Raw genomic sequence first — 144,179 nt, forward strand, 5'->3', positions numbered from 1 at the left:
CGATCATGATTCTGCCCTGAGTTTATAGGCGTAATATTGTGACTGATAAGATTGATCACTAATTAGGTACTGCCACTGCATATTTCGTGGGTCTTATCAATAAGAGAAAAAATATAAGTTCCTTTATAAATCCAATTGGAAGTCTTCACCGATACCCCGTAAGCTCGTGTTTTTTTTTTTTTTTTTTTTCATTAAACAGCAATGCGGGACGGTGTCAAATGCCTTACTGAAATCAAGGAACACATCAACCTGAGCACTGTTGCCCACTGCGTTGTGGATCTCATGTAGGAACAGAGCGAGCTGAGCTTCGCAGGATCTCTGTTTGAGAAATCCTCTCTGATTTTTATAGAGGAGATATTCATTTTCCAAGAACGTCATAATACTTGAGCATAAAACATGTTCCATAATTCTACAACAGATTGACGTCAACGATATAGGTCTATAGTTGTGTGGATCTGTCTTACGGCCTTTCTTAAAAACGGAAATCACCTGCGCTTTTTTCCAGTCGTCAGGTACCATTTCGTTGCTCAAGCTATCTACGATAAATTACTGCTAGAAGGGGAACGAGTTCTTTCGCATAATCTTATAGGATCTTATATGTATCTCATCTGGTCCTGACGCCTTTCCACTACTAAGTGATTGTAGCTGCTTTTCATTTCCGCATCGGTTCTCAATATCTGCCATTTCGACGTTCGTACGACGATTGAAATGAGGGACAGTGTTACGATTTTTCGCGGTGAAACATCTTCGGAAGACCGAATTCAATATTTCGGCATTCTCTCTGTTATCTTCCGTTTCGTTGCAAATGTGGTCGCTGAGAGAATGAATAGATGATTTTGACCCACCTACTGGTTTTACATACGACCAAAATCTCTTAGGCTTTTTACTCAGGTCGGTTGACGTCTTACTTTCAAAATCATTGAACGCTTCTCTCATTGCTCTCCTTACGCTCATTTCCGCTTCGTTCAGCTTTTGTTTGTCAGCTAGGTTTTTACTTCTCTTGAATTTGAGATGAAGTTCTCTTTGTGTACGTAGCGCTTATGTAACACGGCTATTAAACCATGATGAATTTTCTCCTTCCCTTAAAACCTTACCGGAATATACTTGTCTAGAGCGTATTGAAGGACACCTTTGAATCTTTTCCGTTTGTTCTCCACATCTTCGTCCTCATCACAGAATATTTGATGCTGACTGCTGAGATATTCTGAAATTTGTATCCCGTCCGTCATAGATATTGTCACAGCCTTACGATCACTGATACCTTCCTCTGTCTTAACTGATTCGATACGTTCAGGTCTGTTTGTTGCCAGGAGGTCTAAGACGTCACCCTCACGAGTTGGTTCTCTGTCTGCTCAAGGTAATTTTCAGACAAGACATCCAGAACAATGCCAGACGAATCCCTGTCTCTGCCACCAGTTTTGAAGGTATAACACTCCCAATCTATACCTGGTATACCTATTACAACGACCTGATCAGGAAAATTACTAATGCTATTCTGCAAGTTCTGTCTGAAGCGCTCTACAACTATACTACCTGACACTGATGGTCTATAAAAGCATCCGATCACCATTTTTGACCGTTCTTTGATAATCAGTTTCAACCAGATTACATCAGATTCCGTATCCGTGATAATTTCGCTAGATTTTGTCGAAATTTTTACTGCAATAAACACGCCACCACCATTGGCGACTAACCTATTCTTACAATAAAAATTCCAATCGAAACTTAGAATTTCGTTGTCATTGACGTCTAGTTTCAACCATCTTTCTGTTCCCAATACTATCTGTGCATTATAACCGTCAGTAAGCGATGCTAATTCTGGGACCTTTCCTTGAATGCTCCTGCAGTTTACTAAAACCATAATAATCTTTTCTATCTCTGATCTGCGAGGACCAAGATTCTCTGAGGTCACCATGGGTGATTTAACAGGCAAATCGTCTTTGATCCCAAGGGAGGAGTTCTGTAACCTTTCATAAGCCACTTAAGGTCCACCCTAGACTACACCTAATGCAAAAGAAACAACTGATTTACTCAAATTGCCTGGACTGGATGATGTGTGCAATGTGTAAATTTTGACTTTGTACTGCAGGACAGATACAGTAAACCCATTCTTCCAGTAGGTAGACAAATGATCATGATACCAAGGGCTATCTAAATTACTTAACTCATTATTTCTGTGATCAATAGAACCTGACATATGACGCTCTGCAAAATCTCGTTTTTGCTGGTGGCTTTTTGGAACACATTGATAACGTGTGCTGTTGTGCACCGACCGATGAAATAAATCACAGCAGTAAAAGGAAACCTGTAACAACCAGAGGTAGCACAACCTCGAAAAGAAGAATTTGGGGTAGAGTGTTCAGGAATGAGCAGTTATCCAGAAAGTAAAACCAAAGACGACATGAACTACTTGCTCATGCTGAAGAAGTGACTGTAATATGGGGGCAAGGAAAGGGCAAAAGTCAATGCAGTAAGGTCTAAACGTGAATAATAATAATGACAAAACTGTCTTCAGTCGTTACATGTTTATTGTTACCACTATTTAAAATGAGCTAAGCTACGTTTTCAGCTTTACTGTGTTCGTTCAGGTGAACTGGCTTTCGAACCTTCCACTAATTTAAAAATATAATAACTTTCGTCAAGGAATTCAAAGCTACCATTGGAGAATGACAGCTGATGGGTGTGGCCAAGGTTAGTTTACGGAACCGTAATTTCGCAATACTAAAAGGACCAACGAGCAACAGACAATGTAGTTTTCTACACTTGCACTGACAAGCCAATACGAGACTGATTGCTGACTGGTGGCGTTTTACAAATGAAACACAGTAAGGAAAGTATATGAGAAGAATAGTGACGAACGGGGATTCATTCCATCGATGAAAGCGATGGAATCTTCCCTCCAAAACGTCAACATTCACAATTATGCTTCTCTAACCACTGCAGCGCGATTTTTGCCTTGTGACATGAGATAATGAATGTTGACATTTTGGCCAACAAATTCGTTCACTCTGAAGTCGGTGGAACACATATGGGGTGCTATTGGACGCAAGCTCCACACCCACAGAGCACTGGCTCTTAATTTATGGCAATTCGTGACTAGATATTTGGTGCCACGTTGTTGTCGTTGTGATCTTTCTCCTGTAGCACCACTTTTCAAAAGCTCTCACTCCGTTCTCCTCTGAACTGCTTATCTAACAAGTTTCACTTCTGCACAAGGCTACAGTCCAGACAAATACCCTAAAAAAAGACTTCCTAACACTTATCCCTTTCAGACTCACTGATGCAATTGTGTAGATTAAATTTTACTGTCTCTTCGTTGCAACAGAATAATTTCTTTCCTACGTGGAAACCTCATGAACACTTTTGTGAATGTTCAGTCTTTTCATCATGTACAAGCACTGCCAACTATTGGTCTTCACTGTAAAAATCTCAACAACGCACCGTAGTAATGCACAGCAGCTTGTGGCCGCCAGAATACACAGACGTGTTTTGTTACTTGTGTTCTACAGTGTAAATGAATATTATTATTGTTATTTTGCATGGCAATTCTTGAATGATCAGTTTATTTATCAAAGCAGTGAATATTTCAAAATTAGTTATTTTAGTACATAAAAAGAAGAAATGACAAAGTACTTTTTGGAAGTGGGTACATAATTTTGTATAAATCTTGCATCTAAAATGACTGAAAGATCACCTAAGAGCGTTACAGCATAAAGAAAATTTTTCTTCGTCCAGAAGAAATAGAGGTGTGAAAGGTTTAAACTGATATTAGATGTTAATAAACTCCTCTTTTTTTTATAAATACTTCTCTTGCTATTGCCAGTCAACATTTTGTATCCTCTCTATTTCGGCCACCATCAGTTATGTTACGACCCATAGCGCAAAAATTCTTCTACTATTTCTAGCGTCTCATTTCGAAATCTCATTCCCTCACCATTCGACCACATTCCTTTACCCTTGTTTTGCTTTTATTGATGTTCATCTTATATCCTTTCAAGACACTGTGTATTCCGTTGAAATGCTCCTCCAAGCCCACTTCTGTCTCTGGCAGAATTCCGGTGTCATCGTCAAACGGCAGAGATTTCATTCCTTCTCCCTGAACTCTAATTCCCTTCCTGCATATCTCCTTGTTTTGCTTTACTGCTTGCTCGATGTGCAGACTGAATAATATTGGAGATACCTACGATCCTGTCTCACTCCCTTCTTAATCACTGTTTGCCTTTCATGCCCCTCACATCTTACAGATGCGGACGGCTTTCTGTGCAAGTTGTAGATACCATTTCACTCCCTGTATTTTATTCCTACTCTCTTCAAAATTTCAATAGGTCACTTAACGTTGACAAAAGCTTTCTCTAAATCTAGAAATGCTATAAACATAGGTTTTTCTTTCTTCAATCTATCTTCTTGGATAAGTGGTACGATCAGGCATCTGTGTTCCTGTATTTCTCCGAAACCCAAACTGATTTCCCACATTGTTGCCTTATACCAGTTCTTCCACTCTTGTGTAAATAACTAGTGTCAGTATTTTGCATTGATGACCTATTAAACTAATTCATAACTTAAGAGCGACTGCCTTATTTGGAATTGGAATTATTACATTTTTCTTAAGTGTGAGTGAGTGTATTTCCCCAGTATCGTATATCTTGCACACCAGATGCAATAATTTTGTCACAGCTAACTCTCACGCCGGCCGCAGTGGCCGAGCGGTTTTAGGCGCTTCAGTCTGGAACCACGCGACAGTTACGGTCGCATGTTCGAATCTTGCCTCGGGCATGGATGTGTGTGATGTCCTTAGGTTAGTTAGGTTTAATTAGTTCTAAGTTCTAGGGGACTGATGACCACAGATGTTGAGTCGCATAGTCCTCAGAGCCATTTGAACAATTTTTTTAACTCTCACAAGGGTCTCAGTAATTCTCAGGGAATATGATCTATTGCAGGGACCTTGTTACCTTTCAGTGCTCTGTGAAATACTTCTCACAGTATCATATCTCCCTTATTATCTTCATCTCCTCCTTTTGCTCTCTCTACAACATTGACCTCAAGTTAGTTTCCCTTGTATAGACATTCTATATGTGCCGTCCGCCTTTCATTGTGTCCTTTGCTTAGTACTTGAAAAACTCTTGATATTCACACAGTCGCTTCTATTTTCTTCGAAGGTCTCATCTGTCCCCTAGTTCTGCATACCATTCCTGCTTACCTGTTCTGCACTTTCTGTCAATTCATATTTTACACGTTTGTATTCCCTTGCTGTATTTTTATATTTTCTCCTTTCATCATTTAAACTTAGTTATTCAGGGATTTCTACTCGGTCTTGCTTTTTTACCTATGTGATCGTGTGCTGCCTTTACTATTTCATCTCTGAAAGCTATGCATCCAACTTCAACCGTATTCCTTTCACCTGTTACAGTCCAGTGTTGCCCGATGTTCTCTCTGAAACTTTCCTTCAGCCACATTGTCTGGAAAACTACCAAACAATTATCGAACGCATGTCAAGCACATTCGCAGCTGTATTGTGAAAGGTGGCTACACTGAGTCACAGCGCCAGAGATTGCGCCAAAGAGTTTTATTCCGCCGCCTCCACTGGCAGTCCTAGTTGAGAAGTTGCCGTGGTTAGAGGTTGTTGAGAGGATGTCAATAGCAGTACTAGTTGTGAGCATGTCGTGTGCAGTTGTTCTAATGGGCTAGACACCCGATGCTGTTCGATTGGGGATGTTGTAATAACCACAGTGTATTTTTCGTCAATATATATGAGGTAATTAAAAAAAATTTGTATTTCAAATTTCCTAACTAACAATGTCTCTTGGTCACAGGTTCAGTCAACAATGCATCTGGCTTGTGTTCATGTATTAGAGTGTAATTCTGGTTTCTATGTGCAATCATAGTATTTCTGGTTTTTTTATTACTTCATTGTGAATGGCGTTTTGTCGAAGTGAGGAAGAACCGTGCCAGATGTCTACGTTGAATCACACTTCCACACACAGAACAGTTACACTTGTGCTTTGTTGTTTCGGAGTTTTTTGTTTCGTAGCTTTTATAGTTGCTGGAAATTTCCTTTCATTCTTTGTTGTTATTCCATGCAGTCAGATTGCGGAGTAATACTAGTCAGGGCCAACCGGTTACGAGACTGCGTAGCCTGACAGACAGCTACTAAAATTAAAATTATTTGCATTATATTTAATTAAGCCCCCATGCAATTGCGTTCCAATAGTGGAGGAACACGCTATTAAGCACATGGTAATTATGTTTTGGCTCAGCAATAAATAAATGCATTTGCTATAACAAAGCATTTCTGGGTTATCATCTGAGGCTGATTTCAATTGTTTTGATGGTGGCCAACGGTGGCTAATTGAATTTAATGGCCAGCCAGAGTGGCCGAGCGGTTCTAGGCGCTTCAGTCTGGAACCGCGCGACCGCTACGGTCGCAGGTTCGAATCCTGCCTCGGGCATGGATGTGGGTGATGTCCTTAGGTTAGTTGGGTTTAAGTAGTTCTACGTTCTAGGGGACTGATGACCCCAGAAGTTAAGTCCCAGAGTGCTGAGAGCCATTTCAACCTCTTTTTTCTTTCTTTCTTTTTTTTTTTAATTTAATGATGCAAAATATTTTCTGAGATCGTATAAAAGAAATTTGTACAATTCAAAAAATTAACTCTTTCATACCCAGCAGCGAAGAACCTGTCCATAGCTACCAAGGTGTGCGTTTTGTGGGCCAGTCTTTGGTGAGTCTTAGTAGCAGAGAGAACCACCGTTCCCATTTCTGGAGGCTTCATCTTTGCTGAGTTACAGAACTCTATTTAACCCGAAAGAACAGCCACACTGCAATACTCACGTCTGGTGGTCACCATTCTTCACTCAGTCTCTTTCCTGGTGTATTCAACTACAAGTGTCCAACCATTGCTCCAGCCACTCGTCAAACACACACACTATTTGTTCATCCAAGACGTGAGGTCATCACACATATCTTACCAGATGGATCCTCACAGGTTACCTGCGCCCAACAAATGTTCCAACTCTCTGTAAATGTCGCCCAATATGTTCACATAATCCCTCTGATTACACAATAGGTAGAAATTCTCCACAAAGCTTATGTCCTCATGGACTGCCTTCCACACCTGTTCGTTTTTAGGGTTGAGCCTGTACAGGTCACCACCAGCCTCTAGCAGCTCCAGACCTGGGACACTGCCCACATCCTGGCGCTGAAACATGCTGTGGCTACTGTCATCGAGGCAGGCGTTCGTCAGCAAGACGCATGTGACTCTGCCCTTCACCAGTGACTTGCTAATTTCTCTGAAGGAAGTGCAGTACTTGCTGAGACTGAAGTCAGGCCTGGGAGACAGGGTCAGCCACATGCGGCTGGGGATGGTCTTCCTCCCAGAGGATTTGTGTTTGACCTGGACGAGCAGGGCGTGCGCCTCAGAATGTTCCTCGCGTCGCCACACCAGCACCACATCGTCGAACCTGCCTGCATCGCGATTGTTGGGAGACAACTGGAAGAGAAGCCCACGCCTCAGGCAGCGGAGGAGGACCAGGGCCAGCACACGCTTCTCGTACAATGCTCCAAATTCTGTAGTGAGTGCTCCCTTCTTGTACTCCATAGCAGCAGACCTACAACAAGCAGGATGATGATGATGATGATGATGATGATGATGATGACAGAGGTGGTGGTGATGTTGGTTTTAGGGTACTCAAGTGCGAGGGTAGCAGCACCGTTTCTGAATATGAATATACTTATTTAGTACGAAAGTAAGTCAAAAAGTATCTACACAACACCTTTCTAATATATTAGAACACCATTATAAAATCTGCAATGGCACAATTTCGCAACATAGACACCCAACCCTGCCTGCCAACATCTTCTGTCTATCGCTGTATCAGTTTTCCAGTACCTTTAGAAACAAGTTTCTCAGTCGAGCAGCATGGGATGTACTCGCCACTCCCTTCCAAAATCTCTTTCTTCACTGGAGGAGAACTGACAGCCTTTTAAATTAGAGGTGCTGTCTGGGCTCCAACAGGGAGGGCAGCTCCATCAAAAATTTAAAATTAATACCAATAGTTTGGTGTGGGGTTCCTTACAATCTTGCAAGACGAAGACGTAATTATTTTGAATGGACTGCTTGTGCTAAACACATTCACTTTTCAAACTTCGCTCTCCATCAGGACAAACTCCGAGTGGTTCCCAGACAAACGAATCGCACATGAATTAGCATAACCACAAGACTTTTAAAAGAAGTTTTAAAGGACTTTCATATGAGTTAGTATCCAGCGAAAGTCGATTTCTTCCATTCATCATTTCATCCCAAAATTGGCCCCATAAGGCATCAAACATTGTTCCCCTGATATCACTGCTGTGGAAGGACGTACTTGCCCCTTATAATCGCAAAGAACAGTGGAAAAATGTCATTTTCAAAACTGAAGTATATCAGAAGACGGATTCGAACCTTCCTATTATAACACAATGCTCAACGATTTGACACCATTAAGTAATGAAAGTGACGTCTTAAAACAAGTAAGTCAACAAGATATTATAAGAAGCTTGATGAGAACAACGAAGTAAAACAATCGATTCAGTGGTTTGTTAGAAAACATTCGACTTACTCGTATTTGGTTGTAGTTTGATGTATTGATTAAATCCTTCATTCATCCTTTTGAGTGAAACCAGTCTACGGAGACAACTGAAAGGAAATAATTGATTTAGCTAGCTGCTGTTTTATGGCCACTCATTTCTTTTGAGAGAAACCAGAAACCGAATGAAAACAGGGGGTACATTCTGTTGTAGTTATACACATTGACTAAGTTATTCGTTCTTTCTTTTCAAGTGAAACTATTCTGTAGTCTTTCTGTTGGCCACCCGTTAGATTAACTGTTGTTTACCTGTCCATTCTTTTGAGAGCAGTCAGTCTGTGGTACTTTTATTTGTTGAACCAAAGAACTGGTTTACATCGGGCATATCTGTGGTACGAAAACATCTCGGGGGGAGGGTGGGGGGGATGAATGCGGGGGGGGGGGGGGGGGTACACCAAAGTTAAAATACGACATTGCAGTGCCCGTGGCGTTCAAAATTACGATCCATAGTTCCTTCAGACTTGCATGCATGATCGAAGGAAAAGGTGCTGTAGCGACTACAGCCGTTATGAAAACCATCAGCTGTATATGGGAATGATGACAATGAAAATTTATGCAAGACCAGGACTCGAGCCCGAATTTCTCGTTTTATGTGTGTGGTCGCCTTAACTGCTTTAACTATCTGTGTACGTTTCATGGTCAGAACCAAACTTCCATATGTTGTCGTTTCTGTAGCAAGTATATATTCATACACACATTATGTAACTCCCATACAGGGGAGGACATTTTAATTGAAATTTGCTGCCTGGTATCGGTGGATAAACACACTATTGCGGTGTCTGTGTTGTCAAGAATGGCACATTCCTCCATTGGATATGCATGCATATTCAAGAAGCGATGGTAGAGAAGAGGAATAGAAAGGAATGACGAAGAACGGCAAGATCAAGGCATTTAGCGACAGAGATGTGACATGTGGCGAGAGCTGTAGAACCCCGCCACAAGAAGAAGAAGAAGAAGAAGAAATATTATGAGTGATGGATGAAAACGAGCTAAAAACGATACAAAGAATTTCAAAAATTCAAATCAAAAAGTAGTTGTTCATATATTCTAAGGGCAAATTTACAATGGAGAACCGCTTATCAAACTTTGACGTCAACCGAATATTTGTATGTAACGGCAGAAGTACAAAAAAATAGCTTTTAAGTAAATGAACAAGTGAAACAGTTTAGAACTGTAGCTTTTTTACATCTCTTTGAAATGAGATACATTACTTGTGCCTTAAAATTGTCATAATAATGTAGTAACGAGTACCTGGTGCCCTCGTCGCTATCCTGCCAGTGCTCATGCCACTTCGCTGCTTGCCCACAGCCACTGGAGCCTGCTGGAGACCCCACCTGATCCTCTGGCAGGGGTGTGGTGCACCCATCTGCAACGTCAGTGGCACGACAGGGGCTGCTGCTGCTGTAGCTGCCATTTCCTCTCTTCTCGCGAAGGTACCTCAAAACTCCTACTGTTCTGAAGTTGTGAGGGTCAATGAAAATGGGCACCTGAAAAATAACATCTGTCTTTAGAATATAATCGCAACAAAGTGATAATGTAGTAAGGGCAGTAACTGTTTTGTGCTGTCTGCAGTACTAGGCACCTATGCCTGGGGGCAAGGGGGATCGTGACCAACACCTAATTCTCGGGTAAAGGAGAAGTATTATAGTGTAGTCAGCTGGTTTTCTTTCGAGGAAACGATTTACATATCGGTATTACGGGGGTTTTTAACATAGTCGGAACTGGAACTTTTTTACGGCTATTTAAAGTTACCGTTCACCTTCCAAAATGCGCGTTAAGACAAAAAAAAGTACCACATAGGAACTTTCCGAATGGGATGGAAATGGGTAGTTGTGATGTGTATATATATCCAAACAAGTGATTGCAATTTCAGGGAAATTGGGTGATATATTCAAGAGAAAGATCTTCACAAATTGGGCAAGTCAGTAAATCGTTGGTCCACCTCTGACCCTTATGCAAGCAGCTTCTCGTCGTGGCTTTGGTTGACAGAGTTGTTGTATGCCCTCCTGACGGATACTGTCCCAAGTTCAGTCCAACTGGCGCTTTAGACACTCAAAATCCCGAGTTGGTTCCTTCCAGTAACGCTAATGTTCTCAATTAGGGAGAGATGTGGCGACCTTGTTGGCCATGATAGGGTTTGAAAGGCACGAAGAAAGGCAGTATAAACTCTCGCTGTGTGTGGTTAGTCATTATCTTGCTGAAATGTAAGCCCAGGATAGCTTGCTATGGAGGACAACAAACCTGGTCAAAGAACATCGTCGACATATCGACATACCGCTGTGCTTTAAAGGCAGCTCAGTTGACAACCAAAAAGGTTCCGCTATGAAATGAAATGCCATCCCAGATCATCACTCCCGGTTATTGGGTGACAGTCAGGTTGGTATCTCACCACTGTCTGGGGCGTTCAAATGGTTCAAATGGCTCTAAGCACTATGGGACTTAACATCTGAGGTCATCAGCCGAACTACTTAAACCTAACTAACCTAAGGACATCACACACATCCATGCCCGAAGCAGGATTCGAATCTGTGACCGTAGCAGCAGTGCGGTTCCAGACTGAAATGCCTAGAACCGCTCTGCCGCAGCGGCCGGCGTCTGGAGCGTCTCCGGACACGACTGCGCTGGTCATTGGGAGCAGCAAGGAGGAGGATTCATTACTGAAGACAATTTTACTCCAATCAATGAGATTTCGGGCCAAATGTTGCCGACACCACTGAAAACGGGCTTGTTCACTTGTGGATGTAGAGAGGTTCAAAAATGTTTCACATGGCTTTGAGCACTATGGGACTTAACATCTGTGGTCATCAGTCCCATAGAACTTAGAACTACTTAAACCTAACTAACATAAGGACATCATACACATCCATGCCCGAGGCAGGATTCGAACTTGCGACCATAGTGGCCACGCGGTTCCAGACTGAAGCGCCTAGAACCGCACGGCCACACCGGCCTGCTGTAGAGAGGTCAATGGTAGTTGGTGCAAGAGACGCCGTGAGCTTAGTCCCCTTTTTGTGAGTGTATTAATGATCTCTGTGGGTACTGAAGCATCTGTTGCATGTATGATGGATGACAATGGTGAACACAGGGCTATGAGTACCTCTTGACGATTGCTTGGTCGACACGTTCTGTCATCTTTCTAGGTCGACCACTTTCTTCCTGGCATTATATTCGACCATAGTTCACTCATTCCTGCAAACGTCGTCGAATAGTGACATCAGTCCCATTCAAATGTCCAGCAAATTACCTATTACTCCAATTGGCTTCTTTGAACTCAACATCCTCTCTGAAACGCAGACATCTGTGCGTATTGCTCATGTATCTGTCTGTGGGGCATAATCACTGTGCATATGAATATACGGAACGAAATTTGGAAAAACTTTATGCGCTGGTATCGACACGACCGTTGTTTACTATCCTTGCCAGCTATGAGGTGAAACTGCTCTGCAACATCACACATCCATCCATCGGCCGCCAAAGTTTATAAATTTGATTTTCTGTCGATACCTTCATGATTTACAATTTGTGACCAACTTTCATAACTCTGTATCGTTTTCTTTTTCTTAAGAGTGTATTAAAAGTACCCCGTACCACCTGGTTATCCCCCCCCTACCCCTACAAAGTAACCCATGGGCACACTACAGTACTATAACTCAAAAGTAAGTAATAAGTTTGCATAATCTATACACTGAGTGGTTATAGTTAAACTTTCCCTACTTAACACGTTATAGGACAGAAACTAATTAGCGTACAGGTACCAAACTTGGTAGCATTAATCTCCAGAGAATGAAGTTCACGATTTCCATGCATCACAGCGGCACCGTCCAGTTCCAACTATGGCCACCAGGTGTCATGATCAGTCATTGTGATTCACAGTCTCACACACCTGACCAGCCGCAGTGCACCTGACATGTCAACATGGCCTTGGACAAAAGGAGCAGGGCATTACTGGTGAAGCTCTGTTATCAAAACAACAGCAATGCTGCAGCTGCACTTCGGGAATATTGCTGGCTGAAAGGATTATGGAAGGGTCTTCTTTATCCACGTGCTGTGTGGAGCATTATGAAGAAGTTTGAATGAACTGGAGAACCGGGCGTCGCTATGGGAAGAGGCCAACGACCGCTTGCACTACAGGTTGTTGATGAAAGCGCTGTTGCTATGGCAGACAAGGCAGCTCAAAACTCCCGATTGTCAGGCAGTACACGTGCTGTTTCACGACAGTTGAACATCCCGTGTTCCACTGTGCGGAAAGCGCTTCGAATCATTCTCAAATGGTGTCCATACAAGATCCATATTGTACAGCAGCTTGCACCTCAGGACGCACAACAGCGTGCTGATGTCGCTCTCCACTTTCGCGTAACGATTGAAGTTGACGAGGGCTCGCCCTGGACCATCTTATGGACAGACGAAGCTAATTTTTCTCTGACGGATGAGGCGAACACACAGAATTGCCGAGGGTGGGAATCTTCACCACAATTCATTGTGCATGAAGTTCCTCTGTATGGTGAACGTGTCAGCACATGGTGTGGCTTCACAGCTACGTTCATCATTGGCCCATTCTTTTTTGAAGAGACTGGCGCTACAGGATGAAAGACGTGCAGTGTGACTGGCCAGCGTTACTGCAATATGCTTCTCCAGGATGTCATACCCGCTCTGCACTAGAGAGACGCCTTGAACTCAACAGTTTTCATGCAGCATGTGACCCCACCGCACTTCGCTCGTGAAGTTCACCTGCTTTTCCGAAACACAGTTGGAAACGATCGAATTGTCAGCCCGTCGTTTCCAAAAGCTTGATCGGTACCATCACCTGCTCTCACTCCCTGTGACTTCTGGTTGTGGGTCTTATCTGTAGGACAGGGTTTACCAGGGGACCATTCACACATGTGTTGGTCTGAAGTGCAGCATATCAAGAGAGGTAGCCACCATACCCACGGACATGCTTCGTTCTGCCGTGCAAAATGCAATCCTGCGCTTTCAGACTCTTCTGGACACTGATCGGCGCCATATTGAACAGCTTTTGTAGCAGTCATGATACTGGTTTGTAATGGCATGATGTACCGTAGCAGCGTATTAAAAGTGTTTCAATTGAATTGATTCTGCACTATTCCTTAACATTAATGCCACCAACTTCGGTGTTTGTAGGGTAATTAGTTTTCATGTTATAACGTGTTAGATATGGAAAGTTCAATTGTAACTATCTGGTATATAAAAAAGAGTGTTCGTTTGATTATTTATCTGTAATTCAAAAAAACTACAGTTTTATTCCGACCTTCATGATATTTTTCGTACTTTATCTTCAAGACAAGAGGACGATCATTTTCAACATAAGATTTCTGACTATAAATATATACATGTGTAATCTATAAAGAGGAAAGATGGTTACCAAAAATCTCTAAAACGTTTTTGGCCGATTTACTTCAAATTTCGTAACGATACTCTAGTGAACATGTGAGCGGACATAGGCTACATATTTTCTCTCCTCCCCCCCCCCCCCCCTCTCTCTCTCTCTCCATATGTATACAAGTTCAGTCAGGAGGTAAGGTACGTGCTTTGACGGGTGATACTACTGGTGATTCTGAATAAAAAGCTTCTAATAAATATATGGCATTTTCTTAACCGTCTCTGGGTAAACCAATGTAAACAACTAGGAGCAGGAAAGGTGCAGGTGACGGAAAATTAAGATAATTTTATGTTATGGTTTGTTTAATTGTGTACATTTCCTCACAGAAGATGTTCAAACAGTCCATCGTCAAATTCGGTGCATGATGCTGCTCTTGTAGACAGGTGTTGCGTCGACGATCGGAGCTCAGTTTCGCATTCCTTTACCTGGGCACAAGCACGTAAAATACGAGCTAGAAGTTCCTCTCTTGTGTCCACTCTGCGCTTGTACACGTCGCTCTTCAGCCACTCCCATAAACAGTAATCCAATGGGGTAAGATCGGGCGACCTCGGTGGCCAAGCAATGACTCCCCGGTGACAGATCCAACGACCAGGATACGTTGTGTTGAGATACTGTGTCACTGGCCGTACGGAATGTGTAGGAGCTCCGTCATGCTGAAAGTACACATGGGCTCGTGCTGCCACAGGAATATCCTCCACGTATTCAGATAACACATTTTGAAGAAATTCAAGATACCGTGTCCCAGTAAGACAGTTTTCTAAAACAACTGAACCCATGAGTTGGTCATCAATAATACGGCATCACACGTTGACTGAGAAACGTCGTTGAAATTTCGTTTCCACAGTAGTGTGCAAATTTTAATTTGCCCATACATGAAAGTTGCGCGTGTTGCTGATTCCGTTGCGGGTAAATACTGACGTATCAGTGAACTGAATACGTGGAATTAATCGACCGTTGGCAATGATCCATTGACAGAATTCTTGCCGGGCGGCAGCATCATCTTCATGCAGATGTTGTACACTCTGCCGATGAAAGGGATACAGACTGTGCTCGTGTACTGTGCGTATCACTCGTGTCTGTGGAATACCAAGCTGGGCAGCAATTCTTATAGAGCTAGTAGTAGGGTTGCGTTCCACTAATGAAGAATGTTCTCAGCTACATCAAGAGTTTGTTGTACGGGACGTTCAGAGACAATATTTACGCTGGGAAGCGTACCACGCTCACGCAATCAGTGAAACACGCAGCTAAACCTCCTGCTATCTGCTTCGGAAATCGTTGTTGGTATTCTCGCACAGCACCTCTTTAATTCCCATTCGACAAACCATAGACAAACACCATGTCAGCATACTCTGCATGTGTGAAGATCCGTGGCATTTTCACCACACAAAACTGTATTCGTTGTTCGCGTAACAACACTGTAGTTCCTTGCACTACGACAAGCACTGTCGGATTGAGACTTGAGGTAAACAACTGCACCATGCGCAAGTGAAGTCGTACTGACATAGTAAGGACGCCGCTACACGTTTAGCTTTCCTAGTAGTTTTCATTGGTTTACTCGGAAACGATTACGAAAAGGGCATATGTTTATTAGGAGTTTTTTTGTTCAGAATCATCACTTGTACACCCCTCAAAGCATGTACCTTTTCTCCTGACTCACTCTGCATATACACACATCAAAAAAAGTTTTGAATCACCTCGGTTCCGAGAGTTCCGGAACCTGTACAGAAAATTGGAATAGAGACCCACATAAACATCATTGCATGCCTGTGGCATACTATCCACAAGTTCATCAAAGCACTTTTGGTCCAGATTGTCCCACTCCTCAACGGCGATTCGGCGTAGATCCCTCAGAGTGGTTGGTGGGTCACGTCATCCATAAACAGCCCTTTCCAATCTTTGCCAGGCATGTTCGATAGGGTTCATGTCTGGAGAACATGCCGGCCACTTTACTCGAGCGATGTCGTTATCCTAAAGGAAGTTATTCAGAAGATATTCAGGATGGGGGCGCGAATTGTTGCTCATGAAGAGGAATGCCTCACCAATATGCTGCCGATATGGTTGCACTATCGGTCGGAGGACGGCATTCACGTATTGTACAGCCGTTACGGCACCTTGCATGACCACCAGCGGCGTTTGTCGGCCCCACATAATGCCACCCCAAAACAGCAGGGAACCTCCACCTTGCTGCACTCACTGGACAGTGTGTTTAAGGCGTTCTGCCTGACCAGATTCCCTCCAAACACATCTCCGACGATAGTCTGGTTAAAGGCATATGCGACAGTCATCAGTGAAGATAACGTGATGCCAATCCTGAGCGGTCCATTCGGCACTACACAGCACTACGTGGTGTCGTGGTTGCAAAGATGGATCTCGCCATGGATGTCGGGAGTGCAGTTGCGCATCATGCAGCCTACTGCACAAAGTTTGAGTTGTAACACGAGTCACGTGGCTGCGCGAATAGCATTATTCAACTTGGTAGCATTGCTGTCAGGGTTCCTCCGAGCTATAATCCGTAGATCCACTGCAGTAGTAACCCCTGGGCGGCATGAGCGAGGAATGTCATCGACAGTTACTGTCTCTCTGTATCTCCTCCAAGTCTGAACAACATCGCTATGGTTCAGTCTGAGATGCCTCGACGCTTCCCTTGTTGAGAGCCCTTCCTGGCACAATAGTAACAATACGGACGCGATCGAACTTCGGTATTGACCATATAGGCATGGTTGAACTACAGACAAGACGAGCCGTGTACCTGCTTCCTGGTGGAATAACTGGAACTGATCGGCTGTCAGACCCCCTCCATCTAATAGGCGCTGCTCATGCAAGGTTGTTTACATCTCTGGACAGGTTTAGTAACATCTCTGAATAGCCAACAGGACTGTGTTGTGATACAATATCAATAGTCAACGTCTATCTTCAGGAGAACGGGGGTGACGCAAAACTTTTTTTGATCTGCCAATTTACTTCAAATTTCTACATGCAGGTGAGATACATAATCTGATGATCACTCAACATGGCACAAGGCCAATCACTTTGTGTGGTAGTGATAACCGCACACGTATGAAGCCATCTCAAAGGACATTCTGAGGATGATTCCACATCGAAAATGATCATACTCCTTCAGCGCAGCACGACTGCAATATTCGCTCCTGCCAAGTTGTTCGAGGTGCCTGCAGGCAGACAACCCCTCGACACACCTTCTGTTTCATGTGCTTGCCTATAGGCGCCTAGGAATACTTGACAGGTTGAAACTTGCTGGCAGATTAAAACTGTGTGCCGGACCGAGACTCGGACTCGGGGCTTTGCCTTTAGCGGGCAAGTGCTCTACCATCTGAGCTACCCAAGCACGACTCACACCCCGTCTTCACAGCTTTACTTCTGCCAGTACCTCATCTCCTACCTTCCTGCGAGTTCGAATCTCAGTCCGGCACACAGTTTTATTCTTCCAGGAAGTTTCATATCAGCGCACAGTCCGCTGCAAAGTGAAAATCTCATTCTGGATACTTGTTTCAGTACAGTTTCACGTTTAACGTTCTCGGTAAAAGAAGGTAGGTGGATGTCACGAATGGTTTTCCTGAACCGAAGAGTCTTAGAGGAACCCTTTGCCACTTTGTTCACATGTGTGTCAATATTGCACCCCCTCATCACCAAGCTACAGGAGGATGCGAAACAGGAGGTTTAAAAATCATAAGCACCTTCTGCTGCTTCGAGTCACGTTCAGATTCCATCGAATGGTACTGAGGGGTCCCTAGTGGTACCAACCTCTAAACGAGAGTAAAATTGCCGATCGCGCTGCATGTCGAATGAATGCAATCACGTTCATTAGAGGTGCCACCCCCAGTGTCCTCAGGGAAGGCTTGAAACGTCGAAGGTTGTCAGTAGTGTCGAAGGCTGCGAATAACTTCGTCCTGTTGCTCATCGCATTGTGAACTGTACTTGTCCACAACGAAATGTGTGGATATCAACGCCCCAGGGAAAATGGTGGTTGCTTTTATGCAACCCCCCCCCCCCCCCCGCCCCCTCCGTAGCCCTTCCGTGTGGATCCTGAGCGGCCGTGCGTGTGAAACGTTTTCCTCGGGCACCCGTAACCAAACCACGCGACTTCAACGCTGGCGTCGCGGTTCTGACCTCCACAGCAGAGGCGACAAGAGAAGTGGTGAAATGTGGGTAAGAGGGGTTACGACGACCTTCCCATCGTGTGGCACGTCGACGGCGGCGTTGGGAAGAGTTGTAGTGAAATTTGGTGCCAATGTGACACCATTAACCCACCTTACACCTCACATGAAGTTCTGAGCTTTGGCCTTTTCTTCGCACGTGTCGACACGTTGCTGTTTGAAACGCCGCAAGGCAAAGGCTGTCATCGCAGGGCGCCACGCTTTTGCACCGTTGCCACGGAATTTTGTTGGCACCTTTTAGCCGAATTTCAACCCCGCCTCCGTAGCGCAGCGGTAGTGTTACCGCCTACAGCGCAAGGGGGCCCGGGTTCGATTCCCAGCAAAGGGATGGGTGTTTTATGTCCTTCACCATCATTTTCGTCATCACTGACACGCAAGTCGCCGAAATGGTGTCAACTACAAAGACTTGCAATACGGCGGCCGAACACCGAAGGGGATACCCCGGCCAATAAATGCCATACGCTCATCTCATTTTCAACCCTTTGCATCGCAATTGGGGATAACTGCGGAATAAGGGGATTTCGAAAAAAATAATCCTATAATTCTGTTGCGCAGCGCGCAATATTAGCTAGAGACCTTACCACTTGTAAATAGTTAGGTCAGTAAAAGCTAATTACAGTCCATTCGTCAGTATATTGTACACTATATTAGGCAACCTTCAATATCATTTTAAGACGGTCATTATTACTGTGGAATATGAAATATTGCGCAATATGAGACCCTACCACTTGTAAATAGTTAGGTCAGTAATAGCTAATTACAGTCCATTCGTCAGTATATTGTACACTATATTAGGCAACCTTCAATATCATCTTAAGACGGTCATTATTACTGTGCAATATGAAATATTGCGCAATATGATCGCCAGTCTATGGGCCACTTGAGGTACGTTTCACATGTCGCGTAGATGAGCTAAAGAGAGATTCCGTTGGCTAATTATGTGATTGTCTTGCAGTAATCGTATTAATTCAGTTAAGGACTTGGTGCGTCAACATTGATTGTTAGATCCACAGTAAAACAGTAGGTATTTCTAGGCAACCAGCGAATTCTCATGATCATATGTGCTTCTTCGACACTCTGGAGTCATTCATTGTGAGCTTAGAAGGGTTTCACTTACTGGCTAAGATAGTACATTTTTTCAGTGGATGGCTTTAGTCGTATCGAAAAAGTGACTCTTGTCGTATCGGGATACGTGACTGAATGCGAGTTCATTTCATCAGATAAAAAAATGGAAATGTCGTGTGGCTAGGGCCTCCCGTCGGGTAGACCGTTCGCCTGGTGCAGGTCTTTCGATTTGACGCCACTTCGGCGATCTGCGTGTCGATGGGGATGAAATGATGATGATTAGGACAACACAACACCCAGTCCCTGAGCGGAGAAAATTTCCGACCCAGCCGGGAATCGAACCCGGGCCCTCAGGATTGACAGTCTGTCACGCTGACCACTCAGCTACCGGGGCGGACATTTCATCAGATACTTACACATTTTTTTCGAATGCGCCCTCCTCAGCTGACATGGCCCTTCACTGCCCCAAAAATTTTGCCTACTATATTCCTGATGAATATTCTTCAGTCCCAATTTTCACATTCATATGCTGAGTATAAGTGATTTATAGATTGCCGGCCGAAGTGGCCGTGCGGTTAAAGGCGCTGCAGTCTGGAACCGCAAGACCGCTACGGTCGCAGGTTCGAATCCTGCCTCGGGCATGGATGTTTGTGATGTCCTTAGGTTAGTTAGGTTTAACTAGTTCTAAGTTCTAGGGGACTAATGACCTCAGCAGTTGAGTCCCATAGTGCTCAGAGCCATTTGAACCATTTGATTTATAGATCCCAGTTTTTGTTTTTCTATATATACATTTGCTCTTTAGGATACCACACAGGGCATAAAATATTTCATGTACGTTTTCAATCCTAATTTTACGTTGTGGGCTTCATTTACGACTCCTCCATCTCAGATATTAAATTTCATTAATTTCTTCAACTGTTTCTGTTTGAACGTTTATAATTCTTACTATCATTGGTAGTATAAGTGAGCACAGAATAATTTGTTTTGTTGCTGATATTGTTGAAGGTGAAGCTAAGAAACTGAAATTTGGATCTTCGGAAACACTTGAACATTTTAAGTGTCAAATTCCTTAAAAAAAACATAAATACAAGAGGAAGTCAGAAAGTAAAGAGATTTTTGAGAAAAAGAAGCCGGCCGAGCTAGCCGAGTGGCTCTAGGCGCGAAGTCCCGAACTGCGCGACTGCTACGGTCGCAGGCTCGAATCCGGCCTAGGGCATGGATGTGTGTGATGTCCTTGGGTTAGTTAGGTTTAAGTAGTTCTCAAGTTCTAGGGGACTGATGAGAAAAATTATTTATATTGATGACAGAAAATTGAAACACACATTTTTCTACACAACCTCCCTGGACTTCAACACACTTTGTCTAACGTTTCACAAGTTTTTTGATTCCGTCGGAAAAAAGCTTTCCGGTTGCGCCAGTAAACAATTTTGCACCGCATCAATGACTTCTACATCGGTTTGCGAATCTTCTTCCCCTGAGCGCTTCCTTCCCTGGTCCAAACATGGAAACCGGTTGGAGCCAGGCCTCGACTGTATGGCGGGTATTCCAGCAATTCGAATCCCAACTTCTTTACTGCTCCAGCCGTCCGTTTTGAAGAATGTGGCCGAGCGTTTTCTTGCTGCAGGGTAACAACTTTTCGCAGTTTTCCGCGACGTTTGGATCTGATTGTAAGTTTCAGTTTAGTTCGCAACACATCAAAGTAGCTCTCACTGTTCACAGTTTCGCGCCTTGGGGAGAATTGAAAGGCTACAACACCTTCCATGTCCCACAACATTGTTAGCATAATCTTACCAGCTGATAGCTGACGTTTAAATTTCTTAACCTCTGGTGATGATGGGGGTTTCCAAACCATGCTCGCGCCCTTACTTCCCAGTTCGTTATGCGGCATCCACGTTTCGTCTACCGTAACGATTTGCTGTAAAAATCAATCTCCCTCGCGATGATAACGAGTCAAATTTTTACGAGGGATGGCCATCCCTTGCGTCTTACGCTACGCTGGAAGTTCGTCGGTACCCATCTTGCACATACTTTCCGAAAGTTTAGCTTGTCATATAAGATGGAATGTGCTGAACCATGGCTGATATGTAAAGTACTGGCGATTTCGTCCACTGTGTTTTCCATCACCACTCCCTCAACGACTTCCAAATTGTCCACAGTTGTTGACGTCGATGACGTGCCCGATCTTTCCTCGCCATTCCTTGTTTCAAGCGCTCAGTTCATTCGTAGATCTTGCTACGCTATAAATAGCTGTCACCGCACTGCACTTGCATTCGACGAATAATTTTCACAGGCTTAACATCTGCGAACAAAGACCGAAAGACTGCCCTTATTTCCTCCTTGGTGCAGATCGACAATGGAGCTGTCATGTTCCACGGTCTGCTAAAATACACAACTAGCGCGAGAATAAGACTGACACGTTGTGTAGAACTGTTCCAGACGACATACTTCAGCCCTGGATACTAGCAGTGTTACCAAACCCTTCGGTGGCAAACTGCAAAAGTCCCTTTACTTTTTGACTTCTCCTCCTTGTTGCCGAAAGATTTACAGTGAAGCGCCAAAGAAACTGGTGTAGGCATGCGTAATCAAATACGGAGATTTGTAAACAGGCAGCCGGCAACCCCTATATAAGACAACAAGTGTCTGGCGCAGTTGTTAGATCGGTTACTGCCGCTAAAATGGCAAGATATCAAGATTTAAGTGAGTTGAACGTGGTGTTATAGTCAGCGCACGAGGGATGAGACACAACATCTCCGAGGTGGCGATGAAGTGGGGATTTTCCCGTACGACCATTTCACGAATGGGCCTTTAAATCAGGAATCCGGGAAAACACCAAATCTCCGACATGGCTCGGTCGGAAAAAGATCCTGCAAGAACGGGACCAACGACGACAGAGGAGAATCGTTCAATGTGACAGAAGTGCAGCCCTTCCGCAAATTGCTGTAGATTTCAACCCTGGGCCATCAACGAGTGTCAGTGTGCGAACCACTCAACGAAACATCATCGATATGGACTTTCGGAGCCGAAGGCCCACTCGCGTACTCTTGATGACTGCACGACACAAAGCTTTACGCCTTGCCTGGGCCCCTCGACACCAACATTGGACTGTTGATGACTGGAAACATGTTGCCTGGTCGGACAAGTCTCGTTTCAAATTGTATCAAGCGGATGGACGTGCACGGATATGGAGACAACCTCATGTATCCATGGACCCTGGATGTCAGCAGGAGACTGTACAAGCTGGTGGAGGCTCTGTATTGGTGTGAGGTGTGTGCAGTTGTATTGATATGGGACCCCTGATACGTCTAGATACGCCTCTGACATATGACATGTACGTAAGCACCCTGTTTCATCACCAGCATCCACTCGTCCATTGTGCGTTCCGACGGACTTGGGCAATTCCAGCAGGACAATGCGACACCCCACACCTCCAGAATTGCTACAGAATGGCTTTAGAAACACTCTTCTGAGTTTGAACACTTCCGCTGCCCACCAGACTCCCCAGACATGAACATTATTGACCATTTCTGGGGTGCCTTGCAACGTGTTGCTCAGAAGAAATGTCCACCCCTTGTTCTCTTACGGCTTTACGAACAGCCCTGCAGGATTCATGGTGTCAATTCCCTCCAGGACTATTTCAGACATCAGTCAAGTCCATGGCACGTCGTGTTGTGGGACTTCTGTGCGCTCGCTGGGGCTGTACATGATATTACGCAGGTGCACCAGTTTCTTCAGCGTATTTTCGAAAGGAAATCTTATAGTTCTACTCAAACCAAATACTTAAGTTTGCAATAGGCGTGAACCACTGAACAATCGAATTACAATATCATAGTGCAATAACGCAATCAGAACACCTCCAAATATTTTCAGTCAGAAAAATTTCACAGACCTTAATGTGACACCTCCCTCATAGATAAAGCATCAGTTGTTATAAAAAAGTCATCATACTTACCCATACGTGTCCTTGCTCCCAGGCCTTTTCGGCGATGAGACTGAGACACTGTCTTGGTATATCTTCGTACATCAGGTTTACAGCAAACTGAAACGTGAGACTATGTCAGTAGGGATTCTATTTTTAATGGTCTTACTTGTGATAAAACAAAACAATAATCACTAAGAAGTTATTGAGTTTTTCGATATGGCTACATTTTGTGCCACACTGAAAATACTCTTTCGTCCCAATCTTGTCACAAAGCACTCTTGAACTATTAGTGTCGGCCGCGTTTGTACGGTAAACATCGTAGAGTTCTGGATAGTAAAGTGACCAGTGCGATTTTTTACATTAACTACAGCAGCGCAGATACATTCAAAATGATGCAACATATTCACATGTTAATCCTGTCAAAGTGTGTGTACTGTTCCATAGCTCTGTATTTTAATCACCTCACTCAAATTCCACATTTGCACTTCGATAGTGAATAAAGGAAGCACCTACAGAAACACATCACCTTCTGTTTTGGGAAACATGAGTCTATAAGCAAGTGGTAACATACAATGTTTCGAGCAAATGCTGGGCTTTTTGCCAAGTAATAACTCATTTATGACTCTTGTGAATCTGATGGATATAATAGTTATCCATTACACTGTAGTGTGTATTGTGTATTGAACCAGGGACCTACAAACGACGGAGAGGCTTCGTCTCGCCGTAGCTCTCAGTGGGCTACAACCCCACAACAGGCCACAGCAGTCCACATACCCCACCGCCGCCCCACACCGAACCCAGGTTTATTGTGCGGTTCGACCCCCAGTGGATCCCTCATGGAAACGTTTCATACCAGACGAGTGCAGCCCAGATGTTTGCGTGGTACAGTAATCATGGTGTACGCGTACGTGGAGACAGTGTTTTTGCAGCAATCACCGACGTAGTGTAACTGAGGCGGAATAAGGGGAACCAGCCCGCATTCGCAGAGGCAGATGGAAAACTGCCGAAAAACCATGCGCAGACTGGCCGGCACACCGGACCTCGACACTAATCCGCCGGTCGGATTTGTGCCAGGGACCGGCACGCCATCCCTCTCGGGAAGCAGCGCGTTAGACTGTGTGGCTAGCCAGGCAGGCCAGCTACATGTGCTTCTGTAGTCTTTACGACCATTAAGAGAAATTTGTGGCACAACTTGACTAGAAGAAGGTATCGGTTGGTAGGGCATATACTGAGGCATCAAGGGATCACCAATTTAGTACTGGAGGGCAGCGTGGATGGTAAAAATCGTAGAGGGAGACCAAAAGATCAATACATTAAACTGATTCAGAAGGATGTAGGTTGCAGTAGGTACTTGGAGATGAAGAACCTTGCACAGGATAGAGTAGCATGGAGAGCTGCATCAAACCAGTCTCTGGACTGAAGACCACAACAACAACAACCTCCACGCATCGATTGCACATATACACAGAGTTTGAAAGTTAAATGACATTCATAGGTCGCAGAACTGATTCGTCTTAGAATTTTAGAGGTACTTTTATTCGACTGCAGCCGTTCGTCACGGGGTTCTTCTCTTATTGTAAATAAAAGGCGGTAACGTGGAAAAGCGAAATACGTTTGTAGAAAATGAAAAACGTCGTTAAATGTTTTTTCTGATGAACGTACAATTTTCTCTCATCGAGCGGCCATTATATTCCGAATATGCCTCGAATGTCACCAACAATACTGAAATGAAACTGCATACAAAAACCTAAAACTGCAAGGTATATTGTCCCCAGTGCTATATTACGAAAAGACTTAAAAAATGGCCGGCGGGTTGGCCAAGCGGTTAAAGGCGCTACAATCTGGAACCGCGTGACCGCTACGGTCGCAGGTTCGAATCCTGCCTCGGGCATGGATGTGTGTGATGTCCTTAGGTTAGTTAGGTTTAAATAGTTCTAAGTTCTAGGGGACTGATGACCTTAGAAGTTAAGTCCCATAGTGCTCAGAGCCATTTGAACCATTTTTGAACTTAAAAAATGGTATTTATAAAGAAGAGACATTTAAAACTTGAATGATACAGGTTTTTTATAATGTACCCGTAAAATAATAATTTCTCTGTGTAAGTTTCGAGTGCAAAGAAATATAACAAAATGATCTAAGGAGACAACTAGATACGCTCTTTTGTTAATTTTTTAGTCGTTTCACTTCTTCTCTTGTCTCGGTTGCGTGTAGACGGACATCTTGCGAGTGCTGGCAAATGTAAGCATATTTGTATGAATTAAGCAGATAATATATTGATTTAATATTATTGTTCACTTTTAATTTGTAAGAGGTCATCCCGATTTCATGTCCGCCTTCCTTGAATTAACCTGCATTCAAGTAATTTACAGTTCAACAATCGCAGCGGCCGATGCAGCCAACGACGCCATTACGTGGCGATATTAAATAATAAATAATTAGCGGAAGCGAAAAACTCGCCCGCCATTAACATAATATTCATTTTTCTCCACAGCCGCACGAAGTTGCAGAAATACGTAGCTTTAAGGTTCTTATTTTCAGTACCACAGCCGAGAGTCAGAGCCAGGACTCCAATGCAATGGTTAACGGAGGTAAGAAAAAATACTCTCGCGCGTGTGTGGGCCGCAATTGTAATTAATAACTAAACGTTTTTTGATTTAAAGTGAACTGACTAGCCGAGGAAATTAATATGAAAAGTTTATTCCATTGTTCGACTTACATGCTCCTGTTTTAAGATTCAGTGAGTCTAACGTTCATTAACATAGCAAATAATTTATACTGAAGATTAATATTGTTAAAAAGGAGAACTTCACAAAAGCATTTAATCGTAAATCAAAATTGAATGAAATATCATTTTTATTAAGGCCCACCACGTAAGTCGGCAACAATCAAAATAAAAATAAAAATAATAATAATATATTAAATTACGACGGCCGACGGACGTGAGAAAGGCCCATACTATATTTCACTAGTCAAGGTAAGAACTGAAGTAAATTGCCACATTATTATGTAAATTAAAAAGGGAGTTAGACTATGAGCTACGCAGGAATGGCATACCGTATCTGATAGTTAATGACATGTACACATGTTGCCGTTCTTAAGAGTCGTCAGTCGCGTTTTCTCTGGCATTCCGCTAGGTTTTTGCAATTTCTTTTTTTCCAATGTTTAGCTGGAGTCAGCACAGACAAATGCTGCTCATCACTTTTTTAAGCAACGCCAAACGTAAATGGAAAGCGTAAGTTTATTTTCCATTACAAATAAAATTTTATGTGCCCAATCGGCAGAGCGGTCGCAAATTAGTCTAGTGCGATATTCCTTTTATCGATGTGTATTAACGGGGGCCGTAAAACACGAAGAATAGCCAGTCCCCCAGCACCGCTCTGGCCCACTGCGTCTGCTCCCACGTGCAGCAGCACTTCTTAGTAGCAGCTGGAGTACTGGTTAATCTTCGTGTTTATAGCTGTTGCTGTTACGAGAGTCACTCCAAAAGAAATATACACTATTTTTGTAAAAATATAGTTTTCATTCTGCACATCTGAAAGTTTCACAGTGTGTAGATACATCCTTCCCGCTTGTTTTCAAACTTAGTTCAACCTGCTCCCGTGAGTGGCGCCGTCACGGCATGCCTTCAAGATGGCTGCTACACTTGATGTTCGTCAGAAGCAACGTGCTGTCATAGAATTCCTGTGCTGTCAAAACGAGACAGTGGGAAACATCCACAAGAGATCGAAAAAGGTGTACGGAGATGCTTCTGTCGATCGCAGTACAGTTGGTCGGCGGGCAAGCAGCTTACGTGATGAAAGCGGGCACGGCAATATTGAGGATTGTCCTCGCAGTGGCAGGCCTCGTACTGCACACACTCCAGACAATGTGCAGAGAGTTAACGAATTGGTGACTGCTGACAGATGCATCACAGTCAACGAATTGTCACGCTACATTGGGATAGGGGAAGGAAATATTTGTAGAATACTGAAAGTGTTGGCGTTAAAAAAGATTTGTGCCAGGTGGGTTCCCAGGATCTTGATAGTGGCTCGCAAAGAAACAAGAAAAACGGTACGCAGCGAACTTTTGGAACAGTACGAGAATGGTGGACATGAATTTCTTGGAAGAATTGTGACAGGTGATGAAACATGGCTCCATTATTTTTCACCAGAGATGATGAGGCAATCAATGGAGTGGCATCATGCAAATTCGCCCAAGAAAAAAAAAATTCAAAACCACACCTTCTGCTGGAAAAGTTACGGCTACAGTGTTTCTCGATTCCGAAGGACTCTTGCTTGTGGATATCGTGCCAAGTGGAACCACCAAAAATTCTGATGCATACGTGACGACACTGAAGAAACCTCAAGCTCGACTGTGTCGTGTTCGACCACATCGGCAAAAGCAGGATGTTTTGCTGTTGCACGACAATGCACGGCCACATGTCAGTCAAAAAACTATGGAAGCGATCACAAAACTCGGATGGACAACACTGAAACAGCCGCCTTACAGTCCTGACCTGGCTCCATGTGACTATCATCTCTTTGGGAAACTGAAAGACTCTCTTCGTGGAACAAGATTTGAAGGTGATGACTCCCTTTCGCACACTGCCAAACAGTGGCTCCAACATGTTGGTCCAGAATTTTACCATGCGGGTATACAGACACTGGTTCCAAGATGGCGTAAGGTCGTTGAGAGGGACGGAAATTATGTGGAGAAATGAAAATATTGTTAGTAAAGTATGTATCTACACACTGTAAAACTTTCAAACATGTAGAGTAAAAGATGGATTTAAAAAAAAATAGTGTGCATTTATTTTGGAGTAACCATCGTAATATGCACGAATAAAGCACTAGACTACTCTATAGAGCACGTAAAATTCCATTTTAAAATCATTCCGTTTGTAACAGGAAACAAACCTACGCCCCCCGTCGACGCTGGCCATCGCGTGAGACACTTGATAAGCAGCATTTGTCTGGGCTCACTCCGGCTATACCTTGCAAAAACTAAACTTCAAATACCTGTTGCAACAAGAGAGAAATAGCGCCTGATGAACCAACGGAGACACATCCAATATGCGGGGTGTAAACGATATAAGCTGCCAAAAAATCATGGCAGTAGATCACAAGTAATTAATTTAAAAGTCTAGTAACATGATTGTCCCTTTCCTGCGGTTGTCCCAGGTCACTGTTTTTGGACATGTTGACATTGGACAGCGCACCCGGATTAGATGTGACTTGTGGAAATAATTACGTACAGAGGTCCGCCTGTTTAGCTGGGTGGTAACGTGTCTGCCTCCCATGCAGCGGGCCCGCGTTCGATTCCCGAGCATGGTTGTAGATTTTTCTCCACTCGTGGACTGGGTGGTGTGTTGTCCTCACCATCGTTTCATCCTCATCACCGGCAGACAAGTTGCCCACTGTGGCGTCGCCTAAAATGAGATTTGCACTTCGCGGCTGAACTTCCCCGGTTGGGGCCTCCCGGCCAACAATGCCTTACGATCATTTCATTCGTTCTTTATGCACAACAGACTGGGAGAATTCATTAAACAGGATGAAACCTTTACGAGATTGCCTGCTGCACCCCCTGCTACAACACAGCCGCATCGGTTCGTGCGAAAGAACTTGCTCACCTTCTACCAGTAATTTATCGTAGATCACTTGAGCCATGAAAGGTTCGTAACGACTGGAAAAAAACGCAGGTCATTCCCGTTTTTAAGAAAGGCCGTAAGACAGATCCACATGACTATAGACCTATATCGCTGACGTCAATCTGTTGTAAAATTAGGGAAGAAAATTTATGCTCAAGAATTATGATGTTTTTGCAAAATGATCATCTCCTCTATAAAAATGAAAATGGATTCCGCAAACAGAGACCCTGCGAAACTAAGCTCGCTCTGTTCCTCCATGAGATCCACAGCGCAGTGGACAACGACGCTTAGGTTGAGGCCGTGTTCCTTTATTTCAGTAAGGCATTTGACACCGTACCGCATTGCCGTTTAATGAAAAAAATACGAGCTTACGGAGTATCGGAGCAGACCAGCGATTGGATTCAAGACTTTCTTGCAGATATAACTCAACACGTCGCTCTTAACGGAACTAAATGTACAGATTTAAAGGTAATATCCGGAGTACCACAGGGAGGTGTCATAGGACCGTTGCTGTTTACAATCTATATAAATGATCTAGTAGAAAGCGTCGGCTGCTCTTTAAGGCTATTCGTGGATGATGCAGTTGTCTATACCAAAGTAGCAACGCCAGAAGATACTAGGAATTTGCAGAATGACCTGCAAAGAATTGATGAATGGTGCAGGCTTTGGCAGTTGACCCTGAACGTAAATAAATGTAACATATTCCGCATACATAGGAAAAGAAATCTACGATTGTACAGCTACATTATTGATGATGAACAGCGGGGGTCAGCGTTTGCCGTAAAATATATAGGAGTAACTATCCAGAGCGACGTTAAGTGGAACGACCATATAAAACAAATAGTGGGAAAAGCAGACACCAGACTCAAATTCATAGGAAGAATCTTAAGGAAATGTAACTCATCCGCGAAAGAAGTGGCTTATAAGGCGCTTTTTCGCCCGAGTCTTGAGTATCGTTCATCTGTCTGGGACCCCTATCATGGAGGACTGATAGATGAGATACAGAAGATCCAGCGAAGAACGGCGCGTTTCGTCACGGGATCGTTTAGCTGGCGAGAGAGCGTTACGGAGATGCTAAGCAAACTCCACTGGCAGCCGTTACAAGAGAGGCGTTGTGCATCAGGGAGAGATTTACTATTGAAATTTCGGGACAGAACTTTGCAGGAGGAGTCGGACAACATATTACTTCCCCTTACATACATCTCGCGTATTGACCACGAGGAGATAATTCGAGGAATTAGAGCTAATACAGAGGCTTACCGACAACCATTCTTCCTTCCCCCGCACTATTAGCGAGTGGTACAGTGTTGGAGGGATCAGATAGTGGTACCGAAAGCACCCTCTGCCACACACCATTAAGTGGCTCGCGGAGTATGATGTAGGTGGAGATTTTCCGCTGCGGATATTGAAATCGCGAGCGTGAGTCGCAAACACGTAGGCAACGACGGCCTGCGTGGTTGAGTCACTGCAATGTTCCAATCCTGGGCAGTCGTCATGTCACCTGTGTTGACGTTATTTCAGCTCTGTTAAGGGGGAAAACCACATTAGTAGGTTAAAAATATGCGATTTTTTTAAATTGCAAAAATCGGTAGGTTAACTATCCAAGAACACCTGTCAAAATTTCAAAGCGAAATTCGCATTCGTTTAGATGTTATGAGCACATTAGGCCGGTTGTTCGTCACAGATTTTTTGGGATTTTTTTGGGTGGTAAGAATTAATTAGAATTTAATCAAATTTTGACATCATTTCATTCATATTTCGAACAGGTTATTGCGAATTTTTTCAATAATTTCAGCCAAAAATAACAAAGTTACGTTGTGATGTCCGCTGAAGGCTTCGAGTATAGTTCTTCAATTGCGTGCAGTATAGTCATTCCGATTTTCATCTGAAATCAAAAAGGTTTTGAGTTTACATTAATTACTTATTTTCCAAGAATATGAACCTCAATGCAGGTGAAAATAATGCAAATTAAGCATTTTGCAGGCGTTGGAACAATTTACTTCGATTTCACTATATTTTTTCTAATTACACAAATAAAAGTACCCTTAAAATCATGATATCATCTCAGATTTAGTTCATATAATTCGTAATTATGTAAAGAATCATAGTATCTTTTTTAATGATGATACGTTCTATACTTTTTGAGTTAGACTGCACTCAAATGTGAAAAAGTCATTTCGAGATAAGCGCGTTTGAAAAATAAATTCGCGGAAACTAGAAATTCAAAGAAGTTAACAATAGCGTAAAATGTTTATCGATTAATCTGCGAGTCCAGCATCATATACCAATCCTTCGTCTTCGTCATAGGCTTCGTTTTGCACTTGCAGCAATGCTTTCGAGCGTTCCGACCTTCCTTCGATTCCAGCTAACTACGTCGCTTCTGTCGGCTCACGCGCTGGTTACCCATTTGTTCGGCATAACTGAAGCTTCGTGTGCCTACTACAATTCCTGCCTCGTTCATCACCATCAGAAGGGATGAATTTCCTTCACTGAATAAGCCCGCTGCTAAATACGATGCCAATTCAACGACTTTCAGTCCGGAGTTCAAGTGTTTGTGAGGTGGAATTAAAACTTTCATTCGCAGTTTAAGTGTGGCCACCTAAACATCTCTCCATTAATTCATCCCTTGCTAAATCTTAATATATTGGAAGAATTTCCTTCTGTACTATGAAGGCCGCTTTTTCGGGTCTGGAAAATTTTATTTTATTACTTAACTTCGAGTCCAGGCATATGCTCTTCCTAACGCTACAGTCGTGAAGATAGCCTAAGTGGAGGAAGTCGGGTACACCATCTGTGTGTGAAGCCTGTTAAGTCTCTTGTGTGTGTTCTCGTACGTTAACTGTGTGCATATCGTATACTTGGAGGTGCAGTTCGGGGAGCAGCGCAGCATTTGCGCAAACGACCGTGACAGTTGCGTAAAAGTCACACGCAGCGTGGCCGCTGTACCTTGTCACGTCCGCTACTGCGACGCGCATTCGATTCAGGTCGGACTCACCCCCCTGTCTAGCAGAATAACGCGCCACATGTTACGTTATTTGAGGTGGTCTTTGTTATGTTCAGACTCATTATGTTAATTCATGTCAGACCACGGTGCTTCATGCTTGTTTTTTCGTGATAGCAGTGGAGACGGGTGTGAAACTGGGTTCTACCTTAAAGTCAGGTTTAGTGTAACCTAACAAGGCCTTCGCCTATTGCTAAAGATAATGTCTGTTTTCGATGGGATGACTTTATTCACATTGTGACAGTTCTTACTGCGGGATCGCACTTTGTAATAAACAGCGTAGATATAAACTGCACTATTATTGGCGCAGAAAATTACTTGCATCATTGCTAATTGTAAAGGTCTAGTAACATTCACACATGCAAGTGTTGAGAGAATATTAGTTATGTTTATTATGAGGAGTAGTCAATGAAAACCGGACACCTGCCGCAATGGGACATGGTATGGTTCCATTCAAAAGTAATCACCACATGCGTCAAGACATTTATCCCACTGGGAAACAAAACGATCAATTCCTGTTTCGTAGAATGCGTTTGGCTACTCGCGTTTCCACAACCACACCCACTCGTACACTTCCAGAACCCTTACACAATTGAAACCGACGTACATGCACGTCTTTCTTCAGGTCACCAAAGTTGTGAAAATCACATGGTGAAATATCCAGGCTGTGCAGAGGGATCCCAACCAAATCGCTGGAGCGTAGCCTTCGTCCGATTGGCAGCGTCGAGGGTAGGCATTACAGTGCAACGGGACGATTTTATGCAACAGCATTCCAACAGCCGACCGTTGTGGCCGAGCGGTTCTAGGCGCTTCAGTCTGGAACCGCGCAGGTTCGAATCCTGCCTCGGGCATGGATGTGTGTGATGTCCTTAGGTTAGTTAGGTTTAAGTAGTTCTAAGTTTTAGGGGACTGATGACCTCAGATGTCAAGTCCCATAGTGCTCAGAGCCATTTGAACCATTTTGAGCATTCCAACAAGCCAAATGCAAACAGCAATGACGATAGTGGAAACATTCCACATCTACCGCACCAAACAAATCCAAAGCTGTTTGCAGAAGTTCCGCTAAGGTCATGATGACCTGCTCTTTCAACCGCAGGGCCCCTCTACGCATCAGGTTCCTCGCGTGTGGTATCACAATTGATCTCCAATGCTCTGAAGACACTTGCAGAGAACCAGTGCGCCATAAAGTCAAAACGTTCAGGAATGCTGTCAGAGGGATTCATCCTGTTGCACGATAGCGCCCATCCCCATACTGCCAATCGGACAAAGACTACATTTCAATGATCTGATTAGGAAACACTCCAACATCCTCCGTACAGCCTGGATTTTTCACTGTGCGATTTTCAAGTCTTTGGTGACTTGAAGAAAGACGTGTGGATGTCTGTTTCAGCCAGACGAGGAAGTACAAGAGTGGGAAGTGTTGTAAATCTGTCATTCACTGATCACATTCTATGAAACTGAAATTCATCATCTTGTCTCCAAATGGGGTAATTGTCTTAATACATGTGGTGATTACTTTTGAATGTGACCATTGCACGGTCCCATTGTGGAGGGAGCCTGCTTTTCATTTAATTGTCCCTCATAATTTCGTTCCATTGTGGAGTATGCACCTTTCTTGGCAAATGAAAACTGCGAGCCAGACCGGGCCTCAAGGCTGCAAGCTTTGCCTTTTGCAGACAAATACTCTTATGTACTGAGCTACCGAGGCACGACTTCCAAACCACTCTCACAACTACACTTCGTCTCTCCTACGTTCTCAGCTTCAGAGAAGACATTCTGCACAACTTTAGGAACTAGTGCTCCTGGAAGAAACGAAGGCAGAACACACTTCGCTGCATAGTGAAAATTCACGTTGGAAACAATCTCCTCAGCTGGGGTGTTGTGTACATAGTTCCGCATAGTCAGCACGTACACAACTTTCCCAGTAGAGCGCGCCCCGCTAAGCACAACGGCGCAGGCGCAGCACTCATCCGTCTCTGCACCACAAGATGGCGCTGTCTTAGAGACAGACTAAATTCTGCTTCCGCCGATCCACGTATTAATATGTAACGCAGCCAATCAGATTGCTGCTAACGTAGAACCTTTTCTCCTTGCGGATTACACTCGCGCAGTGATACCTGAACGCTCGAGGTATTATAACGCGTGTATAGACCTCCGATTAGTCAGTCTGCATTAGTCTGTAGTCAAGTTTCAGTCTGCGCCTAATAAGATTATGATATTCCTGTACGTAGCCATGAAGACAAATGTATAGACACTTTGTCAAGTATCAGAGATATGTGAGAATAAGATTAACGTACAAAGACCAAAGGAACTTCAGATTGTCAATTGTAAACAGCATACAGAATCAAGTTAAGTAATTTCTGTGCTTTTTATTATTTTAATAAATATGTGCGAAAATTAATCAAGTTCTGTTTACAGTTGGTCACCGTCAATCTGCTACTCTAAGCGTGCAAGTGGCATTTCTATCGTCTGACCTAACGCCATGGTAAGACCATGAGACATATTGCTGACACTCGCCTACTTCGTTAGAGCAACAAGTCAAATAATCTGATGGTGTGTGTACCGAAGGTCTTACAGTACGCACACCACATGGGGTAAGCCATTTTTTGGGAACATACTTTCTTCCGAGAGTACCGATCCCTGGTATGCTTCCAAACCTGAGTGGAGTTTGGAAAGTAGGGGAGAGTACTGTCGGAAGTAAAGCTGCAAGGGTGGGGCGCGAGTCATTCGTACCTGAGTCGGTAACAGTATTCGTCTGCAAAGGCCAAGATTCCAAATAAGGTTACCAGCCAGCAGTACTGGATTAGTTACATGTAATGCACGGTACATCTTAATTTACCTCTAATTCTTCTCGCATCATACAGATGTAGGTGTCATTCTGTACGCGACGTTTCACCTCCAGGATGTGCTGGTACAGGGCCCGGCATCCGCCCTGCTCGAATGCGGCCTGCAGTTGTACGGGGTCGTGCTGCCCTGCCTTCACGACCCCCAGGTGGCTGAATTCACTTCCCGCCATCAGCAGCACTTCCACAGCAGACCAGCATTTGCGCTCCCAGGCGTACCTCACCGGCGTCCACCCGAGCAGGCCGTCCTCTGCAGACAGTGTGCCCTCCCCCGCGCGTCTGCAGAGTCGCTGCAGCAGAGGGAGCGACCCGCGGGCCACCGCCAGGTGCAGCGCGTTGCGCCCACACGCGTCTGTCTGCCTCCAATCAAAGCCCCCGGCCAGCAGTGCCCTCATCTCACCCTCGTCGCCACCCGACAGGGCCTCCAGCACCGCCTCCAGCAGTGGCCGGCCCCTCACTGCCCTGCGGTCGAAGGACTCTCGAAAGAAATCCAGTCTCCCGTTGAGGTAGGCCTTACGGTACGCCACTGCACGGCTCCGATCTCCGTATCCGAGGAAGCACCACTTGGCGAGGAAGTGTTCGGCGAACGTCCTGTGCAGGAACTCTGGTTTCCTGTAGGAGAACTCGTACACGATTCCGGCTTTCACGAAGTCTCCCCTATCGGACGGTGACATTGCCGGTACGTCTGCGCTGTGCAACAGAACCGACGCCGCGAGGAGCATCAGCTGTTCTTCGTGCTTCTGCTGCGCCTTCTCGACCTCTCTCCTCTTCCCGGGAGCGGAAAAGTTGTCACCCCATTTTTCCTCGTACAGCCTTCTGAATTTATTTTGGAAGAAAGCTTCGTACAGAGTCACAATGTCATACGTCTCATCAATTTCCTGCGACAGATTTACAAACATTTCAGCAAACAGAGGGATCCTCAGAAGATTCCTCAAGTTCTTGTTGAGACCACTGATGGCTGGGATGTTTCCCTTCGAGGAATGGCTCGTGAAGAAATATTCTAGCTCCGATTCACTGAAAGGCTCCAGCGTGTGTGGCGACACTCCCATCCGAGCCTGTAAGAGCTTCACCGGTTCTGGCCTCGTCGTCACCAGGAGCTTTCCCTTGCGTGGAGACAGCAGAGGGAGCACCTCGAGACACTTGTCGACATAGTCGGGGCACACCTCGTCGAAGCCGTCCACGAGACAAACGACTTGCGTGGACTGCAGCAGGCAGTGTCTAAGCAGTGTGTACTCCAGTTCACCTAGAACGCCCTCGTTAAAAACTGTCCACCTCAAGATGTCTTCTGCAGCACTCACACCATTCCTACTGTGATCTAAAACTGCGTAAAACTTAAATAGATTAACTCTCAATAGCCAGCAAGAAGGGACCTTCTCTTTTATTTTTTCCGCCACATGTGACAGCATCTTTGACTTGCCCACTCCGGGCTTCCCCTCCACAATTATTGTGTTGCTGCCGGTACCTTTGACGTGCTCTTTCTCTCGCTGTCGAATCTTAACCAGAGTGGAGAAAAACTCGCCCGTCAACACCCGCTGGTCCACGAGCTTCCTGGGCACGTAGTGCGCGGGCAGAGTTTCCAGCTCCCGGCCCATCCTCAGAGGCTGTGACAGCTGTGCTAGAGCCAGCAAGAGTGCCGGCTCACCGTCCAGCAGTGACTGGAGGGCGTCGACGTCCGCCACCAGGTCCTGCAGGCGGCATCCGTAGCGGTCCCCGTTTAACGCGACACTAATGTTCAGGAAGTCGTTCCAGCTGTCGCCGCTGATGTCGGCTGTGCGGCAAGTGTCGCTGAAGCAGTGGCTGCCCCTCCACGACACAACGACGAAGCGGCGATGACTTCGGTGTTCACTTTGCATCTCGTTCGTAAGCTCATCCAGAATCGCAGAGCTATCTTCAGTCTCATCATCTACAATCACCTGAAGATAGTTGAAATAGATCAGTTAGACACAAGTATATTCAAAAATCATTTTTTTTTAAATACAGCTTGCTTAATTATTTCATAATTTTCGCATATTGAAATTTACACTACTTATTCACAACATAAAACAGCTTTAAATGCCTTGTTTCTCTTCAGAAGAATCAATTAACACATTTTTGTTCTATCTCTGTATGATTCCATTTTCAATTCGTAGTAATTAAACTTGATAAGATCTATTGGCACTAAGAACCACCATTACTCCCAGTGAACTAATACACTATGTGGTCAAAAGTATACGGACAAAAACATAGGTTTTTCATGTCAGGTGCATTGGGCTGCCACCTGCTGCCAGGTACTCCATATCTGAGTCCTAAGTAGGCATTAGACATCGTCAGAGAGCCGAATGGGGCGCTCCGCGGAACTCACGAACTTTGAACGTGGTCAGGTGATTTTCACTTGTGTCATACGTCTGTAAGCGAGATATCAACACTCCTTAACATCCCTAGGTCCACTGTCTGCGATGTCATACTGAAGTGGAGATGTTGTGTACATAGTTCCACATAGTCAGTGTGTATACAACTTTCCCACTAGAGTGCGCCCCGCTAAGCACAACAGCGCAGGCGCAACGCTCGTCCGTCTCCGCACTACATGATGGCGCTGCCATAGAGACAGACCAAATTCTGCTTCCACCAATCCGCGTACTAATATGTAACGCAGCCAATGAGATTGCTGCTAACGTAGAACCTTTTCCCCTCGCAGACCACACTCGCGCAGTGATACATGAATGCATGAGATATTATAACGAGTGTACAGACCTCTAATTAGTCAGTCTGCATTTGTCTGCCCCAGTCTGTACCAGTCTGCATTAGTCTGTACCAGTCTATAGTCAAGTTTCAGTCTGCGCCTAATAAGATTACCATATTCCTGTACATAGCCATGAAGATAAATGTATAGACACTTTTGTCAAGTATCAGAGATATATGTGAGAATAAAATTAACATACCAATACCAAAGGAACTTCAGATTGTCAATTGTAAATAGCATCCAGAACCAAGTTAAGTAATTTTTATGCTTGTTATTATTTTAATAAATGTGTGTGAAAATTAATCAAGTTCTGTTTAAAGTTGGTCACCGTCAATCTGCTACTCTAAGCGTGCAAGTGGCATTTCTATCGTCTGACCTAACGGCAGAAGATAAACACGCACCGATAAGACCACGAGACATACTGCTGACACTCGCCTACTTTGTTAGAGCGACAAGTCAAATAATCTGATGGTGTGTGTAGTGAAGGCCTTACAGTACGCACACCACAGGAGACGTGAAGGGACACGTACAGCACAAACGTGTATAGCCCACCTCGTCTGTTGACTGACAGAGGCCGCCAAGAATTCAAGAGGGTTGTAATGTGTAATAGGCAGATATCTATACAGACCATCACACAGGAGTTCCAAACTGCATCATGATCCACTGCAAATACTATGACAGTTAGGCGGGAGGTGAGGAAACTTGTATTTCATGGTCGAGCGGCTGCTCTTATACCACACATCACACCGGTAAATGCCAAGCGACGCCTCGCTTGGTGTATGGAGCGTAAAACATTGGACTAATGAAAAGTGGAAAAACGTTGTGTGGAGAGACGAATCACGATGCACAATGTGGCGATCCGATGGCAGGGTGTGGGTATGGCGAATGCCCGGTGAACGTCATCTGCCAGCGTGTGTAGTGCCAACAGTAAAATTCGGAGGCGGTGATGTTATGGTGTGGTCGTGTTTTCCATGGAGGGGGCTTGTACCCCTTGTTGTTTTGCATGGCACTATCACAGCACAGGCCTACATTGATGTTTTAAGCATCTTCTTGCTTCCCACTGTTGAAGAGCAATTCGGCGATGGCGATTGCATCCTTCAACACGATCGAGCACCTGTTTATAACGCACGGCCTGTGGCGGAGTGGTTACACGACAATAACATCCCCGTAATGGACTAGCCTGAACAGAGTCCTGACCTGAATACTATAGAACACCTTTGGAACGTTTCGGAACGGCGACTTCGTGTCAGGCCTCACTGACCGACATCGATACCTCTCCTCAGTGCAGTACTCCGTGAAGAATGGGCTGCCATTCCCCAAAAAACCTTCGAGCACCTGGTTGAACGTATGCCTACGAGAGTGGAAGCTGTCATCAAGGTTAAGCGTGGGCCAACACCAAACTGAATTCCAGCATTACCGATGGAGGCCGCCACGAACTTGTAAGTCATTTTTAGTCAGGTGTCCGGATACTTTTGATCACACAGTGTAGATTTTGTGGGGGACAAGAGCACTGAAATAGTCTGTGTTAGGCGAAACAGTTTATTGTAGAAATATTCCATTCAACACCTATTTTAGTAATACTGTATGTTTCTAGCACTAGTGCTCTTATAACACTCCATAAAATCAGTATCTTGTAAAAGTGATTTAAATGTTCAAGGAAGTCATATTTTGTGACTCAATAAACGACACAAAAATATCTTACAATGTTTCAGTGCTAACTACAATGATCGCTTCACTGTATAGTATTTAATAAAAGTAAACTAGAAAACAGTTCTGCTTAGTGGGCCATAGACAACTGTAATGCTAAAACAATTTCGGTAAATATGAAGCAGTTGGAGGTCAAAGGCATACTTGCCAGAATATGTTCGTTTCGAATCTATTACTCAGAAATAAAAAATGTATCCTAGGGGATAAGTTTTCACCTTCGTAGACTTTAAATAAGCTTATGACTCAGTGGACCGTAACAGCCCCTTCAAAAATCTAAAGGAGTTAGGCCTAGACCTCAAAGTCAGTGCACGTATTAGACAAACACTAGATTGTGCAAAATCTAACGTAAGGTTCAGGGAAAATTTTCAGCATACAGTAATGTGACAAGATGGTGGAGTGTATCCATTAATTTCCGTCTGTCCCTCTCAAAACTTTTCGAAAACTTGAACAAATCAAAGGTTAAAATGTAACAAAGATTCAAGTTAAGAAGAGCCATTACCATGGTAGTCAGATTAGCTCTTGCATAATAACCTATTATTCTGATTTGGAACATTCCAACAGATCACAGAGAGTACATATTCTTAAAGAAACAAAAGAAAGGGAAAGAATTCGTACCTCGTCATAAAAGGAAACGTTAGTGTTTGGCATCCAAAAAAAGAGAGAGCTTCCCTATTTTTTGGCGAAATCATTTAAGACACTAGCATATAAAATATTGTTTATGAAATTCAGTACCGCAAAAACTGAAACAGCAAGATATTTACGATAAAAGATGCATCAGAAAATGGACAAAGCTAAGAGGCTGTAATATGATAATCAAATACTATTGTTTTATGGAGCTGAAACGTTCATTTTAAACAGATGCACTGAATAAATCCAAAAATATCTGGGGAAGCTGTGGAGTTCTGCAAAACTCCCAACAAAGCTAAAACTGGAACAATGTAATTGATCACTGTAGTAAAAGAGGCCTGTAAGAAGAAGAGGTGACACAACGGGAAAGAAAATTTTGTAGCAGAAAATTCATGGCCACGTAGTCAGATAGTCGTTAGGTGTTTATTGCCTAATTTTCAGCTTTCTCGTGTTTATTTCCAGATGAGCTGGCCTTTGGAGACCTTCAGTAATTTAAGACTGTAGTAATTTTCATTAAGGAATTCAGTGCTACAGATCTCCTACACTGGCCGTACACCACTGGTGATCGTCGAGGGGACACTGAATAGTGCACGGTACATCCAAACCGTCATCGAACCCATTGTTCTACCATTCCTAGACCGGCAAGGGAACATGCTGTTCCAACAGGACAATGCACGTCCGCATGTATCCCGTGCCACCCAACGTGCTCTAGAAGGTGTAGGTCAACTACCCTGACCAGCAAGATCTCCGGATCTGTCCCCCATTGAGCATGTTTGGGACTGGATGAAGCGTCGTCTCACGCGGTCTGCACGTCCAGCACGAACGCTAGTCCAACTGAGGCGCCAGGTGGAAATGGCATGGCAAGCCGTTCCACAGGACTACATCCAGCATCTCTACGATCGTCTCCATGGGAGAATAGCAGCCTGCATTGCTGCGAAAGGTGGATATACACTGTACTAGTGCCGACATTGTGCATGCTCTGTTGCCTGTGTCTATGTACCTGTGGTTCTGTCAGTGTGATCATGTGATGTATCTGACCCCAGGAATGTGTCAATAAAGTTTCCCCTTCCTGGGACAATGAATTGACGGTGTTCTTATTTCAATTTCCAGGAGTGTATGTCCTTTTGTACATGACTGTATACGTAACCAATTGTATATTATATTGTTATGTAGATAACTTCATCTGTATTACACTTTGTGTGCAACGCACCTCAGCAATTACAACATACGATGTGACATATGTAAACTGTGAAAGAAAAATCTGCGTGTGGACACTGTGGACATGAAAGTGGAAATCTTTATGTCAAAAAACACGAACATTTTTTATGACATAAACATTTCGGGGGCCAATATAGCGTCCCCAGTGCCAAATTTTTTATCATGTAGCCGTAAAATAATAATTTCTCTGTGTAGGTTTAGATTGCAAAGAAATAATTTATGACAGAATGATCTAAAGAGACGACAAGATACGCTCTTTTGTTAATTTTTTAGTCGACTTCACTTCTTCCTTTCTCTTGAATGTGTCTAGAGGGACATCTTGCGTGTGCTGACAAATGTAAGCATATTTGTATGAGTTAAGCATATAATATACCGATTTAATATTATTGTGCACTTTTAATTTGTAAGAGGTGATCCCGATTTCATGTCCGCCTTCCTTGAATTAACCTGCATTCAAGTAAATTACAGCTCAACAATGCAGCGGCCGATGCAGCCAACGACGCCATTACGTGGCGAATTTAACTTATGAAAAATTAGCGGAAGCGGAAAACTCGCCCGCTATTAGCATAATATTAATTTTTCTCCACAGCCGCACGAAGTTGCAGAAATACTTAGCTTTAAGATTCTTATTTTCAGTACCATAGCCGAGAGCCAGAGCCAGGACTCCGACTACAATACAATGGTTGAAGGAGGTAAGAAAAATACTCTCGCGCGTGTGTGGGCCGCAATTTTAATTAATAACTAAAGATTTCTTGCTTTAAAGTGAACTGACTAGCCGAGGAAATTAATATGAAAGGTTTATTACATTGTTCAACTTAAATATCATTTTTATTAAGTCCCACCACGTAAGTCGGCAACAATCAAAAAATAATAATAACAATAATAATATATATATTAAATTACGACGGCCGACGGACGCGAGAGCGCTTTTTATTGTTCATGAAAACCACACATTGAATGTTGTACCACCATACAGCGAGACCTTCAGAGGTGGTGGTCCAGATTGTTGTACACACCAGTACCTCTAATACCCAATAGCACGCCCTCTTGCATTGATGCACGCCTGTATTCGTTGTGGCGTACTATCCACAAGTTCATCAAAGCACTTTTGGTCCAGATTGTCCCACTCCTCATCGGCGATTCGGCGTAGATCCCTCAGAGTGGTTGGTGGGTCACGTCACCCATAAACAGCCCTTTTCAATCTTTCCCAGGCATGTTCGAAAGGGTTCATGTCTGGAGAACATGGTGGCCACTCTAGTTAAGCGATGTCGCTATCCGGAAGGAAGTCATTCACAAGATGTGCGCACGATGGGGGCGCGAATTGTTGCCCATGAAGACGAATGCCTCCCCAATATGCTGCCGATATGGTCGCAATATCGGTCAGAGGATGTCATTCGCGTATCGTACAGCCGATATGGCACCTTCCATGACTACCAGCGGCGTACGTCGGCACCACATAATGCGACCCCGAAACAGCAGGGAACGTCCACCTTGCTGCACTCGCTGGGCAGTGTATCTAAGGCGTTCAGCCTGACCGTGTTGCCTCCAAACTCGTCTCCAACGATTGTCTGGTTGAAGGCATCTGCGACAGTCATCAGTGAAGAGAACTTGATGCCAATACTGAGCGGTCCATTCTGCATGTTGTTGGGCCCATCTATACCGCAAAGATGGACCACGCCATGGACATCGGGAGTGAAGTTGCGCATCATGCAGCGTATTGCGCACAGTTTAAGTCGTAACACGGCGTCCTGTTGCTGCACGACAAGCATTATTCAACATGATGGCGTTGCTGTCAGGGTTCCTCCGAGCCATAAGGCGCAAGTAGCGGTCATCCACTGCAGTAGTAGCCCTTGGGTGGCTTGAACTACGAATGTAATTAACAGTTCCTGTCTCTCTGTATCTACTCCATGTCCGAGCAAAATCGCTTTGGTGCACTGCGAGATGCATGGACACTTCCCTTGTTGAGAGCCCTTCCTGGCACAAAGTAACAACACGGACGCGATAGAATCGCGGTAATGACCGTCTAGGCATGGTTGAACTACAGTCAACACGAGCCATGTACCTCCGTCCTGGTGGAATGGTTGGAACTGATTGGCTGTCGAACCCCCTCCGTCTAATAGGTGCTGCTGATGCATGGTTGTTTACATCTTTGGGCCGGTTTAGTGATATCTCTGAACAGTCATAGGAACTGTGTCTGTGATAAAATATCCAGAGTCAACGTCTATCTTCAGGAGTTCTGGGAACTGGGGTGATGCAAAACGTTTTTTGGTATATAGAGGGAGAGAGACACACATACACACTCATAAGTCATGCTCAGCCTACAGGCGTCACTGGATGCGGATATGGAGGGGCTTGTGGTCAAAGCAACTTATCTTGATGGATTTCTCCATTTACAGCCCATATCTTTGCTAGGATGATCCCCTGTTACCAAGTCACGCGCTCGCAACACCATTAGGTGGCATCCTACGTCATGTGGTCAGCACACCGCTCTCCTGGCTGTATGTCAGTTTCCAAGACTGAAGCCACTACTTTTCTATCAAGTAGCACCTCAGTTTGCCTTACCAGGGCTGAGTGCACCCCGTTTGCCAACAGTGCATGGCAAACCGGATGGTCAGCCATCTAAGCTTTTTCCAAACTGTTGGATTGGATGCAGAGGACCTGCACCTTGGCTGGCCCATTCCATGGATTTGACGCCTGTAGACTTTATTCTGTGGGGAAAGCTGAAAGATGTAGTCTACAAGGACATAGCAACTACACCCGATGATATGCAATGATGTATTACTACAAGTCTGCTGAAATGCTAGCATGTGTGCAGACGTTTTTTCATACCAGGCTGGAAGCAGTATTGCCACTGATATTGTCGTTTTGAACACAACCTTTGATGGTCAATTGTCTCAATACTGGTCATAATCCACATAACTAGTGTACACACTTGTGTCGTTTAGTGTGTGCTACCATAGGTATCGTACAACTGTTGGTATAGGGACTTCGCAAAATACGATATCTCATAAAAGATTCTCACTAAAATCCTGCAACAAACACCACTGACATTCTGATTTAGACTACTTTTTGTTTGTTAATGTCAATAGGCACTGTTCCATTCAAAACGTATATGTTCGCACAAAAAATGTACTTTCTAAGTAACATTAAAACCGGTTTACTGGCTAACAGTACAAGCCCCTGACTAGCAATACATTCTGTGAAAGCCACACATCAATAGCACTTTCCAGTTCCGCAATATTTGTGGTGCAAATTTTAGGTGATACATCCTGTATACAGGGTGTTACAAAAAGGTACGGCCAAACTTTCAGGAAACATTCCACACTCACAAAGATAGAAAATACACTCCTGGAAATGGAAAAAAGAACACAAAGACACCGGTGTGTCAGACCCACCATACTTGCTCCGGACACTGCGAGAGGGCTGTACAAGCAATGATCACACGCACGGCACAGCGGACACACCAGGAACCGCGGTGTTGGCCGTCGAATGGCGCTAGCTGCGCAGCATTTGTGCACCGCCGCCGTCAGTGTCAGCCAGTTTGCCGTGGCATACGGAGCTCCATCGCTGTCTTTAACACTGGTAGCATGCCGCGACAGTGTGGACGTGAACCGTATGTGCAGTTGACGGACTTTGAGCGAGGGCGTATAGTGGGCATGCGGGAGGCCGGGTGGACGTACCGCCGAATTGCTCAACACGTGGGGCGTGAGGTCTCCACAGTACATCGATGTTGTCGCCAGTGGTCGGCGGAAGGTGCACGTGCCCGTCGACCTGGGACCGGACCGCAGCGACGCACGGATGCACGCCAAGACCGTAGGATCCTACGCAGTGCCGTAGGGGACCGCACCGCCACTTCCCAGCAAATTAGGGACACTGTTGCTCCTGGGGTATCGGCGAGGACCATTCGCAACCGTCTCCATGAAGCTGGGCTACGGTCCCGCACACCGTTAGGCCGTCTTCCGCTCACGCCCCAACATCGTGCAGCCCGCCTCCAGTGGTGTCGCGACAGGCGTGAATGGAGGGACGAATGGAGACGTGTCGTCTTCAGCGATGAGAGTCGCTTCTGCCTTGGTGCCAATGATCGTCGTATGCAGGTGAGCGCCACAATCAGGACTGCATACGACCGAGGCGCACAGGGCCAACACCCGGCATCATGGCGTGGGGAGCGATCTCCTACACTGGCCGTACACCACTGGTGATCGTCGAGGGGACACTGAATAGTGCACGGTACATCCAAACCGTCATCGAACCCATCGTTCTACCATTCCTAGACCGGCAAGGGAACTTGCTGTTCCAACAGGACAATGCACGTCCACATGTATCCCGTGCCACCCAACGTGCTCTAGAAGGTGTAAGTCAACTACCCTGACCAGCAAGATCTCCGGATCTGTCCCCCATTGAGCATGTTTGGGACTGGATGAAGCGTCGTCTCACGCGGTCTGCACGTCCAGCACGAACGCTGGTCCAACTGAGGCGCCAGGTGGAAATGGCATGGCAAGCCGTTCCACAGGACTACATCCAGCATCTCTACGATTGTCTCCATGGGAGAATAGCAGCCTGCATTGCTGCGAAAGGTGGATATACACTGTACTAGTGCCGACATTGTGCATGCTCTGTTGCCTGTGTCTATGTGCCTGTGGTTCTGTCAGTGTGATCATGTGATGTATCTGACCCCAGGAATGTGTCAATAAAGTTTCCCCTTCCTGGGACAATGAATTGACGGTGTTCTTATTTCAATTTCCAGGAGTGTATGTTATGTGGACATGTGTCCGGAAACTCTTACTTTCCATGTTAGAGCTCATTTTATTACTTCTCTTCAAATCACATTAATCATGGAATAGAAACACACAGCAACAGAACGTACCAGCGTGACTTCAAACACTTTGTTACAGGAAATGTTCAAAATGTCCTCCGTTAAAGAGGATACATGCATCCACCCTCCGTCGCATGGAATCCCTGATGCGCTGATGCAGCCCTGGAGAATGGCGTATTGTATCACAGCCGTCCACAATACGAGCACGGAGAGTCTCTACATTTGGTACCGGGGTTGCGTAGACAAGAGCTTTCAAATGCCCCCATAAATGAAAGTCAAGAGGGTTGAGGTCAGGAGAGCGTGGAGGCCATGGAATTGGTACGCCTCTACCTATCCATCGGTTACCGAATCTGTTGTTGAGAAGCGTACGAACACTTCGACTGAAATGTGCAGGAGCTCCATCGTGCATGAACCACATGTTGTGTCGTACTTGTAAGGGCACGTGTTCTAGCAGCACAAGTAGAGTATCCCGTATGAACTCATGATAACGTGCTCCATTGAGCGTAGGTGGAAGATCATGGAGCCCAATCAAGACATCACCAACAATGCCTGCCCAAACTTTCACAGAAAATCTGTGTTGATGACGTGATTGCACATTTGAGTGCGGATTCTCGTCAGCCCACACATGTTGAGTGTGAAAATTTACAATTTGATCACGTTGGAATGAAGCCTCATCCGTAAAGAGAACATTTGCACTGAATTGAGGAATGACACATTGTTGGATGAACCATTCACAGAAGTGTACCCGTGGAGGCCAATCAGCTGCTGATAGTGCCTGCACACGCTGTACATGGTACGGGAACAACTGGTTCTCCCGTAGCACTCTCCATACAGTGACGTGGTCAACGTTACCTTGTACAACAGCAACTTCTCTGACACTGACATTAGGGTTATCGTCAACTGCACGAAGAATTGCCTCGTCCATTGCAAGTGTCCTCGTCGTTCTAGGTCTTCCCCAGTCGCGAGTCATAGGCTGGAATGTTCCGTGCTCCCTAAGACGCCGATCAATTGCTTCGAACGTCTTCCTGTCGGGACACCTTCGTTCTGGAAATCTGTCTCGATACAAACGTACCGCGCCACGGCTATTGCCCCGTGCTAATCCATATATCAAATGGGCATCTGCCAACTCCGCATTTGTAAACATTGCACTGACTGCAAAACCACGTTCTTAATGCACACTAACCTGTTGATGCTACGTACTGATGTGCTTGATGCTAGTACTGTAGAGCAATGAGTCGCATGTGAACACAAGCACCAAAGTCAACATTACCTTCCTTCAATTGGGCCAACTGGCGGTGAATCGAGAAAGTACAGTACATACTGACGAAACTAAAATGAGCTCTAACATGGAAATGAAGCGGTTCGGGACACATGTCCACATAACATCTTTCCTTTATTTGTGTGTGAGGACTGTTTCCTGAAAGTCTGGCCGTACCTTTTTGTAACACCCTGTATATGTATTTCATCTGATAAAGTATTAGTTGATTACCATCTCACACTATTTTCAATCTTTTTGATGATGACCAATAGTGGCTGACTGGTTAGCAAAATAAAATATTTTCTTTGATTGCATCAAATCTCAAGTTAAAATAACAATTTCTTACTAGCTTCCATCACTCTGAAACTTACCAGCCATCGGCAGTACGGTCCCCAACAGCGGAGAATCCGGTGTCGCAGCACTCTGAATCGGTCCACAGCCACCATGATGTGCGTTTCATTAGCCAGTGCCTGGTGAATCTTCGTAGCAGAGAGAGCCGCCATTTGCCTTTCTGGAGGCCTCAACCACGCTGGGTTACACGACTCCACGTAGCTCCGTACGTTTTCCACATTGCAGTACTCGAGTCTGGTGGTCACTGCTCCGCACTCGGTCACTTCCTTCCTGACGTATTCGTCCACGAGTGCCTGCCATGTGCTCCAAGCACTCGTCAAACACGCGCTCTGGTTGTTCATCCAGTCCCTGATGCTCTTGCACAAGCTGTCACACAAGGTTTCGCATAGGTCACCGGCGCCCAGCAATTCTTCCAGCTCCCTGCAAATGTCGCCTACAATGTTATTAGAACTGCTCTGCTGGCACAGCAGGTAGAAATTCTCCACAAAGCTGATGTCCTCATGGACTGCCTTCCAAACCTGTTCGTTGTTCGGTTTGAGCTTGTACAGGTGGCCACCAGCCTCTAGCAGCTCCAGACCTGGGAAGGTGCCCTCATACTGGCGCTCAAGTATGTCGAGGCTACTGTCGCCCAGACAGGCGTTCGTCAACAGGGCGAATGTGGCTCTGTTCGTATCCAGTGTCTGGCTAACATCTCTGTAAGAGGTGCAGTACATGCTGAGCCCGAAGTCGCATTTCGTGGCCTCCGACAGCCACGCGCCACTGTGTACGGTCATGGCCGTCGGGGAGGTCTTGTGCTTGAGCTGGACGAGCAGGGTGTTCACCTCATTTTGTCCCTCAGGTCGCCATACCAACACCACGTCATCGAACTTCCCGGCATCGCCATTGTTGGCACACAACTGGAAGTGTAGCCCATACCGCAGGCAGCGGAGGTAGACCAGGGCCAGCATGCGCTCCTCGTACCGGTCCCCCTCTCCTGTAGAGTGTGATCCTTTATTGTATTCCAGAGCAGCAGACCTACAACAAGCAAGATGATAAAGATGATGATGATGATAGTGATTATGACGATGGTTGTCGTGTGCTCAAGGGCGAGGGTAAAACACCCTTGCTGTATATGAATGTATGCATATACGAGGGTAATGCCAAAAGTAAGGCCTCCTATTTTTTCATAAGTACATAGACCTGTTTATTTCTACAATGGTTTACGTCAGTTTACAGCTTGGACATTTAGCTGTTTTGCGAGCTAATCAGCATTTCTGTCGATGCATTTTTGTAGACACCGTAACTATCCTGTTTCTACGGGTTATTACGTTATTATTGGGAATGTAAATACTTATTGCTTGTGAAGTTAACGTGAGAAGATTAGGGTCGCCACCGACTCTAACCATACAACTGATCGAAGGTTCATCTACATCTACATTTATACTCCGCAAGCCACCCAACGGTGTGTGGCGGAGGGCACTTTACGTGCCACTGTCATTACCTCCCTTTCCTGTTCCAGTCGCGTATGGTTCGCGGGAAGAACGACTGTCTGAAAGCCTCCGTGCGCGCTCTAATCTCTCTAATTTTACATTCGTGATCTCCTCGGGAGGTATAAGTAGGGGGAAGCAATATATTCGATACCTCATCCAGAAACGCACCCTCTCGAAACCTGGCGAGCAAACTACACCGCGATGCAGAGCGCCTCTCTTGCAGAGTCTGCCACTTGAGTTTATTAAACATCTCCGTAACGCTATCACGGTTACCAAATAACCCTGTGACGAAACGCGCCGCTCTTCTTTGGATCTTCTCTATCTCCTCCGTCAGACCGATCTGGTACGGATCCCACACTGATGAGCAATACTCAAGCATAGGTCGAACGAGTGTTTTGTAAGCCACCTCCTTTGTTGATGGACTACATTTTCTAAGCACTCTCCCAATGAATCTCAACCTGGTACCCGCCTTACCAACAATTAATTTTATATGATCATTCCACTTCAAATCGTTCCGCACGCATACTCCCAGATATTTTACAGAAGTAACTGCTACCAGTGAGTGGCTTAGGTGCAAAAAAGTAATCTCGGAACACAAGAGAAAATTGTAGATAAAATCATTTATTCCAAAGATAAGGATGTGAGGCATGTACACAATTCCTGATAACATTAATTCCTAAAACATTAAAGAAAAGCGTCGATACGTTCACCGCTATAATCTACAACTACAATCATTGGTGTGAATCATTCATATAACTGCTGTTGCGTGATAACTGATCGCAATAACTCGTGAAACGGTACACGTTTCGCAGTACACCCGCGTGCCCACGTGGTTTGTGGAGACGCAATTTCTAGGTATCGTGGCCAAGCTGCAACAATATCACATCATACAATCATGAACAGTTAACGTTCTTTAAAACAAACATGATACCGGACAGTTAGTGATGACGGTAGCCCAACAAAACTTTAATGTTGAACCACGTGGTCGGCTCCCCACGGACGAAAGATACATAAAGCAAGGAAAATTTACGATAAGGCAAAGCTATTAATATTTATAAAAATGAAAGCTTATACAGGCACAGCTGAAGGCAAACAGACATTCATACAGAAGCAAGTGCTCACTTCTTCTCGACACCTTTGTGTGGCGCTCTTCCGGTGGATCCACGTCTGCTATAGAAATTTACTAAAAGAAAAATCTGCCAAAGTTTTACATTCCTTGCTGCGACAAGGCAAAGCAATCTTTCAGAGTTGAAAAGCGAGACCAAAAGCTAACATCTCTCCTCTCTCCAAGTAACAACGCGCCACGCGGTCAGTCTAACACCCTTCTTCGACTGGAGCACAGCTGTGGACGCTTCCCGTACCGGCGGCAGACTGCCTTCCGCTTCTTCTCCAGCCTCTTCCACGCTTCGCGTGGCCCGGAAAACCCAAAGATGCCACTTCCTCCACCAACCTAACGCAGGTGGATTTCTCACAAGTAGCGAAAACCTGTTTGCCTACTTGACCACTACGAGAGTTGGCTATTCTGTACAACTGCTGCTGAATCTGTACGACTATCGCAGACTTTCTGCAGCAGACTACGCCACCGTCTAGCAACGTGACACACAACCACATTCATTCTATCACACCACTATGATAATTATGAGAAAAGAGAAACAAGGAAGGAAAGAGAAATACCAGTGAAAATGGGCTACCGGACTAACGAAAGGTGGCTACAGGACCCTTTCAACACTGTAGCAGTTTTTGTTTGCCCATGTCATACCTGCTCGCCGCCATGCTGTTCAGAAAGTTATGAACCTTTTCTTTCACCTCGTCGTCGGAGCTCAATCACTGGGACCACAGTTAACGCTGACAGGTACTGTGAGACTCTGAAAAAACTCAAACGGGCAATTCAAAACCAGAGAAGAGGAATGTTGGGCAAGGGCGTACACATTCTCCATGACAACACTCGCCCACACATCGCTCGCCAAACCGTTGCTCTCCTGCAACAGTTTCAGTGGAACATAATCACCCACCCTGTAGTCCTGACTTGGCGCCAGTGAATATCACCTGTTCCCAAGGTTAAATGAACATTTGGCCGGAAAGCGATGCAGCTCCGACGACGAGGTGAAAGAAGAGGTTCATAACTTTCTGAACAGCATGGCGGCGAGCTGGTATGACATGGGCATACAAGAACTGCCACAGCATCTACAAAAATGCATCGACAGAAATGGTGATTATGTCGAATAACTAAATGTTCAAGCTGTAAACTGATGCAAAACATTGTAGTAACAAACAGGTCTATGTACGTATAAAAAAATAGGAGTCTTTACTTTTGGGATTACCCTCGTAGCACAAAGGAACATGAAACAGTATAGTTTCCAGATTTATCATAACAGTTTAAAATTTACAATGGTACCATTTTCCTAGATAGGAACCCTGCTTGTCAGTGCAATCGGTCGATCATTGCACAAGTTTTCCGATACCATTAGAAAATTAGAAACAAGTTTTTCATTTCAGCAGCAAATGATGTACGAACCACTCACTTGCTCCACCTCTCCCTTCACTGGAGGTAACTGGATGGCCTCTTAAATCACGGCTGCTATCTAGTCTGCAACCTAATGGCCAGCGCCATCAAAATTTAAAATTAAATATTCTGTTGTGTCATCTCCCTTACAGTCGTGCAAGACGGAGACGTAAATGGCTTGTTTGGCTGAATCACCTGATGGACAGCTGCGATGAGTTAAGGCAACATTCATCTCTCAGACTTCGATCTCTATCACATCAAACTCGCAGTAGGATCCATAGTAACGCGTGGCGCTTGAGTTGGCAAGACCGCAACAGTTTTAAAAGAATGGTTAACGGAATTTTGGCTGTTTCATATCAGTTCGATTCCACGAAAAGACAATTTTTAACGCACCTCACTTCATCCCAATCAGCACCAATAAGACATCAAACATTGTTTTCCTAATCCTGGACACACTCTAAGAACATCACTTATGATCACAAAGAACAATTGCAAAATGGCAGTTTCAAATTTGAAACTGAACATAAAATGGCTTTGAATCCTCTTCTTAGAAGACAAGTTTCAACGTTTTGGGATTGTTAATTATTGAAAGTGATGTTTGAGGGCAACTGAGTCAAGAAGATACTATGAATAACTTCCGGAGCTGCGTCGCAGTCGCGAATTAAAACAGTGATCCAGGAAATGTAGAATAAATTTCTTTTTCATTTATTTTCGTCAATGATCACAAGACTTTTGCCCAGAAATGATCACTTTCATACCTTCAACAAAACATTGGAAATGAAGTACAACTAACAGATTACATCTTAAAACAATAAAATTTTCCATAATGAAAAATTATTATTTTCATACATGTGAAAACATGCGCTTAAAATATGACGAGACATACCTATTTTCTCACATATAGGCCTACTACTATAAAAAAGCCGTAAAATGTTCACAAAATCGGCTTAGCTGGTCACACATTTAAAATACGGTGTAAACCAAGCCACAGTTCCGGCGGAGTCATGCTACCAATAGCGCTGCTGTTCGTAACACACTGCAGTACAGAAGCACAACATATGTTTGTCCCATAAGCTCGTTAGCTGTCGCTTCTGTAAGTCTACAAAGTCTATAAAATTGTACAGAATGCAATAAGTAAATAGTGCAACAGGTAAAGTCTACAGCAGACTTGCCAAGTGCGTAACTTATTAAAGTGATAAAATGTAATAATTAAAACATGAATAAAGGTAAATTTAAAATTGTTGAAAAGTAAATGGTTAATTAATAATATGCGATTCACAAACGATCTCATTGTCATTTTATAGACTTGTCTGGTGATTAGAAACTGTATACTGCCACCTCATCTTATTGGCCAAATGTTTACTATGGAGATTTTTTCCGCTACCAGTATTTGAATTGGCTCTCTCTGAGCCAAGTGTCACAGCACAACAGCGCCGTGCCAGCGTTGTTCACAGGGGTAAGTATACAATTAGTGAAACTAGCATCCTCTTACCTTGTAGGTAATTCCCTCGTGTTGGTGTATCAAGACTGCCTGGCAATATCAATCAGCTGCTGTAGGTACAACAAACCTTTTGCAAATTCCATAAAGAATAAACAGAATACTCACCCTTCATGACCAGATGCCATTGCAGTTACTATGTCCTGTAGCGTAGGCATTCTGGAAAATAAAAAGAGGAATATGGAAACAGAAATGGCAAGCTGTATTAATTGCATCATGATTTTTTTCTTTTATTAAGAACTATAACCCCATAGCAATCATATTTTCTCACACTCTCTCCCAAGCATGCATGTGCACACACGCAATATACGAGGGTGAGTCAAATGAAAACCTTAAATATTTTTTTAAATATTATTTATTGTGCAGAAGTGGTACAGAGCTGTATCACTTTTCAACACAATCTCCCCCACGCCCAATGCAAGTCCCCCAGCGCTTACAAAGTGCATAAACTCCTTTAGAAAAAAATTCTTTTGGTAGTCCACGCAACCATTCGGGCACCACGTGGCGTACATCTTCATCCGAACGGAACTTCTTTCCTCCCATTGCGTCTTTGAGTGGTCCAAACATATGGAAATCACTTGGGGCATGGTCTGGTGAGTATGGTGGATGAGAAAGACACTCAAAATGCAGGTCTGTGATTATTGCAACTGTTGTACGGGCAGTGTGGGGCCTTGCATTGTCATGTTGTAAAAGGACACCTGCTGACAGCAATCCACGTCGCTTTGATCTAATTGCAGGCCGCAGATGATTTTTTAGGAGATCTTTGTATGATGCACTGATGACAGTGGTCCCTCTAGGCACGTAATGCTAAAAAATGACGCCTTTTTCGTCCCAAAAGAGAGTCAGCATAACCTTCCCTGCTGATGGTTCTGTTAGAAACTTCTTTGGTTTTGGTGATGAGGAATGGCGCCATTCCTTGCTCGCTCCCTTCGTTTCCGGTTGGTGTAAGTGAACCCAGGTTTCGTCCCCAGTAACGATTCTTGCAAGGAAGCCATCACCTTCTCGTTCAAGACGCCGAAAATGTTCTTCACAAGCATCAACACGTCGTTCTCTCATTTCTGGAGTCAGTTGCCGTGACATCCATCCTGCAGACACTTTGTGAAACTGGAGCACATCTTGCACAATCCTACTCCATTCGTAGACTTGCTGCTGTGACAAACCTGCATCATCGTACTGAACCTTCATTCGTCGATGAATTTCAATAGGTTTCACACCTTCACTACGCAAAAACCGAATAACAGAACGCTGTTCTTCCCTGGTGCAAGTCGCAAGTGGGGCGGCCATCTTTATACTGATACTGCGGCGGTAGGTGTGCATCTGCACTATGATGCCACCTACAGGCCATTCTGCACGCTGTTTGTAGCAAGTTTACCAACTTACAGGATAACGGTGCGAAATTTCGATTTGTTATTACAAATTTAATGTTTTCATTTTACTCACCCTCGTATATATATTCTTTCTCATTTCGTATATTTTCAAACAGAAACTGTCTAAACAACAATGTGCTGTCCTCTTTTCGTCCTCCCAGTCAGTTTTCAGAGGAAGTGGGAAAGTTCACTATGTAATCTGAATTTGCAAATAGCAAAAAACCAGGCTCAAGATTAGAGAGGAGGGAGGGGATATACATAGAGGAAGTGATGCACAGGGAGAGAGGAAGAGAAGATTAGAGAGAGAGAGGAGGGAGAAGGAGATGATCCACGTGAGGAGAACGAAGAGATGTACAGAGAGAAAATGGAGAAGGAGACTGGTACATACATCCAATTCCCATACATATTTAGCAATTGCAAAGCATTGGCAAGACCATTAAAACAACATGATAACAGTGCAAATGTCGACGGGGTGTGCTGTGCGCCTTGTTTGGAAAGAATATTGTTCCATTTACGCATGGAACTTCTTGACAACAGTAACGCCCACTTTTCTCCATGTCCTCAACCATGCATTCAGCACTTCTTGTTTTTGCTTAGGTTTATTTTCCAGCAGTGTAAAATGTGCATTAACGGTAATGGAAAGGTTTATTGATGGAGACTTAACTGACACGTAGGTTCTACCACGTGTACGAATTCATTGAGTGCACTGAAAGAGCGACACAACGAACTGTGGTGAAATTTTCCCACAGCGACGGCACCCACAGCACAGTACCATAGGGTCTGTCTGAGGGATATCGTATTACTCTCTTTCGCATTGTCCTGCTATGTGACGAGCCACAGGTCCCTTAATCCGAGGTACTCAGAAAATATCCCCTCAGAAACTTCGAAATTTTTGTCGGAGGAGTCGTATTTACGCTAAACGACCCCAAAACTGGAACAACGTTGTGATTATTCTCTTTTACAAGAAACTGAACAAGTAAGACACATGTCGACCTCATGTTCGTAATGTACACGATATCCATTGAAATTATCACGTCACACAGAACAGAACAAATTAAAAAGCTGTTTTGAGAAGCTGATATAACACAGAACGTCATTTGCACACCTAACATGGATACTCTGCAAATCACATTTAAGTGCCTGCCAGAGGGTTCATCGTACCCCCTTCACAATTCTCTATTATTCCAATCTCGTATAGCGCGCAAAGAATGAACACCTATATCTTTCCGTACGAGCTCTGATTTCCCTTATTTTATCGTGGTGATCGTTCCGCCCTATGTAGGTCGGTGTCAACAAAATATTTTCGCATTCGGAGGAGAAAGTTGGTGATTGGAATTTCGTGAGAAGATTCCGTCGCAACGAAAAACGCCTTTCTTTTAACGATTTCCAGCCCAAATCCCGTGTCATTCCTGTGACACTCTCTCCCATATTTCGATATAATACAAAACGTGCTGCCTTTCTTTGAACCTTTTCGATGTCAAACATAGGTATTTAGTTGAATTTACGGCTTTTAGATTAGACTGATTTATTGTGTAACCGAAGTTTAACGAGTTCCTTTTAGTACTCATGTGGATGACCTCACACTTTTCGTTATTTAGGGTCAACTGCCACTTTTCGACCATTCAGATATTCTTTTATAAATCGTATTGCAGTTTGTTTTGATCTTCTGATGATTTTATTAGTCATTAAACGACAGCGTCATCTGCAAACAACCGAAGACGGCTGCTCAGATTGTCTCCCAAATCGTTTACATAGATAATGAACAGCAAAGGGCCTATAACACTACCTTGGGGAACACCTGAAATCACTTCTGTTTTATTCGATGACTTTCCGTCAATTACTACGAACTGTGACCTCTCTCACAGGAAATCGCAAATCCAGTCACGTAACTGAGACAATATTCCATAAGCACGTAATTTTACTACGAACCGCTTGTGTGGTACAGTGTCAAAAGCCCTCCGGAAATCCAGGAATACCGAATCTATCTGATATCCGTTGTCAATAATACTCAGCATTTCATGTGGATAAAGAGCTAGTTGTGTTTCACAGGAACGATGTTTTCTAAACCGATGTTGACTGTGTGTCAATAGACCGTTTCCTTCGAGGTAATTCATAATGTTCGAACACAATGTATGTTCTAAACTCCTGCTACATATCGACGTTAACGATATGGGCCCGTAATTTAGTGGATTACTCCTACTACCTTTCTTGAATATTGGTGTGACCTTTGCAACTTTCCAGTCTTTGGGTACGGATCTTTCGTCGAGCGAACGGTTGTTTATGATTGTTAAGTATGGAGCTAATGGATCAGCATACTCTGAAAGGAACCTAATTGGTATACAGTCTGCACTAGAAAACGTGCTTTTATTAAGTGATTTGAGTTGCTTCACAACTCCGAGGGTATTTTCTTCTACGTTACTCATGTTGGCTGCTGTTCTCGATTCGAATCCTTGAATATTTACTTCGTCTTCTTTTGTGAAGGCATTTCGGAAGGCTGTGTTTAGTAAATCTGCTTTGGCAGCACTGTCTTCCATAGTATCTCCATTGTTATCGCGCAGAGAAGGCATTGATTGTTTCTTCACATACGACCAGAATCTCTTTGGATTTTCTGCCAGGTTTCGAGACAAAGTTTCGCTGTGGAAACTGGTATAGGCGTCTCGCATTGAACTCCGCGCCAAGTTTCGAGCTTCTGTAAAGAATCGCCAATCTTAGGGATTTTGCGTCTGTTTAAATTTGGCATGTTTGTTTCGTTGTTTCTGTAACAGTGTTCTAACCTGTTTTGTGTACCAAGGAGGATCAGCTGCGTCGTTTGTTAGTTTATTTGGTATAAACTTCTCAATTGCTGCCGATACTATTTCTTTGAATTTAAGCCACATCTGGCCTACACTTATATCATTAATTTGGGATGAGTGGAGATTGTCTCTCAGGATGGCGTCAAGTGAATTTTTATCTGCTTTTTTGAATAGGTATATTTTTCGCTTATTTTTCGAGGATTTGGGGATAACAGTGTTCAATCTCGCCACGACAACCCTGTGTTCACTAACCCCTATATCGGTTTTGATGCTGGTTATTAACTCAGGATTATTTGTTGCTAAGGGATCAAGTGTGTTTTCACAACCGTTTACTATTCGCGTGGGCTCATGAAGTAACTGCTCGAAATAATTTTCAGAGAATGCGCTTAACACAATTTCGGATGATATTTTACGCGTACCTCCGGAATTAAACATGTATTTTCGCCAACATATCGAGGGTAAATTAAAGTCATCACCAACTATTATCGTATGAGTCACGTACGTGTTTGAAATCAGACACAAATTTTCTTTGTACCTTTCAGCAACTGAATCATCTGAACTGGGAGATCGGTAAAAGGATTCAATTATTTTATTCCGGTTGTCAACAATGACCTCTGCCCATACTGACTCACAGGAGTATCTACTTCAATTTCGCGACAAGTTAAACTACTTCTAACAGCAACAAACACGCTATCGCCAACCATGTTTGGCTTATCTTTTCGGAACACCGTTAGGCTCTTCGAAAAAATTTCGGCTGAACTTATATCTGGCTTTAGCCAGCTTTCAGTGCCTATAACGATTTGAGCATCCATGCTTTCTATTAGCGCTTGGAGCTCTGGTACTTTCCCAACACAGCTACGACAATTTACAACTGTTATACCAATGGTTCCTGTATCTACGTTTTCCCTGTGTTCAGCCTGCGCCCTTTGTGACTGAAGCCCTTCTTGTGTTTTCCCGGGACCTTCTAACCTAGAAAACCGCCCAATCCACGCCACACAGCCCCTGCTACCCGTGTAGCCGCCTCCTGCGTGTAGTGGACACCTGACCTATTCAGCAGAACCCGAAACCAACCACCCTTTGGCGCAAGTCGAGGAATCTGCAGCCTACACGGTCGCAGAACCGTCTGAGCCTCTGATTCAGACCCTCCACTCGGCTCTGTACCAGAGGTCCGCAATCGGTCCTGTCGACTATGCTGCAAACGGTCGGCTCTGCTTTCATCTTGCAAGCAAGACCGGCAGCCTTTACCACTTCTGTTAGCCGCTCGAAATCAGAGAGAATCTCTTAATCCAAAGCGACACACATCATTGGAACCGACGTGAGCGACCACCTGCAGTTGTCTGCACCCTGTGCTCTTCATGGCATCCGAGAGGACCCTTTGCACATCTGGAATAACTCCACCCGGTATGCACACGGAGTGCATATTGGTTTTCTTTCCCTCCTTGTCAGCCAAGTCCATAAGGGGCCCCATAACGCGTCTAACGTTGGAGCTCCCAACTACCAATAGTCCCACCCTCTGCGATTGCCCGGATCTTGCAGGCTAAGTGGTTTCCTCTGAAACAGGACAGGCAAAGGCATCCGGCTCAGCGACAGTGTCAGCCACAGACAGTAGGTGGAACCTGTTTGCCAGACAAACCGGAGAGGCCTTACGTGCGGCCGCCTGGGAAGTCTTTCGCCGCCTGCTTCGCCCTGGAGCGACCTCCCACTCGACCGCTGGTGAGGGGTCAGGCTCAGTGCGAGCAGTAACTGGGTTGGCCACCGGTGAGGACCGATCGGAGGACTCTGACGCGCTGGACGTCCGTTGGATCCACACGGCCGTTCCACAACAGTGGTGCCCATCCACTGCAGCCGAAGCTATCACAGCCTGAAGCTGAGAGCGAAGCGCAGTACCTGGCCATATCAAAGACCGTGGAAAACTAAACTATGCAGATAAACGGACTATCGACTCGAGCTACGGAAATCTACTGCAGACCCTGACGAAAACGCACGAACTGTGTCTCGTAAGACGCAGATATCAAGAACCTAACTACCGAAGCACTCAGGTGAAACTAAATAATTTCCCCCTGACAAGGAACTTGTAATATATCACAAAATCGGTTTACTTTCTAACGCAAACGAAAACGCGAAAACTGTGGCTATTATATTTTAAATTGACGCACAGAAACTCAAGAAACTAAACTATTAAAGCACACAGATGATATAATAAAATTCGCTCCTGGTTAGGAACTCGTAAATGTCACAAAAGCGGTTTACTTAACTGTTGCTGCGTCTGTCGCGTTCGGCTACTACTGCTTGGCTGTACGTCATGAACGTAATTATTGAACAGAGCAATGAGTATGAAAGCCCTTCACTTAGTTCAACAATATCTTTAATGACAACACTTGAGAGCACTGCGCCCGTGCAAGTATACTGACTAAATATTTAGGTCCATACGACGACTTCCATTATAATTGAACAGGGTAAGGAGGAAATCAAAACTGGAGACTGTGTCAAAAAAAACTGCATGTTCCCTAAACTGATCTTAGCGGCCCTAGAGGACGTAAGCAGATGTTTGAACTGTGAAAGCGGACACGTGATATCTGTTAATAGCACAGTTGAAGCACCCTCGGTTTGCTGATGAAGTATGAAAGTTATTAGGAACACTAAAAAGACGCTGTACGTTAAAAAGGAGGTTGTAGTTTTTGTGATACTTACGTCTTTGCCGCAAGGAGACTTGTAACGAAGCATATGAGTGAAGCAGATCTCTTTTTATTCAAAGTTTATGTTGGTGTTAGCTAAAGTCACAACTAAGGATTATGTCGGTTGTACCTGACGTCAGTCTTCTTTCTCGCCAATTCTCGTGTAAATTCCGTTTTTGGCGAACTTAATGCGCGGAGGCTGTTTTTCGGCAAGCTGTCGCTGTCTGTTTATGTATGCTGCGATCGCTAATATCCCCTTAATAAGCATAGGGCAGATTATACATGTTGTGAATTCTATACAAATAGGATCATTGGACGTAGCTGAAACTTAGTTGTTGTTGTGATCTTCAGTCCACAGACTGATTTGATGCAGCTCTCCATTCTACTGTATCCTGTGCAAGCTTCTTCATCTCCCAGTACCTACTGCAACCTACATCCTTCTGAATCTGCTTAGGGTATTCATCTCTTGGTCTCCCTCTACAATTTTTACCCTACACGCTGCCCTTCAATACTAAATTGGTGATCCCTTTATGCCTCAGAACATGTCCTACCAACCGATCCCTTCTTCTAGTCCAGGTGTGTCACAAATTTCTCACCTCCCTAATTCTATTTAATACCTCCTCATTAGTTGTGTGATCTACCCATCTAATCTTCAGCATTCTTCTGTAGCACCACATTTCGAAAACTTCTATTCTCTTCTTGTCCAAACTATTTATCGTCCACGTTTCACTTCCATACATGGCCACACTCCATACAAATACTTTCATAAACGACTTACTGACACTCAAATCTATACTCGATGTTAACAAATTTCTCTTCTTCAGAAACGCTTTCCTTGCCATTGTGCTATTGCCAGTCTACATTTTATATCCTCTCTACTTCGACCATCATCGGTTATTTTGCTCCCCAAACAGCAAAACTCATTTGCTAACCTTATACCATCAGCAACACCCGATTTAATTCGACTACATTCCATCATCCTTGTTTTGTTGCTTTTGTTGATGTTCATCTTATATCCTCCTTTCAAGACACTGTCCATTCCGTTCAGCTGCTCTTCCAGGTCCTTTTCTGTCTCTGACAAAATTACAATGGCATGGATTTTAATTCCTACTCCGAATTTTTCTTTTGTTTCCTTTACTACTTGCTCAATATACAGATTGATTAACATCGGGGAAACTTAATACTTACCTATTTAATTACTATTCTGGCTCCAAATATGTAGACTTTTTCCATGCATATTTCCATATTTTGACCATTTGGGGACAAATACCTGCATAATGTACATATAAAGCACTTTGCGCTTAACTGTGTGTATAATACACATATTTTCAGTTCAGATGCATATTTTAATGGTTTTGTGCAGACACTTCAGTTTTTTAGTTTTTATGATCCTGATATGCGCTTCATGAATCGGGCTTGAAGAAGGGTAAGGAGGGGGGGGGGGGGGAGGATAATACAAATAGAAAGTTAAGATTATCACAAGAGGAAGCAACCCTCTGCAGAACGTGTGTGATAAACAGCTCTATTTATCCACAACCACAGCCAGCAAGCCTTTCATTTCATGACAGTGTAAATATAACCTTCTAAGTGAGGTACCATGGCTGACATACAGTGACACAGTAGCAGAGTTGTCTTGTTGAATTTGAACAAACCCTGCCAGAGTGGCTGTCAAGAAATTGGTTGCCTCTAGGTCACACCCACTCCCTGTCAGGAAATTGGACACCTCAAGGTCACACCCACTCCCTGTCACGAAGTTGGACACCTCAAGGTCACACCCACTCCCTGTCACGAAATTGGACAACTCAAGGTCACACCCACTCCCTGTCACGAAATTGGACATCTCAAAGTCACACACGCTCCCTGCAGTTGGCCGGGACTAAGAGCCGTGGTTCACGCACCCCATAGCTTAATTAAAGAAGTATGTGTAAAATTTACAAATATTTCAGTTTTAATGGTTCTAAATCTCTCAAAATAAATCAGTCACTTTAAAATAATATTCTGTTTTATACAGAGATTTTTAAAGCCACTGCTCGTGTAGCTCCTTACAAAGAGAGTCTGCCTGAGTAGCCGGCCGGTGTGACCGAGCGGTTTTAGGCACTACAGTCTGGAACCACGCGACCGCTACAGTCGCAGGTTCGAATCCTGCCTCGGGCATGGATGTGTGTGATGTCCTTAGGTTAGTTAGGTTTAAGTAGTTCTAAGTTCTAGGGGATTGATGACCTCAGAAGTTAAGTCTGATAGTGCTCAGAGCCTTTTGAACCATTTTCTGCCTGAGTTACTGTTACCCCATCAGCCCATCCTTACTAGATGGGGTACTTGATTGGGGGCGGCAATGTTTTATTCTTATAATTTTGGTGCCATTAAATCACTATGAAATAAAATGAATACTTGTATACTTAATTCTAAAGCAAATACTTCTTACATTGTAGGTTTACTCATCATATGATGCCGCACGTATCAGAGTCGAAAAGCAGCATTTGACTGCAAAAATGTGCAGCAGAATGTAATTAACATTTCGACAAACTACTCTAAATTGCCCTCTACAATGAGCCACGTGTCTCCCATAGGCAGACTCAGTACCTGTTGCTGAGGAATTTCAGAGATTCTTCAGTCGTGGCCTAGGGAAATGGGATGGTTTCATAATCAGTAACCTGCATTACTAACTCTTTTGTTTCATAAAGATGGTATTTTATGATGAAAGCGTAAAAAAGAACATGATCTGAAACTGTCACAAATATTTTCGCACAAATTTGCGCCTATACCTTCTTGTGATATAGGTAGTCATTTCCTGTCCACATAAATATGTTGACTGATAACTACAGGAACATCACAGGAAGAAATAGCAATGTTGCCAGTTATTAACCTCACAAAAAGGAGAAGTGAATTAATAAATTGGGAACAAAAATGGCATTGCATATTTTAATGTATTTCAACTTGATATGAAGAGCTACAGACGAGAAATTTAACTGACAGGAAGAAGATGCTGTGATATGCAAATGATTAGCTTTTCAGAGCATTCACACAAGGTTGGCACCGGTGGTGACACCCACAACGTTTCCAACCGATTTCTCATACACAAAGAGCAGTTGATCGGCGTTGCCTGGTGAAAAGTTGTTGTGATGCCCCGTGTAAGGAGGAGAAATGCGTACCGTCACGTTTCTGACTTTGATAAAGGTCGGATTGTAGCCTATCGCGATTGCGGTTTATCGTATCGCGACATTGCTGCTCGCGTTGGTCGAGATCCAATGACTTTTAGCAGAATATGGAATCGGTGGGTTCACGAGGGTAATACGGAACGCCGTGCTGGATCCCAACGGCCTCGTATCACTACCAGTCGAGATGACAGGCATCTTATCCGCGTGGCTGTAACGGATCGTGCAGCCACGTCTCGATCTCTGAGTCAACAGATGGGGACGTTTGCAAGACAACAACCATCTGCACGAACATTTTGACGACGTTTACAGAAGCATAGACTATCAGCTCGGAGACCATGGCTGCGGTTACCCTTCACGCTGCATCACAGACAGGAGCGCCTGCGATAGTGTACTCAACGACGAACCTGGGTGCACGAATGGCAACGCACATTGGAAGCGTGTATTTGTCATCGGCATACTGGCATATCACCCGGCGTGATGGTATGGGGTGCCATTGATTACACGTCTCGGTCACCTCTTGTTCGCATTGACGGCACTTTGAACAGTGGACGTTACATTTCAGCTGTGGTACGACCCGTGGCTCTGCCCTTCATTCGATCCCTGTGAAACCCTACACTTCAGCAGGATAATGCACGACTGCGTGTTACAGGTCCTGTACGGGCCTCTCTGGATACAGAATATGTTCTACTGCTGCCCTGGCCAGCACATTCTCCAGATCTCTCATCAATTGAAAACGTCTGGTCAATGGTGGCCGAGCAATTGGCTCGTCACAATAAGTCAGTCACTATTCTCGATGAACTGTGATATCGTGTTGACGCTGCATGGGCAGTTGTACCTGTACACGCCATCCAGGCTCTGTTTGACTCAGTGCCCATGCGTATCAAGCCCGTATTTCGGCCAGAGGTGGTTGTTCTGGGTACTGATTTCTCAGGACCTATGCACCCAAACTGCGTGAAAATGTAGTCACATGTCAGTTCTAGTATAATATATTTCTCCAATGAATACCCGTTTATCGTCTGCATTTCTTCTTGATGTAGCAATTTTAATGGCCAGTAGTGTAGTTCCATTTAATTAATAACGGAAATCTTTAATCGTCCAAGTTTTCTTAGTGAAAATACACTGATGAGCCAAAACATTAAGACTACCTGCTTAATAGCTTGTTTGTTCGTCTTTGGAACGAAATACATCACTGATTCTGCATATCAGGGATCTGACAGTGTGTTGGTAAGTTTGTGGAGGAATGTGGCGATAGATGTCTACGAACAGGTCATGGAGAAATCAGCAATTGCGGAGCCCAGCCTCACGAACAAACATAAAATATTGTTAAATTAAACAAAAATTCTGTCCTATGCCTCCACGTACTGAAATTCTCTTATTAAGGAGGCTGTTGAAATAAGAATGTACCAAAAGAACTTTATCCGCAATAGCCCATACCATCTGAGCTGTGCATGGAAACGAGCGCTTGATGCAGAGAAGCAGCAGAGGCGTTCCTTCCAAGATTTTCGTTCCAACGGAAGCTGTGGCCCCACCGGCGCACACAGTGACCCCGTCTGCGACAGCAGTACGTAACCGCCGACCAATCAGAAGCCGTCCACGGTATATAAAGAAGCTACCACAGCAGCAGTGAAGACAGTCAGCTCCTGACGATGACGATGGAGGTAATCGTCGAAAGCTCGAGATTTTATCCAGAACTGACGCGGCAAGAATACCGAGAAAGTTCGGCAAGAATGCCGACAATGTTTTATATACAATTCCTTCATGGCGCGTCGTTTTTTTTATTTTTTTTTTCTTACACGGAGAGCTCCCCAGCCGTGCGATCGACTTTTTTAAACTATTTGGCCGAGCGGTTCTAGGCGCTTCAGTCGGGAACCGCGCGTCCCTAGCCTGCCTCGGGCATGGATGTGTGTGATGTCCTTAGGTTAGTTAGGTTTAAGTGGTTCTAAGTTCTAGGGGACTGATGACCTCAGGTGTTAAGTCCCATAGTGCTCAGAGCGATTTGAACCATTTTTTAAAACTATCTGGTGGGCCCTCCTTTGCGAGTAATAAACAAAAAAAAATGGGAATTTTGTGTCAGTCAACAGCGTTAAAAAAGGTGCATTAGAGAGTCTGGTTGCATGGTGGAGTGGCTAGGATAAGAACCTCCCATGCAGGAGGCTATGGGTAATCAGGGGCAGTAATCCTTTTTTGTCATTGTTAAATCTTTATCAAAATGACTTTGACCATTTTTATTCACTTAATTGATTTAAATGTAATTTTTTAAATTCCATTCGTTTGTCACACAATTTTAATCATAATATCTACTTCTTCATTTGCTCCCATTTTTCTTCTTTCCTCACTTGAAATCTTTGTTCATGTGTTTTTAATTAATTTTATGTAATAATTTTGATTTAATTTCTTTTGTTTTACAACCCTCTATTTTTCGTCCACATTATTGCGTACATTATATCTATTTGTCATTTTGCTCGGCTTTCGTTACACTTACTAATCCGTCTCTCATTTAAATTTTCAACTGCGTTATTTTTTCCATGGCGCATTAGGTATTCAGGAAATGTTTTAAATAGTTCTATGACAATTATCGTGCAAAAAAAATCGCACATCTGGTAACAAAAATACATTTTTCAGACCATTGCACAACATAAATAGATCATGTCCCCTTTTGTTTTTTAACTGACAGATTGGAACTTTCAAGCAATTGAATATTATAAGAGATAAATATAATTAAATTCATATTCACTACAATTGCGATTGGAAAAAGAACGGTTTAAAGAAAAAAATGAAACAAATGAAAAAGTTCATATGGTGACGAAAATCATATGACAAAAGAATAGAGATTACATTTAAACCATTTTATTGAATAAAAATAATGATCATAGTAATTTCGATAAAGATTTTAAAATAAAAAAAGTTACTTCATATGAGGAGAATTGTGGAGACAACCTCTTGCATGCAAAGCTATTATCCTATCAAGTATACCACACAGCCATACTACAGAATGGGACTACTTTAATGCTATTGTGCATTACACAAAATTCCGAATTTCTTTTTTCGTCCAGCTGTGCACCACTGAAGACCTCTCCTTGTTAGGGTGTATGAGAATAAGAGAACTTAGCGTCTCCCAAAAATAGCTTTGTCTCGGTTACATGCTTGAAGTCAAATGTTTAACACATTAACTCATATATAAAGTAAACAGACAACTGAAGCTGTTTTAGACACGGGAGCTAGATTTTTTAAACACTCGCGGTTTTAGTGGTATCTATGCACATATTTCAACATACACAAGACCATCTTTGGATATAAATGAAGATTCTTAAGAAGGACACCCTATACATGAATAAGAGTATTACACAGGGTCTATCAAAGGGTTCGAGGCAAATAGTAAATCTGTCCGTGGTTATAGCAACCTTCCTTTTGAAGACGGTAATCAAATACCTTGGTCTCTTCATCGACCATAAGCTAACCAGAGAGGCGCACACAAAATATGTAGCTAAGAAACGCGATATGGTTGTCAATGCAATCAGAGCTATGGCAGGACTCGGTAGGACTTTAACGTCTGCACCAAATTTACTGCACTATGGTATGTCCATTCACTGATTGTAGAAGTTGTTATGGATCTGCACTTGGCACTCAGCTCAACACAATTAATAAATGCCAATAGAAAGTGCTGAAAGCTTGTTAGGGTGCAATACGCTTCACCTCTGCCGATGCTATCTTGGTCGAAGTGCATGAACCTCCAATCTATCTGCGCTGGCCGTACATCTCCGCCACATTTCGCCTTAAAAGGAACCAATATGAATCTAATAACCTGAGACCGATCGCCACAAATCTAACCATGCAGTGCGCAACTGGATGTTTCTGGATCACTAGAGCTCTCCCCCCCCCCCCCCTCCCTCCCCCCCTCCTTCCCCAGCAGCGCAAATGTATGTAGATAATTAGGATATTTCCGGAAATATCATTAGAGAACCTAGACTAAGTAGTTTTAGCATCCCATTTACGGCAAGAAAAAGAGGAATAAAAGTGAGATAGTGTTAATACTTTCATCCTTCCTTACCTCCTCTGCATTACTGCAGATGACGTGTCACTGAGCACATTTGTAGTGTGCATGCAGTACACGTGAGGTGCCTAATTGTTTCCACTGCCCTGTGTGGAATACGTAAGTTCTTGTACACTTCACTAACCCGCTGTCTTCATGATGATGATTTCCCCAGCGCAGAAAACAGCACTCAGGTCGTGGATTCTTTTTCTTGAGGCTGAAATTAACTTCGCAAGGAACTGCTACTACGAATAAACTATAACTCATTTGGGATGCCACTCGCGTTTTTATTGATGTAGACACGACAAACTATTCTTGATCACAACGTATTGAACATAACTTTCCACAGTCATTATATCTGGCTAAAATAACATGAAATACATCCTGCCACGGACAACATGTCTGTCTACTGGAACCGTCAGAACTGGAGAATAAAATTACATGAATCAAATACTACTATTACAGACAACATGTCTGTACCTAGCGACGGTCGGAACTGTAGTAAATAAAATTGCATGAAATAATTTCTGCTATAACAGACAACATGCCAGTCTACTGGAACGGTCAGAACTGGAGAGCAGGACTGCCCGAGACACTTCGCGCGCCAAGCCAGCAAGGCGTGACCCGAACGCCACCGAAGTGCATCGGCAGTAATATCATCAGTCTTTTGCTTTAGTAATACTTTGATTTTAATAATTTTGAAATGACCGATTGATAGCTGGCTGTTGAGAGATGTTTATTTAAAAAAAATGAGGTAATTTGGATGGCAGGTTTAATTAATGATAGCAACTAAAGTTTAACGTTTTGGCGCCCTACCGCCGAACACAGCAGCCAATCACAGAGCAGCAGCATCATGCAGGCGGTCTTTCTCACGAGAATGGTACCGAATCTAACATCTGTCACCGCTACCTCATCCCACATTGCGTCATCTCTGTGCTTCTTGCATCTCCATTGCCCTGGGAATAGCTTCCTGGAGCCTAATATGATGGCTGAAAAAGCCAGATGTATTACACATTTCCAGTGAAACTGCCTAAAGTGAACATAATAACTGGCATTGCCTTTGAGAATGAGACTCACATTAACAATGAAATTCTGGCGGTGTTCTTATCACAGTATCCGAAAGCCATATATATCTACACTGGCGCCATCAAAACCAGTGATTCTGTCGGAAGCGCCTACATGTTTACAAAAGTCTGGGCTATTCAAATTACCAACAGAGGCAGTATCGTGATTGCGGCGCTTGTTGCGTTGCTAGAAGCACTTCGCTTCCGTTCGCGGCTGCCCACTTCTCTGAATTGCCTACTGCCGTGGAGGAACGTAATGCGTTAGGACAACGCCATCCAGTCGTACAGGAGAATCACCATAGTTTCACCATACTGGGGCTCTGACGCACTTTCGACTTTTGCGGCGACCCATAACGACGCCATTTGTTGGATTGGCGTTTCAGTTTTGGCTCGCACGATGTGGCCCATGTCTCATCCAGTGTTACGATAAAGCCTCTCCTTCGCGCTCATAGCGTTCCAAGTGCGTCTGAGCAGCGTCGTAACGCATCCATTCCTGCATTTCCGTCAGTTCATGCGGAACACATCAAGATGCATTTTATCGCATGCCCAGGCGTTCCTTCAGGATGCGAAGCACAGTCGTATGCGCTAATCCGGTTTCGTGGGTAAGCTCACGAATCGTATGGTGTCAATCAGTGTCCACTAACGCGGCAACAGCATGCACTTCTTGTTCAGAGACGCTAGGTCGACCTGCCCGAGCATGCCTCCCACAGTCTGCCGACCTTCGTTGAAGGCTTTTACCCAGCGTGCCACTGTTCAGTACGCAATGCCGATTCCCCGCACGCCTCTTGAAAACCTTGATGACACTGTCGCGCTGTACTAACTCTGGCACATTCAATCTTGATCCAACTCCGTTGTTCCTGTTTCGAGAACATAGTGGCACCGTTACGCTAGACCGCTCGCTCACAAGTGACTGTGTTTCCCTCGATTGTGCACACGCCGGCGACGTGGGATGGGCGAGTCTTTGCTGGACGTAAGGTAGATATGTCAACAACGTGTGCTATCAGCGACAATACTAGAATCCACTGCATGGTGTCTCCACAGAAGTGTTGCCACCATTTAAGTTCCATCCCTCGTAAAAGGATAAATTACCCTTCCATGTTGCACAGTGGTGATAAAGGGTCGATATAAATCCAGTAAATCGCTTCGCTGACAAAGAAGGAAAAGTAAAGGTTTCTTTATTTACGCTTTCTTTTCGTATTACTGTGACATACAACACACTTTAGCCTGAAGCCCAGCCACGAATGTAAAATTGCAGTCTCACAATGTTATCATATGTTATTCGCAACACAGATTTAGTTGCACTGGTAAATGGAATAAGGGGCCAGTTAAATAGAGTCGTACCTATCCAGTGAAGACCAGAACTATATTTTTAGCAATATTTTTCTTTGTCTGACAGCTACTCACAGATACTGACATCTTTGTTACAGGACCTGCAGACTTTCAGATCAATTCCTAGTTACTCGCAATGCTTCAGGTAAAGCTTTCTACACAGCTTGCTCGCTATTAACAGTATATGGTCACCTCAGGGACAGAAAGTGTATGTAGTAGAGGTAAGAGGTATAAATACGAGATGATACTGCCCTAAATTTGTTTTACAGTAAAGTACGACCTATACAGGACGACTGAATGGAGAAGAAATTTTAACTTGCAGTTGTAGATGGACTGATCTTCTGCTGATGATTTTTTGGATGACGGTTAGACAACAACACGAGGGACCACACAAGTACAGGGACTAAGGTAAATAATCTGCAAACCTGGACTGCATGTGCAAGAATAGTTAAATGCGGAAGTGAGAAACTGAGTGACAGGTAAGGGAACAACATTTGTAGTGGATGGACAGTGACTCAGTTGCTAGAATGCAGGGCAGTGACTAGCAGCCAAGTATTTGGAATAACTGAGCTCGAGAACTGCAACTTGTGTAAAGTAAATCCATGACTGGTTTCATGTAAAAATAGTAGAGTGGGATTTGTCTTGTAACCTGTAAGTGTATTTACTACGCTAAGGAGGTTATTGGTTTACTTCTGTGTGGATACTGTGGTGTCACCGCCAGACACCACACTCGCTAGGTGGTAGCCTTTAAATCGGCCGCGGTCCGTTAGTATACGTCGGACCCGCGTGTCGCCACTGTCAGTGATTGCAGACCGAGTGCCGCCACACGGCAGGTCTAGAGAGACTTCCTAGCACTCGCCCCAGTTGTACAGCCGACTTTGCTATCAATGGTTCACTGACAAATTACGCTCTCATTTGCCGAGATGATAGTTTAGCATAGCCTTCAGGTACGTCATTTGCTACGACCTAGCAAGGCACCATTATCAGTTACTATTGATACTGTGAATCATGTACCGTCCAGACCGACGTTCACCATTAATGGATTAAAGTTAAGTATTCCACCAGCTACGTCCTTTTTTCTACATTCTAATTTCCTTGTCCTGTTCCAGACCTCACGCCAGCCTGCGTGAGCTAAAACGCGTGTCTTTCGGCCTCCTCTAGTAACACGGTGTTGGCTCTCCTCCCAACCAAAACAGATACCTGGTGCAGTAATATAACAAACTTATCAGAATAAGGGAGGGGGAGGATGTGCCGATACTTTTTACTAAGTTTATGGTCAATCTGGAAAAACAGAAACAAGAAGTGAGAGAAATTAGAAAAAACCAAAAGGGAAGGAGACTTAACCTGATTCTTCAATTGCATGAGAGAGAAATATCAAAGCTGAACAATGATTAGAACATCTTCCTTCTAGTCTAATAGTCGGTTTGGTTCAATATGAAATACGGTGGAGGCGCAAGTGACAACTCTGGATGCTTCTGTCGCCTAGTTTATAGCAAAAGAGTAACAGAACTGTGATGAATTTCGCAAATTGCGAACTCTGTCCAAAGTGTTCGAGGAGGAGCCAGCATTATTGAAAAATGAGAGTCACTATCTCCAGCGTGGTTTAGCATCATTAAACAAAAAGGTAGTCACAGACAGACGTTCAGATGAGGGATGTAGAAAGGCTGAGAGAGAGAATGACATGTAGGTCGATAGGTTAAACTGTTGTTGAATTAACAGGAGTAGCAGAAAGGCAACAAAAGATATCAACTAGTTTTCACTATGCCCCACCACAATATAAGGTACCAGACGGCAGTAGTGAATTTGTGGGCCTTGGAAAGAGTATACAAGCGAATACACAAGTAACAAATGGTTCAAATGGCTCTAAGCGCTATGGGACTTAACTGCTGAGGTCATCAGTCCCCTAGAACTTAGAACTACTGAAACCTAACTAACCTAAGGACATCGCACACGTCCATGCCCGAGACAGGATTCGAAACTGCGACCGTAGCAGCAGCGCGGTTCCGGACTGAAGCCCCTTTCCAGAAGGCCTTATCAGTTCCCTTCTTATTTGCGGTTTGGCGTGTTCTACCCACCACTCAGTAGTAGAATTATACTCGCATTGGTGGCCGGGAGACCCCCCGCGCGGGTTCTTTAACGCCACTAGGCGACTTGAGAGTGAATGAGGTTAAAATGATGAGGAAAGACACACGACATCCAGTCATCTCGAGGCAGAGAAAATCCCTGACCCCGCCGGGAATCGAACATGGGACCCCGTGCGCGGGAAGCTAGAACGCTACCGCAAGACCACGAGCCGCGGACTTTCGGTATGTGGTTCAATATAATAAGAAACTGGACCGTGTGAATGGAGAGACTTTGTTGTTTGTGCAAGACGTTGTGGGGCGGTGGGTGGAAAATTTCTATATATAGTTGTTGCCATTCTCAACACAGGCTCTCTAACTACAATGTGGGCAACCAGAAAGTGATTAACAAAAACGTGATGCCTGTAAATAAAGTTCACTGTGCCCACACAATGGAAAGCATATGAATTCTATCTATCGTGAGTAGGCTGCTTCCATATAACGTGACTGACGTTTACTAAAGAACAGTACGAGGGGGTAACCAAGAAAAAAGCAGAACTATTTTTTGAAAGCTATATATTTTCAAATCGTTTACAAAACAACCTTATCGCCTTCAAAATACTCTCCATTACAACTAATACATTTCCCCCATGGGTCGTCATCTTTAGAAACGACTGAAAGCTCCTCCCTCGTTTATTTCTTGACTTCATCAGTGTTGTGTAATCGGCGTCCTTTCATGCCCATTTTTATGCGCGGAAATAAAAAGAAGTCACACGGAGCCAGGTCAGGCGAGTAAGATGCGTGGGTCAGCGGAACCATACCACTTTCAGCCAAAACCTGAGAGGGATCCTGTGTGTATAGGTGCGTTGTCGTGATGGAAGAACCAATCTCCTGTCTCTCACAAATCGGATCTTTTTTTAAGAACACGGAGCTCCAAGATAATCCACTAATCTCTGACAGTTTATCAATTATCTGTCGACAATCTATGATCACAAGCTCTCGAATTTTTTCGATGTTTTCGTCGATTCCGGAGTTGATGGACGTCCAGGTTTGCATTAATCGACAAGTCGCCATTTTTAGATCGAGCAAACCACTCGTAAAGTTGAGTTTCTCCAATAGAGTGATCTTGTTAAGTTGTTCTCAACATTAAAACAGTTTCAGCAGCATTTTTACCGAGTAGAAAACAAAATTTCACAGCTGCGCTTTGTTCACTTAAACTTGTCGTCATAAAAAAGCGAAAGAAGAAGAAAACAGTGCTAACAAAAACAGTCACTGCAGATGAACAGCACAAGCCCGGTGAACACAGGCGGAACTGAACTGGTATTCAGTTGCGCTACACACGCCTCGCGGCACGAATGTGTACTACACAAGCTCCGCCCACGGCAATGTTATTCCCGTTTTTTGGGTACCCCCTCGTTTATGCATATATCGGCCGTGAGAGTGTAAGGTGCTGAAAAGCTTGATTGGTGTAGTACATGAGAGAATCACGGGACCAGAGAAAGAAGTATGGATGCCAGATTAGGTCAGTGTTCTAGGCTTCTAGGACAACTAAAGGTAAATGTCGTGTGACTAGGGCCTCCCGTCGGGTAGACCGTTCGCCAGGTGCAAGTCTTTCGATTTGACGCCACTTCGGCGACTTGGGCGTTGATGGGGATGAAACGATGATTAGGACAACACAACATCCAGTCTCTGAGGGGAGAAAATGTCCGATCTACCCGGCAATCGAACCCGGGCCCTTAGGACTGACATTCTGTCGCACTGATCACTCATTTACCTGGGACAACTGAGATAGGAACAGCTCCTGCGGTGAGCCAAGAGTGTGTGACGTAGATGATAATGTTTTCTGATGATGCAGTGGGAATTATTTGAGTACACATTGATGAGATGGGTAATTGAAGGGCAGGCAGAAGGCCATAAGAGTAAGTGAGTAACACGGAGGTGCTGGTAACTGCATTTCATTATTGCAGGCCCAGAGGAGCAACACATTTTTGTTTACCGTTCCATGCTTAATGCTCTTCTGGGGTTAGTTTCTGTCACACTGTTGCAGACATTATATCAAAAAAGGATAAAATATGCATTAGGTACTGGCCAGAGAGCTAATATTAATCAGAGAAGGATAGCATTCTACCGCGGCAGTCCACAGTCTTTTTTGTGGATGTCACCTGTTTTGACAGTATTAGCAGCCAAAGAAAAGAAAAAAATCACCATTCTGCATGCACTGGAGGTGAAGAATCGATTTCAGTGCCATAAATCACTGCACTGTCAAAGAGGGAAGGCGCACTATCAGTTTTTTATAGCTTTTTGTGTTGCTGACCGAAGATAAACATGAAAACGTACAAAAACAGAGGTTTTTTTGCTATTCGACTAGCACTTAAAAGTTACTCTGGCCTGGAGAGGTGTCAAATGTGAAATAGCACACTGTTATCAAATGTTATTTGTAACATTACATCTAGTAGTTTTCTTAAATAATGATGTATGGGTCCGCCCACCCCCCCCCCCCCCCACCTCCCCACTTTGGAGGGGGGATGGGGGACAGAGAGTAATAGAAGGGGGGCGCTGGCTTTAATTGAAATCTTTGCATTTCACATTACAACAGACATCCGACGAACAAATATTGCTAGCGTCAGATCCACCTTCCATGAACCAAGTTAGGAAGCTGCAGCATCGGTAAATAAATGTCGTGTGACGAGGGCCTCCCGTCGGGTAGACCGTTCGCCTGGTGCAAGTCTCTTGATTTCACGTCATTTTGGCGACGTGCGCGTCGATGGGGATGAAATGATTAGGACAACACAACACTCAGTCCCAGAGCAAAGAAAAATCTCCGAGCCAGCCGGGAATCGAACCGCGGCCCTTGGGATTGACAGTCTGTCGCGCTGACCACTCAGCAACCGGGGGCGGACACAGCATCAGTAATTCGCTGATTTATTTCGCAAGAACTGGTCAATAGTTCCTGTCAGCAGGAAATCTGAGAATCAAACTACACGCAGAGGTTTAGTTGCTTACCAAGCATTTACCAATCACCGATGACAATAAACCACTGGACAATGTGACTGCCACTTCTTTACAGCGCTGACTTCAACAGCAGATTGTTAATCGTAGTCACTGTGACGGTCCACACGATTTCAGCCAAGCTTCCGAAACCAGTCGAAAGGTAGTACGTAGGCTGGAAGCTGAGTACTAGTGCATGTTCATTGGAAGCAGTCAATTGGATTTAAAATAAAGTAATCCAAGTTCCTCCATTGCCATGGATAAATGGAAGATTCGCAGTGGGGACAAGAGATCCCAGGGTAGGGATTTACCGAGTGCCTTCTCCTTCGAAATTATGCGATTCTAATAAGGAAAAAGATTCAAATTTAATCAATGTTGTGTGTCTTCCTCTGCTCTTATCAGCAATGTTAGTTCTAAACCAAAGCGCGTAAACATCAAGTTGATAATCTGGCACTACAGTTTAGCAGCACCAGTTTGAATAACGAGGAAGATTGTAATGTGTTTTTTATTTAGCCAACAATAGCTTGAAGAGTGTAAAACTAAGGAGACACCTGGAAAAAAAAACGTCCAAATCGTATGAATGAAACCGTCGAATTTTTACAGCGTAATTAGCAACAACTAAAACGAAATTTCAGATTCCTCAAAAACCAGGTATTAGCTTCTACGAAAGCGCTACGAGCATTCAAGATTTATCATACTTAATTGCAATATGCAAATCAGCGCCCATTGTTTGTGAGAAATTACTTCTTCCCACAACCGTCGAAATACACGGAGAAAGGTTTGACGCGAGTCTGAAATCGATACCACTCTCAGATTATACCGTGATCGTCATATTAATACTATAACGTGACATGAAAAAATAATTACTACCACATCTTCATGACAGCCCAAAATTCCCCCTGAGACTTTATGACTGTACTGATACCGGAAATCTTTCCCAGCTTCTTGTTTTTGTACGCTAGTGTTACGAACGCGAAATACACGAGGACGGTCTATTTTGTAAATCTCTGAAAGGGGGGACCGCAGGCGAAGATAATTTCTTTTCTGTAAATTACTTTTTTGCTGACAACAATCTGTGATGGACAAATTGTGTTGTTACACGTAACGATGGGATAGCAGCGTTTACTGGAACTGAAAAGGGTTTCAAGGAAGAGTGCGCCATTTCTACTTCTGTAAAATTCACACATTTCACGGTACACAAGGATGCATTGTCTTATAAAGTAGTACGAACGGAATTAATGAAGTGCTCAACGATGCAGTCAGTGTTGCAAATTTTGTGAAAGCTCGAGCTTTAAACAGTAGGCCATTTTCCGTCTCTGTGAGGAGATGCGTTCTAATCATGATCGCTTCTATCGCACGCGGAAGTACGTTGGTTGTCTCGTGATATAATTCTCCGTCGCTTTGTGGACCTGAAGGATGATGTTCGTCTTTTCCTGTTGAACAGCTGAACCGACGTTTGTGAGAAACTGAACGATCTTGACGTATCAAATCAAGATCGAAATACTAATATATTTCCAAGAGAAGACTTAGACGTTTGAAAACACAGATGGAGAATAACAACTGCGAGATATTTTCTCTGAATTCGTGAAGAGGAAAGGACTTGCATCTAGAGAAAATTAGTAGAATTGGCGTAGTATCTCAAACCTTCGTCAGCAATTCAAGGACAGATTTCCAGAACCTTCATTTGAGTACGACTGGATCCACAACCCGTCAGATCCTATCACACTACACCATTAACCACACTTAAAACAATAGAACATGAGGAGTTAACAGAACTCTCAAGTAATAAAACATTTGGAAATAAATTTATAGCAAAGTTTCTTACAAACTTCTAAATGCAGATTCGGAATGATGAAGGACAGTGGACACGTTATTACTCTTCGCATGAGCTTACATGTGTGAGTCAACATTTCTCGCAATGGTATTAAGACGAAATACGGGCATCGAATGCGCCTGAAAGGGGATCTGAGAGTGTCTGTTTCAGAGATACACCAAAACTGGTTCTGCTTTCTTCACAAATTCACGTATACACATCACAGTAAACGTGCAAATTAAAGAAACAGCCCGAATTTTCATCGAGTGCATTTTTGCTCTTATTTCCTTTTTGGATGATCAGTTTGAATACAAGAGTGTTTCAATTGGCATTTAAATGTTGACTGTTCTATCGTCAATTGTACGTCGTAATATTTCACATAATAAAACGTTTTAAATACATTAGAAGCAATGTAGACGGAAAAAGCTAAGCATTAACTAACAAATTTGTAAAAAAAAAAAAAAAATGCAGTGAAATGAAGACTTTGTTCAGATCTAATAACACACAGAGTCGTGGTTATAAACTAGAAGTAACCGTTAAGTTTCATCCCCTTTGAATAGCCCTAAATGTGATAATTAAAAAACAATGTTTGATATGTTTGAAGGGCAGTCTGTAATTTTTATTATTATTGTTGTAACTGTTAGTTGCAAAAATTAGAGCGAAGTAAGTGGACTACTTTTGTGCCAAGGACGAGAAGTGCTGAGGAGGATACAGAAGTAGGAGGGAGAGGGCAAAATAATTTGCGTTTCAGAAGAAAAGCACGATGGAAAAAGTTTGAGAACTCCCGGTTGAGCAGGCTAGTCTCAGAATATTGAAATCTGTACTGCCCTTAGCGAGTAGTCTACAGTTATATGCAGGTATAGTTATATGCAGGCATAGAAGCACGTAGAAAGGCGTGAAAAATCGTAATCCACCCAGCGAACTTACGTTTGGAGATATCGGCTCTTGCCGCGTGACACTAACTGCGAACTCGCACAACGGCCGCCCCGCCCGAGTCTTCGTCAGCGGCACTCCGCGCATGCGCGGTGCGGTTTTCCTCTTCGATGCTCATTCCTGCTACTGCACGGCGCGAGGCAACAGCAGCGGCGTGCGTTTTTCCGCGGTGACGCGGCGGATCGCGGAATAGGCGTTCCCATCTGGAAGCGGCGGAAGTCAATGACGGACCGCCGCTGAGGTACGCGCCGTGCATTTGATAAACTGTACCGTGAATCTACAAGAAGAAAGACGAAGTTGGGCCAAGACACAGCAATTCTTCACTTTCTTTACGACGTACTCTTTCACACATTTCATTATTCGTGTTTCCTTATTTCACCATAAACAGATTTGATGATTAACGTTCATGATTCTTCACTATCTCATTTAGAAAACCAATCGCCCCAGTGTTGAGTGGTACTTAAGATAGGTAAATAAAGTAGTGAAATCAATGTGAAATGAAGTAGAAATTAGAAAATAAATGAAAAACTTAGTTTAGTTTAGAAGAATTACACACTGGCAAACAGCGGACAGAGCAACAGTGGCAACGTCCGGCGCTTGCAAGTCAGCACGTTCAAGAGAAGCCATCGCCCTCCCCACATAAGCGGACGCTGTCGAGTCAGCTGTCAGGGCATCGCCAGACCGGCTCACGTATTTCTCAATTGTCACGTGTGATCACAGGCCCTCGCCTACATTCCAACAGCCAATGACCGACATTAAGAAGATTCTTCGAGAAGCTTTTCAACGTGACAGAAGACGCAATGACCGGCTCACGTGTTTCTCAGTCGTCACATGTGATCAAAGGCCCTCGCCTACATTCCAAGAGCCAATGACCGACGTCAATGTGACAGAAGAGGCAATGACCCTGAAGTCGTTCACCTCCAGTGAACTGAAGAGAATAAATACGCGAGATGCAGTGGGCCCGACAAGATAGTTTTCAGTTCAGTTTCGGTGCTGAAGACCGTCATGTAGGAAGAGACTACATCGTACACAGAAGCACCAAGTCCGTCGCTGTGATGGAATAGCAAGGCACAGCCTCGCCGCCAGAAGACAGAAATTAAAAGGTATTTGAAGACTGATTTTTACGTACCCGGGTGACTCGTGAGGACGGGAAGGAGACGGCCTCACATCAGCAGTCACCTGTGAGCTGGAGATGAAGATCTGACAGCCGAAGACTGGCGAGCTGGAGTCCGTTGTTCGAGTCCGGGACGCTGGCGTTCCCCCGCCGCGCCGCTCCGCTGGCCGACGCACAACACTGACACATGTGGCCTCATAGAGAAGAGGAACACTGGACGCCACATCCAAGGTATCACCATCCGATTCACGACTTCGTTCTCAATAATTAAACGGGCCACAGCACGTGCGCGTCTCCAGTCAACTGGGCGAGACGGCGACATCAGATACACAGAGCCAGGCGTACACGCCGCCGCTCACGCAGCATGAAGGCTTCGCGAACGACACAGCTGCCGCTCTCCGAGCCAGAACAATCCAGTAAGAAAACCATTGTACAAATCTTCAACAAATGTTATCTTATCTAAAAATGCTGTTTCATTCTACCTCATACTCGAGCCAAGGAAGAACCCACCCTGCCCACATGTTGTTAAGAGAGAAAAAGTAATTTATTTAGTGTTTTTCACCCTGACATAATGCTTTAGAATCAAATGCCCTTTGCAGTAATGCTTATCCTGACAATTGACTAGCATCAAAAGAGAAAACCCAGTTACACCAAAACAGAAACTTATTGTTTTTTTTTTTCATACTAGCTTTTAGTATTGGAAATTGCAGTCCTAGACGCAGTTTACTATAACGATAGCACTTTACCTGTTATGTGGTAGTCATGTATTTATAACTGAAAATATCTGACAGTTGATCCTCGGTATTTTCTATGTTAAGATCATGTATTTCAACCACTCTGTGAGTGTCAGCTATTGAAACTGCCAGTGAAGTAGTATCACAAAACTCAGCTCCATCTCTAAACTGGCAATAACATTATCATTACCAAGACAGACATAACGTTAACATTCACACCACGGTGATACAAATGGTTCAAATGGCTCTGAGCACTATGAGACTTAACTTCTGAGGTCATCAGTCGCCGAGAACTTAAAACTAATTAAACCTAACTAACCTAAGGACGTCACACACGTCCATGCCCGAGGGAGGATTCGAACCTGCGACTGTAGCGGTCGCTCGGCTCCAGACCGTAGCGCCTAGAACCGCTCGCCCACTACGGTCGGCACGGTGATACAGGTTTACACACTTACCTACACCACAGATGATGAACTGATTGGAGCAATGTACGATAAAAGAGATTATTCAGATAGTTAAGCGAGACAAAAGTTTAAAATGCGATGAGAGAATGGAGTTCGTTTGCAGATATAGGAAGAGAAAATAGTAGGAAAAGGTAGAGCTTGGGGAATGGATGAAAGGGGCAGCCTCCTGATTGAATTCTGCGCAGAGCACAATTTTATCATCGCCAACACTTCGCTTAAGAATCATGAAAGAAGGATGCATATTTGGAGCAGAATTTTCGAAACTCGATTGTAAATTGTAATCCATTTCCCATTGCAGACGCTGAACTAGGACATTTTATTGGCTATGAAATGCAGTTACAATTAGAGAGACCGTAAACGATAGAAAATTGAGGATATGGAACCTGAATAATTTAAGACCCAGCGTTTTTCGATAATCTTAAAGGGACCATCAGGCATCGACTAACTGAAACAGAGGAAGGAATCCACTACAGTACGACTGAATACCTTTGAGAGAGGAAGGAGTACTCGTATATAGAGAGGGGAGGGAGAGGGCTTATACAAGCTAACATTAGCACAATGTTAGATTCCTGTGAAATTTCTGAACACGCGAGGCAATACTAATACTACAACTTAGCTAATTAAACAGACTGAAGAAAGGGAAGCCTTTGTTTATGGCATTTTTATATTCAGAGAAAGGTTATGACAGTCTTTACTGAAAGAAAATCTTAGAAACTCTGGTGGTATCAGCGGTAAAACACAGAGACACAAGATATCTGAAACTTGTACAGAAATCACACTGCAGTTGTATAACTTCAATGACTTTAAAGGGATACAGTAATTGAGAAGACAGAAGTAGGGGGGATACAAAATGCAGACTGCCAACAGCAAAAAGAGCGTTTCTGAAAAAGAAAATTTTTTTACATCGTATAGATATTTAAATGGTTGGGTAGTGGTTTATGAAGGCATTTGTGTGGAGTGTAGCCTTGTGTGTAAGTGAAACTTGGCCAATGAACAGTTCTGTCAAGAAGACAATGGACGCATTCAAAACATGGTGATAAAGAATAATGCTGAATATTAGGTATGTAGATTGTATAACTAAATAGGTACTGAATTAAACTGCGGAGGAAAAGAAAATTGTGGCACAACTTGTCTAAAAGAGGGAATTATTGACAGGCCATATTCTGGGGCATTAAATTGCAGAGAGAGAGACCAAGGCTGGCCAACGGTAAGCAGATTAGATTGGCTGCAGGATGCAGTAGTTAACGTAGAGACGAAGAGGCCTACACAAGGGAGAGTATCGTGGTGGCACTGTATCAACACAGTCTTCAGGCTGAACCTCACAGCAAACGAAACAGTGAGACGAATTGTATTTCTTGTTAATGCAGCCCAGTAGCCGTATTTATTGCCAGAATATTTCTTTAATATAGCTCCTAGCACATATCACTTGTGATGTATTTATGTATGCACCTCTATTCCCCATTACAAACAGCTTTGTGTTAGGGAAAAGTTACAACTTGAACGCAATTTTCTTATGGCGACTATCAACAAATGATAAAGTTGAATTACTGTTTTGGCCTCTCTGACCAACAACCAATGATCGGTTACGTATTATCCATGATTTTCGAATCCACGGGCAGTTCTCGAACTGTGTAGAAGTCATCGATGACAAATGTATCGTAATGCAGTACTGCATATGCCGCCATACGTTTTTTGTGAAGTGGAAAATTTTCCGCTGACTTCAAATATCATGTGACCATTCTCAGGCATATTAAAGGATGAATTAACGTCGTATAAAATTGTTTTTAATTGCCGTTTGCGTTGGTAAAGCAAGTTAATCAAAAAATAAATATGGCATTTTGGTAACCAAATATCGAATCGGAAATTTGATCGTAACATCTAAAGTAGTAACTATGAAACCAATTATTATTACTGCTCCTTCATAACTACTTGCAGGACCGGAATCAATGAGACTTTAAGGATACTGAAGACGACGCACAGAATATTATATTTGGTACTTTATACCAAGGTGTTTGACACAAAGATTCGATTAGGGATTTAAAACCGTTCGGAAAAAGAAATCAACAAATCAGAGGCAATATAATCTGTCTGTGAAGACTATTTCAGCCATGCTGGAAAGATTAATTGGCAATCTGGAGTTACTACTTCTAATCATGAAGTATTCTAAACGCTGCAAATAAACAAAATGTCTTAAGGTAAAACGAAATAATTAATAACAAGTTTGTTTGCGTGGCCATAGTCCGCAGCAACACACAGAACTATTCGCTTTGTAAATAATAGACGCTTCTTTCTTGCTGTAATATATTTTATTTGCTCCAGACGCTTTTGCCTATTACTTTATGGCATTTCCAGTGGTATCTTTGCGATATTTGCAGATTGTAAAGCAGTTCACGTCTTATTTTTGTACGTTAATAAGTGACTACGTACAGTTAATCGAGAGTTTGGCTGGCATCTGCGTTTCCTCTCATCTGGTCGGAGGCTGGAGGTCGCACTATAACTGCAATTACGGGACATAAGCACAAGCTCACGTTACAAACATTTTTCTCCCCGTTTTTCACGTTCTCTCCTCTAATTGGTGTGGAACACTGTTATTCTTCTGTCACTAGCTGAGGGTATTTTACCAAAAACTGATTTTAAGTCATAGCTACTGTGCCTTCGATTTATGTCTCTTCTTATTTGGTTTGTTTATGTACACATTGCCAACCTATGCCAACCTAAGGAAGAATATGCTGAAAACTAAAGTCTGTTCATTTCCGTTTTCGTTTCTACATCTGTGTTGATGTGTGTGTGTGTGTGTGTGTGTGTGTGTGTGTGTGTGTGTGTGTGTAGTTATCGAGAGTTGAAGAAAGTTGAATGTGAACGTAACAGGTCTCACATAGTGGTTGAAAGTTTTCGTGCTCAGCTGATTTGAGTTTTGGTTTAAATGTTTTGTGGAGGGGTTCATGTAAGATTGAGCAGAAAGGGGTTGGATGCTAATGTTCTGATAATAACCATCTTTTGAAGTGATATTCTATCATTTTATTTATTAATGTAAGCAATGAGTTTACTCTTACATGAACCTCTCCACACAAAAAAATATAAACCATAATTCAAGTCAGATGAACACCAAAACTTGCTGTCACATACAACTTTCTATATCTCTCACTGACTAGCCACACACACTTACAGATATGAGGAGAACAGAAATGAACAGATGTTACTTTTCAGCATGTAATTCGTTAGGTTGTAGGTTGGCAACATGTACATAAACAAACCAAATTGGAAGAGATATAAAGTCTACACACTGTGGTTACAACTTAAAATCACAGTTTTCTGTAAAATGTATATGGCTAGTAAAGCAAGCACTCCGTCTTCAGGCCGCAAGTGGCCAATCGGGACTATCCGACCACCGTGTGATCCTCAGCTGAAGATGCGGATAGGAGGGGCGTGTGGTCAGCACACCCCTCTCCCGGTCGTTATGATGGTTTTCTTTGGCCGGAACCGCTACTATTCGGTCGAGTAGCTCCTCAATTGCCATCACGAAGCTGAGTAGACGCCTATATAGCTGTGACAGACGAATAATAGCGCAAAGAACATGAAAAAGTAGAACAAAAATTTCGAACCTAAAAACGTGCTTTCGTTTCGTGCACTCTGTGATCAAAAGTGTCCAGACACCCCCAGAAACATACGTTTATCATATTAGGTACATTGTGCTGCCACCTACCGCCAGGTACTCCAAGTCGGCGACCTCAGTAATCATGAGGCATCGTGAGAGAGCAGAATGGGAACTCACGGACTTCGAACGTGGTCAGGAAATTGGGTGTCACTTGCGTCATACGTCTGTACCGAGATTTCCACACACCTACTGTCTCCGATGTGATAAGTGGAAACGTGAAGGGACACGTACAGCACAAAAGCTTACAGGGCGACCTCGTCTGTTGACTGACAGAGACCGTCGTCAGTGGAGAGGGTCGTAATGTGTAATAGGCAGACGTCTAAACTGCATCAAGATCCACTGCAAGTACTACGATAGTTAGGCGGGAGGTGAGAAAACTTGGATTTCATCGTCGAGCGGCTGTTCATACGCCACACATCACGCCGGTAAATACCAAACGACGCCTCGCTTGCTGTAAAGAGTGTAAACATTGGACGATTGAAAGTGGAAAAACGTTGTGTGGAGTGACGAATCACGGTACACAACGTGGCGATCCGATGGCAGGGTGTGGGTATGTCGAGTGCCCAGTGAAAGTCATCTGCCAATTTGTGTAGTGCCAACAGTAAAATTCGGAGGCGGTGGTGTTATGTTGTGGTCGTGTTTTTCATGGAGGGGGCTTGCACCCCTTGTTGTTTTGCGTCTCACTATCACAGAACAGGCCTACATAGATGTTTTAAGCACCTTCTTGCTTCCCACTGTTGAAGAGCAATTCAGGGATGGCGATTGCATCTTTCAACACGATCGAGCACCTGTTCATTATGCAGGGCCTGTGGCGGAGTGGTTACACGACAGTAACATCCCTGTAATGGACTGGCCTGCACAGGATTCTGACCTGAATCCTATAGAATATCTTTGCGATGTTTTGGAACACCGACTTCGTACCCGACCTCACCGACCGACATCGATACCTCTCCTTAGTGCAGCACTACGTGAAGAATGGGCTGCCATTCCCCAAGAAACCTTCCAGTACCTGATTGAACGTATGACTACGAAAGTGGTAGCTGTCATGAAGCCTAAAGGTGGGCCAACACCATTCTGAATTCCAGCATTACCGATGGAGGGCGCCACGAACTTGTAAATCATTTTCGACCAGGTGTCCGGATACTTTTGCAGGGTGTCTACGACCCGGGACAACCGGGAGATCCGGAAAAAAACCCGGTAATTTTTTCATCCGGGAGAAAACCGGGAAAAACCTGGGATTTTTTTAAATTCTGGATAATTTTTCATTGTTTTTGTTCTCAGTTAAATTTTTGTAATTTTGACTGGTAAGAACCAATACTCTGACAAAGGATATTACTGTATCCTGCTACTGCAAAATAATCTACAGCAATAAAACATGAACGAGAGAAAAAACTGAAATAAAACTTAAATTGCAAAGGAAATGCGCCATATACAGCAACTAAACACAGTGCTCATACGAGCGTCTGCCAACAGCAAAATGTGTCAAAGGCTTTAGGAAGACTATGCAATGCTTCGTAACAACAAATTTCCTCCGACGAGCATGACGTCACAACTGTTTGTTAACATTAGATTTGTTTTAGCAGTTACGAGTGGGATCATGCGATCATGCGCATGCGCAGTTGCGTAGTACCTTCTTCCGCTTGTGGCTACAAAAACGTGGCTGTTGGCTCTGTAAGCAGTCGCAGGGAAAAAAAAAAAAAAAAAGCAGTTAGCTGCTACCGTGAAAAATTTTACTGGCGCGCCCAAGCTCACAGATTGCGCAGCAGCCCTGGATCTAGGAGTGAGTGTGTGTGTGTGTGGGGGGGGGGGGGGGGGCAATCTATCGATTATTCGTATGATTTTGAAACGTGTTTTTGAACAATGTTGAACACATTCTAAGTTAATTTCTGACTGAATCATTAGTTGATTTGTGAATGCGTGCAGGTCTATTCTGGAAGTAGCGCGGAAAACGCGTTGTACGAACACGTAATAACGCCTAACCCGAGAATAATTGCGGGATAACTAAACTGCTTGAGAAACTGGAGCGTATGAATGAAGTGTAAAACTATTTCGTAACGTAAAGCTTTTTGCTTGTTGTTGTTGTTGTTGTGGTCTTCAGTCCTGAGACTGGTTTGATGCAGCTCTCCATGCTACTCTATCCTGTGCAAGCTTTTTCATCTCCCAGTACCTACTGCAACCTACATCCTTCTGAATCTGCTTACTGTATTCGTCTCTTGGTCTCCCTCTACGATTTTTACCCTCCACGCTGCCCTCCAATACTAAATTGGTGATCCCTTGATGCCTCAGAACATGTCCTACCAACCGATCCCTTCTTCTGGTCAGGTTGTGCCACAAACTTCTCTTCTCCCCAATCCTATTCAATACTTCCTCATTAGTTATGTGATCTACCCATCTAATCTTCAGCATTCTTCTGTAGCACCACATTTCGAAAGCTTCTATTCTCTTCTTGTCCAAACTATTTATCGTCCATGTTTCACTTCCATACATGGCTACACTCCATACGAATACTTTCAGAAATGACTTCCTGACACTTAAATCAATACTGGATGTTAACAAATTTCTCTTCTTCAGAAACGCTTTCCTTGCCATTGCCAGCCTACATTTTATATCCTCTCTACTTCGACCATCATCAGTTATTTTGCTCCCCAAATAGCAAAACTCCTTTACTACCTTAAGTGCCTCATTTCCTAATCTAATTCCCTCAGCATCACCCGACTTAATTAGACTACATTCCATTATCCTTGTTTTACTTTTGTTGATGTTCATCTTATATCCTCCTTTCAAGACACTGTCCATTCCATTCAACTGCTCTTGCAAGTCCTTTGCTGTCTCTGACAGAATTACAATGTCATCGGCGAACCTCAAAGTTTTTATTTCTTCTCCATGACTTTTAATACCTACTCCGAATTTTTCTTTTGTTTCCTTTACTGCTTGCTCAATATACAGATTGAACAACATCGGAGAGAGGCTACAACCCTGTCTTACTCCCTTCCCAACCACTGCTTCCCTTTCATGTCCCTCGACTCTTACAACTGCCATCTGGTTTCTGTACAAATTGTAAATAGCCTTTCGCTCCCTATATTTTACCCCTGCCACCTTTAGAATTTGAAAGAGAGTATTCCAGTCAACATTGTCAAAAGCTTTCTCTAAGTCTACAAATGCTAGAAACGTAGGTTTGCCTTTCCTTAATCTTTCTTCCAACATAAGTCGTAAGGTCAGTATTGCCTCACGTGTTCCAGTGTTTCTACGGAATCCAAACTGATCTTCCCCGAGGTTGGCTTCTACTAGGTTTTCCATTCGTCTGTAAAGAATTCGTGTTAGTATTTTGCAGCTGTGACTTATTAAGCTGATAGTTCGGTAATTTTCACATCTGTCAACACCTGCTTTCTTTGGGATTGGAATTGTTATATTCTTCTTGAAGTCTGAGGGTATTTCGCCTGTTTCATACATCTTGCTCACCAGATGGTAGAGTTTTGTCAGGACTGGCTCTCCCACGGCCGTCAGTAGTTCCAATGGAATGTTGTCTACTCCGGGTGCCTTGTTTCGACTCAGGTCTTTCAGTGCTCTGTCAAACTCTTCACGCAGTATCGTATCTCCCATTTCATCTTCATCTACATCCTCTTCCATTTCCATAATATTGTCCTCAAGTACATCGCCCTTGTATAGACCCTCTATATACTCCTTCCACCTTCCTGCTTTCCCTTCTTTGCTTAGAACTGGGTTTCCATCTGAGCTCTTGATATTCATACTAGTCGTTCTCTTATCTCCAAAGGTCTCTTTAATTTTCCTGTAGGCGGTATCTATCTTACCCGTAGTGAGATAGGCCTCTACATCCTTACATTTGTCCTCTAGCCAGCCCTGCTTAGCCATTTTGCACTTCCTGTCGATCTCATTTTTGAGACGTTTGTATTCCTTTTTGCCTGTTTCACTTACTGCATTTTTATATTTTCTCCTTTCATCAATTAAATTCAATATTTCTTCTGTTACCCAAGGATTTATACTAGCCCTCGTCTTTTTACCTACTTGATCCTCAGCTGCCTTCACTACTTCATCCCTCAAAGCTACCCATTCTTCTTCTACTGTATTTATTTCCCCCATTCCTGTCAATTGCTCCCTTATGCTCTCCCTGAATCTCTGTACAACCTCTGGTTCTTTTAGTTTATCCAGGTCCCATCTCCTTAAATTCCCACCTTTTTGCAGTTTCTTCAGTTTTAGTCTACAGGTCATAACCAATAGATTGTGGTCAGAGTCCACATCTGCCCCTGGAAAGGTCTTACAATTTAAAACCTGGTTCCTAAATCTCTGTCTTACCATTATATAATCTATCTGAAACCTTTTAGTATCTCCAGGGTTCTTCCATGTATACAACCTTCTTTCATGATTCTTAAACCAAGTGTTAGTTATGATTATGTTGTGCTCTGTGCAAAATTCGACCAGGCGGCTTCCTCTTTCATTTCTGTCCCCCAATCCATATTCACCTACTATGTTTCCTTCTCTCCCTTTTCCTACACTCGAATTCCAGTCACCCATGACTATTAAATTTTCGTCTCCCTTCACAATCTGAATAATTTCTTTTATTTCATCATACATTTCTTCAATTTCTTCGTCATCTGCAGAGCTAGTTGGCATATAAACTTGTACTACTGTAGTAGGCGTGGGCTTCGTATCTATCTTGGCCACAATAATGCGTTCACTATGCTGTTTGTAGTAGCTTACCCACATTCCTATTTTCCTATTCATTATTAAACCTACTCCTGCATTACCCCTATTTGATTTTGTGTTTATAACCCTGTAGTCACCTGACCAGAAGTCTTGTTCCTCCTGCCACCGAACTTCACTAATTCCCACTATATCTAACTTCAACCTATCCATTTCCCTTTTTAAATTTTCTAACCTACCTGCCCGATTAAGGGATCTGACATTCCACGCTCCGATCCGTAGAACGCCAGTTTTCTTTCTCCTGATAACGACATCATCTTGAGTAGTCCCCGCCCGGAGATCCGAATGGGGGACTATTTTACCTACGGAATATTTTACCCAAGAGGACGCCATCATCATGTAATCATACAGTAAAGCTGCATGCCCTCGGGAAAAATTACGGCTGTAGTTTCCCCTTGCTTTCAGCCGTTCGCAGTACCAGCACAGCAAGGCCGTTTTGGTTATTGTTACAAGGCCAGATCAGTCAATCATCCAGACTGTTGCCCTTGCAACTACTGAAAAGGCTGCTGCCCCTCTTCAGGAACCACACGTTTGTCTGGCCTCTCAACAGATACCCCTCCGTTGTGGTTGCACCTACGGTACGGCTATCTGTATCGATGAGGCACGCAAGCCTCCCCACCAACGGCAAGGTCCATGGTTCATGGGGGGGGTTTTGCTTGTAGTAGGCCTAATATGCATTTGATATTGGTAGTCTCGTTAAGTTGGCGTGTGTTACAATTGATGCAGTATTATAAAGGCCTATTTTGTTTTATCCCGCAGACTGTGACAAAATATAGGTAATCAGGTCGAGAAACTACACCAGTCTTAGACAACGACATTTCGATTTTTCATATAGCAAAACGTTTGACGAACTTTGATGAGGTAACAGATCCTTTCGCAGAAAGGAAAGCACGCCATGTAAAGCAGTAGCAAGATTAGAGAGAGAAAAATTCTAGGAGCTAAGGATTGAAGAAATGTGTACTGTCTTGCTTGTCTCTTCTCTTTACTGGTTTTAAGTATCCTATACTTAATTTTATGTCACACAAAGAAGCAAGTTGTTAGCTAATAGGGAATAAAGAGTGCAAATTGTTTGAAGAGTTGTTGTTGTTGTTTTTTTAAAAAAAATAAATAAATAAAAAAGAGGAGCAGGATGTCAAACCGATCGACTGGAAGCAGGAGAGGCACCACAGGACATTTTAATTTCCACTGTCCTGAATATAGTTTGATGGCTTCCAGTACAACATATACACGTTTCAATTCCACAGACCGAAATACAGTGATGTGCGATAGAAGAATGCTGTGTGAAGAGGAGTGGCACTGCACTTTGGCACACTTAAGATCAAATAACATGTCTTACAATTCCTCAGACACATATGTTTTATGTATCAGAGTCTTCAGAAAGATGTGCGCTACAAAATGAACGTATTTTTGAAAATTCGATTTTTTTATATTTTTGATGTCCTTTCTCAAACGCTCGAGGGACGCCATTATCTACTATTGCCCCAGTTCGGAAATATCGTAGATACGGGTCTGATGCACAGAGCAGTCTGAGTTATAATAGAGAAGCGGGTAGTCTCCACGTGACCCGTGTTTACATTTAATGATTTTGCTGTTTCCTCTTTGTCTACTGCACTCACGTCAAATGAAAACAAAATTGATTTCTTTGGCCAGGAGCTATCATGTGAATTAAAATACATTCACATCATTACGGAAGGCTAAAATTCGTTATTAGTTTCAGATTTTATTTTATTTCCACCTTTCTGACAGTCAAGCATTAATTGCCATGCAGAACAAAGAAGTTATTTTTGTCGGTTTGCTGAAGAAATTTTGTTTTATTAATCTTTTCCGCTGAGGCAGTCAATATATTTGAAACAAAGGGTTTAATTTCAAACTATTGGCTAGTTTCAACTGTTCACTGCATTTCAAGTGTACGTTTTCATCTTCTAGCACGTATGGCATAATGCCATAACAAAGAACCAGACATGACATAACAAAGTACTGGTACCCAAGGAAATTTACATCCCGAAACCACATTGAAAAGTTAAATATCAGGTCGATGCCTACTTCACTGGGAATCTGGGACTCATTTAAAAATCAGCTCTTTGATGACGAAAGAATTTATAGCCCAGAAGATCACTCTTTTATGTCGTTATTAAAAATTTACTGGCATATTTGTGTGATATATCTTAAAATGTTATACGTGCATAAAAGACCAACATTGTAAGTAAAATCTTAGCTTGTCTTGCAGCGTATTGGCCGTAGAGACCAATATAATATGTGAAAGTTTTGTTTTCCTTGTAGCAACATTGTTGTTGTTGTGGTCTTCAGTCCTGAGACTGGTTTGATGCAGCTCTCCATGCTACTCTATCCTGTGCAAGCTTCTTCATCTCCCAGTACCTACTGCAACCTACATCCTTCTGAATCTGCTTAGTGTATGCATCTCTTGGTCTCCCTCTACGATTTTTACCCTCCACGGTGCCCTCCAATGCTAAATTTGTGATCCCTAGATGCCTCAAAGCATGTCCTACCAACCGATCCCTTCCTCTAGTCAAGTTGTGCCACAAACTTCTCTTCTCCCCAATCCTATTCAATACCTCCTCATTAGTTACGTGATCTACCCACCTTATCTTCAGCATTCTTCTGTAGCACCACATTTCGAAAGCTTCTATTCTCTTCTTGTCCAAACTAGTTATCGTCCCTGTTTCACTTCCATACATGGCTACACTCCATACAAATACTTTCAGAAACGACTTCCTGACACTTAAATCTATACTCGATGTTAACAAATTTCTCTTCTTCAGAAAAGCTTTCCTTGTCATTGCCAGTCTACATTTTATATCCTCTCTACTTCGACCATCATCAGTTATTTTACTCCCTAAATAGCAAAACTCCTTCACTATTTTAAGTGTCTCATTTCCTAATCTAATTCCCTCAGCATCACCCGACTTAATTCGCCTACATTCCATTATCCTCGTTTTGCTTTTGTTGATGTTCATCTTATATCCTCCTTTCAAGACACTGTCCATTCCGTTCAACTGCTCTTCCAAGTCCTTTGCTGTCTCTGACAGAATTACAATGTCATCGGCGAACCTCAAAGTTTTTACTTCTTGTCCATGAATTTTAATACCTACTCCGAATTTTTCTTTTGTTTCCTTTACTGCTTGCTCAATATACAGATTGAATAACATCGGGGAGAGGCTACAACCCTGTCTCACTCCTTTCCCAACCACTGCTTCCCTTTCATGCCCCTCGACTCTTATAACTGCCGTCTGGTTTCTGTACAAATTGTAAATAGCCTTTCGCTCTCTGTATTTTACCCCTGCCACCTTCAGAATTTGAAAGAGAGTATTCCAGTTAACATTGTCAAAAGCTTTCTCTAAGTCTACAAATGCTAGAAACGTAGGTTTGCCTTTTCTTAATCTTTCTTCTAAGATAAGTCGTAAGGTCAGTATTGCCTCACGTGTTCCAACATTTCTACGGAATCCAAACTGATCTTCCCCGAGGTCGGCTTCTACCAGTTTTTCCATTCGTCTGTAAAGAATTCGCGTTAGTATTTTGCAGCTGTGACATATTAAACTGATAGTTCGGTAATTTTCACATCTGTCAACACCTGCTTTCTTTGGGAATGGAATTATTATATTCTTCTTGAAGTCTGAGGTTATTTCGCCTGTCTCATACATCGTGCTCACCAGATGGTAGAGTTTTGTCATGACTGGCTCTCCCGAGGCCATCAGTAGTTCTAATGGAATGTTGTCTACTCCCGGGGCCTTGTTTCGACTTAGGTCTTTCAGTGCTCTGTCAAACTCTTCACGCAGTATCTTATCTCCCATTTCGCCTTCATCTACATCCTCTTCCATTTCCATAATATTGTCCTCAAGTACATCGCCCTTGTATAGACCCTCTATATACTCCTTCCACCTTTCTGCCTTCCCTTCTTTGCTTAGAACTGGGTTGCCATCTGAGCTCTTGATATTCATAGAAGTGGTTCTCTTCTCTCCAAAGGTCTCTTTAATTTTCCTGTAGGCAGTATCTATCTTACCCCTAGTGAGACAAGCCTCTACATCCTTACATTTGTCCTCTAGCCATTCCTGCTTAGCCATTTTGCACTTCCTGTCGATGTCATTTTTGAGACGTTTGTATTCCTTTTTGCCTGCTTCATTTACTGCATTTTTATATTTTCTCCTTTCATCAATTAAATTCAATATTTCTTCTGTTACCCAAGGATTTCTATTAGCCCTCGTCTTTTTAGCTACTTGATCGTCTGCTGCCTTCACTACTTCATCCCTCAGAGCTACCCATTCTTCTTCTACTGTATTTCTTTCCCCCATTCCTGTCAATTGTTCCCTTATACTCTCCCTGAAACTCTGAACAACCTCTGGTTCCTTCAGTTTATCCAGGTCCCATCTCCTTAAATTCCCACCTTTTTGCAGTTTCTTCAGTTTCAATCTGCAGTTCATAAGCAATAGATTGTGGTCAGAATCCACATCTGCCCCAGGGAATGTCTTGCAATTTAAAACCTGGTTCCTAAATCTCTGTCTTACCATTATATAATCTATCTGAAACCTGTCAGTATCTCCAGGCTTCTTCCATGCATACAACCTTCTTTTATGATTCTTGAACCAAGTGTTAGCTATGATTAAGTTATGCTCTGTGCAAAATTCTACAAGGCGGCTTCCTCTTTCATTTCTTCCCCCCAATCCATATTCACCTACTATGTTTCCTTCCCTCCCTTTTCCTACTGACGAATTCCAGTCACCCATGACTATTAAATTTTCATCTCCCTTCACTACCTGAATAATTTCTTTTATCTCATACATTTCATCTATTTCTTCATCATCTGCAGAGCTAGTTGGCATATAAACTTGTACTACTGTAGTAGGCATGGGCTTTGTGTCTATCTTGGCCACAATAATGCGTTCACTATGCTGTTTGTAGTAGCTTACCCGCACTCCTATTTTTTTATTCATTATTAAACCTACTCCTGCATTACCCCTATTTGATTTTGTATTTATAACCCTGTAATCACCTGACCAAAAGTCTTGTTCCTCCTGCCACCGAACTTCACTAATTCCCACTATATCTAACTTTAACCTAGTCATTTCCCTTTTTAAATTTTCTAACCTACCTGCCCGATTAAGGGATCTGACATTCCATGCTCCGATCCGTAGAACGCCAGTTTTCTTTCTCCTGATAACGACGTCCTCCTGAGTAGTCCCCGCCCGGAGATCCGAATGGGGGACTATTTTACCTCCGGAATATTTTACCCAAGAGGACGCCATCATCATTTAATCATACAGTAGAGCTGCATGTCCTCGGGAAAAATTACAGCTGTAGTTTCCCCTTGCTTTCAGCCGTTCGCAGTACCAGCACAGCAAGGCCGTTTTGGTTAATGTTACAAGGCCAGATCAGTCAATCATCCGGACTGTTGCCCCTGCAACTACTGAAAAGGCTCCTGCCCCTCTTCAGGAACCACATGTTTGTCTGGCCTCTCAACAGATACCACTCCGTTGTGGTTGCACCTACGGTACGGCCATCTGTATCGCTGAGGCACGCAAGCCTCCCCACCAACGGCAAGGTCCATGGTTCAATGGGGGGTGGGGGGTTAGCAACATTATATATATTAATTTAAACCATTAACTTTTCCTGTTCGTGTGTTCGCGCTACTTGACAGTGATGTTGCTATTGGTTGACTACACCACGTGTCCGAAGCTCTGAATATTCGCTGTCATCGGCTGGCGAGATCACGTGACATGAGCTATGACTGGCTTACGAATACGCATCGCAATCTCGATTTCATGGCTTCGGAAAGTAACATGCGGTGTTTGGTGGAATTCGAATTTATACTTCCGTAATACGAAAATATGAAGCGTACATGTTACTCCACATCAAACATCTTTCCAAAAGGTGTTTCGTTTTCTAAAGCACCGGGAAATTCTACGCCCGTGTATAGAACCATAACCATTCAAAGGATTGATAAGTTATACAATTCCGAGAGAAAATATACTGTCAATTAACAGGGAAAAACTATGTTTCCACCCGGGAGAAAGTGTATTTTTAAGCGGGAAATACGGGAGAAATCCGGGAATTTTTTTCATTGTCCACGTATACACCCCGTTTTGATCACATAGTGTAAGTTAAGTTTTAGTGCGATCTCCAGCATGTGACCAGATGAGAGAAACGCAGAGGTCAGCCAAAAACTCGATTAACTGTAAGTAATTACTGATTTACATAAAAAAGAAGATGCGAACTGCTTTATAATCTACAACTATCGCATATCAAAGCAAAATTGAAACATTGTAGATAGAACTGAATACAGTAGAGCGTCGATTATCCGAACGTCGGTCAACCGAACGACCGCCTAACCGAACTGTGTACTCGCTCGCACCTGTTACCCTCCCACCCTACCGTCCATCATCCCCTCACTTCCAAACCAAGCAATAGATTGCCACGATTGTGATGAAGAAGGCGTTCATGAATGGATGAATATCGATGATGCAGATCCAGGAAACCAAATCATGCAGGACAGCGAGATTGTAAACGTCGCCACTGATAAAGATGACGCCGCCAGCATCTCATCAATCAGTGCTCCAGAAAGTCAAGATGAAAGTATACCAACAGCTTCTGAGGCGTTCACTTGTTTAGATACTGCCTCGCGATGGTTTGAAGCCCAAGATGAAAGTGACCAGTTTCAGATATCTGTAATGAAAAAAGTACGTGACTTACCTGCTCGTAAGCGTGTAAGCTTGCTTAGACAGACCAAAATAAAGGATTTTTTTTAAAACGTTAATTTTGTATACTGTGTGTATTGTTCATGCAAAATGCGTATGTAATATGTGTATATTTTTGTTTAATAAACTGTGCCACATACTATATATTCCTACGGAAGTTGCCTTTGTATGTTAATTTGTAATACTAAAAGAGATGCCTGTTTTTATGAATAAATTTACTGTACAGTACTTCTTTTTGGCAAATAAACATGTACAGTTCGATTATCCGAACAAACCAGTTTTCCGAACACCCATGTCCCCCAATTACTTCGGACAATCGACGCTCTACTGTACGCCGTAAAGCAAAAGGCGAAACGCGTCTGGAATGAAGAAAATAGATTGCTGCAAGTAAGATGCGTTTGTTACTTACAAAACGAAATAATCAATAGCTGTAGATACTTAGCAAATTACATTTTATGACACACTAGCAAATTAGTTTCGGGTTAATTTCTGTAGACCTACATAGTATATTGTAAATATTGATGTGGTCCATGTCACTGCAATCCTCATTTCATATGCTATTAAATGCCATTTTAAAGAATTTCATCGATCCATTGAGAAAAACTGTAGCTACTTTCAAGTCTCGATAGATGAATAGATTTTGCATACTTACAATGCGAAAAAATACGAGACTCTTTACGAGCTATGACTTGAAAAAAAAAGTTTTCTATATCTGGTACCGTTTAAGAAATTTGGGGCCGCAGCCACATGATTTACGACGTACAGGGCGAAGTATCGGTCGTATCGCGAGCGCACCGCGCGGTGCGTCCGCCGATATGTCATCCAATATCTCCATAAGTGATAGCTATCGGTCTGTTCTCAACTTTAAACACGATTTCGCTATGTTGACTAAATTTCATACACAGTAATATACCACCTAAAATGAACTATACGCAAGTGGACGAAATGTGTTTTTACCTCTGCACACTGAATAAAATTTCGTCTAGTGGTTTTCATAAAAGTGATGCAGTAAGTAACCACGACGAATAACCAAAACAAATTCAGTCCTTTGTCGAGCAAAAATATCAGGCTGTAAGATGCAGAAAAATCAATTTTTTTCACGAAATAGTTTGCTTGAAATGGGATGATACACTATGTGATCAAAAGTACCCGGACACCTGCCTGAAAATGAATGACAAGTTCGTGGCGCCCTCCATCGGTAATGCCGGGATTCAATATAGTGTTGTCCCACCCTAAGCCTTGGTGACAGCTTCCACTACCGCAGGCATACTCTCAATCAGGTGCTGGAAGCATTCTTGGGTAATGGCAGCCCATTCTTCACGTAGTGCTGCACTAAAGAGAGGTGTCGATGTCGGTCGGTGAGGCCGGGTACGAAGTCGGTGTTCCAAAACACCCCAAACGTGTTCTATAGGATTCAGGTCAGGAGTCTGTGCAGGCCAGTCCATTACAGGGATGTTACTGTCGTGTAACCACTCCGCCACAGGCCGTGCATAATGAACAGGTGCTCGATCGTGTTAAAAGATGCATTCGCCATCCTCGAATTGCTTTTCAACAGTGGGAAGCAAAAGATGCTTAAAATATCAGTGTAGGCCTGTGCTGTGATAGTGCGACGCAAAACAACAAGGGGTGCAAGCCCCCTCCATGGAAAACACGACCACAACATAACACCACCGCCTCCGATTTTTGCTGTTGGCACTACACAAACTTGCAGATGACTTTCACCGGGCATTCGACACGTCGCCACGTCGTGTACTATGATTCGTCACTCGACACAACGTTATTCCACTGTTCAAATGTCCGTTGTTCACGCTCCTTACATCAAGCGATGCATCGTTAGGAGTTTACCGGCGTGATGTGTGGCTAATGAGCAGCCGCTCGACCATGAAATGCAAGTTTTCTCGCCTCCCGCCTAACTGTCATAGTACTTGCAGTGGATCCTGATGCACTTTGGAATTCCCGTGTGATGGTCTGGTTATATGTCTGTCTGTTACACATTATAACCCTATTCAACTGTCAGCGGCCTCTGTCAGTCAACAGACGAGGTTGGCCTGCATGCTTTTGTGCTGTACGTGTCCCTTGACGTTTCCACTTCAGTATCCTATAGGGAGCCGGCCGCTGTGACCGATCGGTTCTAGGCGCGACAGTCTGGAACCGCGCGACCGCTACGGTCGCAGTTTCGAATCCTGCCTCGGGCATGGATGTGTGATGTCCTTAGGTTAGTTAGGTTTAAGTATTTCTAAGTTCTAAGGGGACTGATGACCTCAGATGTCAAGTCCGAGAGTGCTCAGAGCCATTAGAACCATTTTTTTCATATCGGGAAAAGTGGACCTAGGGATGATTAGGAGCGTGTAAATCTCGCATACGGATGTATGACACAAGTGACACACGATCCCCTGACCACGTTCTAAGCCCGTGAGTTCTGCGGAGCGCCCTATTCTGCTCTCTCACGATGTCTCATGACTACTGAGGTCGCTCATATGGAGTACCTGGCAGTAGGCGGCAGCACAATGCACCTAATAACGAAAAACTTGTATTTTTTGGGGTGTCCGGATAATTTTGATCACATAGTGTACGTATTTCATAGCTGCTGCTGCGTCCGCACCAGCGCTTCGGCAAAAGTTCGTGTAGCAGGGGGTTGCGTACCTGACGTCACGCTCAGCGCGTTCTGTGATTGGTGGCGCGGACCTGCATCGCGGCACGCGGCAGCTACAGCGGTTCGAGATGGGAAAACCGCGACGCAGCGCCGCTGACGCCGTTTCCGTGGCAACCGAGGCTGTGGTGCGCGTTTTTGACGTGCGGCAAGCCTACAGGGAACCGGCCTTAAAGCCGTCGGCACACGGACCGTGCTGTCGAACGTTAACGCTGAGAGTGCCAAGTTCAACGTGCTGCAGAACGCCCAGGAACGATGCGACTTGTGCATACGGTACGTGGGCCCCAGCGTGGTATACGCGACCGCAACGCGCTCCAGCGGCAGTTGAGGGATGTTTCTAGTTCGTAAATCACACTGTTTACTCAACGGGTGCGCGTAAAATTCCCACGTTAGCTCTATTGAAACGCACATTTCTTCCATCGTCCACGAAAAGGAAAGTACCATGTCCAATCAATAAGGACACAGGCTAATAAAAGTTCCATTACAAACAGTGCGTTACAAATATGGAATACTTCTCCGCATAAGATAAACATTATTTCATCATTCCCACATTTCAGTAAAACCCCAAGGTCAGTCTTACTTGATCACTGTTCCTACCCAGTAGCAGAATCTTTGCAACATGTGAATTACGAAGCGTAAAAGAAGAAGGAGCAAAATATCTTTATACAAATAGCGCAAGCTGTCCTTTAGATTAAGCCAATCGAACAGTCACCCCTCAAAAAAAGGTGAAATTGTATTTACAGAACATCAAATATTATAGTCTATACTTATATTAAACTTATAGTAAAGTATCAGAACCTAATAAAAACGCGAATGTTAGGGGAAAAAATTGGTTGTGTCAGGACGCGAACCACCGCCCCAAGAAAAGAACTCATAATGGGACAGGGACGCTATTCATTACGCATTTTTTTTATCTCATTTTGTTAGATTGTGTTCGTTGCATCTGCTCGGGGCGGACGTCTTAAGACATGCGTTTAAGTTCGTTGTTGATCGATTAACTCAGTTTTTTTTATTTTTTTTTTTTTTTATTACGGAGGGAGCTAATCCTCTGACGGAACAGGCTGAGCTACCGTGCCGGCTGTTGCGCTAAACGAACATAAACACCTTTCGTATCTAATCATTGTATCTTACCGCTTGCTAAAACCGTTAATCGTAGATATGTTGCTAACTGAAATTTAATTATAAGAAATTGTACCAAGAACAATGCGTTTTGGATGGATCTTGAGTGTGTAGCTGCCTTCAAATAGCCTACTCTCATTATATGCAAGTTACAAATAATTCTTTTTCCACGAATATGATGTTTCTCCCGACCGTGCTATTCCACGCTGTGACGTCAGAAACTCGGCACGCTCAACGCTCAACGTTCGGATGCGCGGTCCGTGTGCCGACGGCTTAAGGCTTTGCCACACAGAACGCGGTCTGCCCGCGAGATCTGTGACCTGCGTCGTTGAAATGCACGTCGTTGCATCGTGTCTATCACACACAGTGGGCTGTCTTCCTGCCGCGGGGACTGGCCAGCCGAAGGCGCGAGCGCGTCTGTCTCAAAATACAGATTCGCCGCCGCGGATGGCGGCTGTGAGCGCCCGCAGGTGCATTTTTTGCCGTGTTCTCACACCGACGGCTGCGGCTGAGTCAGCAGCGGCTGCAGGCAGATCCTTGCTATCAGTGAGCGTGTGGAAATGATGCAAACAAACTTATCAAACAGGCAAGGAAGTACACCTTCGTCTACGGTACAGGGGATGCAGATTATAAGAGAATTCTGAAGGCCGATGCTAGTAGGAATATGACTGATAAACTGGTTCAAAATGGCAAACATTTTTGCAAAAAGGTTAAATTTTCACACATGCAGTATGTTACACAAAACTAAGTACAGTATAGTGCTATGTACTGGAAGTTATATAGTGTATATTACATCTTAAAGCATCTGAAAGATATTACGGCAAGCAGGCAAGCAACCATGTGATCAAAACGGAAAGCACCACTTAGAAAATCGAACTTCATGTAAGAAAAAGCCGGTCGCTGTGGCCGAGCGGTTCTCGTCGCTTCAGTCCGGAACCACGCGGCTGCTACGGTCGCAGGTACGAATCCTGCCTCGGGCATGGATGTGTGTGATGTCCGTAGGTTAGTTAGGTTTAACTAGTTCTGAGTCTAGGGGACTGATGACCTCAGATGTTAAGTCCCATAGTGATTAGAGCTAGTTGAACCATTTTTAGACATTCTACAGTATATATTCACTGGTTTCTAGTCTTCAGCAAGTAAAAACAGAATAACAGAACGTTGTTCGACTAATGTGGACGTTTGAAGCAGACTTGCCATCTTGAAATGTATTTTTGAGGTTATAAACAGAACACTGTTGATACATCAGCTGATCAGGGCTCATCCCAGTGATGCCAACTGAAAGCGATATAAGTACCAAACTTGCCCTAGTAACGGTTCTTTCCACAGACCAATTTGTCTCTTTAATTACTGAATGACCCTCGTACAATTTAAAGCAATGGCTCCTGTCCTACGAGAAATTGTATACTTAACGTATGCAGTCAGTAAAGAGTTTCTCTACTCTTTAAAATTGAACAAAGCCCCAGGGCCCGATGGAAACCATCAGATTTTATATTGCAGTATAATTACCCCCTTTTAAATGTAATCTGTCGTAGATTCCTCTAACAAAAAACCGTGCCCAGTAATTGGAAGGAAGCATAAGGTCACATCCATCCACAAGAAGGTTAGGAGAAGTCAGCCACAAAGCTAGTAACTAATATTCTTCACGTGAATTTGTTGTGTCATGGAACACATCCTGAGCTCAAATATAAGAGGTATCGGGAAGGGAATGACCTTCTCCATGCCAACAAGCACGGATTTCGATCATGTGAAACCTAACTCACACTTTTCTGATATGCCATACTGAAAGCCAAAAATAAAGCAGTCAGGTAGGTGTAGTATTTCTTGATTTCCGGCTAGCATTTGACTCTGTACCACACCTACGCTTATTATCAAAAGTATGATCGTATGGGCTGGGCAGAGTGGCTGTGCGGTTCTAGGCACTACAGTCTGGAACCGCGAGACCGCTACGGTCGCAGGTTCGAATCCTGCCTGGGGCATGAATGTGTGTGTTGTCCTTAGGTTAGTTAGTTTTAAGTAGTTCTAAGTTCTACGGGACTGATGTCCTCAGAAGTTGAGCCCCATAGTGCTCAGAGCCATTTGAACCATTATGATCGTATGGGATATCAAGTGAAATTTGTGACTGGATTGAGGAGTTTTTGCTAGCGGAGATGCAGCAAGCTGTCTTGGATGGAGAATCATCAAGAGATGTTGACGTTAATTCGGGTGTATCCCAGGTAGTGTTTCGAGACCCTGTTCATGTTTGTTTTTGTTACCTTGCCAACAATATGAATAGTAATATCATTTTTGCAGGTGGTGCAGGTATCTGTAATGAAGTACTATCTGAAAGAAGCTGCCTAATTATTCATTGAGGTATTGCTAAAATTTAGATGTGATGCACATTTTCAGAAATGTAAAACTGTGCCCTTCACAAACGTCCGAAGACGATGTCCCGTGACAAACCTGGTGCCTCGCCACGCGACGACAAGTAAGTACAGTCGCTGCCAGATGCAATGACGAACGAGAGACACCGGCTTAGACACACCCTCAAGAGTTCCATACGTCGCTTCTATAGAATGCTGGGCCCAACGAGGTATAGGGGCCATGTGACGTACGGAACTCTGGCAGTAGAGGTCTTATGATTTGCAGGGACCGCCTACAGCGGGAAGCGAGTTACCATTTCAGACGACTTTGATACTTCGTGGCTGCGTGTTTAAATAGACTCATGCTTTCGATGCCATACGACGTATTGATTTCCAGCTTGGCCCCAGACGTTTTTCGAGAGGCTGTACGCGAGAAGACTGATGCGTCACGTCACCCAGGAGGGCATCATCCCTGACGAGCAGTTCGGGTTCCGAGAAGAACATGCCACTTCGCACCAGCTCTTGCGGGTGGTAGAACCGGCGATGAGGGCACTGGAAACAAGGGAATTCTTTAGGGCAGTATTCCTCGACGTCACCCGAGCGTTTGACTCAGTGTGGCACGACGGTCTCGAGTTCAAACTTTTTGAACAAGGGATACCGACGTCCCACATGACGCTGCTGCGGTCGTACCTGTCTGAACGAACCTTCCACGTGAGGGCTGACGACGGTACGTCCACAGACCGGCAGACACGTGCAGGGGTGCCGCAGGGGTCGGTTCTCGGCCCCTCGCTGTACTCCCTGTACACTGCCGACGCTCCGAGAGTTGCAGGAGTCGAACTGGCGCTGTACGCTGATGATACAGCCCTGTTCACTCGCAGCGTGAACGCCCAAGTGCTGAGAAACCGCCTCCAACGCGGGTGCGACGCCTTGGGCTCATGGGAACAAAGTGCGGGTGAAATTCAACGCCACAAAGAGCCAGGCAGCCGTCTTCACCCGGAGACTTCTGCCGCCAAGGCTTACGTCGGTCGAAATCCTGGGAGAACCCATCCCATGGAGTGGGACGACGAAATACCTAGGATTTACCCTAGACCGCAGCCTCACCTGGAAGCATCACATCCGCGATGTGAAAGGGAGAGCAATAGGACGCCTCCGCGCCCTGTATCCGCTGCTAAACCCGCAGTCGTCATTGCCACCGCAACACGGCATCACGCTTTACCTAACACTGGTTCACCCACCGTTAGAGTATTCGGCCGTGGTCTGGGGGAAAGCCGCAGATGCTCACATTGTGACTCTGCAGCGGATACAGAACCGCGCCCTGAATACTGCTATGCATCTTCCGAGGCGCTTCTCGACCCGCCAATTCCACGAGGACACCGGGATCCTGCCTCTCCGAGACAGGTTTCGCGCCATATCCGGGAAGTTCTACGAGAAGACGGGACGCTTCCGCAACCGGCTCATCCGTGGACTGGGTCAACAACCTCACCACAGGCCAACGACGCGTTGGCCTGACCTGCTGAGGGGTTAAGTTTTACTAATCCCTCAAAAGAGTGTGTCTCTCTTTTTTTTCAGGTTACACCAGTTAGGAACAATCAACAAGAGTGGTAATATATCTTTCTCTCTTTTACAGGAACCGCAGGAATGACAAATCTTGTCTAAACTGCAACACTTCGAGCCAAGGATACGCTCGTCTTTTCAGCGTTAGCGTCAGCGTCAGCGGCCTCAGACGCAACCGAGCGTTCACGATCTACACTCTAAGACAAAAAGAATGGCACACCGAGTAGGACGAAGATCATGCACAGAGAAGCGAATGATAATTTCAGAAAAATTGGACGATTTATTCGAGAGAAAAAGCTTCACAAATTGATAAGTCAGTAACACGTTTGTCCACCTCTGACCATTGTGCAAGAGGTTATTCGGCTTAGCATTGATTGGCAGACTTGTTGGATGTCCCCCTGAGGGACATTGTGCCTAATTCTGTCCAACTGAAGCGTCGGATCGTTAAAGTCCTGACACAGTTGGATGGCCCCACCCTTAATGCTCCAAACATTCTCAGTTGGTGAGAGATCCGGCGAGCTCTCTGGCCAAGGTATGGTTTGGAAAACACAAAGATAAGCAGTAGAAACTCTCACCCTGTGCGAGCGACGATTATCTTACTGAAATGTAAGACAAGCGTGGCTTCCCACGAAGGGCAACAAAGAGCCGTGTAGGATGTCGTCGACATACCACTGTACTATAAAGGTGTTGTGGACGAGAACAAAATAGGCCCCAGCCTGAATGTCGCCCGCTGTACGGAAGGGAGACTGATATTAACGTCTCGTTGACATTAAGTCCATTAGAGATGGAGCACATAGAAATCGGCTATGCCCTTGCACGGGAACTATCCAGGAATTTGCCAGGAGCAATTTACGAAAATCAGGGAAAACCTAAATCTGGATCGCCGGATAGAGATTTGAACTGTCATCCTCCCAAATGTGAGTCCGTTTTGTAACCACTGTGACATCTCAATCGGTCCCACCATGCAGTCTGACAAACAGGAGTGATGATATGGACTGCCATTTCATTTCATGGCAGCATGCTTTTGGTGGCCGACAGCCCACTGGTACGTCGACGATATACTGTCCCCATTTTGTTGTTCTTCATGGCAGGCCCTCCTGGGTTTACATTTGTTGTGTACATAGTTCCGCGTAGTCAGCGCGTACACAACTTTCCCACTAGAGCGCGCCCCGCTAAGCACAACAGCGCAGACACAGCGCTCGTCCGTCTCCGCACTACGAGATGGCGCTGCCATAAAGACGGACCAAATTCTGCTTCCGCCGAACAGCGTATTGATATGTAACGCAGCCAATGAGATTGCTGCTAACGTAGAACCTTTTCTCCTCGCGGATCACACTCGCGCAGTGATACATGAATGCGCGAGGTATTATAACGAGTGTACAGACCTCCGATTAGTCAGTCTGCATTTGTCTGCACCAGTCTGTACCAGTCTGCATTAGTCTGTACCAGTCCATAGTCAAGTTTCAGTCTGCACCTAATAAGATTACCATATTCCTGTACATAGCCATGAAGATAAATGTATAGACACTTTGTCAAGTATCAGAGATATGTGTGAGAATAAGATTAACGTACCAATACCAAAGGAACTTCAGATTGTCAATTGTAAATAGCATCCAGAACCAAGTTAAGTAATTTTTATGCTTGTTATTATTTTAATAAATGTGTGTGAAAATAAATCAAGTTCTGTTTAAAGTTGGTCACCGTCAATCTGCTACTCTAAGCGTGCAAGTGGCATTTCTATCGTCTGACCTAACGGCAGAAGATAAACACGCCACGATAAGTCCACGATACATATTGCTGACACTCGCCTACTTCGTTAGAGCGAGAAGTCAAATAATCTGATGGTGTGTGTAGTGAAGGTCTTACAGAACGCTCACCACAACATTCCAGCAAGATAGTGCCTGCCGACACACGGTGAGAGTTTATACTGCTTATCTACGCGCTTTCCAAAATCCTACCTTGGCCAATGAGGTCGCCACATCTCTCCCCAGCTGAGAATGTTTGAGGCATCAAGGGCAGAGACTTCCAACTATCTTAGAATTTTAACTATCTAACGCACCAGTTGGACTTAGATTGACACGATATTCCTCAGGAGGACATCCAACAACTCTGAATGAAATTTTCACTCTGCAGTGGAGTGTGCACAGGAATCAAACTTCGTGGCAGATTAAAACTGTGTGCCGGACTGAGACTCGAACCCGGGACCTTTGCCTTTCGCGGGCATGTTCTCTACCACCTGAGCCACCCAAGCACGGCTCACGACCCGTCCTCACAGCTATAATTCCGCCAGTACCTCGTCTCCTGCCTTCCAAACTTCACAAAGCTCTTCTGCGAACCTTGCAGAACTAGCACTTCTGGAAGAAAGGAGGTACTGGCGGGATTAAAGCTGTGAGGACGCGTCGTGAGTCGTGCTTGGGTAGCTCAGTTGGTAGAGCACCTGCCCGCAAAAAGGCAAAGGTCCCGAGTTCGAGCCTCGGTCTGGCACACAGTTTTAATCTGCCCGTAAGTTTCATCCAACAACTCTGTCAACGACTGCCAAGCCGAATAAATTCTAGCATGAGGGCAAGAGGTGGACCAACGCATTATTGACTTGCTCAATTTCTGACGCTGTTTCTCTCGAATAAATCATCCACTTTTTCTACAACTGTAATTATTTATTTGTCTCTACACATACATCACATCTACTGCTTTCCATCCCATGCTGGTAATTTCTGAGTGATGTAACCTTTTTTTTTTTTTTTTTGTCTTTGAGTGGTAATCGGTCAAATCAGCTAGTATGACGTCAAAAGTTCGTTGCGGGGGCCCATATTTCCCGGGGGCACCATGAAAATGCTTACTTACGACACAGCGGAGGCCCCTCACACCCCACTCTGCACACATCGTCTCACTACAGATGCCAGAGTTCCATTAGTCAGAAGTATGTAGCAGAGTTTATAGTCAACTGTACTTTAAGAGAAGAGACAATTATCTTGTTCTGCATCAGATGATACTATCGTATTCAGTGACATTTGCAAATAAGTTTGACATTCCTGTAACCATAGATTGTTTCAAACATAAGTATTGCATATTTTCGAAGTTATTATAAAGTGATCTAATATTTTGTATGTGCTGCAGTAACAACTGGGACACCTCCAGAAGTAAATCTAAGAACCCATCACAGCGCCAACGATTGTTTTGTCGTCCAGAAGAACAGATATGACGAAAACTTGTAGCACTATTTCGCTGACTTCTCCATTTTCAGTTACATTCTGTAGAAAATGTAACAAAATATGCTTCAGTAATTACAACAGACACACTATGAGCTACGGTACATACCAAGAGTATGGCAGAAAGAGTTGTACTAAAATGTGCTCACGATCGGTTTCTACGTTCTCAGTCTATGCAATGTGAGTTATGACTTGCTACATCAGCCGGCGAAAATTCAGGCCAGGCGCGATCCTTAACGTCAGATCTCGGGCGTGTCAGACGGTTTGAAGCGGATATGATTAAAGACTTGGTGGTGCAATAAGAGAGCTGCCATGCTGATAGCATTTATCTTATCCGCACAGGCCTCTGGCCGCAGCCCTGCTAATTGTAGCTCAACTAACTTTCCGGAAAATTATTTTTAACACAGAATTTCATGTAACTAACCAATACCCCTTGCCAAGGACCACAAAACCAGAGTAGAACTGATATTTACATTGTTTGTAGATGAAGCACTCCACGCATATGATGCGTTCTCGCAGAGCTTTTTTTTATGTAGTTACTGGAGAGGACATCGGTTCGATCATGAAATTTGAAATTTCACTCTCCTTTTTCTCTTCTAGCATGAAAAATTGTATTTTCTTTTTACAATCTTTTTTTTAGTGGCTCTTGCAACCTACGTCCGCAATTATTAGCTGGATGTATTCCAATCTCTGTCTTTCTCTACAGTTTTTGCTCTCTACAGCTCCCTCTAGTACCATGGAAGTCTATCCCTGATGTCTTAACAGATGTCCAACAATCACACTGTCGCTTCTCCTTGTCTGTGTTTTCCACATTTTCCTTTCCTCTCCGATTCTGCACAGAACCTCCTCATTCCTTACATTATCAGTCCACCTAATTTTCAACATTTCTCTGTAGCACCATGTCTCAAATCCTTCCATTCTCTTCTGTTCCGGTTTTCCCACAGTCCATGTTTCGCTACCTTACAATGCTGTGCTCCAAAAGTTCGATCTCGGAAATTTCTTCCTCAAATTAAGACCTATGTATGATACTGGTAGAATTCTCCTGTCCAGCAATGCCCTTTTTGCTAGTGCTAGTCTGCTTTTGATGTCCTCCTTACTCCGTCCATCATTGGTTATTTTGCTCCCTACGTAGTACAACTCCTTACTTCATCTACTTCGTGACCATCAATCCTGATGTTAAGTTTCCCGCTGTTCTCATTTCTACTACTTCTCATTACCATCGTCTTTCTCCGAATTACTCTCAAACCATACTGTGTACTCATTAGACTGTTCATTCCGTTCAGCAGATCATTTAATTCTTCTTCACTTTCACTCAGGATAGCAATGTCATCAGCGAATCGTATCATCCTTTCATCTTGAATTTTAATTCCACTCCTGAACCTTTCTTTTATTTCCGTTATTGCTCCTTCGATGTACAAATTGAACAGTAGGGGCGGAAGACTACATCTCTGTCTTACACCCTGTTTAATCCGAGCACTTCATTCTTGGTCGTCCACTCTTATTATTCCCTCTTGGCTCTTGTACATATTGTATATTACCCGTCTGCCCCTGTAAATTACCCCTATTTTTCTCAGAATTTCGAACATCCTGCACGATTTTACATTGTCGAACGCTTTTTCCAGGTCGACAGATCCTATGACCGTGTCTTGATTTTTCTTTAGCCTTGCTTCCATTATCAACCGCAGCGTCAGAATTGCCTCTCTGTCGCCTTTATCTTTCCTAAAGCCAAACTGATCGTCATATAACACATCCTCATGTCTCTTTTCCATTCTTCTGTGTATTATACTTGTCAGCAACTTGAATGCGTGAGCTTTTTAGCTGATTGTGCGATACTTCTTGCACTTGTCAGCTCTTGCACTCTTCTGAATTGTGTGAATGATATTTTTCTAGAAATCATATGGTATGTCGCCAGACTCATACATTCTGCACACCAACGTGAATAGTCATTTTGTTGCCAATCCCCCCAATGATTTTAGAAATTCTGACCGAATGTTATCTATCCTTTCTACCTTATTTGATTTTAGGTCCTCCAAAACTCTCTTCAGTTTTGATTCTAGTATTGGATTCCCGTTCTCTTCTAAATCGATTACTGTTTCTTCTTCTGTCACCTCAGACAGATCTTCTGCCTCACAGAGGCCTTCAATGTACTCTTTCCACCTATGCGCTCTCTCCTCAGCATTTAACAGTGGAATTCCCGTTGCGCTCTTAATGTTACTGTTGTGACTTGGCAAGACAGCCAAGCCACTAGGAGGTGAAGCCGAAAGGCACGCGTTTAAGCTCACGCAGGCTGGCGTGAGGTCTGGAACAGTTAAAGGATTTGAGTCTAGCAAATAAAGTACGTAGCTGTTGGAATACTTAACTTTAATCCATAATTGGTGAACATCGGTCTGACGGTACATGCATCACAAGATAAATAGCAAATGATAATGGCGCCTTGCTAGGTCGTAGCAAATGACGTAGCTGGAGGCTATGCTAACTATCGTCTCGGCAAATGAGAGCGCAATTTGTCAGTGAACCATCGCTAGCAAAGTCGGTTGTACAACTGGGGCGAGTGCTAGGAAGTCTCTCTAGACCTGCCGTGTGGCGGCGCTCTGTCTGCAATCACTGACAGTGGCGACACGCGGGTCCGACGTATACTACCGGACCGCGGCCGATTTAAAGGCTACCACCTAGCAAGCGTGGTGTCTGGCGGTGACACCACAGTTACCACCCTTGCTTTTAATTTCATCGTAGGTTATTTTGACTTTCCTGTATGCTGAGTCAGTCCGACAGTCACATCTTTTTCGATTTCTTCACATTTTTCAAGCAGCCATTTCGCCTTAGCTTCCCTGCATTTCTTATTTATTTCATTCCTCAGCGACTTGTATTTCTCTACTACTGAATCTCTGTGAACATTTTTATACTTCCTTCTGTAAACGATCAACTGAGGTATTTCTTCTGTTACCCATGGTTGCTTTGCAATTATCTTCTTTGTACTTACGTTTTTCTTTCCAGCTTCTGTAGTTGCCTTTATAGACATGCCCAGTCCTCTTCAGCTGTACTGCTTACTGAGCAGTTCGTTATTACTATATCTACAGCCTTAGAGAACTTAAAGCATATCTCATCATTCGTTAGTACTTCCGTATCCAACTTCTTTGCGTATTGATCCTTTCCTGACTAATCTCTTGAATTTCAGCCTACTCTTCATCACTACCACATTGTAATCAAGTCTGTATTTGCTCCTGGGTACGACTTAGAATACAGTGTGTGATTTCGGAATCTCTGTCTGATCATGACAGCCTTTTCCAAGTAGTTAGTCTTCCTCCTCTCTCAATCCTTGTCCCAAGCCCATATCCTCCTGTAACCTTTTCTTTTGCTCCTTCCTCTACAACTGCATTCCATCCCCCATGACTATTAGACTTTCATCTCCCTTTATATACTGTATTACCCTTTCAATATCCTCATTTGCTTTCTCTATCTGTTCATCCTGAACTATCATTGCCGGTGTTGATTTTCCATCGATTCTGATAGGAACAGTCGTATAACTGAACTCTTGACGGCTGCACACTCTCTGCCCTACCTTTCTATTTATAGTGAATCCTACTCACGTTATACCATTTTCTGCTGCTGTTGATATTACCCAATACTCGTTTGACCAGAAATCCTTGTCTTCCTTCCATTTCACTTCACTTACCCCTACTACGAGCGTGGTTTGAAAATTTCTCGAAATCACCACGAGAGGTCAGCGCCAGTGCAATGAATTGTTCACGTGACATTCATTGGACTGTTGTCTGTAATCAAATGTCACGTCAGTGCTCTTGGAAGAGAGGTGTGGCAGTGACGTGGCTCTGTTGTTCCCTCCTAGTGATTTGCGAAGATGGAAAAAAATCGAGATTGGAGCGGCTTACATTAGATTAGATTTGTTTTTCGTTCCATAGATCCGTGCTGAGGAGATCCTCGTGGATATGGAACATGTCAATTTTTTTTAAGCTGAAATAACAATACTAATAGTATGAATATATACAATTCATCATTTGTTCCTATTAAAAAATTCGTCAATGGAGTAGAAGGAGTTGGCCACTAGTAAGCTTTTCAGGCTCCTTTTAAACTGATCTTTATTTGTAACTAAATTTTTTATGTTTACTGGCAAATTATTGAAGATGAGTGTTCCTGAGTAGTGGACCCCTTTTTGAACTAAAGTAAGTGCTTTTAAGTCCTTGTGCAGATCATTTTTGTTACTGGTATTGTATGTATGAACTGAGCTGTTTGTTGGAAAAAGGGATATAGTATTTAGGACAAATTTCATTAAGGAGTAAATATACTGAGAAGCAGTAGTTAGTATACCCAGTTCTTTGAAGAGGTTTCTACAGTACGTCCATGAATTTACTCCACAAATAATACGTATTACACACTTTTGGACTCTGAAAACTTTTGTTTGACTTGAAGAGTTACCCCAAAATATTATACCATATGACATTATGGAATGAAAGTGGGCAAAGTATGCAAGCTTTTTCATTTTTATGTCGCCTATGTCTGGTAACACTCGAATTGCAAATACAGATTTGTAAAGGCGTTTCTGCAGTTCTGTGGTGTGCTCCTCCCAACTGCATTTATTATCAAGTTGTAATCCCAGGAATTTAAGACTGACAACCTCTTCTATCTGCTCTTCTTTGTACTTTATGCGTATGCTGGGTGGAAACCTCTTACAGGTTCTGAATTGCATATAGTGAGTCTTTTCGAAGTTTAATGTCAGTGGGTTGTCTTTGAACCATTTATTAATAACCATGAAAATATCATTAGCAGATCTTTCTAGAACTACACTCGACATATTATTTATTGCAATACTTGTGTCATCTGCAAACAAAACGAACTCTGATTCTGACAGTGTAACTGATGAGAGATCATTAATGTGCACAAGAAAAAGCAGTGGCCCTAAGATGAATTCTTGTGGGACACCACATGTAATTTCTTCCCATTCTGATGATGACTGATGACTTAATTCATTAGTCCCTTGTACTGACACCCTTTGTTCCCTGTTAGTGAGATATGACTTGAACCATTTGTATGTAGGCTGTTTAGGATTTTTTATTGGTAACCCCACCTCTGTATGAAAATCACTGGCTGTGCTGTGTGCAGTCTGTGGCTGCTTTGCATTGTTGTAATACTCGCCATTGTAGTGTTAGGCAGCTGGCTGTGAACAGCGCGTAGCGTTGCGCAGTTGGAGGTGAGCCGCCAGCAGTGGTGGATGTGGGGAGAGAGATGGCGGAGTTTTGAAATTTGTCATGAACTGCTATATATATTATGACTATTAAGGTAAATACATTGTTTGTTCTCTATTAAAATCTTTCATTTGCTAACTATGCCTATCAGTAGTTAGTGCCTTCAGTAGTTTGAATCTTTTATTTAGCTGGTAGTAGTGTCGCATGCTTTATTGCAGTAGCTCGAGTAACCAAGATTTTTGTGAGGTAAGTGATTTGTGAAACGTATAGGTTAATGTTAGTCAGGGCCATTCTTTTGTAGGGATTTTTGAAAGTCAGATTGCGTTGCGCTAAAAATATTGTGTTTCAGAATAAGCACAGTCTTGTAAATTGTTTAAAGGGGATGTTTCATATGTCGACCCTTAGCCTAGGATACCTCACTGGAATCTTCTGATTTTTTTCCTTGTAGTTTGTGTAATTAGTGTAGCTTTTGTTTATTGCTAGCGCATAATTGTAGAGAAAATCTCCTTTGTAGTTGCAGTCTTTCATTGTTGTACAGTAAAACAGTTGTGGCATGCATGTAGATTTGCAGCTGCAATTAACTAGATATTATTTTCAGTGTTATGTTAATGTGGTCTCTTATTTTTGCTCTTCAAATTGTGTTTTTCTGTGTTGTCGTGTGAAATACTGTGACAATAATGGCGTGTGAAAAACGTAATACTAGGCTCCAAAATAAACTGAGAAATGACAGTGAAAACGAAAGCAGTGTGTTAGCGCCACCGAGTAATGAATTAACTGATGTTCAAAGTAGTAATTTGGTAATTGTGCATAGGGAAATGGAGCGGGCGGCAAACAATGGCGTGGACAGTGAAACAATTAGTGAAGAGGGAAGCATTATCGATCGATCGGTCGGCAACAGCTCGCCTCAGGAATCGGGAATGACAGGACACAATTTTGCAAATATTGTAGACTCAGGTTTTGGGTTCTCACCGTTTTCTCAAATGAGTCAAGAAACATTTTCCACTTGTCAAAATGTGAATGTTGCCGGTGCAAATTCACTGCCGAAAAGCACTGAGGAACATGTTTCAGACACCAGTGCATTGTTATTACAATTAATGCAACAAATGGGACAAAAGCTTGAAAAATTAGACACAATGGAACAAAATCAGAGACAAACACAGCAAAAGCTTCAAAAATTAGACACAATGGAACAAAATCAGAGACAAACACAGCAAAAGTTAGACACAATGGAACAAAATCTTCAAAAGTTAGACACAATGGAACAAAATCAGAGACAAACACAGCAAAAGCTTCAAAAGTTAGACACCACACTTGAACAAACACGTGAAGATTTAACTACTGAGTTACATAACATTGAATCGAAATGTCAAAAAGTCTGTAATGACGTAAAAACACAGATTTGTGAGCATTTCCAACCTATTTTCTCGCGTCATGAAAATGCATTACAGAATCACGAAGCAGCCATAAAAGAACTGCAGACTATTGTTCATGAAAATCACGACACCTTGCAAGCTAAAATTGACTCAGTTGCATCTACCGATTCGGTTACGCAACTTGCAAAAACTCAGGAAAACTTAAAAGACACAGTAGATACGATTTGAACACAAATGGACACTCTGAAACTTGGTTCAAAAAAACACACAGAGGAGATAATTTCACTATCGGATAAAGTAGCCGAACTTTCAGATCAGTTCACTAACTTATCTACAAAGGTAGGTGATGATCTGAATGACACAAGACCTGTAGCCTTCACGGACACTGAAGAGTATGAACAAATTAGAAAATTCAAACAAAATCAAAATCAAATCACAGTACAAAAGAGAAATCCGGGAAGTACAAGATCATTTGGCACAAGTAATACAAGAATTACATATTTCAGAGGACACTCGCGCTCCAGTACGGGAAGAGGGACATAGAAATATGGAACAGCCACAAAATAATAACACAGCGCATTTCGGAAATTATGAAAGAAATTGGCAAGGCACACCGAATTTTGAGATGGAACCGCCGAAACGACGTAATAATGACCAACATGCGACTCGCCGACATGATGATTTTGACTATAAGCTGTTCATTACTACACGTAAATTCAAAACATTTAAGAATTCCGGCAACGACATTCATCCACAAGCGTGGCTTCATCAATTCTCTCATTGTTTTCCTCCCAACTGGTCATTAGAGCACAGATTAGAATTTATGTGTGGCTACTTAGAGAATGAACCAGCTGTAAGAATGCGGTCGATCATTCACGATTGCCACAGTGAAGGAGAGTTTTATCATGCCTTCCTCTCAGCATATTGGTCTCAAGCCACACAAGACCGAGTAAAACATAGCATCATAATGATGAAACGTTTCGAACAATCTGAATTTTCTAGTCTTATGAAATATTTTGAAGACATGTTGCATAAGAATCAGTATCTTTCAAACCCATACAGCTCCTCAGAACTCATCCGCATTTGCTTAACCAAATTGCCTGAACATTTACAACATATTATTTTGGCAGGACGTTGCAAAGACGACATTGAAGCTTTTCAGGGACTCTTACAAGAATTAGAAATTGACACAGACAGTCGCCGGATGCGAAAACAGGAAAACAATCACTACAGGTCACATACGTCACAGTTTCGTGACGACAGAAACAATAACTGGACACGACAAGGCTATTCTTACAACACAAATCGTGACCAAAACAGACACCACCCATATGACAACCACTGGCAGAGTAGTAATAATTACAGGGAAAGATCACCTCTCCGCGGTAATGACTATCACAGAGACAATCAGACAAACAGACAATATGGGAACCAAAACAATTATTATTACGAGAGACAGAATAACTTTAGACGCAACGGTCCAGCGCGCAGTTACGATTTAGGGAGAAATTCTCCACCACTTAACCGACAAGAAAGAAACCACAGGAACTACCGACATGACGATAGACGATATGATCGTAACGACAGACCTGAATTGCATCAGAACGGGCGGGATTCAAACAGAGCAGGGCCTTCTCGTCAGAGTGAATTTGTAGAAGTTAGGTCTCCTAATCCCAGTAACGGCGCGCGCCAACAAAGAGACAGACAATGACTCGCACAGCAGGCAGCCGCATGCGCCCGCTGGCTCCGAGAAAAATAACATAAGACGCTAGCCTTGAGAAAAAATTTTAGCATTCTTTACCGATGTATACAACATGATAATTGCTTTGAAGTTGAAACTCTGCGTACTAGGAAGAGCAAAGGGTTACACCATATTTCACATGTAAAACCATTTATTGAGAAGTAATCTGCTTTTTAACTTAGTCTTTACTATAAAATTTTTCACTTCACGTTACTAGTACTCTTTTTAAATCTTAGAAACTGTTAACATGCAACAATGTTTGAAGTTAAATATCCAGCCTAGAACCTAGGGAACATTTTTAAACAGAAATTACGAATGCATTGTTATAGTGAACAGACGACACAGTGTTGTATTTGTACATTCTTGCTTGTTAGTTGCACGATTCGTAACGACTATCAGGCTTACATACTTAGGACACATACTGGTACTGCTAATGAGATTTTAATGCAACATTTTGGTTTACTTGAAAATACATTCTGGGTTTAAAGTACTTTCTGTGAGATACCAGACGACACAGTGGTTAGTTTATGTGACAGCTACACGATTTTATCACGACACTACTAATGAGTGACAATTTACAATGTTGCTTTTGCAGTATTTCTGTTTTATATCTGCACAGTTTTCTTTTATTCTGGAAAGTAAAACATGTTTTAGTAGTAACTTTTGTGGTATAGCTACAAGGAGACATCCTTTTCTGTAGCACAACAATACGTTACAGCACAGTACTTTCTTCATCACGATTGTCCATCCAAAGGGCCCGGGTTCGTTTCCCGGCTGGGTCGGAGATTTTCTCCGCTCAGGGACTGGGTGTTGTGTTGTCCTAATCATCATCATTTCATCCTCATCGACGCGCAGGTCGCCGAAGTGGCGTCAAATCGAAAGACCTGCACCAGGCGAACGGTCTACCCGACGGGAGGCCCTAGCCACACGACATTTTTTTTTTCATCATGGTAATAAGAGTAATAACTAAGATATCTATACGCAAAGCATTTCACTTTTGTTTATCATGAGGTAAGTACATTGACTTCTGCAGAACTTAGCTTTCGGAGGACGATAACTACGAGAATTCCACAGAGATTACATTACAACATGACGTACAGTTTAGCGCTACAGTACACGTATTTGAGTGATTAATTTCGCACTTAAAACATTTTTTTAAAGATATTTGAAGTGCAATGATACAAGGGTTTTCCGTGATACATTTCATTCCATTGCTGTAACCTGTAACACCTGAGGGTATAATTACATTAATCCTCAGGGGGGTACACACTTACTTTGTGTATCATGTGTTTGGCAAGCACAAGGAGCCCTAGCTAATATGGTATTTGCTTATACAACTTTACACATCGGTACCATATTTCTCCAACACAGTATTACACAGCTATCAGATGATTTAACTGAGAGACAAACATTTTTTTTACTACGTCAGTGACATGTTTACGCAATTACACAGTTGGATAACTTCACACTTATGAAACTGTATTTTGTCTGTACTTTGTAAACTGTTCATATTTTTTCGGAACCATTGTGATACTATGAGAGCTTTGAATGATGTATTTAGTATGGGATCATGATTTTTAAAGTACATTTGAGGCAGATGACACTTTTGACATGAGTAGAGAATTTTTTTTTTAGGTTTTGAAATTATTGGAGGAAGCTACGACGATTTGGAGAGTTGACTGAGGTGTTATGATGTTATTATTACGATGACTATGTGTATTCTGCTGTTGCGGTATGTTTATGATCAGTAAGCTGATGCTATATGAGTTATTTGATTATGCTACATATTTATTATCATGAAATATTGAAGAAGCGTCGACGAATATGTATATGTGTAATAAGGTAAGGAGTAATGAATAGTGGTTAGGGACTCTGACTTGTGAAAAAGGATGTTGGAAACCAAGAATCGTACTTTAAGAGTTATGAAATGTGTGTAAATGCGTGAATGTATCACAATGCCCACGAAAAATTTTTGGACGCTTTTATATATACAGGATTTTGTTTCTACATTTGTAACACAAATTCTCGATCTGTGAAATTTTTTATATGAGACTGTCACCGTAGCGGAAACTGGTGTCGTAAATATTTCGTTGAGAAAGGTAAGTGACCTTGACGTAATGCGTTTTTGGCGCCCAGCTGAGAGGTAGTCGTCTGACAAAAGAAAGCCATTAGGTGGAGAAAAAAAAGAGGCCATTATCCTCGCCATTGACATTCCTTTAGAGAAAGCATCGCAAATACGACACGCTCATTACTTGGAAAGATACATCTGCACACCTGATTATGACAAGCATCTTTCTACGAGAGTTGAGAGAATTTCTTCTAACTTATGAAATGTCACATGACTATTGAATGATATTTTTATGCTTTGCTTTTCATAGTTGCTTATTTCATTTGATATCTAGTTTCCAGCTGTCTTGCAGCATTGGTTTCATAAAATAAAATTAAATGCATTTGCTAATGTGAACACTTTCTGTCAACAGATCTATTAAATAATTACTTTATGATCCATATTCTTCGAAAAAGGAGCTCTTGGAATGGAGAGAACAATAAGAAAAGACTAATAACAGTAACTGCAAATATAATTTTCTTTTCAAGTACTTGGTAATTTTTATGGTAGAGTAAGTTGTGGTGCACCACTTTAATTACATAGACATTAAGATGTGAATATACATTTCCCTTGTCTGCATTGTTGTCTTTACTGTAATATTTTTCTGCTTGAGCTTTGTCATGTTTAGATATAATTTATTACCTTTGCTTCTGCTGTTTGCCAGGCATAGTGCTACTAAATTTCACTTTGTATTATTCTCTTAAGCCAGTTTTACTACTGATTTATTTTTCTTGTTTGCTGCTCATTGCCTTATATTAGTTGTAATTTATGCTGCTTGCTTTGCCTTTTGTATATTTTTGTCATTGCTATTTGTATTAATTGTTTTATGCTGCTGCATTGCCTCATCCCTTAGTTTAGCATCTGAGCTCAGTAGATTTAAGTTAGCTTAAGAGGGGGTAGACTTTATAAGAGAATGAGTTGCGATGAATTGGAAGAAATGCATTGAGAAGTTATACGAAAAAAGTACAGAAAGCAGGTATAGAGAGGACTTTTTGGGAATAATGATGAATGAAGGGAGATCTCCAAGAAGTAAAGAAAGTTTTGTTTGCAAAATACTGCAGTAAAACGAATCCTGTCCTTTCCTTTAATGTTATTCCGCTAAATGTTTGTGTACCCTTGTGTATTTATGTTCTTCCTGTCTTTATATGTTTATCTGATAAGACTTATGTTGTAGAATTTTTCTAATACTCAGCTACATGAACTATGATGAGGAATACTGTTATCCTCAAATATAATTTGCATTAATAATATGTTATTTACTTTGTAAAGATGTTAGACATTATTTATCTGTTCTGTTTTGTTGCTCATGTGTGAAGTTGATGTTTCAAAAGTTATTCTGATCTTTTATGTATGTACTTATGTCATTATTTTTGTAACACTGATGTATATACTGTATTTTGATTGTTTTGTAAAGCCTGTACTACAAATGTTATCTGTATTGTTATGTTCTTTAATGATGTATTTTGTACCTTTGTAATTGTATTCTTATGTTATAAAATTGTAATTGACACCAGTTCATCAAATTATGTAACTTGTAAGTTACATTTCACTGCACACGTTTCTGTTGGTCATAGTATATGGACAATATGTGAGAAGTAGGGACTGTTAGTGGTTGCACATGTGTTTATAATTCAGCAAGGGAGTGTATAACAGCATTGCTGGTTCTAAGGACAATTCCAAAAACTTTGTGAGTGCACAAGTGGTGGTTATGGACTTGCTATATTATCCGCAAGACTCTTCAATTGTGATTGTGCACCTGCACAGTCACAACAGATGGCTGCTGGCCAGCTCTACAAGGACTACAGTGGGTCTGCATCTTTGATGACCCACCAGTACCATTATCTCTACAAGGACTACAGTGGGTCTGCATCTTTGATGACTCACCAGTACCATTATTTCTGCAAGGACTGCAGTGGGTCTGCGCCTCTGGTGGCCCACCAATACCGTAATCTCTACCAGGACTGCAGTGGGTCTTCTCTGTGATGACCTACCAAACGATATTCTTCAAAACTTCGATTGACTCCGCTGTGGGTTTACTCTGTTGTGGCCCATTACCTGTCAGCATGTCAAGAGTCAGCACTGTCTTTCCGTTGGAAGGACAACACTACTTCTTCACAATAAGGGATGGCAGCCAAAAACAATTGCGGGTTAGAATTTTTTTATTAAAATTCTTGACCAAGGTTTCGGTACATATAAATATACCTTCATCAGAAGTACATTTCCTGGATAGAAAGACACATTCATTAGAAAAGCCATATCAACGAAAGTGAGAAACAGAAGCTTAAATAACGGTGAAATTGCTAAAGTAATACAGGCACACAATCTTTAGTACTTACTAAAATTACATCATGCACTATTTATATGTACCGAAACCTTGGTCAAGAATTTTAATAAAAAAATTCTAACCTGCAATTGTTTTTGGCTGCCATCCTTTATTGTGAAGAATTTTAACAGTTGCTGCTGCAGCCATGTTTAAAATCTTGAAACACTACTTCTTCAAGACTGCATGGAAATCCACTACTTCTGTGTGCAATTTCTTTTACTATTGAGACTTTGTGAAAAAAAAACTGTAATTACTATTATGATGAATGATCAGGACTATCTTTATGGACTGTGAGAAAATTTTAGCTTTTGACCAACATTGTATCAATAAGTGTGTGCATTTGATTTCTTTGTTATTGTAATTACGATTATGAAAAATTTTAACAAATATGTATTGCCCAGTGCCCAAAACAATTTGTAAAATTTTTTGTGGGGAGCCTATGTAAGTAGGCTGTTTAGGTTCTTTTATTGGTAACGCCACCTCTGTATGAAAATCACTGGCTGTGCTGTGTGCAGTCTGTGGCTGCTTTGCATTGTTGTAATACTCGCCATTGTAGTGTTAGGCAGCTGGCTGTGAACAGCGCGTAGCGTTGCGCAGTTGGAGGTGAGCCGCCAGCAGTGATGGATGTGGGGAGAGAGATGGCGGAGTTTTGAAATTTGTCATGAACTGCTATATACACTCCTGGAAATTGAAATAAGAACACCGTGAATTCATTGTCCCAGGAAGGGGAAACATTATTGAAACATTCCTGGGGTCATATACATCACATGATCACACTGACAGAACCACAGGCACATAGACACAGGCAACAGAGCATGCACAATGTCGGCACTAGTACAGTGTATATCCACCTTTCGCAGCAATGCAGGCTGCTATTCTCCCATGGAGGCGATCGTAGAGATGCTGGATGTAGTCCTGTGGAACGGCTTGCCATGCCATTTCCACCTGGCGCCTCAGTTGGACCAGCGTTCGTGCTGGACGTGCAGACCGCGTGACACGACGCTTCATCCAGTCCCAAACATGCTCAATGGGGGACAGATCCGGAGATCTTGCTGGCCAGGGTAGTTGACTTACACCTTCTAGAGCACGTTGGGTGGCACGGGATACATGCGGACGTGCATTGTCCTGTTGGAACAGCAAGTTCCCCTTGCCGGTCTAGGAATGGTAGAACGATGGGTTCGATGACGGTTTGGATGTACCGTGCACTATTCAGTGTCCCCTCGACGATCACCAGTGGTGTACGGCCAGTGTAGGAGATCGCTCCCCACACCATGATGCCGGGTGTTGGCCCTGTGTGCCTCGGTCGTATGCAGTCCTGATTGTGGCGCTCACCTGCACGGCGCCAAACACGCATACGACCATCATTGGCACCAAGGCAGAAGCGACTCTCATCGCTGAAGACGACACGTCTCCATTCGTCCCTCCATTCACGCCTGTCGCGACACCACTGGAGGCGGGCTGCACGATGTTGGGGCGTGAATGGTCCTCGTCGATACCACAGGAGCAACAGTGTCCCTTATTTGCTGGGAAGTGGCGGTGTGGTCCCCTACGGCACTGCGTAGGATCCTACGGTCTTGGCGTGCATCCGTGCGTCGCTGCAGTCCGGTCCCAGGTCGACGGGCACGTGCACCTTCCGCCGACCACTGGCGACAACATCGATGTACTGTGGAGACCTCACGCCCCACGTGTTGAGCAATTCGGCGGTACGTCCACCCGGCCTCCCGCATGCCCACTATACGCCCTCGCTCAAAGTCCGTCAACTGCACATACGGTTCACGTCCACGCTGTCGCGGCATGCTACCAGTGTTAAAGACTGCGATGGAGCTCCATATGCCACGGCAAACTGGCTGACACTGACGGCGGCGGTGCACAAATGCTGCGCAGCTAGCGCCATTCGACGGCCAACACCGCGGTTCCTGGTGTGTCCGCTGTGCCGTGCGTGTGATCATTGCTTGTACAGCCCTCTCGCAGTGTCCGGAGCAAGTATGGTGGGTCTGACACACCGGTGTCAATGTGTTCTTTTTTCCATTTCCAGGAGTGTATATTATGACTATTAAGGTAAATACATTGTTTGTTCTTTATTAAAATCTTTCATTTGCTAACTATGCCTATCAGTAGTTAGTGCCTTCAGAAGTTTGAATCTTTTATTTAGCTGGCAGTAGTGGCGCTCTCCTTATTGCAGTAGCTCGAGTAACCAAGATTTTTGTGAGGTAAGTGATTTGTGAAACGTATAGGTTAATGTTAGTCAGGGCCATTCTTTTGTAGGGATTTTTGAAAGTCAGATTGCGTTGCGCTAAAAATATAAGCACAGTCTTGTATAATTGTTTAAAGGGGACGCTTCACATTTTGCAGCACTGCCCGTGACACCACAGAATTCTAATTTACTTAAATGATGTTGTGGTTCACACAATCAAATGCCTTTGACAAATCACAGAAAATACCTGCTGCTTGTGATTAAGTACTTCACAAAGAAAGGTATGAAAGCAAAGCACATTCATGCCTTTTTCCAGAATACACTGCAGGACTCTGCTCCTTCACATTCAACTGTTGCCAAGTGGGCAAACAAATTTAAATTTGGTCGGGAGAGCTTAGATGATGAAGCTGTGTCACTACACCAGAAATCACTGCAAAAGTGCACAAAATGGTCATGGAGGATGGCCAATTGAAAGTGTGTGAAATTGCTCACTCTTGCCATATGTCATCTGAAAGTGTGTATCACATTTTAACTGAAGAATTAGAAATGAAAAAATTATCTGCAAGATGGATACCGCGACTCCTGATGCTGCATCAAAAACGCAGGAGAATGGTCACATCTGAACAATGTTTGGTCCGTTTTAGAAGAAATGAACAAGATTTTTTGCGCCGGCTTGTGACCACAGATGACACTTGGGTGCAATACTGTACCCCAGAGACTGAACAACAGTCAGAGCAGTGGAAACATGCTGATTCTCTGCCACCAAAGAAAGCAAAGACAGACAATTCCTTTGCTGGGAAAAGTCATGGCATCAGTATTCTGGGGTGCGAAGGGGATTCTGTTTGATTATCTCCCCAGTGGGCAAACAGTTACTGGATAATACTATGCTAACCTCCTGGACAAATTTCAACAAGAGATACGCGAAAAAAGGCCAAGTTTAACAAGGAAGAAAGTCATCTAACATCAAGACAATGCGCGCCCGCACACATGTACCGTCGCCATGGCAAAATTACACGAACTAAGGTATGAATTGTTGCCACACCCGCCTTATTCACCTGATATGGCTCCGTCAGACTTCCATCTGTTACCAAAACTGAAAATTTTTCTTGGTGAACGAAGATTCACTTCAAATGAAGAGTTGATGCCAGAGTTGACAACTATTCTGCAGGCCTGGAGGAAACTCATTTTAGAGATGGGATCAAGGCACTGGAACATCGTTGGACCAAGTGCATTAATCTACAAGGAGACTACATTGAAAAATAAAAAAGTTTCAGTGATGTAAGTATTTTTTTCTATTCCGTTCCGAGAACTTTTCAAACCACCCTCGTATATCTAGACTGAGCCTTTGCATTTCCCTTTTCAGATTTCTTAGCTTCCCTACCATGTTCAAACTTCTGACGTTCCATGCCTCTACACGTTGAACATTATTCTTTCGTTGGTTATTCAGTTTTTTCCTCACAGTCACCTCCTCCTTGGCAGTCCCCTTTCGGAGATCCGAATGGGGGACTTTTCCGAAATTTTTTGCTACTGGCGATATCATCATGACACTTTCTCAGTTACAAGTCCTATGGATACACGGTAAGTGTCTTTAATGCAGTGGTCTCCATTGCCCTCTGTATTGCTGATTCTTACGCATTTAGGGGCAGTTTCCGACCCCTAGGACAAGAGTGCCCTGAACCTCTGTCCGCTCCTCCGCCCTCTTTGGCAGGGGCAGAATGAGGGTGGCTTCTTATGCCGGAAGTCCTCAGCCGCCAGTATTGATTATTAATCAAAATTTAATGGGTAGCGGGTTTCGAACCCGGGATCTAGGACGTTTTAATTTGTAACCAAAGACGTTTCCCCTTTCTTAACTTTATTTATTCACACCAACGATATTACAGAGCTTGACCACCTTAACAACGTTACAACTCATACCATTAAAGTGAAAGTCGTACAAGAGTGGCCAACAGCAGACTACCTACACTTTTGAAGACGTACATGTCATTCTGTGGTGTCACCGCCAGACACCACACTTGCTCGGTGGTAGCCTTTAAATCGGCCGCGGTCCGTTAGTATACGTCGGACCCGCGTGTCGCCACTATCAGTGATTGCAGACCGAGCGCTGCCACACTGCAGGTCTAGTCTAGAGACACTCCCTAGCACTCGCCCCAGTTGTACAGCCGACTTTCCTAGCGATGGTTCACTGCCTACATACGCTCTCATTTGCAGAGAAGACAGTTTAGCATAGCCTTCAGCTACGTCATTGGCTACGACCTAGCAAGGCGACATTATCAGTTACTACGAATGTATTCTGAACAGATAATATTGTGAATCGTGTACCGTCAAGAGCCACGTTCATCATTAATGGATTACAGTTAAGTATCAAATTAATCACGTTCGCTTTCTGAATTCTAATTCCTTGTCATGTTCCAGACCTCACGTCAGTATAGTCCTTCCCTCCTCACGCCAGCCTGCGTGAGCTAGAAAGCTTGCATTTCGACCTCCTCTAGTAACACGGTGTTGCCAACACAACACATTCATTATTCATTCTATTATTTCATAGTAAGATCGTAAGCGCTGCAGGAGATGTACAGTTTCAGGCAGCTTCTTACGGGCAGCCGTCGATCGGGTAGGTATTGTATCCGTGTGAACTGTAGCCGCGGCCCTCTACGCGCGCCTTCGCTGCACGAGAAATCCCAGCTCAGTGACTGCTTCACGCTGGTCTTCTCGAAGGGTAGTTTCTTGGTTTTCCTTTGGTGTCAGGTATGTATCCACATCCTGGTTTCCAGAATTTGGGTTTTTCTGTTTATCTTCTCTGAACTCTCAGCGTCGCGCTCTGAAAGATCCTTTGTCCCAGCTTGGGTGTATCAGAATATGAGGAGGGTGTCACATTAATGTAGTGGATTTGTTCTTTTAATATCCTAATGAATGTTGCGCATGAATGCTATTCACAACAAACAAAAGTACAGAAAAGGAAGGAAAGTTGCTTCTTCTGTGATGGTAGCTTCTGACCATTTGGAAATGCAATTTACTTCGCAGCAATATGTAACCGTGAGTTTAAAATAAAGAAAATAAAAGCAAAGAAAAGATTTGACCATGGATGCATCCCTATACAGCCCTATCGTCGGAAAAAAACCTATGTAATTACCGTCTGTCAAGAGCAATACGTCTTATTGAATGTATATATGAAATATCTGCAGTTTCACCCATTACTCACCCTGTATAACATGCACACAGCAAGTTCACGATTACACGGCTGAACAAGAAAATATTTTATTTTTTCAGTTACGAGAACATTACGTACTGTCTCTGTGAGACAATCTCCACCTGCACCAGTTTCAGAGTTCCTGTACTGGGCGCGACGAGGCGGCCGTTACTTCGAATAATGTTGGTATAGCAATTCGCTCTCTGTCACGTGGACGCTAAAAAACAGAAATGTAAAAAAACTATCACTGGCAATATGAAGATAGTAAATGTTATCTAGAATAAATGATAATTAATTGAAACCCTCAGCTGCTGACAGGTGTTGTTGACATACCTCTTCCAGAGAAGCTGCACGGTCATCAGTGGTACCTGTTCTTTCGAGAACATTTACTATCTTCATATACCGGGTGATCAAAAAGTCAGTATAAATTTGAAAACTGAATAAATCACGGAATAATGTAGATAGAGAGGTACAAATTGACACACATGCTTGGAATGACATGGGGTTTTATTAGACCAACAAAATACAAAAGTTCAAAAAATGTCCGACAGATGGCGCTTCATCTGATCAGAATAGCAATAATTAGCCTAACAAAGTAAGAAAAGCAAAGATGATGTTCTTTACAGGAAATGCTCAATATGACCACCATCATTCCTCAACAATAGCTGCAGTCGAGGAATAATGTTGTGAACAGCACTGTAAAGCATGTCCGGAGTTAGTGACGCATTGGCGTCGGTTGTTATCTTTCAGCATCCCTAAATATGTCGGTCGATCACGATACACTTGCGACTTCAGGTAACCCCAAAGCCAATAATCGCACGGATTGAGGTCTGGGGACCTGGGAGGCCAAGCATGACGAAAGTGGCGGCTGAGCACACGATCATCACCAAACGACGCGCGCAAGTGATCTTTCACGAGTATAGCAACATGGGGTGGAGCACCATCCTGCATAAACACCGTACGTTCCAGCAGGTGTTTATCAGCCAGGCTAGGGATGATGCGATTCTGTAACATATCGGCGTACCTCTCACCCGTCACGGTAGCAGTTACAAAACCAGAAACACGCATTTCCTCGAAGAAAAAAGGCCCGATAACGGTAGATGTGGTAGATTCAACCCATGCCGTGACTTTCTCGTCGTGCAATGGAGTTTCCACGACAGTTCTAGGATTTTTGGTAGCTCAAATTCTGCAGTTGTGGGCATTGACAGACGCTAGGAGCGTGAAATGAGCTTCGTCGGTCCACAACACGTTACTCAACCAATCGTAATCTTCCTCCATCTTTTGAAACGCCAACACCGCAAATGCCCTCCGTTTCACTAAATCGCCAGGTAACAGTTCATGATGTCGATGGATTTTGTACGGATGCATCGGAGGGTACGCCTAAGTACCAACCAAACAGTAGTGTATGGAATGCCAGTGCAACGAGCGACAGCTCGAGCGCTGACTTCCCCGTGCATAGACGAACCTGCTACAGCCTCCATTTCTTCATGAACTGTCTCAGCAGCATTACGCCTTGTGCTCGGTCGGCCACTACGGGGTCTATCATTTAAACAACCCGTGGCTTCGAACTTCGAAGTCATTCTCGCCACAGCTGCATTTGCAACGGACCTTTACCCGTTCGAATCCCCTTCCTATGGTGATCGGACCGTAACGCTGAACTAGCACATTTCCCATTCTGATAATATACACTCCTGGAAATGGAAAAAAGAACACATTGACACCGGTGTGTCAGACCCACCATACTTGCTCCGGACACTGCGAGAGGGCTGTACAAGCAATGATCACACGCACGGCACAGCGGACACACCAGGAACCGCGGTGTTGGCCGTCGAATGGCGCTAGCTGCGCAGCATTTGTGCACCGCCACTGTCAGTGTCAGCCAGTTTGCCGTGGCATACGGAGCTCCATCGCAGTCTTTAACACTGGTAGCATGCCGCGACAGCGTGGACGTGAACTGTATGTGCAGTTGACGGACTTTGAGCGAGGGCGTATAGTGGGCATGCGGGAGGCCGGGTGGACGTACCGCCGAATTGCTCAACACGTGGGGCGTGATGTCTCCACAGTACATCGATGTTGTCGCCAATGGTCGGCGGAAGGTGCACGTGCCCGTCGACCTGGGACCGGACCGCAGCGACGCACGGATGCACGCCAAGACCGTAGGATCCTACGCAGTGCCGTAGGGGACCGCACCGCCACTTCCCAGTAAACTAGGGACACTGTTGCTCCTGGGGTATCGGCGAGGACCATTCGCAACCGTCTCCATGAAGCTGGGCTACGGTCCCGCACACCGTTAGGCCGTCTTCCACACACGCCCCAACATCGTGCAGCCCGCCTCCAGTGGTGTCGCGACAGGCGTGAATGGAGGGACGAATGGAGACGTGTCGTCTTCAGCGATGAGAGTCGCTTCTGCCTTGGTGCCAATGATGGTCGTATGCGTGTTTGGCGCCGTGCAGGTGAGCGCCACAATCAGGACTGCATACGACCGAGGCACACAGGGCCAACACCCGGCATCTTGGTGTGGGGAGCGATCTCCTACACTGGCCGTACACCACTGGTGATCGTCGAGGGGACACTGAATAGTGCACGGTACATCCAAACCGTCATCGAACCCATCGTTCTACCATTCCTAGACTGGCAAGGGAACTTGCTGTTCCAACAGGACAATGCACGTCCGCATGTATCCCGTGCCACCCAACGTGCTCTAGAAGGTGTAAGTCAACTACCCTGGCCAGCAAGATCTCCGGATCTATCCCCCATTGAGCATGTTTGGGACTAGATGAAGCGTCGTCTCACGCGGTCTGCACGTCCAGGACGAACGCTGGTCCAACTGAGGCGCCAGGTGGAAATGTCATGGCAAGCCGTTCCACAGGACTACATCCAGCATCTCTACGATCGTCTCCATGGGAGAACAGCAGCCTGCATTGCTGCGAAAGGTGGATATACACTGTACTAGTGCCGACATTGTGCATGCTCTGTTGGCTGTGTCTATGTGCCTGTGGTTCTGTCAGTGTGATCATGTGATGTATCTGACCCCAGGAATGTGTCAATAAAGTTTCCCCTTCCTGGGACAATGAATTCACGGTGTTCTTATTTCAATTTCCAGGAGTGTAGCTTCACTAAAAGCGCCTTTTCAGGTAACGTCAACATGCTGCGACTGCTGGCGCATCTTATTCTCTCTTTTTTTTTTTTTTTTTTTTTTTTTTTTTTTTTTTTTTTTTTTTTTTTTTTTGTCTTTATTGTATTTCAATTCCCCATCGGGGCGGGCTGGCAGCAGCATATGCGCTGCTCTTCAGCCGAAAGACATAGAACAAAACAATAGAAGACATTTAAAAACAGCAAAGGAGAGAATAAGGTGAACATAGATATAAATAAGGGGGAACAACATGGAAGACAAAAAATATATATAATGGGGTGACTAAACTGGAGTTAAAAAAACTGTTTAAAAGCAGCACACACAAAAAGCCACACACTGTGACGATTAAAAGAACACAAGGCACAGCACATAACGTAACACTGACGGCGAACCTCAAGGCAGTACACTATTAAAAATCACACCTCTTGACGCACAGGAGAAACAGCACTAGACACAACACTGATGTGGCACACTGATGATGATCAATACAGAGGATCTGCCAGGCGCTAGGAGATGAGGGAGACCTGAAGAAGGGAGGGAGGGGAAGGGATGGGGGAGATGAGCGGGGGACGCGCTGAAGAAGGCCAGGTAGGGATGGATGTGGGAAGGAAAGAGGCAAGTATGGGGTGCAGGGTCTCAGGGGAGGGGGGGATGGAGGAAAATCCGCTCTGGGAGAAGGAGGGAAGAGGGAAAAGGGGGCCCTGGGGAGGGGGGGGAACAAGGCCAGGTTATAGTTAGAAGGAAGGGTAGATGTCACGGCCAAACTTTCAGGAAACATTCCTCACACAAATAAAGAAAAGATGTTATGTGGACATTTGTCCGGAAACGCGTAATTTCCATGTTAGAGCTCATTTTAGTTTCGTCAGTGTGTACAGCACTTCCTCGATTCACCGCCATGATTTCATACGGGATACTCTATCTGTGCTGCTAGAACATGTGCCTTTACAAGTACGACACAACATGTGGTTCATGCACGATGGAGGTCCTGCACATTTCAGTCGAAGTGTTCGTACGCTTCTCAACAACAGATTCGGTGACCGCTGGATAGGTAGAGGCGGACCAATCCTATGGCCTCCACGCTCTCCTGACCTCAACCCTCTTGACTTTTATTTATGGGGGTATTTGAAAGCTCTTGTCTACGCAACCCCGGTACCAAATGTAGAGACTCTTCGTGCTCGTATTGTGGACGGCTGCGATACAATATGCCATTCTCCAGGGCTGCATCAGCGCATCAGGGATTCCATGCGACAGAGGGTGGATGCATGTATCCTCGCTAACGGAGATCATTTTGAATATTTCCTGTAACAAAGTGTTTGAAGTCACGCTGGTACGTTCTGTTGCTATGTGTTTCCATTCCATGATTAATGTGATTTGAAGAGAAGTAATAAAATGAGCTCTAACATGGAAAGTAAGCGTTTCCGGCCATATGTCCACATAACATATTTTCTTTCTTTGTGTGTGAAGAATGTTTCCTGAAAGTTTGGCCATATCTTTTTGTAACACCCTGTATAGTTAAAGGCTACCCAGCCATTGACCTTCGTCTGTGCGAATGCACACCGGTTGCCCGAACTCTTACGGGAATCGTCACCTTAGTGTGCGCGAGTAATGAGTGGGTGGGCAAATATCTATTAGGTACACTATGTAGATTGTGGACAGTTGAGAATGTGGGTTTCACTGGAAGCGTGCAAGGGATGTCCCTGTAGTCGCGCTATTCGTCTGTGTCCTCGGTGGCTCCGATGGATAGAGCGTCTGCCGTGTAAGCTCGAGATCCCAGGTTCGAATCCCGCTCGAGGCACACATTTTCAACTGTCCCTATCGCGGTATATCAACAACACCTGTCGGCAGCTGAGGGTTTCAATTAATTATCATTTATTACTGGCAATGCTTGTAATTGAAATCGGTTGGTGAAACGTCTTCAGTTCAGCTGGTGCAGATACTTTTCCACATCTGACTGTTGTAATACGTCGTACCGCGGCCACTTTCGCCAACTCGGAGCGAGTGGCCGAGGAGGAGGAGCGAGCGCCCAACACTGCAGTCATCCTGGAAGCGCTCAGCGGGACGCCGTGGAGTGACAGTTGCGAAGGGCCTGTCTGGCAACGAGAAGCGCGCCGAGAACTGATGGACGCCTGCAGCCGTCAGGACGGAACGCCAAGAATGTAAGCACGGAAGCATCTGAGTTCTTCTGGCCCGGCGGCAGTCACTCTACTTGCCTTAGAAAGTAGGGATATGCCGACCATTCCAGCACCCCACGGGCACAGGGAGGAGCGTATAAAAAAAGCGCGGGAAATTGCCTCAGGGAAGCGTGTGAAAGATGTTTTACTCGTCGGTGGGGACATACTGAAACGGTACAGTAGTTTCCGCTCCATAAGCAGCAGGTTTTGCTGCTCGCTCGCACCGGGAAATACAAACAGACGCGGCTTCGCCGCCAATTTTATTACACGACGCGGCCGGTTGCGGGTGCAACAGAACCCCAGTGGACGGGTGGAGAGAAATGTGTCAGGCTTCATAATACGTATTTATATGCATCGTATATTATGCATTTCTTGTACGTGAATGTGAATCTGCACATGAACTTTTCCTGATCCTCCTCACACCTTTCCGTAAAGTGTGGCCAAATCTTAGTTGGGAAGTAGTTCTGAAGTATAGTAGTGCCAACCTTACTCCTGGGTAGGGGATCAGAGAGACAGCACTGGCAGGTAAAAGTCAAAGACGTTCCAGTGTCACAAGATTTGGGGTGGAGAGGTTGGTCATGGCCAAGTGGTTCGACCACCCCCTCCACCGGGGCCAAGCAAAACTTCCAGGTGCCCGCCATATTCTAGGAGTGTTACAGAAGACAGGTAAGCGAGCAGACGTGCCCTCAGTGCGTCTGTCTCAATGTTCACTCATGGAAGAGAGGTATTTGAATATTTGTACTAATTCTTTTATTTCCAGCTTTGTATTGTGTAAGGAAATGACTGTTCTCGTTTAATTCCGGAAATTTGACCCCCTGTGTTAATGTATCTGGTCCCCAGTTTGCCCGTTATCCTCCTCACATAGTGAATGTCCTATGTAAAATATTGGGAGACTTTGGTGGTATACATTTGGCCAACGCAATTCCGTCTTGCCCGTAGAAATGTGCGTGCAGATTAGTATATAATGTACCCGAACTATAAGTTGTAAACTTGTAATAACTGTAAACTGGAACAATTGTTGCAATCGCTGTAAAATCGAGTTATAATGTTTAAAATAAATAGGTAATCAATTGTCATCAATCTTTAACATACCTTTAAAAAAATCACATAGGAGTCCAGTTAAAGGAATTCATTTAAAAATAGAAGATATACGAGGGCAGTTCAATAAGTAATGCAACACATTTTTTTCTCCGCCAATTTTGGTTGAAAAAACCGGAAATTTCTTGTGAAATATTTTTAAACATTCCCGCTTCGTCTCGTATAGTTTCATTGACTTCCGACAGGTGGCAGCGCTGTACGGAGCTGTTAAAATGGCGTCTGTAACGGATGTGCGTTGCAAACAACGGGCAGTGATCGAGTTTCTTTTGGCGGAAAACCAGGGCATCTCAGATATTCATAGGCGCTTGCAGAAGGTCTACGGTGATCTGGCAGTGGACAAAAGCACGGTGAGTCGTTGGGCAAAGCGTCTGTCATCATAGCCGCAAGGTCAAGCAAGACTGTCTGATCTCCCGCGTGCGGGCCGGCCGTGCACAGCTGTGACTCCTGCAATGGCGGAGCGTGCGAACACACTCGTTCGAGATGATCGACGGATCACCATCAAACAACTCAGAGCTCAACTTGACATCTCTGTTGGTAGTGCTGTCACAATTGTTCACCAGTTGGGATATTCAAAGGTTTGTTCCCGCTGGGTCCCTCGTTGTCTAACCGAACACCATAAAGAGCAAAGGAGAACCATCTGTGCGGAATTGCTTGCTCGTCATGTGGCTGAGGGTGACAATTTCTTGTCAAAGATTGTTACAGGCGATGAAACATGGGTTCATCACTTCGAATCTGAAACAAAACGGCAATCAATGGAGTGGCGCCACACCCACTCCCCTACCAAGAAAAAGTTTAAAGCCGTACCCTCAGCCAGTAAAGTCATGGTTACAGTCTTCTGGGACGCTGAAGGGGTTATTCTGTTCGATGTCCTTCCCCATGGTCAAACGATCAACTCTGAAGTGTATTGTGCTACTCTTCAGAAATTGAAGAAACGACTTCAGCGTGTTCGTAGGCACAAAAATCAGAACGAACTTCTCATTCTTCATGACAACGCAAGACCTCACACAAGTCTTCGCACCCGAGAGGAGCTCACAAAACTTCAGTGGACTGTTCTTCCTCATGCACCCTACAGCCCCGATCTCGCACCGTCGGATTTCCATATGTTTGGCCCAATGAAGGACGCAATGCGTGGGAGGCACTACGCGGATGATGAAGAAGTTATTGATGCAGTACGACGTTGGCTCCGACATCGACCAGTGGAATGGTACCGTGCAGGCATACAGGCCCTCATTTCAAGGTGGCGTAAGGCCGTAGCATTGAATGGAGATTACGTTGAAAAATAGTGTTGTGTAGCTAAAAGATTGGGGAATAACCTTGTGTATTTCAATGCTGAATAAAACAACCCCTGTTTCAGAAAAAAAATGTGTTGCAATACTTATTGAACTTCCCTCGTAGAATGCAGGGAACCACACAACAGCGTTTGAGCCCTCCAGCCCCTTGCCTAGTATCATACAGAAAAGGCACGCTCTCTAGGTAGCGCTCTCAAGCTCCCCTCCCCAGTTATCCGTTGCGCAATTTTCATTCAGGGCTTGACGACATAAACTTTCATCTGGCGTTCCTAGGCAAGGAGGTTGGACGGTAATCTTTCAATTCCTTATAAAACGCGGGCGCCGGCAGATTTTGAGACGGAGCCGAGATATGAGTCTGTCCAGAGCTCACGCAGAGTGAGCATTTATGAAGACTTGTGTAGCTGGTCTCCCAACAACCTCGGAATGCAGTAAAACAGCTTAAGAATGTGAAATTGTGAGAAATATGCCAATTCACGAGGCACACGCCAGCCCACGCCAGATAGGGAATTTCCACCCCACACGAAGAGGCGTCGCGATGAAACGGCGATCTGCCATAGGGCGGCATTGAAAATTTCGTCCGCAAATGACAACACCGAAAGGAAGAATGTTTCGGAGAGGAATTGAGCTGAGAGATGGATGAGAAGCGAGAAGAGAGTCGTGCAAACACCGCCGAAGCGTGAGCACATGGACGCTCTTCTACCCATCACCAATATCCGCCTTCCGACACTGTGATATCACAGCCTTGGCCACGCAACCGACAACGGGCAGACAACGCGGAGGTCGTACGTAGCTGGGCCTCGCAGCAAAACCGCGATTGCTGATGGGGGCAGCCGACTGGCGCCGTACAGCTCCGAGGCAACGCGCTAAAACCGAACGATAACGAACAATGGTGAGATCGATTCGTCTCCTCCTCCTTCCCTTTGATAACTGAGTCGTGTCTACGCCCAGTCAAATCGGCCCCGAGATTTGTATTTTTGTTTCGGTTTGTGTAAACAGCACGAAAATAAATACATATCTTTCATGTTTTGATCACATAAGCAATCTTTTGCATTCATACGTGGACACCTTAATTTTGTACCCTTTGTGTTTGATTTCATTTAATAATTGATATCAATTAATTGTAAGCTCCTAACGTGGCACAATCTCATCAATCATCTGCTCGTCATTTCACGTCCGACAGCAGAGAGAAGAAGTCACAGTTCACCACATTTTTGCAGCCCAGACCTGAGTCGAAACAAGGCCCCCGGAGTAGACAACCTTCCATTAGAACTACTGACAGCCTTGGGAGAGCCAGTCCTGACAAAACTCTACCATCTGGTGAGCAAGATGTATGAGACAGGCGAAATACCCTCAGACTTCAAGAAGAATATAATAATTCCAATCCCAAAGAAAGCAGGTGTTGACAGATGTGAAAATTACCGAACTATCAGTTTAATAAGTCACAGCTGCAAAATACTAACGCGAATTCTTTACAGACGAATGGAAAAACTGATAGAAGCCGACCTCGGGGCGATCAGTTTGGATTCCGTAGAAATGTTGGAACACGTGAGGCAATACTGACCTTACGACTCATCTTAGAAGAAAGATTAAGGAAAGGCAAACATACGGTTCTAGCATTTGTAGACATAGAGAAAGCTTTTGACAATGTTGACTGGAATACTCTCTTTCAAATTCTAAAGGCGGCAGGGGTAAAATACAGGGAGCGAAAGGCTATTTACAATTTGTACAGAAACCAGATGGCAGTTATAAGAGTCGAGGGGCATGAAAGGAAAGCATGCTGAAGATTAGATGGGTAGATCACATAACTAATGAGAAGGCATTGAATAGAATTGGGGAGAAGAGGAGCTTGTGGCACAACTTGACTAGAAGAAGGGATCAGTTGGTAGGACATGTTCTGAGACATCGAGGGATCACCAATTTAGTATTGGAGGGCAGCGTGGAGGGTAAAAATCGTAGAGGGAGACCAAGAGATGAATACACTAAGCAGATTCAGAAGGATGTAGGCTGCAGTAGGTACTGGGAGATGAAGAAGCTTGCACAGGATAGAGTAGCATGGAGAGCTGCATCAAACCAGTCTCAGGACTGAAGACCACAACAACAACAACAACATCTTTGGGCGACCCGATTGGTAATTTTCATGGTATCTGATGTCACAAAACAAATTCTCGAGATCACTACATTTTGGCGCCCAGCATGGGGCGACCTGATTGGTAATTTTCGTGGTATCTGATATCACAAAATAAATTCTCGAGTTCATTACGTTGTACTTTACTAAAAGGAAACGGTTCTATACTCCAGATAAATCTCGCAGTCACACCAATCTAAAGTACTGAGGAATCAAAGTTACGAATAATTGAAATTGGAATGATCGCAGAAAATTTTGTGAGGAAAGCGAAACAGAGACCGTTTTATTGGCAGAACACTTACAATATGCAACAGATCTACTAAAGAACCTGTCTACACTGTTATCCGTCCTCTTCTGGAGTATTGGTGAACCGATCGGATCCATATCAGATAACATTGACGGAATGCCGTAGAGGAAGTTCAAAGAAGGGCAACTCGTTTTGTGTTATCAGGAAATAGGGCAAACATTATCTGAGGTGAATTTTAATCGAAGACAACAGAGTGCGCCGACGGCCGTGGCAAACAGCAACGGAGAGGGCGACTGAGTTCCGGTATTCCACCAGCGAGGGCGCTGCTGGCGGGCAGTGTGGTTCATCTATTAAGTTTTCGACCCATGCGCAGAACAGTTACAGTACGCTATATATTGCGAAACTAAGGACGTTTTTCGCCAGTATGCGACGGCTCACCTGAAGATGACTGGCAGGTGCCTAGTTGAAATATCGTGCGAAGTATTGAACGACGATCGGATGCAATCCCGCAATTTGTTTGAACAGTTATCTGAGGTATCATACACGAGTCGGAGATGTAGGCATTAAAACAAAAGCTGTTTCGTCCTGGCGGGATTTTTCTGCCCTCATCCGAAGATTTACTGTCACTACCAGGGCAGTAGCTCCAAACGCAGATGGGTACTCCATGTGCAAAATGTTGTATAAATACATATACCTGTGCAACCGAGTGTCGTAATATAAAACTAACTGTTGAGTCTGTAATTCAGAACAGTAGTAACCTACATAAGAGGATAGCAATTACTTAATAAAAATTGGTAAACATTTTCTTATGAAATAGGAATCTTGAGTCACATAAATAATTCGAACGGATGACGTTCCAGTATGTCACATGGTCCCCCTTGTTTCGTGTGGCGGAACGAGCAACTTTACAAGAGATCAGATAGTTCTGTCTACTGTGCATGCATGCCAAGTATATCCCATGTGGATGGTGTAACAAGTCCATGTGAACCTGCCTGTAGTTACAGATATGCACAGTTGGGGCGTTGACGCGCAGGTCTACAGTTTAGGCGCATCGTGAAATACGGACTACAGAGTTTCTTTCCTGAATAAGGTTTTGGCCGAAAGCTGATTTGTCAGTCTTTCCATCATGTGTGTCTGGATCTCAATGTTTAGTTTTCACAGTGAGTACAAATTTATCCTTTCCATAAAAATGTTTATATTCTGACATGGGATTTCCATTGTTTAAATAAATTCTGAATTTTTATTTCCACACGTCTACATTTTCCATGGATAATTTTATAATGGCTCCTTTCCCCATTTCACAGACAAGTAGAATATCGAATAGTATATGTTGTGGCACACACAAAGGCCTTTGAATAGTCGAGAAATATACCACAAACGTCTTTCTGTTAACCTAGTGATACAAAAACCAGACAGACAGCTGTTGTTCTGTAGATCTACCCTTCCTAAACCCATGCTGAGCATCTTTCTCCTATTTAATTAACTTTTCGCATCAGTTACATTTTGTTATTCTAGATAATGTAGGTGTGTGTAATAGTTGTTGGTCTGTAATTTCCTGCATTTTCCTGACTGCCATATTTTTGTACAAATATCACTCAACATTGTTCGCTTAGACGTAATTTAAATATTCCTTCTTCCATAGCTAAGATTGTAAGAAGAGCTGTAGGCTTTGCTAGCCACTGCAGACAGCATTTAAATAGTTGAGTAGACATATTGTTTAGTCCCTCAGTAGATTGTCTTTAAACTGTGTTATTTTTACTTAGTCAGATAATGAGTAAACATTGTCTTGTGAGGAGTACTTTGTGTGCATTTTGTGACAGTAGACTTTCACATAATTAATTGGTTATAATGTTAGTTTCAGATGTCACTGGTTTACTGAGAGTCCACGATTTTCTTCCCATTATTCTTTATGGCTGTGTTCCCATTGTTCTTTGTGTCTACTCTTTCTTTGTGGGACTATACAGTCTGTGATATTAGTGGAACCCATTTTCTTCTGATTCAATTTGGTTTCATTGAACACTTTATTGGATGATCTCTTCTTGTCCCTATAGGTATCGCAGTTTGCTTGTGTGTTTCATCCAACAAGTGTTAACTGTAGTTTTCAGTTATTCCCTCTTCCTTATTATGTGTGTTGTGTTCTAGTGTGTGCTTTACTTACCATTTTTATTTCTGCTTACTACTGGACATGCAAGATTTATGTTGCAGGCCAATATTCTGCAAATTGATTATCATCCTCTGTTTCCTATTAAATAATCTTTGTAGTTTGCCTAGGCTTGCTGGGTTTGTCACAATTCATTAAAGCTGTTGTGTGGCCTTTCTGTCTTGTCTGGTACTTAAGTAAATACCCCATAATGATCAGCAGAGGCTCTGTTTAAGAACTATAACTCGGCTGTAAAGTGGTGAATTGATATTTACATGATCTGTCTCTCTGTAATTTTACTGCACCTTGTGGGGCCATTATTTTAAGATCAATTTAACAGTCTTCTTTCAGTGTGTTCATATTTTCATCACCTGTTGCCATTATGCAAGAGAATTCCCTGACAGTCCCGTGTGACACCGCTTCTAGCTCCTTTAGAAACCCATTTACCTGACTGACTGGTGATGTGTATAGCCCCGATGTGAAACATTTTCTTTTTTTCAGCATTATCAGTATTGCTGCTAATTCTAATTAAGTTTCTTTTCACTTGTCTACTGACCATGGAGAGCAATTCCTCCTTTCATGTGCTGTAGGTCTTCCACATTTCTATTCATATCTACATAAATCGGACACCTTTTCATAGTTATGTTTGTTATAAAATAATATTCATGTGCTATAATAGTAAAATTTGTTAGTTCTGCTGCTACTAGTACTGAAGTTTCATCTATTTTACTTCATGCATACTTTATACTGTAGTGCAAAATATTGACAGTAAAACATTTGTATTCCCCTCCCCCCTCCTGAGTCTGGCGCAGAAAAGTGGTCATTTATTTATTTATTGTTCCGTGGGACCACATTAAGGAGAAGTCTCCATGGTCATGGAACGAGTCAATACATGAAATTATAACACGATTGTAGAAACAGATAAAATGAAATATAAGAAACATATTCAGGTGTAGATTGTAGAAACAGATAAAATGAAATATAAGAAACATATTCAGGCGACACGTCGTTAGTTTAAATAAAGAAAATCAAGAATGTAACACTGGAATTTGCTTAATTTTTTAGCTTTTCCAGGAGTTCCTCGACAGAATAGAAGGAGTGAGCCATGAGGAAACTCTTCAGTTTAGACTTAAAAGCGTTTGGGCTACTGCTAAGATTTTGGAGTTCTTGTGGTAGCTTATTGAAAATGGATGCAGCAGAATACTGCACTCCTTTCTGCACAAGAGTCAAGGAAGTGCATTCCACATGCAGATTTGATTTCTGCCTAGTATTAACTGAGTGAAAGCTGCTAACTCTTGGGAATAAGCTAATATTGCTAACAACAAACAACATTAAAGAAAATATATACTGTGAGGGCAATGTCAAAATTCCCAGATTATTGAATAGGGGTCGACAAGAGGTTTTCGAACTTATACCACACATAGCTCGAACAGCCCGTTTTTGAGCCAAAAATACCCTTTTTGAATCAGAAGAATTACCCCAAAAAATAATACCATATGACATAAGCGTATGAAAATATGCGAAGTAGACTACTTTTCGTGTTGAAATGTCACTTATTTCAGATACTGTTCTAATGGTAAATAAAGTGGCATTTAGTTTCTGAACAAGATCCTGAACATGGGCTTTCCACAACAGCTTACTATCTATCCGTACGCCTAGGAACTTGAACTGTTCCGTCTCGCTTACAACATGCCCATTCTGTCTGATTAAAATATCAGTTCTTGTTGAATTGTGAGTTAGAAGCTGTAAAAACTGAATCTTACTGTGATTTAGCATCAAATTATTTTCCACAAGCCACTAACTTATTTCATGAACTACATTATTTGATAATGTTTCAATATTACACACAAGATCATTCAGATGTTTGTGTTTCTTGGTTCTTTCTCCTCCTTCCCAGATTTCTTGTCATGTGCTCTGTGGATGACAGTGCTTTTTCTGGTGGGATCAGTGATGTCTTCTTCTGCAGGGCTGATGATGTTTCTCCTTCATTTTCATGAGTCTGTGGCGGTTCTCATGGGGATATTGATTGCTGTTTCTTTCATTGTTGACAGTGGGATTGGTCTGTGTGTTTATTTTCTTGGACAGCTTATACTTTCTGGCATTTCCTTGTACGAAACGTTTTTCTTTACTTTTTTATCATTATTGTGCAGCACATGTACCATGAAACGCTCCTTTTCTGAGCTTGTAGCTCCAGGAAAGAACATAGCTACATATCTTCTTGAACTTTCTGTTTGTGCTGTTAGTCTTTATTTACACATCAGGCTTCATTTAGACCACGCCTCTGTGGAATGCTTACCAGAAAAAACACTTGCTGCATGTGGGATTCTTTCTGAAGTTTCTTTTAGAACCCTGGTTGAATTGCTGTTTGGATTTTTATAGACACCTTTTTCTCCGCCATTAATGATGGTTGAATTCTTTTCATCCCCGTCTCACGGTTTTAGTGCTTCCTGTAGGACACCAAGCTTGTTAAGGCCACTTTGTATTTGATTTTCAATGTTGCCATAACACTTGCAGAGCTTCTTACATAGATATATGAAACTATTTAATTTTGTCCCTTCTTATTCATATTTGATGACGCATTTTGCTGATACATGGTATTTTCTTGATTGTTTGCTTATCATGGTTTATAGGCGTATTGGGGAACTCGCCATGTAAATTATAGAGTAACGCATCATTCTTGGTACCTCTATGGTGATGTGGAAATCCGAGTGGTGTTAATAAGGTAAATAATTTGTGTAACTCTTTCTCCTCACCTTCATTGTTCACATCTTTATCCTATTATGTGTAACTAACAAGCCTCAACTGAAATACATAGCTAATTTTCATTATTAACTGGACTGAGTATTTTCTTGTGACAGTGGCTTCACTGCTGTTCACACGTGTCAGTATCCACTGAAGTCCCACAAAAAGGTGTATTGTGAACACTGTAATCCATTGTTCATCACCATTCCAGGCCTATACCCTGTATTGCAACATTGTTCTATAAATTGATCTCATCTTTTAGTCAGATGATGCCATAAATGGTCCTCCTCAACTAGATTGAGTACCACCTCACTAGCTGTTAAATTTATTCATAAAACTTTCACCATTCTCCAGTAACAATGGTCTAAAAGCTATTTCTTACACATTCATAACGTTAATGAGATTTCAGACTGTGTAAATGGTTTTTCATTTTCCTAAGTGAATACTTGTTATACAAGATGGAATATGTATTTTCGGTACTGCATGGATGCTGCCGGTAGCTTTCTAGATGTTGGTGCTTTCATTCTGCCACCCGCAATAATAAAGTGAAACAGTTGAAGTATTCTTTTTGAGAGTTTCTGTATAAAGTGATCAGTGTATTATGGTTATCTTATTCTGTAGAACCTTCAGAAATGATGTTACCAGCCTCTGCCAGTTTAGAGCCACTCCTGAAAGTCACTGACTAATGACCTTGTGAAAGGCTATTAATTGACCCAAATGTCTGGATTCACATTGAACTTGCTCTTCTAGCAGTAATGATACTGATGATTAGTCATTTGCATCAATAATCTTTCAGAATATCAGTGTGTCGTGTTCCTCTAAATCAGCTCTGTTTACTGAAGTGCCAGAGCCAAATTAACTTCGTTATCAGAAGCTTCATGTGGGGTTCAGCTCACTAATGTCTGCTTTTTCGTGGTTGTGGTGTCGGACCAATCCATAGTTCAGACCCAGGTATAGATAAGTTTGAAAGGTGAAAAAAATTGTTGCACAGCCAACAAATCTGATATGGAAGTAATGATTGTGGTTATAAATTGCAAATTGGTTTGTAACATAGCTTGATGTCTACATTCATGCCATATCCAATGCACTGTTCATTATAAAAACTGAAACTGGCAGGTGAATTGAGAAAACCTGTATAGAGTAGAAGAAGAGTTCCCAAGAAGCATTTTGGTGGATGCATATACGTCATGCATAAACTCGAGGAGGGGTTGGAAATCACTTTCAACCCCTTGTAGGAAGAAATTGCAATTTATTTAAGGGCAATTTGTTAACAACATAAAATTTAGTATAACACTGTTCATGCCCTCTGCAACAACTCACATTTTAGGTACTGTAATACTAGGTCCATTTTTTTCACTTTTGCTGTTTCTGCTACAAGTGCACAGACAGATGAATGCGTTGGTGTAATATCCATATAAGTTAAATTTTGCATACTTCCAAGTAAAACACTAATTTCTGAAATAGAAGAACTTCATTAACTGGTGTTGTCTTCATCCAACCTTATTTACACTACCAACACAATTATAACTGCCTATTTATTGAATTGCAGAAATTGAACTGTATATTTTGCACCAAAAAGTTCTTTTTAATGTTCAAAAATTAAAGTAACAAAAACAAACAACTATTGGCAGTTGAAAGCTTACTGAACATTATGTGGCTTAAAATGAATTGGTACCCTAGTGGAATCATAAGTATGTATGGTACACAAGTTCATTATGCTTCTCTAAGTGGCATCTGTAACTGTTGTCACAGATGACCTTGTCATATAATCCATGTCTCATGCTGGCAAGTTCTTGTCCAGCCTCGTGATCTGTTTGTTTGTCTGATTTAACTAGCAGAGGCACTTCCTAAACTTCCTTCTCAGGCAATGTAGCTGAGGCTTCCTAACTGATGAAATCATGATTGACGGGTTGTCGTATTGACGCACTACAGCAAACTACATGCTTATTTGCAATGGAGTACTTACAGACCCTTTATGTTGGAGAAGTAAATTTCTCGTTATCAGCCATCTTAGTGTTAAGCTGATACAGCAGTTTTGAGGGAGATGAGGAGAGTAAAACTACAACTTGTGTGACATCAACCACAGTGAACTCCTTGGATGTATCTCACATGGCAGAATGACTTCTGTTTGTTGCAGTGACAGTGCAAGCTATTGACATGTCTGGATCTTGCCCCAAAGACCCAGTGTCAAAAACTCCATTCCCTGTGCTACTCTGAATTGGTTACATAGAGATGTCTCAATCTTGCATCTACATCTACATCCATACTCCGCAAGCCACCTGACGGTGTGTGGCGGAGTGTACCTTCAGTACCTCTATCGGTTCTCCCTTCTATTCCAGTCTCATACTGTTCGTGGAAAGAAGGATTGTCGGTATGCCTCTGTGTGGGTTCTAATCTCTCTGATTTTATCCTCATGGTCTCTTCGCGAGATATACGTAGGAGGGAGCAATATACTGCTTGACTCTTCGGTGAAGGTATGTTCTCGAAACTTTGACAAAAGCCCGTACCGAGCTACTGAGCGTCTCTCCTGCAGAGTCTTCCACTGGAGTTTATCTATCATCTCCGTAACGCTTTCGCGATTACTAAATGATCCTGTAACAAAGCGCGCTGCTCTCCATTGGATCTTCTCTATCTCTTCTATCAACCCTATCTGGTACGGATCCCACACTGCTGAGCAGTATTCAAGCAGTGGGCGAACAAGCGTACTGTAACCTACTTCCTTTGTTTTCGGATTGCATTTCCTTAGGATTCTTCCAATGAATCTGTCTGGCATCTGCTTTACCGACGATCAACATTATATGATCATTCCATTTTAAATCGCTCCTAATGCGTACTCCCAGATAATTTATGGTATTAACTGCTTCCAGTTGCTGACCTGCTATTTTGTAGCTAAATGATAAAGGATCTATCTTTGTGTGTATTCGCAGCACATTACACTTGTCTACATTGAGATTCAATTGCCATTCCCTGCACCATGCGTCAATTCGCTGCAGATCCTCCTGCATTTCAGTACAATTTTCCATTGTTACAACCTCTCGATACACCACAGCATCATCTGCAAAAAGCCTCAGTGAACTTCCGATGTCATCCACCAGGTCATTTATGTATATTGTGAATAGCAACGGTCCTATGACACTCCCCTGTGGCACACCTGAAATCGCTCTTACTTCGGAAGACTTCTCTCCATTGAGAATAACATGCTGCGTCCTGTTATCTAGGAACTCCTCAATCCAATCACACAATTGATCTGATAGTCCATATGCTCTTACTTCGTTCATTAAACAATAGTGGGGAACTGTATCGAACGCCTTGCGATGTGATGGAACCATTTTCCAACACTGTAGTGGTACTAAAATTGTATTTTTGGCCAAAACTGTACGTTCCTGGCTAATGCACTAATGCCTTCATGGAAAGGGAACTATTAAATTTCAGAGGCAAGTGCTATTAAGGTCTGAATACATTACGTTTATAACAGGTTGCAAAGAAACAGTTTGAAAGAGCTTTTAGATGATGTAAGCAAATTGTAATTAAAATGTATGGTATGGTACTCAAATATTGAGGTATACAGTCATAATTTGCTAAATGCTGGTTATTAAGCATATTATGCTACTTCAATTCTTGCGATACAAATTTGACTTGATCCATAAAATGTATGTTGTGTATGGATCCAATGAAAAATAAATAAAGCAAATAAGCTACTGTGTCTGCCAAGAGAAGAAATGCTCCTGAAAGCAGCATTGGTATCTTTGTCTGTCTGAGTATATAATTTTGCTGACAGGATCCAGATCCATTGCAATCAAGAAACTAGGTGCAGCTAGAAGTACACACTCCTTGTGATAGGAGACAATGTAGCCAATGTGGATGGCTCATTATTGCTGTGACCAATAAATAACAAGTCTTTTTGAAAATGAAACTGATGATGATTACACGTTGATGAAATGATTAGCAAGCATAACTTGATAAACAATAATGTTATTGCAGTGAATACTAAAAGAATTTTCACAAAATTTCTTGGCCATAGTTTGTTGGTGACCATTCATGCAGACAGCTTGTTGCTTGTCATGTCACCACAAAATATCCTTACCCTCCTATCCCCTTTCCTGTTCCCACTACAGCACTAAACAGCACTCTTCTACAAGTGCGCACAGTCTTCTTTCTTCTCCTTTCCTGCTGCCCCTGCCCCACCCTGCCCTGCTCCTCATCTAACCTCCTGACTGCACCTAGTTGCTCTGCCTTTTCCCCCAACTCATTCTGGTTGTTCAGTCCCAATGAAGACCTTACTTGTTTCTTTTTCTTGTGCTTCTCTGTGACTCACCTCTACTATAAGGTGAGTAGCAACATCCTATCCATAAAATTTTCAATATACCATCCTGGATTTTGCGTTGTTAAATACAGATAAGCAGCTCATTACCTCAAAAATTATTTCTGGCCCATCTTGATAAATGGTAGGGGTAGGCAAGAGGTGTCAGTCTTTACAAAAGAAACATTATCTGCTCTGAAGTTGCCTACATGTTCCAGTCTTGAGATTACAAATATTGTGTATGTGAAATCCACTTAGCCTGGAAAATTTCACACTGATCTTTTTGAAGACCACTTTGGAAAGCAGACAATTGGCTGGGTCACATTGACATGTATCGATCAGGCAATTTTTAAAGATCTTAAAGAAACCTGTGATAGGTAGACCAACCAAAGTAAATTATTTCTGTGTTTCATAACCATAGAAGGGTATACACACCATTTCTCACTGTTCTGCCTCTGTGTATCAGATTTTGACATTAATAGTGTTAACAGCTACTTACCATTGATCATGTACCTCAGTGGCTGCAAGAAAACTGAAATGCAATGTGTGCTAGAATAGTTCAGTTTTTCACAAAGTCATGAATTGCGAGGAGTTTGTTACGCATATAAGGTACTCAGATAGAAGTAGCTTACTTGACATAAGGCCATTTGTCATTAAGGTCACAATGTAGGCTACAGCTATATCTCTTTTTCAAACTTGTTCATTTTTATTCTGAAAAGCCGATATTGCAGGAGTATAACCAAACACAAGTTCTGAGGGATTGATATTGTGTAATTTGTCATCAAATTTTGAGCAGCCTAATTCGTGTGACAATCAAATGATTGAAAACATTCTGAAAACTATTCTGTGTTGCAACAAATTTGTTACTTGTGTAATAAAAAATACACACCTGGCATTCAGTCAAAAGGTAGCAAGAAGAGAAAGCTGGAAACTTTAAAAAGTGACAATCCTTCTTAATATGTCTATTACAGTAGCATTGCTACAAAACTGAAACACTTTCAGTATCAGTGCAGCAAACTGCGATATGAAGAGAGCAGATTGTAGAAAGGATCAGTTTGCATGATTGGTTGTCTTATAGTACTGGGTTGTGAATAATTTTCTAGTTTTGACTTTACTCATTCATACATAAATACAACAACTCTAAAGACGAATACATCATTGTTTTTCTTCTGTTTGTTCTTATAGCACTTGACCGATTGCATTGAAGCTGATAAGCTTTAATGAGTTGAGCTCATGCCTTCAAAAGTTTGTTTGGATAACAATGTGTAGGTACATGGTGCAAAACGCCCTGGATGTCGTAAAGTTAAAATTTATGAAAGAACAAAAAAATGAAACAGCGATTATGACAGAAGCAATGATTATGTACGTCAGCAAAGCCATTAATTATGAGTGGTCAGTAAGGAGAAGACAAATGAACAAAAAACATCATTAACTTTTCTTTGTGAATTTTTTTTGTTTCAGTCCCTCATATGCAGGATTGCTTCAATGTTTTGCTCGAAGTAAGATGTGCAATGAGTGCTTTGTATTATATGTGATTCTGA

General features: G+C 43.3%; 1 protein-coding gene and 1 long non-coding RNA gene across 2 annotated transcripts in view; one reads left to right on the forward strand and one right to left on the reverse strand.

The window, feature by feature from the left end:
• Positions 1 to 6,711: 6,711 nt before the first annotated feature.
• On the reverse strand, positions 6,712 to 77,107 carry LOC124550977. Its single transcript, XM_047125797.1, has 7 exons — positions 77,007 to 77,107; positions 52,915 to 52,965; positions 47,357 to 48,350; positions 34,640 to 36,556; positions 23,204 to 23,290; positions 9,871 to 10,106; positions 6,712 to 7,602 (listed from the first exon to the last, which is right to left on the reverse strand). The coding sequence occupies exons 2-7, from the start codon at positions 52,962 to 52,964 to the stop codon at positions 6,975 to 6,977; spliced, it is 3,912 nt and encodes a 1,303-aa protein (XP_046981753.1). The 5' UTR covers position 52,965; positions 77,007 to 77,107; the 3' UTR covers positions 6,712 to 6,974.
• A 57,191-nt stretch (positions 77,108 to 134,298) lies between these two features.
• LOC124551344 overlaps positions 134,299 to 144,179 on the forward strand; it is a 10,243-nt gene continuing 362 nt past the window's right edge. The window contains exons 1-3 of the long non-coding RNA XR_006967819.1: positions 134,299 to 134,616; positions 143,824 to 144,000; positions 144,100 to 144,179. The exon at positions 144,100 to 144,179 is cut by the window's right edge and continues 362 nt beyond it. This is a non-coding gene — a long non-coding RNA (uncharacterized LOC124551344). The remainder of the gene's footprint in view (positions 134,617 to 143,823; positions 144,001 to 144,099) is intronic.

The sequence above is a fragment of the Schistocerca americana genome, chromosome 9, assembly GCF_021461395.2.
Source record: "Schistocerca americana isolate TAMUIC-IGC-003095 chromosome 9, iqSchAmer2.1, whole genome shotgun sequence".
NCBI lineage: Eukaryota > Metazoa > Arthropoda > Insecta > Orthoptera > Acrididae > Schistocerca > Schistocerca americana.

Excerpts from the sequence above, each read along its gene's own strand:
- LOC124550977 (XM_047125797.1), bottom strand. The coding sequence starts at position 52,964 with ATGCCTACGCTACAGGACATAGTAACTGCAATGGCATCTGGTCATGAA. Across the intron at positions 48,351-52,914 it reads ATGGCATCTGGTCATGAAGG|GTCTGCTGCTCTGGAATACA; the intron begins GTGAGTATTCTG and ends TGCTTGTTGTAG. Across the intron at positions 7,603-9,870 it reads GATAGCGACGAGGGCACCAG|GTCTGCTGCTATGGAGTACA; the intron begins GTACTCGTTACT and ends TGCTTGTTGTAG.